This window comes from Oncorhynchus mykiss, chromosome 23, assembly GCF_013265735.2.
Source record: "Oncorhynchus mykiss isolate Arlee chromosome 23, USDA_OmykA_1.1, whole genome shotgun sequence".
NCBI classification, from domain to species: domain Eukaryota; kingdom Metazoa; phylum Chordata; class Actinopteri; order Salmoniformes; family Salmonidae; genus Oncorhynchus; species Oncorhynchus mykiss.
In genome coordinates, this window is record NC_048587.1 from 28,477,245 (window position 1) to 28,621,423 (window position 144,179).

Consider the following 144,179-nt stretch of genomic DNA (forward strand, 5'->3'; position numbering starts at 1 on the left):
ACTGATTTAAATGGAACCAACACATATCAGGATGAATCCAATTCTAACCACTTTTTTATCTTTATGATTTTTTTGACAAAACAATCACATATTATTTTGGAAGCACTTGTCATTCTTCATTCTATGGGTACCGCCCTATCCCACCCTAGCTTTTTAATAAATAATACAAAAATAAAGAAAACAGTGGATTTTTGTCCATCCTCCTCTGATTCCGAAAATACAGTATTATTTGCATAGTCACGGCATGCTTTGTGTAAAAGCTATTGGAGATTTAAAGCCCGAGTAGACTTTTTCCACCAGATTTTTGGGGGCTAAAGAGTTGTGAATTTTTGTCCATCCTCCCCTGATTCAGAATATATAATTGTCATAGTAATAGCAAGCTTTGTGTAAGAGCTATTGGAGATTAAAGCCGGAATAAATGTTTTTCTTCAAAATGTTAACAAACAAAATGAAGAAAAAAGTTGTGGATTTTGGTTCATCCTACCCTGATTCAGAATCTATAATTTGCATAGTCAATGCATGCCTTGTGTAAGAGCTATTGAAGATTTAAAGACCTAGTACTTGTTTTTCTCAAAAAAAAAATGTTTTAAAAGCTTTGGATTTTAGTCCATCCTCCTGATTCACAATATATAATTTTCATAGTCATGGCATGCTTTGTGTAAGAGCTATTTAAACAATTCTTACGGCTTTAAATCTTATCTTCAACATGTCAACAAAAAATGAGCAGTGGATTTTTGTCCATCCTCTCCTGATTCAGAATGTCTCATTTTCATAATCATGGCACACTTTGTGTAAGAGCTATTAAAGATTTAAAGCCTTAATATTTTGTTTATTTGTTTACTGTTACAGGTTTTGGTTTTTCCATTTATGTTTTGAGGTTGGACTTTTAGCACTTTAGCACGTACAGTTGGGCGCACCGATTTGGAGTTACCTTGTTAGTCAGCACGCGTTACACCTGTGCTGGTTGCCATCTCATTATTGGGAAGGTGTTTCACCTGTACTGGCCCGGGTGTTATTTAAGAGTGGCTGGTCCAGTACTCCAGTTGTCTTGGGAGATGTGGAACGTCAACACCTGTAGTTGGCGTGCCCTACTTGAGTTCTAGAAAAAATATTCCTTTGTCTGATCTTCCCTGTTGTTGTTTTGCACAAATTTTTGGTTCGCTTTCTGTCTTTAGGTTTGGTGTGGGTTTTAATTTAGTTTGCCTCTTCTAGGACAAAATTGAATGTCTTTTAGGTTCCAGTTGTTGTTGCTAGTCAACTTTCAGTGGACACCCCCATGAGTATCTGTCAGGACCTCTCCTAAACTCCCATCTGTTTGATTTTGGTTGTTGTATCAGTGATTATTTTTTAGTTCTCCCTTCTGTTTGATCAACATCATTGGTTTTCTTGTTGGGGAATGTAACAAAATGGGGGGGCTTATGTGGGACATTGTTTCCCATGAGTATGGTAGTCACGCTAGTCACCTACTTTGAAGCTCTGCTGTGCCCAGATATCCGAGTGTTCAAATTACACTTTTGTAGTAGAGTTTCTGTCACTGACATCCACCTTGAGGGGTTATATGATTGGTGGAGTCATTTTGAAAGTTACATAAAATACAAATAAAGTCATGGACTTTAAGTTGGAAGCATTTGTGGAAAACCATACATGGGAGATGCTAGATGAATGCACATAGGTGACTCTGCTCATCGCAAAGGATTATGACATCAAAGTGGCATGTGGCGATCCAAAAGCAGTAGCCAGAGTTGATCGGTACTATTTTGGTGGAAGGGGAAATCCTCTCGTTGAGTGAGGCTGATGAAAAGGGCACTGCAGGTAGTAGAGAACATCCCGTAGACGTGCAAATAAGGGAGTTAAAACTGAAGGCAAAGTTGGTGCAACAAAAATTAGAGCTTGAACAACAGAAATTAGAGTTGGAGCATAGGGAAGACAAGATGAATGTGCAGCCCAACAAGAATGAGAACGTGCAGCCAGACTAAAACAAGAAGAACGCGTGCATGCCATTCGATTAATAGAGATTGATCTGCAAGCGCTCCGAATCCAGTCAGGCTATCCTGATCGGAACAGCCGGCTTGTACACCCTTTTAACAACAACGAGGAGGATGTATATTTCACTCTGTTTGAGTGGATTGCCACATCCCTAAAATGGCAGTGAGATATTTGGTCACTGCTCCTCATGTGTTCTTATGGGAAAGCTCAAAGTGTACACCCCTTTATTGCTTGACCAGAGTTCAGACTAGGACACTGTTAAAGCTGCTATCTTTCAGGTTTACAAGTTGGTCGAAGAGACAAACAGACAACAGTTCTGTAAATGATGAAAGACAGAATCACAAAACCTCACCTGTTTCGTTTTGGTTGTTGTCAGTGACTCTGTTAGTTCCGCCTTCTGTTTGAGCGACATTAATTGGTTTTCTTGCTAAGGAACATTACATTATTTAAAACATTTTGAAGGCATGGGTTTTTGTCCATCCTCCCCTGATTCAGAATATATAATTTCCATAGTCATGGCATGCTTTGTGTAAGAGCTATTGAAGATTGAAAGCCAGAAGACAACAGTATTAATCAAAATGTTAAACAAAAAGATGTGGAGATCACCGAATATCCAATGTAAAACCAATTTTACAGTTAAAATAAAAGTAATTTTACACTATCTTATGTTGTCTGTTATGTCTTTAGGATTAAAATATTTGGATTGCCTGCACATGACAAATTATAGACAGTATGTTAAAATAACGTAGGCTATACTAGAATAAATGAACAGAATCTTACCATTTATAATCCTTTTCCGTTTTTATTTTCAAAGTTAGGATCATTTCGAGAACGAGGGGTAGAAAGAGGATTGTAAGAAACCAGTATTGTCATCTTTAAGCAATCTCCAAACTCTGACTGAGATCAGAATAAACAGTAACCTAGTAACAATCGCACATGAACATTTGACAAATGCCATGACGCTTAATGGTAAAAATTCGACATCTTAAGTGTCCCGTTATCCCTGAAGATTCAAACTCCAGTCGACCGTCGACAATGAATAACTTACTCTACCACACACGGTCGTAACTAGTTACCACAGCCACAAAGTTGTAAACCACGCCCAATTTTCTTACAATTGTATTTTAAACCTAACCGTAACCACACTGCTAACCTTATGCCTAACACTAACTTTAAATTAAGACTAAAAAGCTTATTTTCGTTTTAATTAATAGTGGTGTTGTGGCTGTGGTAACTAGTGTAAACTCCCGCTCGGAGCCACCAAAGCTTACACTCCTCCCCAATAGGGGTCTCGTTTTTGACTGATGGGAGTTGCATGACGATAGTGATTTTCCAATGCTGCCAAGGGTAGATAAGGCTACATTTGCGCACACAACTAAAAGGCTATTTATTTATTGTATCACATTTTATTAACGTCAAGGGATTTAAATGTGCAACTTGTACTGAAGAGGGCAGCACTGCAGTGCTTAACATGGTATATGCTTCTGTTAGGCAATACGTTATTCGATTATGATTGATGGATATAATCAGGCTATACACAGGCTCAAAGGCAGATGGTATTCACTGGAACTGTTCATCAGATGTTAAAAATTAGCATACAATAGCCTAGGCCTCATCAAAGTGACCATGTGTGCTTCATGAAATTCCTGTGCTGTAAACTGTCACATTTATGGACAAGGGGAAGAGAGGGAATTGAGAAAGACCTAACATAACACATCTATTTGAACCAAATTGAGTAGATTTGCAGTATGGGGCTCTTAAGAAATGGTTAGCATTATATTCAATATCTATTTCACTGACACAATCCACAATGAAATAGAGATATGATCTACTTAGACTGTTATATAAAGGAAAAAACATAGGCCTACTAATAGTATTTTTCTCTGCTCTCCTGACAGGTATCTTTCTCCATTCATAAAAGAGTAATAAAGGCCTAGGGAGGGAAACTAATATATATATATACTTTAAAAAAATGTTTTATCAGAGGGTGCTGCAGCACCCTCAGTACCCCTACTTCCCGCAGCTATGGTTGCACAGGCTTTTGATTCAAATCAACAGCTTGCAATAATTCTTTATGAAGTTATGAGTCATGAAGTCCCTTTGGTCCTTTGCATTAATTAGATTTATTCATGCATGCATATACTGTATACAGATTACATATTAAAACCACTTATATCACAAAAAATATGCCCTTGGTTAGATGTTTTCCTCCAATAACAAAAAATAGCTCAACTCTAAACCCATTTTGACACTTGAAGCTATACTTGAATTACATGTATAAATGGATATTTCTGACTGTGATTACAATTTGATATGTACAAACACAAATTCAATATCAGTAGAGCGCCACAAGAAATTATTCACTACTTTCAATTCAGCCAGGGATGGTAAGGCACACAGGATTGTGCAATGTTCTCTATGCCTATTTGGCTGCAGAGCTGATTCTATACGGATCAGAAAATATAAACGCAACGTGCAACAATGATTATTTTTTTTACTTAGTAACTGTTCATATAATGAAATCAGTCAATTTCAATAAATTCCTTCGGCCATAATCTATGGATTTCACATGACTGGGCAGGGGACCCACTGGGTAGCCAGGCCCAGCCAATCCGAATGAGTTTTTCCCCACAAGGGCTTTATTACTTACAGAAATACTCCTCAGTTTCACCAGCTGTCTGGGTGTCTGGTCTCAGACAATCCCGCAGGTGCAGAAGCCAGATATGGAGGTCCTGGGGTGCTGTGGTTACACATGGTCTGCTGTTGTGAGGCCAGTTGGATGTACTGCCAAATTCTCTAAAACAACAATGGAGGTGGCTTATGGTAGAGAAATGAACATTCAATTCTCTGGCAACAGCTCTGGTGGATATTCCTGCAGTCAGCATGCCAATTGCATGCTCTTTCAAAACTAGATACATCTGTGGCATTGTGTTGTGTGCCAAAACAGCACATTTTAGTAGCATTTTATTGTCCCCAGCACAAGATGCACCTGTGTAATGATCATGCTGTTTAATCAGCTTCTTGATATGCCACAACTGTCAGGGGGATGGATTATTTTGGCAAAGAAGAAATGCTCACTAACAGGGATGTAAGCAAATGTCACGCCCTGACCTTAGAGATACTTTTTATGTCTCTATTTTGGTTTGGTCAGGGTGTGATTTGGGTGGGCATTCTATGTTCCATTTTCTATGTTTTTGTATTTCTTTGTTTTGGCCGGGTATGGTTCTCAATCGGGGACAGCTGTCTATCGTTGTCTCTGATTGGGAACCATACTTAGGCAGACCTTTTTCCCACCTGTGTTTGTGGGTAGTTAACTTTGTTTGAGGCATTATGCCCTGTAAGCTTCACGGTTGTTTTATTGTTTGTTGTCATTTTTATAGTAAAAGGAAAATGTACGCTCACAACGCTACGCTTTGGTCTAGTTCTTTCGACGGCCGTGACAGCAAATGTGTGCAGAACATTTGAGAGAAGATTTTTGTGTGCATGGAACATTTCTGGGATCTTCTATTTCAGCTCATGAAACATGGGACCAACACTTTACATGTTGTGTTTATATTCAATTTCCCTGCCAGTAAAATACGAAACAGTAGGAAGGGTAGTGACCTTGGAAATGGTACAGACTTTTCCTGTCTTTGTTCCAGATTTTTTGTCTGCTTGGTCTTCTATAATATGACTTTACAATGATAATTGCAGCACCATGCGGATCGGCACATGCAACCTGCTTGCATCTGCTAGTATTCACAAAATGGTCGAGAATAAACTTAAGTGAAATGGACCTCCCATTTGGATAAGTTTTGGATTGGGAAATTTACGGTACAGTTTGGTGAACATAATTCCCACCTAGATCTAGTCCAAAGTGGCATCTCAGGTCCTGCCTGGTAGCTATTTAGCACTGGTGTCTACTTTCCATTGGAATAAATATACTGAACAAAAATATAAACGCAACATGCAACAATTTCAAAGATTTTGCTGAGTTATAGTTCATATAAGGAAATCAGTCAATTTAAATATATGCATTAGGCCCTAATCTATGGATTTCACATGGATAGGCCTCGGAGGGCATAGGCCCACCCACTTGAAAGCCAGGCCAACCCACTGGAGAGCCAGGCCCAGCCAATCAGAATGAGTTTTTCCCTACAAAAGGGCTTTACTACAGACAGAAATACTCCTCAGCAACCCACCTCCTAAACCTGTGGTATAGTCAGATGCGAAGCCAGATATGTAGATGTAGATGTGAGGCAGGTTGGATATACTGCCAAATTCTCTAAAACGTTGGAGGTGGCATAAGGTAGAGCAAAGGACATGAAATTCTCTGCCAACAGCTCTGGTGGACATCCCTGCAGTCAGCATGCCAACTTTACACTCCCTCAAAATTTGAGACATCTGTGGCATAGTGTTATGACAAAACAGCACATTTTAGAAGGGTCATTTATTGTCCCAAGCACAAGGTGCACCTGTGTAATGACCATGATAATTAATCAGCTTCTTGACATGCCACATCTGTCAGTGGGATGGATTATCTTGACAAGGGATAAAATGCTCACTAACAGGGATGTAAAGACATTTGCGTAAAAAATTTGAGAGAAATAAGCTTTTGTGCGTATGGAGCATTTCTGGGATCTTTTATTTCAGCTCATGAATTATGGGACCAACACTTTAAATGTTGCGTTCAAATTTTTTGTTCAGTGTACATAGTTCATTGGGAGAGATCATGAGCAGAGCAAGGAAACAAACTCCCTGATATGTAAACAGAAATAGATTTCCCAGCTGCCACATTCCCACCTGCAATAACAAGGCTTCCTCTGCGCTTCATTCAGTAATAATAATGACACCACTAATGAAGATTGTCATTTGCTGTGTCAGGGATGAACTGAATGACCTTGTCAGTCTTCTGACAGCGTGTAAAGGAACTTGAGCAACTAATTGCTAATTTCACTTGGTTGTGAGATACTTAAGTTGCTTTAATCCTCTTGGCCCTTTGGCCCTGGGAGCAAAGGGCATCCACCACCATGACTCTTGACCTAACTCGTTTCTGTGCAAGGGCTTTTGCCTCAAGGAGAAAATACCAGGAGATTCCATTTTATTGACGTCTCGTTGGGTACTGTGTGGTTGTAACACTCTGTGGTATTGGTCAGGGTAGTAAAATGTACTGAGGTTTGAATTACATTACAATCTATCTGCACATATGTTTTGTATTTGTGTTATAACTGTCACTCTTCAATTCTCTTTGGGGGTTTTACAGGGGTATTACAGGGAGAGTTCTGATCATATTCTGAATAGCACATCCAAATATGATTGTGGAATGTAACCACATCTTCATTGATATTTCACATAAATATTCAGAGAAATAATAACGTACACTTCCTTCTGAGTTGAAATTCTACTGTGATCCAACAGGTGGCAGTGATCACTTAACTTTACCGAAAGGGATGTGCCAGGTGATTGGTTGGTAAATGGGAGGCTTTCCATTTCAATTATCTTGACTGTCATGTTATAGTCAGCAAAGCTTCTCCACAACATATTTGTCAGTTGGATTGATGTGAATTAGTTGTGCCAGCAATATGCCCTCTGAGGACATTTATGAACAACATTCGTTTCTCATTACCAGGAAAGGAAATCTAGAGCACACATGTTTCCAAAAGAATAACAACACGTGCTGCTGACATAATGATGATCCTTATAGTAAACCATCTACCCTTTTGTCTATCTCTATATTAACTCAATTATTATTGTAAAGATAATAGGCTGGCTCTTTATTACCTTTCTTAAAACAGCAGGGTCAAGGTTGAACAGGTGGCATTAATGGTTTGATTGCACTGGCATTGATCTTCTGCCTAGTCAAAGGGCTGTGTTTAAACTGTAAGTCACACATGTCAAGCATTTGCATGGGAGAAATTGGACATAAATGGGCAACACATGACTCATTCGCCAAGGCCAACAGCTGCATGGGCTCCAGAGTTATTGGACAACATGATTTGCCTCAAAGCAACTCCTCAAAGCTTTTCAAATGTGGAATTTTTACGTAATCCGAAATAAAGAGACTTACAGGGGATTTGCTGTAAAGAATATTGTGTTCCATGTATTTTCCTTAACTCCTTGTTGTATCATTATTAACTTGACAACTCTTATATTGTCAGCATTAGAAATCAAAACAAGGCTGAGGGTTGCTACTTGGCTCATATTCCCTCACAGTAAACAGCTCACAGATGTTTTACATTGATATTAACGACCTAAATCTGCCCTCTGTTGAAAAACCGAAGCAAAGAAGGGATTATGTTCTTCTCAACCATATATTAGACAGCAGTACTACCAATCTAATTTAGTTCCAGTGAAGTGAATGGTTTTTGCATAGGTCATTGGCTGTCTCAAAATATCCTGTCACCATAGCAACTTCAAGTGAGTCCTAAATTGCCATATAAAAAGAGATCAATTATTAATGCTGAGAGGTTTGCTTATGTGCTTTGTTCTGAACACAATATTTTTCGTTCCACTGCATTGAAACAATACCTAACTATTTTTCATAACTTGTTTCCTCAACACTGGGCACACACTTGTTGAATCAACATTGTTTCCACATTATTTCAATGACATGACGTTGAACCAACGTGGAACAGGCATTCAATTGATGTCTGTACCCAGTAGGTCCCTATAAGATGTACAACCATTGCAAAAATTCAAACGACTTTTAAAAAAATACTCTAAAACCCATTACAAAAACCATAATTGATTCTACAAAGACCTGCAGAGGTGTGACATGCCTATTGAAGGTGAGGAGGCCCCTCTTTTTCATCACTTGTACTTTATTGAACATATAATATAGAATGAAAAATACATGGCATCTTGCCACCAGTGCCTTAATCGGGGCAGCCTAGTGGTTAGAGCATTGGACTAGTAACCGAAAGGTTGCGAGTTCAAACCCCCGAGCTGACAAGGTACAAAATCTGTCGTTCTGCCCCTGAACAGGCAGTTAACCCACTGTTCCTAGGCCGTCATTGAAAATAAGAATTTGTTCTTAACTGACTTACCTGGTTAAATAAAGGTCAAATAAAAAATCTACAGCCAAATGCTCATCCCAAAACCTCCCAGTTCAGCAGGACTCTGCGGGTCCTACCGCTAATGATCTATATATTATATTAGCTGCCAGAGAGTAGTGAAAATGCATAATATATACAACTAAGGCAACATTCAGAAGTCAACTTTGATGGTTTTACTCCAGCTCCTTTTAATGAGGTTTTCACAGTTGAGGTTTTTGAGTCATCAGGGTCTATTGTAAATTATCAATTTACCAGCAGCTATAAATCAAGGCAACAGAGTTATACACCAGATATTTGCACAATACATTATTCATCATTCTGCTAATTCCATTTTCAGATGGAGAGATACTGTCTGTGGTTGGGGAGAATTCTGTAGGTAGTTTGCAAATTCAGATTTATCCAGTGCTTTCATTCCTGATGCAATTTGCATTTGATATCGCTGCAATATATCCGCAGTTATGTTAATACATATTCACTTCAATATGTGTTCTGTGATGCATGATTATATTCCTGTGACGCATAGTAAAATGACTCACTTGTCATTATCAAACAATTCAGCTGTTATAAGAGCTGTGAATATGAAATTGCATTTTGCAGTCAATTAATTCATTCTAATGGCAGCCGTTCAGACAACATTTTTGAATACTTTCATCCAATGTTTGTGTTATCATCATTTATAACTAACATGCATGTCGACATACAACATCATGCATGCTCAATGACTACAGCCTGTAGTGGGAATGCAATGGCCATGTTGGTGAAATGTGGCTGGAGAGTGTGCATGCTGCCTTTTCAGTTACAAGGTTGGATTTGAACAGTGAAATATAATGAGTTGAATACATTTTATTAAGAAAATGAACTGTATGCAGAAATAGTGTATCTTATTGTTCAGGGTAAGACATGGTAGATTAAGTTGTTTGAGTCTGTGCACTGATGTAATGTCAACCAAGGTTAAAAGCCCCTCCGCAACGCAAAACATGTTTCGCACTTGGAAAATGCAGACTGCATAAGACTGCATAAGCATGGACAGATCTTATGTGCTTGAGTAAGAAATGCTAGAGCACCTCATAAGATAGCTCTTATGTGCTAAACTTAGCCTGCAATGCCATTCAGGTCTCCTGTTACCTGTTCTGAATGCATCTTGCTGACCCTGCCATTGTCATATAATTATGCAAGCACAAAGACAAGCATAAGGTTACAGCTGAAACGTGTGCAGAGGAACAAATTTGCCTGATGGATTTTTAATGACAGTCCTAAACTAAAGGAGGTGCCCATTGTAAATGGATATCTAATCAGCAGTGAATTTCTGAATGAGGCAGTGAGGAGAGGGAGATGCTTAACACAAGAGCGCCGGAGGCAGTCATTTTGTCTCCAAATGAATTCCAAATTGAAATATCTTAGCAATTTTTTTTCATGGCCCCCTCCATCCTTGACATTTCCCCCAAAAAGTATATTTAAAAGGACATCAACTGTTCAGAGGAGACTGTGAATCATGCCTTCATGGTCGAATTGCTGCAAAGACACCACTACAAAAGGACACTAATAAAAAGAAGACACTTGCTTGGGCCAAGAAACACAAGCAATGGACATTAGACCGGTGGAAACTTGTCCTTTGGTCTGGAGTCCAAATAGGAGAGTTTTGGTTCCAACAGCCGTCTCTTTGTGAGATGCTGTGTGGGTGAACGAATGATCTCCACATGTGTATTTCCCACTGTGAAGCATGGAGGAGGAGGTGTGATGGTGTGGGGTGCTTTCTGGTGATGTTGACTGTGATTTATTTAGAATTCAAGGCATACTTAACCAGGATGTCTACCACAGCATTCTGCAGTGATACGCCATCCCATCTGGTTTGCGCTTAGTCCCATTATTATTTGTTTTTCTTCAGGACAATAACCCAAAACACACCTCCAGGCTCTGTAAGGGCTATTTGACCAAGGAGAGTGATGGAGTGCTGCATCAGATGACCTGGCCTTTACAATCACCCAACCTCAACCCAATTGGGTGTGGTTTGGGATGAGTTGGACTGCAGAGTGAAGGTAAAGGAGCCAACAAGTTCTCAGCATATTTGGGAACTCTTTCAAGGCAGCATTCTTCATGAAGCTGGTTGAGAGAATGCCAAGTGTGTGCAAAGCTGTCATCAAGGCAAAGGGGGGCTACTTTGAAGAATCTCTAATATAAATATATTTTTGTTTTAGCACTTATTTGGTTACTACATGATTCCATATGTGTTATAAAGAAAAACCCTGGAATGAGTAGGTGTCCAAACTTTTGACTGGTATTGTATATGAAATGTATTTATCTGACTGTCATAATGTTGCAATCAAAATGGCTTCTCATTGGCATTGTAAAGGGAGTAGACCCGGCAGTTTAAGTGTTAAATACCACACTCCAAAATGAACCTATTCTCACAGACACCTGTCATACTGGAGTTCAAACCCAATACTTTGGCAATCATCACAATTAATTTAAACACAATATTATCACTAAGATTTGTGTAAATGTAGCCTACTGTATGTGGCCCATATGATGCTTAATATTGGTAGTGTTACAGGCTTTTCCATTTTCTATGCGCCCCATGTGCTAACGAGGTTGGATGTTAGCACATAGGGCGCACCGATTGGTGTCACCTTGTTATTCAGTAAGTGATACACCTGTGCTGGCTTGTCCATCTCGTTAGTCGGGAGGTGTTTCACCTGTGCTGGCCCAGGTGCTATTTAAGAGTGGCTGGCCTAGTGCTCCAGTTGCCTTGAGGGATGTGGCGGATTAACATATTTTTAGTTTGTTCTCCCCATTTGATTTCTAGACAAATTATCCTTTATCTGATCTTCTTTACTGTTGTTGTGCTCCACTTTTTGCTTTGCATCCTGTCTTAGTTTGGTGTGGGTTTTTCTTTTGTTTGCCTATTCATGGGCAAATTGTGTGGGTGCAGATGGTGGGTGTCTTTTAGGTCCCGGTTGTTGTTGCTAGTCAACTTTCAGTGGACACCGCCATGTTTTGTCTTTCAGAAGCTCTCCTAAAACCCCACCTGTTTCATTTGGTTGTTGTTAGTGACTCTTTATTTCTTCCCCCTTCTGTTTGAGAGACAATTTTTGGTTTTCTTGCTGGGGAACTTAACAGTAGGGAGTCTATAATAGCAGCTACTAGCTGTCAATGACAAACAATTTAGTGTCATGGCCATGGCTTAACTACATCACACATTCATAATTCATGAATGCAACTGTCAGCTTATTTCAATAACCTGCACAGATGCAGTAGCAAGAGCATACTCAAGGTTATTGACATAAGATATTTGTGAAGTTATGTTCTGATTATGTAGGGTCTTTCCTTGAATGAAAGAGTTGTTCAATCTACAATCTATTGACACAACAAAGACCATACAATAACTGTATAAATGTGTTATAAAGCAGGCTATCAAATAATGCGTCATTATAAACTACTTATAACCCCCTGTAAACCATTTGTGTATGGTGCCATCTTATTGTGGTATTATATGCTAAAGAAGGTACTGCAGTGTTTTATGATAAACACTGCAAGATCAATCGGTAGCTCCCACACTCTATTCTAGAGAATGCTGGAGATTGCTATCATATGTTCTGCCAACATGGTAGAAATGTCCCAAAGTCAATGTCCTTAATGGTTATTCCACAATTTAATTTAGCTCTATAACCATAAGTGTTCTGTTCTAGTGCCAGTGTGATTACATTAAGGTTGGAATTGTTATAAGACAGCGTTGTTCCCTCCAATGTATCTTGCCTATCAAGTCATTATTCATAACTGCTGTGAATAAAGATGTACATTTATGACTCATTTCATTACAAAGCAAATAAAATGGGGAAAGAATTTGTCTTACACTGTGGTGATAACTGTTGAGTCTTCTCTATTGACAACAGGCACATTCAATTACTAGATAAGGGGTAAAGTCGTCTTATTGATTGACTAGGAATTCATTATGTCCTCAGTCATTAAAGTAGGTCCATTGATTTAGTCATTTAAACAGGTTAGGGATTTGGGAAAAATGATGATAATAATAAGACTTATGGGCAGGATTCAATCAAACCTTCCCTACAGAGAAGTTGTAACCATTCATTAAAATCCAAAATAAGTCATAGACATGTTTATTATTGTCTAACAGCAACACTTAAAACATGCTTTTTTATGGCACAGGGACAATGTAATTTATCTTATTAAGTGTGGGTTATTAACCACAGTACAAGTAAAACTGCCTTATTATAGCCTAATTATGGGGAACCGTTTGATATCGATGGTGAGCATGACGTGTCTCCTCCAACGCCTCTGGAAGCTACGAATCTATTTCGCTTGAGGGACTATGCTAGTCACTCAATGGGATATCCTTCCACCTGGTGGCAGGATGAGTCGAGATATTAATATCAGAGTAATTCCATGCCTCGGGTGTGATGCGTGTGCCTCCACCCCCTATCAATACCTGAGCATCACTTCCTATTTTCTTCCCTTGGCTACGCAGGTGAGTGAGAAGTGGATGTAGAAGACTTCATTGGTGAGTTTTTCATCGTGTGTAGAGTATACTCCATTTTTGGGTGAACCTTGCTCCTCCCAGGAGTGCTCTGCAGTGTTTTGTCATTGTAATTTTTTTGTTTGTTTTACAGGTCGACGCTGTACCACAAAGTAGGATGAACAGGTTGGGCCAACCTGATCACAGCATGAGGATTAGTTGTCTTGTTTGTGTCTGTCCACTTGTTAGTTTCCCGGCTAATTGCGTTACTTTTTGCTTGTTAGCTGGATGCTAGCTTCTTCTTTCTGGAATTTGAGGATGGGTACTGCGCCTATCCAGGTTAGGGGAGAATGTGTGGGGACCTACTCTGGATAAGTTGGAGGCCCAGGCAGCCTCTGTCTTCCCAGCTCCGCTCTCTCAGCCCGACAGGCTCTATTGAAGATTTAAGACTGGATCCTGATGATATCTCCATCCTTGCTGTTAATGACCTAGACGAAGAGACCTCTGAGGCTGGTTCTGGGTCAGCGAAAACATGGCTCAGAGAGGGCTGAGAGTGAAGTACCCTGTTCATCAGCTGATATGCAGGAGCTCCTCTCTAGGGTTCTGAAAGCTCTGGATATTAATCCAGACCATAACAGCAGCCCGGGCAACTGTACATTCCTCAGTGCCCCAAATTCTCCAATGAACTGTGTTAGTCTTGGCCTAAGGTGAACTCAAGGTTCCATGTTTCAAGCCTTGGACCGTCATGGCTTCTCCCGAGGAGTTGGGACTGGACCATGGACCCTATTGTTGCGGCTATAGTCCTTCCAGACAAGGAGATCATTGATAGGTCTCCCCTCTGGCCTCCAGGACCTCATCGGGCTGCTGGCGACCACTTAAAGGATGCTCCTGACCTTGGCCATGGTGGCTCACCTCATGAATGCAACCCCTCTGCTGCAGGCATACCTGCACGTTCTGATAGCTCGCCTGTCCACCGACGGTGACTCTAGAGCTGATGGCTGAAATGACTCAGGGGTACACACTCCTCTCCCTATTAAATGTTGAGATATCACATGCTAATGGCATAGCCCTGTCTATGGTCATCTTGTCACGTAGACAGCTTTGGTTCTCACAAAAAAAAAGATGTCGGCCTCCGTGAAGAAACCCTTTATTGAGCTAACCATCTCCCCAGGCCAAGTTTTTGGTGCTGGTGTGGATGACATTTTGGACCAAACGGCCACGCTATGGAAGGACAGAGACCCTGCAGTCTTTCATGGGGCCCCCTGCAATACATTACCATACCCAGAGACTATTTCAGTCTAGACCTCAGCCCTCCCCTGCCTTGAAAAGCCACTTGGGCCCTTGCCATAATCAGCCACCTCAACAGGTTCAGGGTCAGCAGTGGTACATGCAGCAGAGGCATAACAAGTACCATCCCTCTGCTCCGAAGAAGGATGGGCACCCTCAGTCATCCTGATGGGTTTTGCCCCAGTTAGAAGCTCTCTAACTGGAAATTGCATTATTCTCCAGCAGGGAGGCAATCAGACAACTTAAACCATCAGAACAGCACAGTGAGTTCTATGGAATATATTTCCAAGTCCCCAAGAGGAATGGTGATTTTTTCCCCATCCTGGACTTGAGGCCTCTCAACCAGTGGTTGAAAACCCTCCTTCAATATGTTATCTCTGTCCAGCATTCTACAGGCTATCAGCCCAGGCCAGTGGTTCAACACAGTTGAACTAAAATATTCTTACTTACACATACTGATCCACCTGGCTAACAGGAAGTTCCTGCACTTTGCATTCAAAGGCATAGCATACAAGTACCAAGTGTTACCTTTCGGCTTCTACCTGGCACCAAGAACATTCACAAAATCCATGGATACTGCTCTAGCACCCCTAACATCACAAGGGATGATAGTACAACATTTTCTAGACAATTGGCTAATCTGCGCTCAGTCACGAGAACAGGCAGCAGCAGACACGACATCTCTCCTGAAGCACATCTCAAAGCTAGGCCTCAGGGTGAACATGCAAAAAAGCCACCTTGTCCCGACACAAACTGTAGTGTTTGTGGGCATGCGGATCGACTCATCTCTAATTAGGGCTCACATCACCGAAGAGCGAGTCTAGAAAATTATAGTTCACCTGAATCCTTTTCTCCAAGACCAGAAGGTGACTGTTCTTCAGTGTGAGAGACTGATGTGTCTCCTCTCTGCAGCCTCTCTTTTGACCCTATTGGGCCTTCTACGCTTGAGGCCCCTGCAGAGGTGGTTCAATGCTCAAGGTTTACACCCCAAGGAACACAGGTATTGTCGCCTGACTGTGTTCAAGGAATGCAAGTGAGCACTGGCCAGATGGCGATCCCTGATATTCCTGTCAGGCGGGATACGCCTGGGCAGAGTCCATCAGAGGGAACGTTCAAAGATGTGCCTCCTTGACAGGCTGGAAGCAATATTGAGGGAGAGGGAGGCCAGCGGGACATGGAGTACCAGCTGGTCCAAACACCACATCAACATGCTGGAGATGAGAGCACTCCAACTAGCTCTGCTAAATTTTCTCCAACAACTGCGGGACAAACATGTGCTGGTACAGACAGACAATACCACACTGGTAGCGTACATAAACCACAAAAGGGGTCTGGGTTCCATCCACCTCTCCCAGATGGCACATACCCTTTTGCTGTAGTCACATAAGAATCTGGCCTCACTAACAGCTGTACACCTCCCAGGGTTCCAGAACATTGCAGCGGACATTCTGTCCAGGGAAGGCCCTCCGGACCGTGGAGTGGCAAATACATCCCCAAATAATGAGTCGCATGTGGGGGAAGCGGAAGTGGATCTGTTTGCCTCAGAGAGGAACATACAGTGCCTCCTCTGGTTCTCAATCTGGTCACTTGGTCTAGGAAGAGGCCTTCCCCCCGATCTCGCTAATTCCAGAGACTCTGGACAGAAGCGGGCCACCAGGTCCTTCTGATTGCCCCAAGATGGCCAAATACTGTCACTCCTAGTGGGGGCAGCATGGGAATGACCTCGAAGCCAGACCTATTTTCAAAGGTGGAGGGCACATTGTGGCATCTGAATCCCTTCTGCCTACAGCTATGGGCCTGGCCGCTAAACAGGGAAAATGGTCTGGTTTAGATCTTGTGCCTTCTGTTGTTAACACCTTACAGAGTGCCAGGGCCCCATCCACCATGTCAACCTATGACACGAGATGGCATGTGTTCTGCCAGTGGTGTGGGGAGCAGGGGGTTGCTCCAGAATCTTGCAGAATAAAGGTCTTTGTTAGATGCTGGCAGGGCTGCATCCACATAAGGTATACGCAGCAGCCATTTCAGCATGTCATGACGAAGAGCAGGATGGTCCACTTGGCAGCCACCCACTCATAGCAAGTTTTTTTAAGGGAGTCTGTTGATTGCGCCCCTCAAGTGCCCACTCAGTTCCCAAATGGGATTTGGATCTGTTTCTTGGACACTATCCAGAACTCCCTTCGAAACGTTAGAAGTTATAGACTTCAAACCTCTCTCTTAAGACTGTATTTCTGGTGGTCATATCCTCTACCAAGACAGCTGGCGAGCTCCATGCATTATCTGTTAGTGATGAGTTTTATCGTCTAGGCCTGGGTAAGGCGAGCGTTACTCTGCAGCCAAATCCTGCCTTCCTAGCAAAGGTCCTGCCCCCAGGTCACGTAAACAGGGAAATGGTGCTAACAACCTTGTCCACCTCCATGCCCCCTGGGGCTCATCATGTTGATGTGTGCGCTCTGTGTCCTATCAGGCGATCCGTCACCCTGATCACCTGTTTCTGTGCTTTGGAGATAGAATACAGGTTAAGCCTCTCTCACAACAACGGTTGTCACATAGGACTGTAGACACTATCCTGCAAGCATATAGCCTAGCTGGCCGGCCCAGTGCCATCCTCTGTGGTAGCACACTCCACCAGGGGAGTTTCCACCTCTTGGGCACTGCTTAAGGGAGTCCCCCTCTCTGGCATATGTGTGGCTGGCAGCTGGGCATCCCCCAGTACCTTTGCAAGGTTTTACTGGGTGAATGTGTCTGACCCTCACGGTATGAGCTCAGCTGTGCTTGGTGCTGCCCTTTCCTCCCAACAGTATCCTTTAGTTCGGCTGGGTACTGTCTCGAACACCTATGGTGATGTGTTACTCTAGGCTGTGCCCTACGAGAACTGACTTACTCTGGTATTGTCATCCCATTGAGTGACTAGCATAGTCCCTCAAGCTCAATCACGGTTCTATGCTAGGGACTATGCTAGTCCAGATGTCGCTTCCCTTGTAGCTTCGGGAAGAGTCTTGAGGGAGTGATGCTACGTGCCCAGGTATTTATAGGGGGTGGGGTCACGCGCATCACACCCGTCGGACGGAATTACTCTGATATTAATAACCTGCTTGTCAAACATCTCACATACTTTTGTGTATATCAAATAAAATACAATTGTATTTGTCACATGCTCTGAATACAACAGTGAAACCTTACAGTGAAATGCTACCTTACAAGCCCTTAACCAACAATGCAATTTTAAGAAAAATAAGTGTTAAAGTAGTTACGAAAATAAACGGAATTAAAAAATGACTAAAATAAAACTGTATAAAAAGAACAAATAATTAAAGAGCAACAATAAAATAACAGTAGCGAGGCTATATACAGGGGGTACCGGTACAGAGTCAATGTGCAGGGGCACAGGGTAGTCGAGGTAATTGAGGTAATATGTACATGTAGATAGAGGTAAAGTGACTATGCATGGAACATAAACAGAGAGTAGCAGCAGAGTAAAAATGGGAGTGGTGGGGACAATGCATATCGTCCGGGTAGCCACTTGATTAGCTGTTCAGGAGTCTTATTGTGGATAGAAGCTGTTAAGAAGCCTTTTGGACCTAGACTTTGCGCTCCAGTACCACTTGCTGCACGGTAGCAGAGAGAACCGTCTATGACTAGGGTGGCTGGAGTCTTTTGGACATTTTTAGGGCCTTCCACTGACACCACCTTGTATAGAGGTCCTGGATGGCAGGGAGCTTGGCCCCAGAGATGTACCATGCAGTCATGGGTGAACAGGGAGTACAGGTGGGGACTGAGCACGCACCCCTGAGGGGCCCCCATGTTGAGGATCAGCGTGGCAGGTTTCTTGTTACCTACCCTTACCACCTGGGGGCGGCCCGTCAGGAAGTCCAGGATCCAGTTGCAGAGGGAGGTGCTTAGTTCCAGATATAGTGTATCTCATTGAGTGACCAGCATAGTCCCTAGCTCATAGATCTGTGGTTATGTGAATAACCTTAATTCAAACTCCCATTAGACAGCTCTGCAAGCTTTATAATGTAAAAATATGTTCATAACTCACCAAATATGGAGTTTCACTAAGCAACTATCTTAATTTAATCCCATTACGGACAGTATGTACTTCCCCTAAAAATGTACAAGCAACGGGAAAAAAAATACTCTGACGGGTCATTCTCATTGTCAACATCTATAATGACACAGATACTGAAGCAGGCCATACCCCATTTCCAGCACAGGTTCATCTTGCATAGGCCTATTGTATAATGTCAGTCCTTTTATCTGTTGGTGTATTTTTATCCACTGAATAATTCTTTGTCATTTCCCCAATATTTTTTTTTTTAAATAAAGTAATGCTGATAACTGGAATGGGATCAATATGCCCTGCCTCCATAATTTGAAAAATCTTATTGCATAAGACTGCATTTAAAAATAGCCGGTGTCAGTCCTGTTGTTGCTTCTCAGGTAAAGGGAGGGCAAGGGTGGATAACGAATGAAAAAAACAGTTGGCGACTGGAAAAGGCTCTATCGGTGAATGAACCCTTCAATAAGCACTTTTCATTAACATACTTTAAATCGACGGTCACCATTGACAATCGTGTTAATTGGAATTTGTTTGAAACTTGCACAAATCGTAAGAAATATCTACCTCAAACTGTGCAAAAGACAATACTATCAAAACTGTTATCCCCCCCCCCCCCCCCCCCCCTACACAGTTTAAAGGTTTATCTAAATTTAAAACCATTGAAAAATATCTTACGTTTTACAAGGCTCACATATCAGACATCTGTCTCAGGCACTGACATTAACAGTCCCCCTAATCGATTATTGCATATCGGTCATCAGCACAATTGAGAGTAGACTAGCCTATGCACAACCTATGACCTAGAGAGTTGATTGTTATTTCAGCATAATCGCATGCTTCATACATTTCAATAGGCTCTCGTGACGCTTGGCCAAATTTGCGTTTGAACATTTGTCACTTATTATTTATAGACTACGTCGTTCGAGAGCACAACCGAACGTCTTTGTTCCCACATTAGAAAACATTTGAGGAAACATTTGATAGCCTTTTTAAGTAGTTCAGAGTGTAACATTGTTTCTCGAAGGCATCCAGACCGAGCGCCCTTATATCATTACTGTGAGAAATGTTCTTTCATACAAACGATCTTTACACAGGTCCTGGAATAAATATTTTTTCATATTTAAAAAAAAAAAAAAAATTATACGGTAACACAAATTTTTCCATTGCGCATAACTTAAATACACTATTGAGGAATTATCGGACTGCTGCACAGTTAATTCCATAGTTATATTTGTCGAATTCCACGAATTCAATGATAGTAATAGGCATATGTCGTTTTCCTGATTGAATACGGACGATTGTATTGGTACACGATTATCTACTGTGGATTTGTATTAGTTTAACTGATGCACAGCAACAAAAGCCATACATTTTTTGTAATTTTGGAGGAACTCAATATTTTTACAAGTGTTCTATATTGACAACAAACTGTTTTTGAACTTAAAAAATATAGGGTCCTTACAGGACCTTCGGCAATCCATTCAATCCAACAAGTTTGGAGAGCGTGTTGAGTTTAATCAATTCAGAACGTCGAGATGGAGCCCAACTCACCGAAGGTAACGTACTAACATAATCATACACCATCATATTCTACTTTCGCATAATATTAACAATTTGGAGACAGCTAATTTACAATACTTGTATGTTTTGTTGTTTTTACATATTAATATATAGTTACATGGTTCTAAATCAGTCAGGTGTTATTAGTGCGTTATTTAAGGATTTGTCAAGCCATAGTCATTGCGCATGTCGTGCGATTTAATGGGTTTCCTCATTTATTGAATATGAATAAGTCATTAATTAAGTTGTTTATTGTTATTTTCTCCACAGTGGGTAGGCTCTTCTTGCGGTTTACACGGACCATATATATTCTACAAGGCGTTTAAATTTCACCGGGACGGTAAACCAAGAATTCTGTCCCTCGGAGACTTTTTCTTCGTGAGATGTAAGCCTGGGGATCCGATTTGCATAGCGGAGCTACAGCTGTTGTGGGAGGAAAGGACTACTAAGCAACTTTTATCAAGCTCAAAACTTTATTTCTTACCCGAAGATACTCCCTCGGGAAGGACAGTTAGCCATGGAGAGGTAATAACCTTATTTTGCTCTCATGACGTGCCTTATGCTGCCAAATGAATAACAGCGTATAGACTAACAAATATTCTGTGTTGATAAATCAATGTGGCATTTTCTGCATTCGTTGGTCATTAATTGTATAATATGCGCATGCATTATGTGATTCCCACATTGATCCATCACAAACGGCATGTGTCTATTACTGTGTTATTGTCTACTTAGCCTATTTGTTCATTGTGTCGACTGCTGAATGTGCAGTTCAATCTTATCCAGCTGTGCGTAATATCGCTGGTGCGGGGATAATTGTATTAGGGGAAGAAAAAACCCTATAGCCTACGAATCCAGCGTTTGTGATTTTATTTCATAATGGTGACATATAGGAGGAAATTGCGAAATGCATGAGATCAAAACTCCTAGATTCAACAACAGAGTCTTTCATCATAGCATATGAATGGTTGCTGAATACGTGCACACGACCTATTGAAAACGAGTGCTAACATGTCTAACTAACGTTACTTAATAATAAAAAAAATGTCTATGAAATCATTCGCATTCCTAACGATAAGATATTGTTGTCAGATCAAATGTACTGCCCTCTTACCCGAGGATCAGGACAGGTCGAAATGCCAAAGCATTACAAAAGGACACTTACTGTAGTCCGATATGTTGGCATTAGCAATATGATTAACTGAGTCATTTTGCTAAGTGGCCAAATATGACGCCTGTATCACATTTCATACGCGCGTGGCAGAGAGCGAAAAAGCTTGGGTTAGTTTTGTATATGCTTTTCTTGTGCGGTATACGAAAGAATCACATATTTTCTATATGCCACTGTAACCTACCCAAATACTCTATTCGACACAACATTAAATTGAAATATTTTTTCGATCACTTGATTATATGGTCACATGAAATATGCCTGCAGTTGCCATTAGGGAGGACAAAGCCTGGTTTGTATTTGATTAGCAATGCAAACATAACCGTATTTTCCTTTGCTGATGGTAAGCATTCTTTCCTCTTGAGTAATACAGTAGCTATCACATTTCCTTTTCATGAGAAAGGTATTTATAGTGGATGTTGCTATGAATAAATGTAACTTAATCCTTTTTTCTTCTTGACTCAACCAGGATCATCCAAATCCTTCATTTGCATTATCCTTTACACAATGTAATGACTTTGTAATTACATTGAGTGCATGCACAGTCCATCATTTAGAAACACACTTCTGCAATAAGGACAAGTCAGCCCCACCCCTTGAGAAGCCTGATTTACATTGTAAAGCGGTAACATCCACATGATTGGATATCTGGACAATATTATTTGACTCCTTCCAGGATCAAACGACAGAGAGACTCCAGTGTGTTGGTAGTGGTCAATTGATAGTTATAGCCTACAGCACAGCTGAAGTAGAGTATGACATAACATATGATGATATCTAAAACTGTGATGTTGATGCCAAAATCATGACCCCATTAAATGTGATTTTAAACTTGATTACATTGGACATTTACTCAAACAGGTAAACTGGCTGCAGTTATTACTCGTCAGTTAATTATATTTATGCAAATCTGCATAGCCTGAGACAGCTTTCAATTTCTAAGATTCACTTCGTAGTTATAGCCTCTGACTAATGGGTATGTCTAAGACTACATATTTACAGCACAAATGTGCACATGTCATGAGTACAATAAGTGTTTTCCTCAGTGTGATAAAAGGAGGTTATAAATCTCTCTGGATATCCCTTCTTGAGTTCAATGCTCAACGCATTATGTCATTTCCCCTCTGGCTCGGGTATTTGTATGCTCTTCGCCCCTCCCAGTGTAGGCAGGGACAAGAGAAACCCATGTCCTACTGTGCTCATTTTGCATTCGCTGACAAACCCTCTACTCCACTAGCTAAAAAATGCCTGCATGCTAATGTGAAAAGGCATTGTGTTGTGTGGCACACCCATTGTGAATATCATACAACCTCTATTTGTCTCGCTGCATTCTGTGGTCTGAGAACCGCCTATTGCAAAACAGTCACATGCGTTAAACTACTTATTGAGTGACACAGTATTAGGTATTGCCCTCAACGCCCCCCTCCGGTACATGTTGGCTCAATACACTGTCTTTATTTGGCTCATGTTTCAAGAGAGCTGTTTTAGATAACACTTACAGCTACAACCGCCAAAGTGCTGCTACAGCTAATTGCTTAGGCCTTATCTTTGCAGTACTCCAGGTACCCTTCGTGGAAATGGAAAATTGGCAAGTAGTGTGGTATTTTTGCATCATAAGCTAATAATTTGTTATTATCTCGGATGTCACTGCTTCTCCACTCTATTACTATACATGACAAAGCAGTGAGGTAGGAAAGCAGTGACTGCAGCAGTTTTATTGATTGCAGTAGAAATAAATGGTGGAATCTGTCCAGAATCAGCTTTGGTTCAAGGCAAAAATCCATACTGGTTGTGTTTGAGTGCTTGGGACATGTTTGTAGGGAAATCAGATGATATATTGTTTATTTGCTTTTTCTCAGATTTTCCTGGAGGGAGTATGTTTGCAAAAGTCATTTTCCAGTTATGTTATCTGGTGGTCCAGATATTCAAACAATAACTCAATAGAAGGTGTTATAACGACTTACACTACATGACCAAAAGTATGTGTACATCAGCACGTCGAACATCTCATTCCAATATCAATGTGTATTAATATGGATTTGGTCCCCCCTTTGCTGCTATAACAGCCTCCACTCTTCTGGGAAGGCTTTCCACTTGATGTTGGAACATTGCAGCGGGAACTTGCTTCCATTAAGCCACAAGAGCATTAGTGAGGTTGGGCGCTGATGTTGGGCGATTAGGCCTGCCTCGTAGTCTGCGTTCCAATACATCCCAAAGGTGATTGATAGTGTTGAGGTCAGGTCTCTGTGCAGGCCAGTCAAGTTCTACCACACCGATCTCAGCAAACCATTTCTGTATGTACCTCGCTTTGTACACAGGGGTATTGTCATGATGAAACAGGAAAGGGCCTACCCCAAACTGTTGCCACAAAGTTGGAAGCACAGAATTGTCTAAAATGTAATTGTATGCTGTAGCGTTAAGATTTCCCTTCACTGGAACAAAGGGGCCTAGCCCGAACCATGAAAAACAGCCCCAAACTATTATTCCTCCTCCACCAAACTTTACAGTTGGCAGTATGCATTGGGGCGGGTAGCGTACTCCTGGTATCCATAAAACCCAGATTCGTCCGTCGGACTGCCAGATGGTGCAGCGTGATTCATCACTCCAGAGAACGCGTTTCCACTGCTCCAGAGTTCAATGGCGGTGAGCTTTACACTACTCCAGACAACGCTTGGCATTGCGCATGTGATCTTAGGCTTGTGTGCGGGCTACTCAGCCATAGAAACCCATTTCATGAAGCTCCCGACGAATAGTTATTGTGCTGACGTTGCTTCCCGAGGTAGTTTGGAACTCAGTACTGAGTGTTACAACCTAGAACTGACCATTTTTACGCACACTCAGCGGTCCCGTTCTGGGAGCTTGTGTGGCCTACCACTTCGTGGCTGAGCCGTTGTTGCCCCTAGACGTTTCCACTTCACAATAACAGCACTTAAGGTTGACAGGGGAAGTTGTAGCAGGGCAGACATTTGACGAACTGACTTGTTGGAATAGTGGCATCCTATGACAGTGCTACATTGAAGGTCAATGAGATATTCAGTAAGGCCATTCTACTGCAAATGTTGGTCTATGGAGATTGCATGGCTGTGTGCTCGATTGTATACACCTGTCAGCAACATGTGTGGCTGAAATAGCCTAATCCACTAATTTGAAGGCGTTTCCACATATTTTTGTATATATAGTGTATGTGAGATGCTTACTGTTTAGTGAGCATGACACCAAATCACCCTATTCATTCAACAATGGCAGGAATTTGAGGCAGAGGGGGAGGGAGAAGCCATTAAGTCTGAACGTTGCCCTCAAGTAAATTCCTTTTGCGTTTCTAAAATACATGTAAATTATTATCTTGTTTTATGGCATTACTGGTGGTAATTTAAAATGTAATTTAAACTGGATGTTATGCACTTCAAAGAGAAACATAATTTTGGTTTATGTTATTTCCATACACATACATGAGTTTTTTATATTCTGCTGTTCTTTGATATACTGTATGTAATGATGTGTTATAACAGTGACTTTTCCCTCCACACATGAGAAATTGGTGGTATTTGGATTGGTTTACACCTTGTCATTGACAAACCACTAACATCAAACATTTTCCATAATGCATGACTCTAAGCCCCAAGCTATTGTGGATCATTATAACCTTAGAGGACTGAAACCACAGATGAGATGTTTGAATGTACTTAGCATATTTTCATTCTTTAGTGAATGCTCATAGCACTGCTTCAGCCTGATATGATTTAGTCTTTGATTACACACCCCACAGTCAAACTAAGTCAGATAGTATTCAGTACTGTGTGTTTTAAGTATTTTTGAAATGACACACTGTACAAAACAAAATGGTAGCAGCTTATAGTTTATAGCATATCTGATCGCCAATATCTTGCAGCCATATACATTGCAGGCATAAAACAACTATTTAACCCAGTTCCATTTTTAAACAGTCTCAGTAGAATATATTAGCCCCCTAGCATCTCCTGGCCTCTTTTTTTTAGATAGTTGAGTTTGTTTTGAGACACTGTAGCCAAGGTCAGTGCTGAGGAGGAAAGATAATGAACTCATATTGCATTTCACTCCCTCAGCCGAGCGCACCATGGAGCATTGTTCATGTCACCATGCCCATTACTCAATTACTAATCTCCTTTTGGCCCAAGGAATTCCTGGGTTGACCCCCTGAGCCACCAGACTGAAACCTTCTCAGCATGACAGGGGCTGTCTGTGGGACTCTTGACTCTTAACTGAAAGAGCTGTCCAACCAATGTACCACTTTGCCCTACAATGGTGACATTAAGGAATATCCCTTACAGTTCAAAAACTGTGGTGTTCTTTTTACAGAATGATATGTAATAATATGGATTTTATGGAACTTGACAGATCATGCAATTATTGTGTAGTAGCATTAATTGTTGAATTTTAACAGTCATAAAAGCACACTGTTTCTTTGTAGTCAATAGGGCCTTCAACTCTACTTTAGATTGCTTTGACGCTAAGATTGCTCTTTAGATCTTCCTAACATTACATATAGACTTCCCTTGTGACCTTCGCTTCATGTCAATGCATCTGGAGCTTCAAGCACATCTGAAACTGGCTAATGACTCATTATCACCTAATTGATATACTGTATCATTTATTAGTAGTCCTGGGAACGTTAATTGCTCTTACACCGTTGACATTCCACACATGTTATATAAGCTCTCATATATTATTTGTTTTAAAGTTTTTTAAAAAAGGGGTCAAATCCAGTATGTCCTGCAGGGGTTAAAGTAGATTACGTTTCTTACAGGTATGGAACACCCAAGTGCACGCACGCATTAATAATAAAAAAATCCAACTACAAAAACGACAGGGTAGCCTACTCTGCTGACACTGACAAACAGATCAATACAAAACCGATGTTGTCTGATCCGTATAATCGGCCTACGAAAAGAGGAGACACAAATACAAAGATGTCCATCTATCCTGGAGGAGGAAATGATTGTCCAGAAACAAACAAAGGTGGCACTGACCCAATGATAAAGACAGTGAATATGCACACTCACCGGGGATATGGCCGATGTTCTCCACCGGTGCCAATAAGATAGGCTACTGTTCGCTCAATTAAGTTATGAATTTTGATAACTAATAGACAGTCTTTTCATTGTCATCTCTTTACAGCAATAGCCATATGCTTTTCATTTTTTTTAATGTGATTCTGTTTGTAAATATTGTTATATGCCTGGCTGGGTCTCTCTGCTTTCCACTGACAGTCGCAACTCAACAAGGATCTATTTAGTATTTGCAGCGCGCGCTCCCCAAATTGCGGGCCCTTCTAACTGTAGGCTATGCAAAAAAAAATTTAAGCAGATTATCCTCTATGGCCAAATCATGCTTTCTGGTGTAGTAGCCTATTTTGATTTTTATTTATTTATGTATATACAGGAGTAAGCTAATTAGGCTATAGAATTTTGGCACTTACATTTACTTTAGAGAAAGTTTAGCTTCCCCTAGCCTCATGGACATGGTGCCTATACCATTTAATGTGGCATAAACACAACCAGTCATTATATTTTTGGAGCGTATAGCGTATAGCGTTTTTGGAGCGTATACCACCCAGTTTCCAGTCAATTCGCACATGTTTCATGTGGCTGACATGCAGTAATGTTAAATTAAGGTGTCCTATCGCTTTCCTATCGTTTTTTGGGGCATGTTTTATTCATTTTGATAGGCTCACGTTTACCGGTACGGCGTACCGTGACTCTGTAACAGACCGTATTGCCTTTCTTTCACTCTTGATGTCCTATATTATTAATCATGGACCTTTTGTAATAAATCACATTGTAATATTACTGCTCCATAAACATCTAAGGTTGTTGTAAACCTATTGTATCGTATGATAAAGAGCATGAAATGATATAGCAGCAACCTCTTGTGAATTGTTTTATTTGAAGTGTCACTTCTTTCCATTGGTAGCCTCATGAGACCTCTGACCTATATATGCAGCTTGGTGGTTTTATCTTCCAGTTCCTTCCACTATCAGTACCTTAACTCTTTATGGTAACTCATTGTGGATTTTTTACTGCATTTGAATGTGTGGTCTGCTCATTAACTAACTCATGTCACTCAAGTAAATCAAGTTACTAAACAGGATAGTTGGTTACATGCTGGCACCCACACCTGTCACATAAAATGTAATGACGTTAGAGAATACTTTCTGTGAGGAAAACTATAAAGTATGTTATGAATACACTCACTCAAATACATAATCCTTTGTGAAATCTTCTGAGTGACGTAGTATCAAATATAATATATCCCCTATGATTTGCCAGTTTATTATCTTTACGTAGGCAATTGTTTCAAAGCACAGTAAGAATTCCAGAGGATTTTTGGCTGCTGGCATCACTGCTTAACAATTTCAGCTATCTGCTGTTGATTGTTACTAAAATGGAGGTCTATGTTATGGAAATGTGTACCTAAAAAAAAAAGAGGCTTCCTTGCATCACGCCAGCACGCAAACAGTTTCAACCACCAACCAACCACCACTTGACAGCTCATTATAGGAGTGAAAAAAGCGAATGTCTTATGTTTCCGTTTACTGAGAAGACACTGCTATAGGAAGCTAACCATTACAGCTTTCTTATTTACAGATTTGTTTTTGATTAACTTTTCTTAGCAGTGGACGAGGATTGTGAAAATTTACTCTGTATGAAGAGTAGTAAAGGCACTGTACAGATGTAGGATTTTAATTTGACACCCTGTTGCAGGAAATGCAAACTGGTAGTGTGTTTGAGGTTTAAAAAGGGCTTCTTAAGTTTGTAATTTCCGCTTTCAAATTTTAGACTTGATTTGCCCTAACAAATAATGTATCGACCCCTACATAAATTAGAATACACACAATAATTCTAATTTCCTGTTGCTGCAGGATTATGTTCCTGCTGTGAGAAAGTGGTCAAATTAAAAGTGTGTGTGTGTGTGTGTGTGTGTGTGTTTGTGTGTGTGTGAATGCTTAAAGATAGCTTCAAGGGAAAGGTGTACAGACAGATGTAAGGTAAGCGTTAAAAAGTGTGTTTCTCCAGATGGACACATCTGTCCTCCAGATTCCGCAGTTTAATAACAATCTCATACCACTCCGGCCCGATAACAAGCACAACAGCGCCCATTACTCCTCAAAATGAAACCACATTTCAACATTTCTATGTTACAATTTTTTCATTGCAATTCCTGAGAAGGGAAAGATTGAAAAGCTATTTTAGTTTGCCTCAAACAACTTGTTCAAGGGTGGTAGACTCTCTCTAATATAATATTACATTTGAACAAAAGATTGCTTAGAAAAGTTCACCCTATTTACCATTGCAAGTTATGACCCCATCTCTAATAGTAACTATTATATTAGTCTTAAGGTGGTGTTAAGAGTTGACATATCCATGGTAGTTATTTTCCTCCTGACCTCACACTCCCTGCCCTCGCACCTCTGATTCATAAGGGTTGGGTTAAATGCGGAAGACACATTTCGGTTGAATGCATTCAGTTGTGCAACTGACTAGGTATCCCCTTTCCCTTTCCTTCTCTTGTCTCTCTTATAGCATGAGGTCATTGCTGTGTCAGAGAAGGTGATTGTTCGGTTGGAGGACCTGGTGAAGTGGACAGTCCCAGAGTTTTCGGAATGGTCCCACGGGCTGCGGGCAGCGCCTCTGAAGCCCTCTGTCCTGAGGGAGCTGGGCACCAACGGACACAGAGAGGCCCTCCACAGATACAGGGAGAGCACCTTCACCAGCGGCCTCAACTTCAGAGACATCCAAAGGGAGAGGTCTCAACTGGGTGAGGGCAGCAGCTTTCCTGTCTTTCAAGCTGTTTTGTTTGGCTGTTGATCTGTAGTTTGAACAAGCACTAGAATTATGATTGACATAATTTATACATGGAATTATAACTGTAATTATAAACCTCTTATAGGCTTTGTATAAATAGTTACCAGTTTAGATTACACATCACTGTAAGAGCCACACATGCACAATAATACATGTATGACCAATTCAAAATGGTTTCATTATGCATTTATTTTTGCTCATGTTACATAATTGTACAGTTATAATTGCATGTACATTCTGTATAATTGCCTCAGACCTCTGACATCCTTAATTTGTATCATTGATGTCATTGAGGTATTTGATAGCTGCATTGTAGCAGTGGCGAACCGTGGCTATTGGTCCTAGGTCTTCAGTGGGGGAAAATGATATTCCAACATGTTGTACCAATATAGCAACAGTTAATGCGCCCAACTGAATCAAACAGGCCTAAGGCTGAGCCATGCTTCGGGATGCCACTCACACAGAGGCAGCACCCGCATGGACAATGCTACCAGCAACAACAACCAAACTGGTAGCCTAATGCCATCAGTGTCACACTATCATCAAAAGAGAAAACAGTGACACATAAAAGGATGTGAGAATAAACAGGTTTGTGATGCTGAAAGGACAGTGACTGTAATATGCAGCACGCACCATGGAGTGTTTCCCAGTCGATATGTACAACTATTACTTCCCATTGTAAACACCTTTTTCACGTTCAGCACACAAAATCTAAAGTTTAAATGCAACAATGTTTCATACACAAGTTGTTTTCAAAGAGAGCTAACAACAGCAAGCGAGCTTTAACCTTTATTTAAGGCAAGTCCGTTATGAACAAATTCTTATTTACGATGACGGTCTACACCGCCCAAACCTGCACAATGCTGGGCCAATTGTGCACCGCCCTATGGGACTCCCAATCATGGCCAGTTGTAATACAGCCTGGAATCATACCAGGGTGTCTGTAGTGACACCTCTAGCACTGAGATGCAGTGCCTTAGACCGATGTGCCACTCAGGAGCCCTCCACTTACCAGATGACAATAATTTGAAACTTAACATCTTGTTGAAAGTTAATTTTGAAAAGGGCAAAGCTAACAAATTAGCAACAACATCCTCTTCGATTAACCTGCCGCAGCCGCTGCACACTAGCCTACAACAAAAGTGAGCTAGTTAGACCGTGCTTGCTATTGTGCAATGACCTGTCGGCAAAGGGTTCTTCAAAGGGTTCTCCTGCGGGTACAGCCGAAGAACCCTTTTACGTTCTAGATAGCACATTTTCTACTAAGAGTGTAGCTTCTGAGGTCCCAGCCAATTGCTGACTTAGATAGCTAAATGTATCTCCCCAGAGACTGCCGAAGAAAAACTCCTGATTGGGTATTTTTTTATTTTCAGTGTTAACCCTTTTCTTTTCCAACACAAAATGAAGATATGAAAATGATTGTTTAATATCAGCCAGTAGTTTTGAAAGTTGTACTCACAGGCCAAAACAGGTCCCCGTTTTTTGTACACTCTCATCCAATTGTGTACTAAGTCATCCACAACAAATATATATTTTTAGCAATTTGTATGATATGTTACGAATCCAATTTGTACAATATCTTACGAATTTGTTGTGCGTAGCCTTTTCCACTCAATACCCCTGTCATCCAGTATACATGTTAAAAATTACAGATTTTGTGATTGATAAGCGCCTGAATTGGAACGCAATGGCTGTAGAGTAACATGCTACACATGTCAGAGCGCAGGTTCTCCGTTTCACAGCGCTGTATTTGTGTTGACAGCTGTTATAAATTTGAGCGCCGCGCGACTTGAATATTCCCCATCCCTCCCTCTAATTGGCTACTTTTGCACATTTGTTGTTGTGTGAGTAATGGAAATGCTGTAAATAGAGACGAGTCTTTGTTCTGAAAGATGAGACGTTGAAGATTATAATAAATACCGCTTTGATGTCATACAAGCAAGCCAAACACATGTGCACTTCACATTTCCATATTTGAAAACTCATGTCATTTACAGTATCAACTATATACAGTTGAAGTCGGAAGTATACATACACTTAGGTTGGAGTCATTAAAACTCGTTTTTCAACCACTCCACAAATGTCTTGTCAACAATCTACAGTTTTGGCAAGTCAGTTAGGACATCTACTTTGTGCATGACACAAGTAATATTTCCAACAATTGTTTACAGGCAGATTATTTAACTTATAATTCACTGTATCACAATTCCAGTGGGTCAGAAGTTCACATACACTAAGTTGACTGTGCCTTTAAACAGCTTGGAAAATTCCAGAAAATGATGTCATGGCTTTAGAAGCTTCTGATAGGCTAATTGACATAATTTTAATCAATTGGAGGTGTACCTGTGGATGTATTTCAGGGCCTACCTTCAAACTCAGTGCCTCTTTGTTTGACATCATGGGAAAATCAAAAGAAATCAGCCAAGACCTCAGAAAAAAAATTGTAGACCTCCACAAGTCTGTTTCATCCTTGGGAGCAATTTCCAAATGCGTAAAGGTACCACGTTCATCTATACAAACAATAATACGCAAGTATAAACACCATGGGACCACGCAGCCGTCATACCGCTCAGGAAGGAGACGTGTTCTGTCTCCTAGAGATGATTGTACTTTGGTGCAAAAAGTGCAAATCAATCCTAGAACAACAGCAAAGGACCTTATGAAGATGCTGGAGGAAACAGGTACAAAAGCATCCATATCCACAATAAAATGAGTCCTATATCGACATAACCTGAAAGGCCGCTCAGCAAGGAAGAAGCCACTGCTCCAAAACCGCCATAAAAAAGCCAGATACAGCTTGCAACTGCACTTGGGGACAAAGATCGGTCTTTTTGGAGAAATGTCCTCTGATCTGATGAAACAAAAATTGTTTGTCCATAATGACCATCGTTATGTTTGGAGGAAAAAGGTGGCGGCTTGCAAGCCAAAGAACACCATCCCAACCGTGAAGCACGGGGGTGGCACCATCATGTTGTGGGGGTGCTTTGCTGCAGGAGGGACTGGTGCACTTCACAAAATAGATGGCATCATGAGGAAGGACAATTATGTGGATATATTGAAGCAACATCTCAAGACATCAGTCAGGAAGTTAAAGCTTGGTCGCAAATGGGTTTTCCAAATGGACATTGACCCCAAGCATACATCCAAAGTTGTGGCAAAATGGCTTAAGGACAACAAAGTCAAGGTATTGGAGTGGCCATCACAAAGCCCTGACCTCAATCTTATACAAAATTTGTGGGCAGAACTGAAAAGGCGTGTGCGAGCAAGGAGGCCTACAAACCTGACTCAGTTACACCAGCTCTGTCAGGAGGAATGGGCCAAAATTCACTCAACTTATTGTGGGAAACTTGTGGAAGTCTAACCGAAAACGTTTGACCCAAGTTAAACAATTTTAAGGCAATGCTACCAAATATTCATTGAGTGTATGTAAACTTCTGACCCACTGGGAATGTGATGAAATAAATAAAAGCTGAAATAAATAATTCTCTCTACTAATATTCTGACATTTCACATTCTTAAAATAAAGTGGTGATCCTAACTGACCAGGCAATTTTTATTAGGATTAAATGTCAGGAATTGTGAAAAACTGAGTTTAAATCTATTTGGCTAAGGTGTATGTAAACTTCTGACTTCAACTGTATACCCTGAGTTGTCTTGAACAGAAGGAGCCTATGTTTTTATACATTTTTATTTATTTATTTATTTCACCTTTATTTAACCTGGTAGGCTAGTTGAGAACAAGTTCTCATTTGCAACTGCGATCTGGCCAAGATAAAGCGTAGCAATTCGACACATACAACAACACAGAGTTACACATGGAATAAACAAAACATACAGTCAATAATATAACAAAAAAGTATATATACAGTGAGTGCAAATGAGGTAAGTTAAGGAAATAAATAGGCCATGGTGGCGAAGTAATTACAATATAGCAATTAAACACTGGAATGGTAGATTGGCAGAAGATGAATGTGCAGGTAGAGATACTGGGGTGCAAAGGAGCAAAATAAATAAATTAAATAAATACCAGTATGGGGATGAGGTAGGTAGATAGATGGGCTGTTTACAGATGGGCTATGTACAGGTGCAGTGATCTGTAAGCTGCTCTGACAGGTGGTGCTTAAAGCTAATGAGGGAGATGTGAGTCTCCAGCTTTAGAGATTTTTGCAATTCGTTCCAGTCATGGGCAGCAGAGAACTAGAAGGAAAGACGACCAACGGAGGAATTGGCTTTGGGGGTGACCAGTGAAATATACCTGCTGGAGCGCATGCTACGAGTGGGTGCTGCTATGGTGACCAGTGAGCTGAGATAAGGCGGGGCTTTACCTAGCAGAGATTTGTAGATAACCTGTAGCCAGTGGGTTTGGCGACGAGTATGAGCGAGGGCCAACCAACGAGAGCGTACAGGTCACAATGTTTGTCGTATTGTGAAGGAATTTATCTGCGGAACACGTACTTAAATGTAAATTTTATGCGCAACAAAATTAGTCTTGTTTGTCTGAAGTGCCTTGTGAATGCCTCACACTGTAAGATCATATTTTAGGATTTAGTTGGCAATAGAATAAGCTTTGGAATGATGACCACCTTGCCCAGAATGTGATTTCTAGTATTTTTTTTACAACAACAGTAATTGTATGATGTTGGGGGCTGTGGTCCAAACAAAAAACTACAAGTGTGCTTGCTTCAGTTCCGGAAAAGTTAGGAGAGCTCAAAAAAGCACCTTATAGTTGAAGGCTCTTTCCTTGAGTCATAGAAGTGCATTGAAATGACTTTGGAACTGTGCACAGTTTGGAGAGGTGCGTGGCCAGTTTGGAGAGGTGCGTGTCCAGTTTGGAGAGGTGCGTGGCCAGTTTGGAGAGGTGCGTGGCCAGTTTGGAGAGGTGCGGCGTGGTCTAACTAAGACATCAGTTAGACCTTTCATTCAAACCATATTCTTATTATGTTACTGAATGTATTCAGACTATTTTCAGATTTGATTGTTGACAAATGCTGTGAAAGGTAGAGTAAATGTCAAATGCACATAAAATCAACAGTGTAATGTTTGGATTCAGTCATGTGTCAGTTGAATTGTTGTGTCCTCACTTTTTGGTCTGATAAAGTGTTCTCTTTCAATTGCTACCATGATCATGCATATGCTTTTTATAGTTATTTTAGAAACATTTCAAACTATCCATATAGGCCATTTTCCATGAGTTTAAGTGAGTTTTTATTTTTTTATTTTGTATTTTACCCCCTTTTTTTCTCCCAAATTGGGATCAAACCCAGGTCTGTAGTGACACCTCAAGCACTGCGATGCAGTGCCATAGTCCGCTGCATCACTCGGGAGGCCAGTATAAGGGGTTTTAATTAAGATCCCGGACTGCATCTTTAAATCAGAACATATTGGAAATATTATTGAAAAGATTAAATACAAAAGGACAATTTTTTCATAAATCCTTAGGCCTTCTCTTATGGCATAGATGGCCCTCACAGTTCAACACTGCTCATTGTGGTATTTTACTGCTGCATTGAACAGAACATGAATCACAAGATATAAAGGAGGCTGATGAGTCATGCTAATCCTTGCAGATATTACATATTTGCTGGTTTATTTAAACAGAAGAAATGTGAAGGACTTTGAGTATATTTTTGTTTTTACCCCTTCAGATGAAGTAGCATAATTGTCATACAATGTTAATGACACATTCCGCATTCTCTAACTCCAATTTCATGTTTTTCTATTTAGTTTTTTCTTTTAATTCGTAGTTACAGAGTCCTCCCTGTCTTCATATAAAAATCTCCTATTGACGTCAATACAAGTAGAAGGTCTTGTCACACATTTTTATTTATTTTTTATTTCACCTTTATTTAACCAGGTAGGCTAGTTGAGAATAAGTTCTCATTTACAACTGCGACCTGACCAAGATAAAGCATAGCAGTGTGAACAGACAACAACACAGAGTTACACATGGAGTAAACAATAAACAAGTCATTAACACAGTAGAAAAAAAAAAATAGTCTATATACATTGTGTGCAAAAGGCATGAGGAGGTAATACATAGTTGTATCAATTTGGGATTTCTAGAGATACTGCTGTAATATTTTGCAAAAAATTGTTTTTTCCACAACCAAAAACATTTGACTAGAGAATAACTGAAAGAAGGTACAACATAGACAAAGCAAATTGAGAAAAAGCCCTTCAGAATGGGCTATTGATGGTTGTTATTGTTTTGGGTGATGTGTATGATGCATATATCCTCCAGTAGCTGGAGAGCTTGCTTGTTTTTTCATTTGAGTGTTACATTGCCCTTGAATACACTCTATATCATTACATTTTCATGCAGAAAGTGGATTGGAGAATCAATAATGGCCGCCTTGTCATTCTACTACATGAGGAATCAATAGTGTGTGTGTGTGTGTGTGTGTGTGTGTGTGTGTGTGTGTGTGTGTGTGCGTGTGCGTGCGCCAGTGCTTCTCTATATGTGCATTTGTGGTGATTGTGTAATAGGAATAGCAGAAAATATCAGAGGGACAAAAAAAGCTGTATCGATTTTTCTGATGTCAGTCTCGTCACCTTCTAATATTGTCTGTGTCTGTGTGATGCTAATGAGCGATGTAGCCATTAATGACTCCATCAGGCTGTGTAAATGCACTTGTCCCTCCAGTGGAGTCTCTCACTGGCTGCCAGCTGAATGTGCCGGGTCAGCAGAACTCCCCTGGCAGGGCACCAGCAGCCCTAGCCCTGTGGCATGTGTTCCCTCGCTTGCCTGCCGTTGGCTCTCTAACGATAAGAGAGGAATCATTCAACAAAGGCACGCTATTCCAGTGAGCTGCAGTTTGGATAGCTATATGGCTGTGATGAGCTGATGATTGAAATGAAATATGAATCAACAAGAGATATTGCACGCTTTCCTCGAGTGTCCTGCCGCTAGCAATGTAGGTTTTGTTAAAGCTTCTGAATCATTATTTTGATTTTAGATATTTTTGGGGAAATTATTATTTATAAGCCATTGAGTTTCTTAGTGTTGGATAGAGCTTTCGTGCTTGATCAGTTCTATTCATAACATGGATGATCTACAGTATATATCAGAGCCATTTATTCATTGAAAGAACAGGATACTGACAGAGATTGCATGGAAATAAATTGTGCGCTAAATAGTAATACACTGTTCTATTGTTCGAGGGAAACATTTTGTATCCTAGTGCATCCAAATATTTCCTGGCAGACAGTCAATGAAAAGTGCAGTGCATGGAAAGCTTAAATAATGCTCTCTACAAATGTGTTATGAATAGCAGATTCACAGTGCTATTGCTTATGTGAATTATATTATAATTATTATTATATATTATAGCAACTAAGCTATGTGCTCTGATCACAAAGGATAGGAAAACCGAGATCTCCACTGTAATTAATTTGAAAAACAGTGCCCTTGCCTTGCCTGCTAGCTAGAGCGCCGCATCGACCACAGTGATTCTTTTTACAGCGTGAAGTGAGAGTGGAGATGGCTATTATAATTCAAGTGCCGTCTTGAGGAAGAATTAACTTTCAAGGCTCTCCACATACTAAATGATCAGGGTTAAGAGCAAAATTACACTTATCTGGACTTGCAGGTGTAAAGATACCAATTCCACCATGCAGCCTTAGCAGGGAAAGTTTACATCGATCCCCAAGAGAACTGTCCCAATTTTGGGCCTGTCAAAATTGGTTCTATTCCAGTGGACTGGACTGGACAGGAGACTTAAGATGGCTTAAGATGTTTATTTTAATATATATTTTTAACTTCAAGCTTTTTACATGCAGTATATTACTGTGACATCAGTATCTGCATCTAGCCATCTACTGTATGTTCCAACAATTAAGAAAAGCCCCAATGTTGAGGAAGGAAATGAGGGTTGAGAGAGTGAGAGAGAGAGAGAGAGAAAGAGAAAGAGAGAGAGAGAGAGAGAGAGAGAGAGAGAAGAAAGAGAGAACATGTGTGGATCATTTGGGTCATGATTCATTCTTCACAACTGCAGCTCTTTCACCCAGAAAGACTTGCTGTGCTGTGACATGATGACATGAATTGTGCAAGGTCACATTTTTCACTCTTTCTCTACCCCCCTCTCTTCTCACCTAGCTGGAGGTCGATGATTAAATTATTTACAGGAAGAACAGTCAACCATGCTGCTTTCTAGTTAACAACATTTACATTCCTACTTGAATGAAAATTGTATGTTTCACAGGTGCTCCATATAAATATAATTAATCCACTGCATAAAGCATTATACATTATTTATAACTGTTGAGATGCTGCCACTGGCAATCTTCAGAAAATGTTTCAGTTTAAATATTTTGAATTGATACAGTCTATAGATTATAACCTTCTCATTATCTTTCAGAGAGAGCTCAGCGGAATGATAAGAGAATAGAAACCAGATTTCTTTCTCTAGCTTGAATTATCCAAGTAATAAACATATGATTGTAGTTTATGTAGCTTTTCTATTATACTGTGGGAGGAAACAGACTATGACACCAATATTGTGATCCTATAGACAAAGGAATGGATTTGAAATCAAAGGATGTCTTGTTGTAAAGCATATTCTTCATTCAACTGTGTATTAATCAGATAGATGCCATACGCTCCCTTTGTCATTTTCTCTCCCTATGCAATTTCCTCAAACAAATTCTTGAACTGTCCTAAGCTTTGAAGTAATTCAATGGAGTGTTCTATTGATTGTGTGACTCTGATAGCAGTGGGTTTTGGTTTATGGGCATGTCCTTTATTATTTTCAAACCTGTTGGAGAGAGAATCACAAGCTGTTTTTCGCTCACTGATCTGCTCATATCATTAATTCCCTTATGACTGAAGTTTGGCCGGAAGCCAAATAATTCTAAATCTGTAAGCAGTAAATTGTGTGGCGGGGTGGAAAAATCTATTAGATGTGGGGAGCGTTTGAGCATGCCTCGAATTTGAATGGGCCAGAAAAACACGTTCTAGCAGGCATGTGCTTTGTAATCAAATTTGGATTCCGATGGCAAAACCAGTTTATTCATTTCATTTTCTTTTAAAATGTCAGATAATGTTTGTAATTTCAAGCTGTTTTTCACCTGTGTGCTTCAGGGGGTGAGAGGCTTTTCTGGTGGACTGTTAAACAATGGAAACCCAGGGGTGATCTCACAGAGGAAATGAAGGGTTTTGTCTGTCCATTAACCAGCTCTGAAACAACATACCTGTTATTGATGTGACCTCTCCTATAACATGAAAGCCATCCCAAACAGCTAGACACATAGAGGGAGCATTACTCCACTCAAAGATTCCCTAATCAAGTTATCTTTATTGGATTCGTTTCATTAAAGTTGAGCAGAAAAAGACAGGATAAATAGACATCAACATGCACACATGCATGCACAGACACGATACACAGACACACGCGTACACAGAACCAAACACACACACGCACACGCCCTTTTCTTAAAGCCATCATAGTGACATTATTAATTTCAACTTGAGGGCATTCCCTTTGTTTGCGAATATACAATGTGGCTTTTATTATATAGGTTGCCAAGGCTCGTAGAGTCAGTATGCCTTGCCCTTTAGTTTTTATTGCCAGCCCATCATCCCACCATAATATCATTGAATATTTCATGAGAACATATATTAGTCCATCTGTGTTATGAATGCATTTCATGCTGCTCCAGTTGCAGTCTTTTTGTGCAGATTACTTTTACATGCTGGAATTCAATCAGAACTGCACTGCAGAAACCCACACTGCAAAAACAGCTTTGCCATTCATATTCACTGCACAGGAACAAAGTTATTTTTGTCAGTGGGGGGTTGTTAGTGCTATTAAACTCAGGGTCAATGATTTCCTTCCCACTGACATTGTTTAAGAAAAGTTTCAGTATTTGTAAATCAAATATATATATATTGTATATTGTGGATATTTAAAGGTGGACTCAGTGAAATGACGTTGCCACAAGCAGCACTACAGATATTGCGATGAGCAAGATGCAAGATTCCGTCCATCACACAGTCACACACAGTATCTGAGCATGTGCATGGGTTCCCTTCACGTTGTTTGAGAATGGTAGGTACAGGACCAAAACAGCTAAGAAGTTTAGCCTTGCGTTCAACGCTCTTAGTTGTTGCGGAAATTGACCCACTATTCTGTTTACTTTGTGCACCTGCGTCATATCGCTGAGTCTACCTATAAAATGTTACGGTTAGTTTATCCATACGAAGTGTTACGTTTGGGAAGTACAAAATGTACCTTTAGACAGTTTGAGCACTGTTTTGTTGTTTCTAAAAAGGGTGATACGTCTCACAGGTAGAACAAAGAAAGACATACACTGTAGGCCTAGTTGATAGACTTAAGCATTCATGGACTCTTTTTTTCCCATTGTGTTGTCGTGGCAGTTATTTCATTTCCGTTTTCTATGTGTCGGCCACTTGTTAAAATCAGTTTTATTCATTAGCCCTGTTACTCTCCACCATTTATCCCAGTCATTGTTGTGAAAACGAATTCAAAAGGAGAGTGAACAGTTTCTTTTCGCCATACATCATGGATTTTTGGAGGCACTTTATGCCAATCTTATTTTGACACGACAATATTATTTTTGCATGACAATATGAATATTTGTATATCTAACTGTTCAAGGTTTTACATTTTAGGGACAAAAAACAACATTGTTTCATCAATATGGCACTAATATCATTATTCCGTTATTAGAAATAAATGTTCCAGTAGTTGTTCTTACATTCATCCATGTAAATTGTTCATTGTACTGGATGTAATTATTTAATTAGTTCCAGTTGGCTTAGCCTATCTACTGTTTATTTTAAGCTTCCCTGTACAGATCTGCTAATATGAGAGTTTCTTACATAATGACAGGAATTCACAATGGGCTCTGTTGAGTGACAGCCCCCACCCCCTCTTCTCTCATTATAGTCCTTAGAATAGGAAACATGCATGTCCTCAATAGTCTGTAGTTTACTCCTCTTTCTTTCTGTCTTTAACTGAAATATTAAGTCATGTTCTTTTTTATACTCTGTATGCCCTCAGTGACCTGCCATGATTTTACAATTGGGGGGGGGGGGGGGGGGGGGGGGGGGGTCTTTGAGGAAATATACACAGCAAGTTTAATCAGGAATGACATATAATTCCCTCTGACCCAATTCCAAATGTTGGCCCAAATGGGAACTCTGTGTCCCATTAAAGATATATTTAAAGGAAAACTCATCAATTATATTCTAGAATGCACGGAAAATGTATAGGCCATGAACTCATTCATGATCGTTATGATCCAAGATTACAGCTGCTCAATTGAGTTTGTGTCGAACAATGCCGCGTGACAAATGGAAAGGCCGGCCCATCAGAAGAGATTGTATATCATCACCTGGGAGAAAACCCCTTTGGACTTACAGTACCAGTCAAAAGTTTGGACACGCTAGCATCCCACCTGGCAACATCCAGTGAGATTGCAGAGCGCCAAATTCAAATACAGAAATACTCATTATAAAAATTCAGAAAAGATACAACTATTTTACTTAGGTTTAAGGATTAACTTCTTGTAAATCCAACCACGGTGTCAGATTTTAAAAATGCTTTACTGCGAAAGCATACCTTACAATTATTTGAGAATATAGCCCAGCAGACAAATCATTACAAACAGTAACCAGCACAGTAGAAGAGTTACACAAGTCAGAAATAGGGATAAAATGAATCACTTACCTTTGATGATCTTCATATGTTTGCACTCAGAAGACATTCATTTATTCAATAAATGTTCCTTTTGTTCGATAAAGTCTCTCTTTATATCCGAAAACCTCCGCTTTGTTCGCACGTTTTCTTCAGTAATCCACAGGCTCAAATGTAGTCACAACAGGCAGACAAAATATCCAAACTGTATCCGTAAAGTTCATAGAAACATGTCAAACGATGTTTATATTCAATCCTCTGGTTGTTTTTAGCCTAAATAATCGTTAATATTTCAACCAGACAATAACGTTGTCAATATAAAAGGTAAACAAGAAAGGCACTCTTGGTCGCGCACTTGAAAAAGCTCTGTGTCACTGCAGGGTCCACTCATTCAGACTGCTCTTACACCCTCATTTTTCAGAATACAAGCCTGAAACAATTTCTAAAGACTGGTGACATCTAGTGGAAGGCATAGGAACTGCAATTTGAGTCCTAAGTCAATGGATACTGTAATGGCATTGAATAGAAAACTACAACAACAACAAAAATCCTACTTCCTGAATGGATTTTTCTCAGGTTTTCGCCTGCCAAATCAGTTATGTTATACTCACAGACATTATTTAACTTTAGAAACTTTAGAGTGTTTTCTATCCAAATCGACTAATTATATGCATATCCTATCTTCTGGGCCTGAGTGGAAAGCAGTTTAATTTGAGCATGCTTTTCATCCAAAATTCCAAATGCTGCCCCCTACCCTAGAGAAGTTAAACAAATCAAAATATATTTTATATTTGAGATTCTTCAAAGTAGCCACCCTTTGCCTTGATGACAGCATTGCACACTCTTGGTAATCTCTCAACCAGCTTCATGAGGTAGTCATTTCAGTTAACAGACGTGCTTTGTTAACGTGCTTTGTTAACAAAGTTCATTTGTAGAATTTCTTTCCTTCTTAATGCATTTGTGCCAATCAGTTGTGTTGTGACAAGGTAGGGGTGTACAGCCCTATTTGGTAAAAGACCAAGTCTATATCATGCTAAGAACAGCTCAAATAAGCAAAAAGAAACGACAATCCATCATTACTTTAAGACATGAAGGTCAGTCAATCTGGAAAATTAAGAGAACTTTTGAAGTTTCTTCAAATGCAGTCGCAAAAACCATCAAGCGCTATGATGAAACTGGCTTTCATGAGGACCGCCACAGGAAAGGAAGACCCAGAGTTACCTCTGTTGCAGAGGACAAGTTCATTTAGAGTTACCAGCCTTAGAAATTGCAGGCCAAATAAATGCTTCACAGAGTTCAAGTAACAGACACATCTCAACATCAACTGTTCAGAGAAGACTGCGTGAATCAGGCCTTCATGGACGAATTGCTGTAAAGAAACCACTACTAAAGGACACCAATAAGAAGAAGAGACTTGCTTGGTCCAAGAAACACGAGCAATGGACATTAGACCGGTGCAAATCTTTCCTCTGGTCTGATGAGTCCAAATTTGAGATTTTTGGTTCCAACCGTTGTGTCTTTGTGAGACGCAGAGTAGGTGAACTAATGATCTCTGCATGTTTTATTTTATATTTTTATTTGACCTTTATTTAATTAGGAAAGTCAGTTAAGAACAAATTCTTATTTTACAATGACGGCCTACCCCGGCCAAAGCCTCCCCTAACCCAGACAACGCTGGGTCAGTTGTACGCCGCACTATGGAACTCCCAATCACTGCTGGTTGTGATACAGCCCAGGATCGAACCAGGGTCTGTAGTGACGCCTCTATCACTGAGATGTAGTGCCTTAGTTTGCTGCACCACTCGGGAGCCCGTTTGGAGTATGTGTGGTTCCCACCGTGAAGCATGGAGGAGGAGGTGTGGGGGTGCTTTGCTGGTGACACTGTCAGTGATTTATTTAGAATTCAAGGCACACTTAACCAGCATGGCTACCACAGAATTCTACAGCAATATGCCATCCCATCTGGTTTGCGCTTAGTGGGACTATCGTTTGTTTTTCAACTGGACAATGACCCAACACACCTCCAGGCTGTGTAAGGGCTATTTGATCAAAAAGGAGATTGATGGAGTGCTGCATCAGATGACCTGGCCTCCACAATCACCTGACCTCAACCCAATTAAGATGGTTTGGGATGAGTTGGAGAGTGAAGGAAAAGCAGCAAACAAGTGCTCAGCATATGTGGGAACTCTGTAGGAAAAGCATTCCAGGTGAAGCTGATTGAGAAAATGCCATGAAATGTTATTTCATAGTTTTGGTGTCTTCACTATTATTCTACAATATAGAAAATAGTAAAATAAAGAAAAACCCTTGAATGAGTGGGTTTGTCCAAACTTTTGTTACTGTAAAAGTAGTGGAATTAAATGCCTCCGATTTTCCCTGGCCTTCTTTTCATCCTTAGATTCAGTCATTTACACTGATAATCTCCTTTGGGTAAGGTTTTCTACATAACAGCCTGGCCACTGTTAATAATTTTGTGAATGAGGAGTAGTGCTATACTGCAATATCTGGATTGGGAAAGGCAAACAGAGCCATTAATCTCACTGGAAGAATAAAACAAAGACCAGGGTACGCTGTTGGGGCCTGTTTACCACGGACAAAAGATATTGACTGTCAGTTCGGTAAAATCTCTGTTTCTGCTTGTCTAAGTCAACTTTCTTGTTCCTAACAATAATACCTTTCTGGTATAGGCAATTATGGGTCTTATGTTTGGAGTATGGTTGTGGTGATGCAGGGTTGAAGCTATAATTTGGTTCAGGCATAAAACCTCTGGAACATTTGGATGCTGCCTTGTTTGTAATAGCCATGGTCTTTGATAGTCAAAGGAACCAATTTGGCACAAGGAGCTCTGAATAATTTCATCATGTATTACAGAGCCTATTAAATGCAAACTTTTCAATCTAGCAATCAATAACGCAGACAGCTTACACTGGCCCCATGCCAACGACATTAGAACTGCTAGCGCTTGTTGCTAGGGAGCAGAGCCCGCTTAGGGGAAGGAATGTTTAATGTAATAGAATCACATAAATCAACAAAGGGAAAGTGCTGCGTTCTTTTTCTAAACCATTTTGAAATAGGAGTATGTTTTTTTAAATGTCGTTTATTGCTAAAAAAAATGATGTGAACTGTGAGAACATCTGGAACCAAATTAAGAACAGTGTGTAGAGTAATTGTGCAGTTTTTTTCTTCAGTATGCATGTAGCTGGCCTGAATTCTTGCGCAGCACACTTGAATAAATGGAGGTGAAAATTATATAAATGTTTATTTTTGTCTCAGGAGGACACCCTCCCCCTCTCCACTCCTTAAAAAATCTAGAACAGAAAGAGGCACTTTAGTGCTGTTAGATAATTAAGAACAGGAACCAACTTGCAGAGAGAGCAGCCCTCTGCTGCCCTTCATACCATTTCAATAGAACATTTCCTCTGGGTGTTTGTGGCCTTTTGTGAGAATACCATTCGCTTTGAAGGCTTTACGGACATGCCTTGTGAATATAACAGGGACTAATAGTTCTCTTAGGGCTGATCTAAACCGGGCCATTTTTTGATGCAGCTGATATTATTGGTTGTTGTGAAGATGCGAGTCAATACTTGAGTGTAATGTAGCAGAGGTGATTGGAGCCCATTGAATCATGGTGGATACATTATGCGTCATGAATATGAAGGGGTTTTGATTTTTTTTTTTTCCCTTAGGGAGGACAAGCTAGTCGTTACTGAAATATGATTGTCTTTTTGCATTCTGTCCAGTATTTATTACTGGCAGATGCTGTGCTTTTTTGGTTCAATAAAAACAAACAGCTTGAGAGCCAGCATGCATATAGCTCTCTGTGTCGTCCTTTATATGAAAAGTGTATATGCTGCAGGAAAGAGAGGAGGATGACTCCGTTATGTGTTATACATTATGAAAGACGTCTTTGGTAAATGGAAACAAGGCAACCTCTGAAATCAATACAGAGCTGAACAGCAAAAAGGTAGTGGATGGAGAGAGAATACAAAATAGTCTCCTTCTCCAGTTTCCCTCGTTTATTCCCTCTACTTTGAAAAGCTTTACATGTTGTTTTGATATCTGTGGGGTACCTACTGTAAGAACAGATATCAAAGTGACGTTATTGGCTCATACATTTATTACCTCTCTCAAATCCTATCACATTAAGCTTCAGTAAATTCCTTGGCTGGTTAGATAATGTGGAAATTTTGACAACAGCACATTTCAGCTGAGTGAGTGATTGTGTGAGAATGATGTATGTCCGCATTTTTGCCTCAGTGAACATAACTTCAGTCACAGTCTTTTGAAAGATCTTGTCAGTTCTTTTGTCTGGTGTAATGATTGTAAGCTTGTTTGAAATGTAAGCCATACAGTTTACAAAAGCAATTTGGTTAATGCATTGGGTTTTTCCTAGCATAAAATAGTTTTTTGGAGTCTGTGTTTTGAAAATACAATTTCCTTTACTCTTCACCATGCAATCTCAATGGAAGGAAACCCACAAGTAGGTTTGAAAGGGTTGTTATCAATGACCGGAGAAGTGAAAAGCAAAAATGCGCTCATTGCCTATGGTTGTTCAGAGTAATGGTGATGCAGGAAGCAGCGGTATTATAAATAGTAGGCCTATATCCCAGATTCATCGACCTTGTCCTTGAGTTGCCTTGTAATTGAGTTCTGCACTTAGATTTTCTTATGGAGGCACTATAATCCGTCTACTGTATAGTTACAGTTGAATTGCATATTGTGTAATACACTCTTATATGTGCTCGGTTATGAATAGTAATCACCTGTCTTGAATTGTTTTGATTACATCCTGTCACATTGTGTTTATGCTGATGATACAGACACTGTGTTGTGTTTATTAGTTTTGAGATTGCTTGACGATGCATAAAAATAAATACAAATCTGTTACATGGTAGTTTAATCATCATAGAAGTGCCTCTAGGTCCTACACAAAAGCTTCTTGTCAAAAACCAGCTGTTTTAGTCGAAAGTAGTAAAAACAGAGAGAGATCAATTACATAATGTCCTTTCTCTCCGGATTTTAACTCTCTAGTGACAGAGCTAAGGCCCCAGCCAATTTAAATTATTATGTAAAGATAACAATGTCCTTTATTTGGAAAGGTCAGACTTTACGAACAAAGGGACATAAGGTGTGTATACCATTATGCACACGCAGTTTCTCTCACACACACACACGCACTCGCACTTTCATTCACACACAGGTACTTAGTCCTACTATACAGTAAATGCCCCATGGCTTCTTCCCCAGCAAGTTGAATCTAATCAAGAGAATGCTGGGAGGGCCCTCAGGAGATTGCCAGGTTCCAGGGTTGGCTAGTTCAAATAAAATCCTTGACATTTGGATAAAAACCAAGTGCCACCAAGCAGTAATTGCATGCGACCACAGACACACATCTGTGGTGTGTGTGTTTGAGGAGGGGGCTTTCATTCCCTCCCTTTTGAAGTATTAGTCATGTGTAGTTAACTAACTGGCTCGGTTGTCTGTGAAGGGTGGCTCTATTGGACTATGGTACCAAGTAGGGCTGGGCTGCAAATTAATGGTGTCAAATAGAGGTGTGCCACCTGACCATTTCCAATATAATTTTTGTTGGACTATTCAGATCATATTTCATATCAATGATTATCATCGACAATTATGATTTTAATTATTATCCATATCACCCAAAACCTAGTACATGTACAGTACCTCATACAAAAAGCCCCATTGTTATGTTGTGGAATGTTTTAGTAGGTGCTACTACAGAATACCTGCATTCAACACCTCATTATGCATAACACCTCCGGCTGGATATATGCCAAGTAATGCTACCCAGGGATTGTTCAACAAATTCTAATAGCTAGATATTCAGTCTATACTGTATGCAGTGAAAGAGAGAGAACAAGAGAAATAGGGAGAGGGAAGGGAGGGTGAATGAGGGAGTGTTCCATTTCTTTATGATTTATCTTTCCCTTGCCCAGGTCTAGCAGTTTTGCCAACTCAACCTTACATTTCTGTAGATGTGTTGCAATGCATACATGGTGGATTTTTATGCTTATATGGGCCAAGGGGTATATTTTATTATTTCATGTCTAACAGTACACGGTTTGGGCTCAATACTAGTATATTTCCCCATCATAAAGTATATGTTTTTTCCTGTCATATATTGCACGATATACATAGCCATATCAGCTGGTAGATTTTGATGGATTGTCTAGGGTTTTCTCTAAGAAGGTTACAACATTTTCTACATAAACTGCCTGTTTCTGAATGACAAGACTGCCTTAAGGGGCATTTCTTACATGCTTGTTTTCCTAAAATGAACAATCCTGGGAAAACTGCTGCTTGAATTTACCTATATGTTGCTTGTTAAAACCTGTCAATCTAGATGTGAAAATCTCTGTTGCCTTGACATTTGCTTTCTCTTTGCCTCTGCTATTATCAGTTTACGTCATACATAAAGTATTATTAATTCCCCTATCTAAGTGAAATGTGTCATTATCAGCGTGTGTGTGGGTTTAAACTATATTTGTTTGAAACTAGGGCTAACTGTTTGTTTCTACATTTGTTTTGTTCCAGGTCAGGAAGATGACGGCAAGAAAGTGCTGGTGATGAGCTACCCCCAGTACTGTCGTTACCGCTCGGTCCTGGCCCGGCTCAGAGAGCAGCCGTCTGCCCTGCTGACGGACCACACCGTGCTGGCTTTGGGCGGCATCGCCTCCCAACACGACACTACACGCATCCTCTACTGCAGGGACACCTTCGAACACCCCACCCTGCTGCAGAATGAGAGTGTCTGCGAAGAGTTCGGTAAATCCCAAAGCGCTAGGGTGCAGGTAGTAACTGTTCAGTTTCTGCTCAGTAACTGCTCAGTTTCAAAAGGTTTTCTCCAATTTTGCGCCGACTAAACACCACCCAGGGTGGGGTCACTTCTACTTTGATTCAAGTCACTTCAGGGGATGAATTGAAATTCAATTCATGATTTCAAAATGCCCTATGGACCTGAGAGTATTAAATTCACTTCCTAAATTGACTGAATTGAAATTGAACTGACCCCAACCCTTCAAAACACACCAGACTGAGTATCATCGGCCCTTAAGATAGTCTTTCTTTAACTTTGTGCGTTTCCACAAAGAGCACTGTTGTTTAGCTTAACTCATAGTAATTGTGGAACAGGTCAACATTTTTGGAGAGATTGTCAGTGTGGGTAATTTAATTTTAAAAGAGAAGCGAGGAGGTGAAGGGAAACTGTTTTATGCCTAGGAAAATACTATATGAATAGCATGCTCACATCCTGCTGCTGCTCGTACTATTGGCTCATAGTGCCAGTGCTCATACTACTGGCTCAAAGTGCCAGTGCTCATACTACTGGCTCATAGTGTCAGCCCTCATACTACTGGCTCATAGTGCCAGCGCTCATACTACTGGCTCATAGTGCCAGCGCTCGTACTACTGGCTCATAGTGCCAGCGCTCGTACTACTGGCTCATAGTGCCAGTGATCGTACTACTGGCTCATAGTGCCAGTGCTCGTACTACTGGCTCATAGTGCCAGTGCTCGTACTACTGGCTCATAGTGCCAGTGCTCGTACTACTGGCTCATAGTGCCAGTGCTCGTACTACTGGCTCATAGTGCCAGTGCTCGTACTACTGGCTCATAGTGCCAGCGCCTGTTAGTGTTACACCGTATTCAGGCACAAGCCTTTTTCACACTCTGACTGAAATTCCTTTATGTAAACACCAGTTCTCTCAATCCACCACATTAATGTGTGTTTTATTCATGTTAGGAAACATTAAATTCACCCATGTTTAATCCAGATTTTTATTAGGTCAAGTGCCAGGGGCAGTGAATAATGGGCCGTTGTTAAAGCTAGAAGTGACCATAAACGATTGTATTTATGCTTTTCCAATGCTAATCCTGACCTTTATCATTGGCCAAATCTTTTTCTAGGGTTGCCCCTTTAACAGACGTTCTGTTGACAAACAGCCACCTCAGAGTGTGTGGACATAGTGTCATTTGTTTCACTGCAGAATTACTGGAACACTGCTGATAATTACAATTCTGCTATCTAGAGAAGTGACACTGTCATTTATATAAACTTGGGGGTTTATTATGGTTTGGTTACTCAAGGCCCTAGTAATAGCAAGGCAACTTGACATGATGTCAGACAACTTTCTTCCTATTTCCATATTCATGTAACCTAATTTCTACCAAACTGCGGAGACTGTATTGACAATGTGACTATCACATATTATTCTCACATTTTCTGTGAGATAGAACAAAAATGATGAATTACATAACATAATCTAGGAAGAAAAGTTTGAAGTAATATTAGTGTTCCAAGGCAGTTCCACTGAGAGATAGAGGTAGTATGATGACCTTTGCTCTTTGGCAATCATATTAGAATTGCAATTATGTGGTTGGAATATGCTGTGAGAGAACATGTTATCCTGAACATTGGTATTATTACCTGCCTGGCAACATGCTTTCAGAATATTTTGAGACATGTCATTCTTCTTTTCCTGCAACAAAGTAATAATGTTGCTTACCCTCCCTGCCCCCATCTCTGAGAAACAAAATACCCGTTGCTTAAACAAACAGTGTTTTGAAAGCTGATGAGGCACTCATGTTTGAGGTGAAACTACAGGCGCGTTCCTTCATTTAGTCTTTTATTCTAGCTGCTATGTCTGGAAAGGAAATAGAATCGATATCTATTTATGCAAAAATGGTTGTTATTGTTTCCCTGTTTGAGATGTTTCCACTCATATTTGTTTTAATGTTCATTAAAGGGGAGCATTTTCTGGAATCCATCTGAATTATTTTAGTAATCCCCGAGGGGGGGGGGGGGGGGGGGGGGGGATTTATTGCTGGATATTAATGCTTACCAGATGCATAGACCCTAAAGAGATTCTATTTTTAATGTATTGTGAAATGAAGGACACTTGCTCTGGAGTGTAAACTGTGTTAATGTTCCTGTAAAAGCACTGTAGCATGGCCAGTATGAGGCCAGAATGTAAACACACTGATAAAGGAATGATTTCCTTTGTGTGCCTGTGTCACTCCCCTCCACTGAATCCCAGTAAAGCTGGAGATTGCCTAAGACAGGCCCATTTTTATCCTGCTAAACTGTTAACATGTGCTCTCCCATATAGATTGGAATAATTTCTGCTCTGAAATCTTTTTTCAAAGCTAAGATCAGGTTATAAAGCTGGCACTATTTTAATGTATTTGGGTAATCATATAGATTGTATTTTCTCATATACACTGAGTTTTTCCACAAGATGTTAGCAACAACCTCACATTGGTATTGAACTAAAAGCATTTTCAGTCTACTGAATTAGCATGACTGTGTGGTGAAGCATAATATCCCTTATTTTTCATCCTAATTAGAAACATACAGGACAAACTGCCCAGATGCACATTATTATAGTCCTTTTAGTCTGTACAGAAAAAAGCCTGGAGAGGTATCATTTATCTGGACAGAGCGAGGAGGGAGAAGACTTTCACAGGCTCTTGATGTGGCTTAATTCCTACACAACACAACTTATAGAGGTTGAGGAGTAGAATGCTGAAGCCTGGAGTCAGATCCATGAGTCATGAGGGATGATATTATACACCCTTGAAGTTTAAGTATGTTGTGAGGGGGCTCTTTTGCTCCTCATATTTGCAGGTAGGGGCATGTTGTTCTTTTTGAACACAGTTTATGAGTATCGTAAATAGCATCATTCTTACTTACACTAATCTCTCACATCCTCATTACAGTACAATGGAGGAAGGCCTCTGTGTTAGTCATCGAGGGAAATATCTCACTATTTCTCAGAAGAATAAATTGCCCTACAACCAGACAATAGGTATAGTGGAAAAGCATGCCCTGACCTATTTGAAATGAATATGATTATTTATAATCACCATGCTGGAAGATTTTACATGACAAAGTCGTAACGATAGCTCTTTGGTTAACTCAATCCCATCAAATGTAACCAGAGCGTAATCTATGAGAATAAATATGGTTTATTGATGTATGGGTGCGTTTCTCCGTGCATTCATTTATTTATAGGTCGCTGTGATTTCTCCCTTCCGGTAATGAATAGCATAAGTCTTGAGCTCCTTCACTGCTCGGTAGTTATATATGAAACAGATTGTTTGGTTATTTAAAACCCCAGACCCATTTAGTTTTTGTTTCACTCTGTCAATAGCAATAATCTGGAAACGTTTGAAGGTTAGCCCATTTTTAGCAAATCCCACATTACGTAATTTTGTCTGTTTTACATTCGCGCTCATGGAAAGACATGCCATATTTGGGACAGCCCCTCTGTGTGTTGTTATGCTTGACTTTCATCCTTAAAAGGTTTTTTTCTCTTTAAACAAAAGCCATTAAGCGACACTGCCAACTCAAAGGCACTAGGCAAATCTGAAACTGGACATGGTAAACTCTCCAACATGTAAACTCTACATATATGTATTTTTAGATCATGACACTATTAATGTATCTGTTTTCATATTTTTAATTACATATATTTTCTAATGGGATAGGGCAGATAAGATGTATGATGGTGGTGTGGGGGCAAAACCTATGTATGTTAGAATCACACACTGTAACTGGATCTAAATGGAGTAGGGTGATGTTATCAAGATTGAGGTCAGAGTTCAGTGCATTCCTTACTCTGCTTGTCAGCCTTGTTTTGGTTTAAGCTGGCAGAGTTCAGAGAATGATCTGTGTTAATGAGTCCCAATGACACACTGCAAAGAGCATGAGTGTGTCACATGAAGAGGAAAGTGGACAAAAAGAATGGAAGACAGAGAGGGAGAGATTTAGGTGTGCTTAAGTTACATTTTGATTTGATTCTGAAAGAGTGAAGAAAACTTGTTAATCTCTAGGTTTAAGTTAAATGTATTGCACTGTACATGTGGGAATGGTATAGGGGGAATTCAATGCTTGAGTGTACCTTTATATTAGTGTACATTAGTGTACACTCAAGCACTACAACTTTGAGTTTGCACAGCACAAAGCATACACATTCACACCCTCAAACGCACTCCATCCAATGAGAATGATTTCATAATAAACGTGTTTGAACAGTTTAATTGGCTCTTCCTGGAATAACTCCGTTTCACTTCATTTGATATGATGAAAGAGTAATGTTCCCTCCCAAGGGGGGCATACACAACACTGCATAAATAAAGCTGCAGTGGAAAATGACAGCAATAATAAACAAGGCAAATTCATCCGCACTCCTGCCAATTTTAGCTCAAATTGCTTTTGGTTTATTTGCTAATCATGTTAATTAGCAGATCTTGTTTTAAGTAAATTGAATATTAATTCCAGAAGGATGAAAGAGCATGGTTATTCAGTATAAGTAAAGTATCAGATGGTTGTTGGGTAAGATGTGACAAAAATATTCTCTTCACACAACCCTTTTAAAATGACATACAGTAGACACTTGTCAATCTAAGCTAGTTTGAGCCTTTATGACATGGAATGTAGTTCTGCACTAAGGCATTTAGTATATGTACAACTACAAACTGAGGAACAGAGACATGAACAACAAAAAAGAGCCTTGAACTTTGCTTGGGAACTTAAACCTCCGTCTCCTTATTAAACAACATCGAGATATTACGGACTTGTGTCTTCAGCTGCATCATTAGCTTGCAGGGCTGTTAACGTTTGGCTCTGTGGTTAAGCCAACCAGATGGAATAGTAGTGGACATAATGGAAGTGTGTATGCCCACTTAAGGGCAATGTAGTTAAATGCTGGCAGTTAAATGCTGTGTTCACCTGTGAGGTAGGGAAGCGAGAGGCTGAACTGAAAAAGGACTGTTCAATTTCCTGTAAACATACATGCTGCGATGTGGGCCTGTTGCCATGGGTACTGTGGTCCAGACAGGATCTTGATGATGATTGATAATTACTACCTGGCGTTTGGTCTTCATCTTCACAAATATATGGCTAGATTTGCCCTCCACGATATATCTGGAGGGCAATAATAGGTTTTTAATGTTCAACAGTCAACGTTTGTTGGGTATAGCAATCATTTTCTCATGTAATTATATTTCCCAGAAATAAATGCAATGTAAAATCAATTGTGACTTGTGGCTTATCCAGGATGGTGGCAGAATTTAATTTACAAATTCTTGCAACAAAAAAAAGGATAGAGGGTGTTGTGTCGGTAGTCGCATATTGAAATTTGAGCATTTGAAAATGGCTATTGCATTTACTTTTATTGTTATTCAAATGAGATTAGTTGAATTTGTCATTTCCATGATAAGAGCATGGCATTGTGCTACTCGTTAGCTCACATAAACACAGGCAATTTGAAGCCATCTCATTACAGTATTCAGCTCTGAAAGGATAACAAGCCATCACATTATTTCACTACCACTGTCACTTACTAGCATACTACAGTAGGCTACTTGTCACACTATATTTCACATTTCTGAACACCTGCAGTAATAGCAAACCACTTAGATGAGAGGAAATAGTCATTTTCTCACATCAGATGGCGTCACTCCTACATGAGGCTCGTTCCTCAACCGATCTGTCTTGTAGGACGTTGAACTCATTTCTAAAAATCAAGATTTTGCCCATCCGCCTAACACTAGTTTGCCAGCTTGTTGATGAAGTTGTACGGCACCAAAGTTATGGGACTGTTCTCAGAAATCAGCATGTATCTGACTCTGACAGCTGGCACCGTGCCTCGCTACTTTGTAACAATTGGCCAACGCGATAACGTCGCAGAGAGCAGTCCGCTGTGCTGTAGAACTCTGTGCAGTAATCACGGCAGAGAAGATATCATGAAAACTAGTTTGTGCATTAGCTAGAATTTCACTACACTAGCTAGCTAGAGGGAGTATTCGGCATTGAGTGTGTCAACTGCCGTTGTTAGCATCCCTGCCTTTCGTTTCATATGGATTGATTTGAGGCTGGTTCAGCCAGCAGGCAGACACACTAGATAGCTAACCCATTAGGTAGCAAATTTTAATTTCAAATTTCACACAGTAATGGAAAAGTACTAAGTGTTCATACTTAGGTAAAAAATACCCTAATAGAAAATGATTCAAGTAAAAGTCACCCAGTAAAATACTATTAAAAGTCTAAAAGTATTTGGGTTTTAAATATACTTAAGTATCAAAAGTAAAAGGAATGGTACAGATAATTTAATTTATTTTATTTTTATTTTTTAGATAGCCAGGGGCACACTCCAACACTTAGACATAATTTACAAACAAATAGTTTGTGTTTAGTGAGTCCGTCAGCTCAGAGGCAGTAGGGATGACCGGGAATGTTCTCTTGATAAGTGCTTGAATTGGAACATTTTCATGTTTTGCGAAACATTCAAAATGTAACGAGTAATTTTGGGTGTCAGGGAAAATGTATGGAGTAAAAAGTACATTATTTTCTTTTGGAATGTAGTGAAATAAAATAAAGTTGTCAAGAAAAGTACAGATACCCCCAAAAAACGACTTAAGTAGTACTATAAAGTATGTTTACTTAAGTACTTGACACCACTGATTTCATAAATACTGATTCTACCACCACAAAACACCTTAGCTAGATGTAGAATTAGGTAGTGAATACTTGCTCATAAAAAAGTCAATATTAGCTACAGAATTTGTCAAATTAACTCTGACTCTTTTGAGGATGAAAGGTGGTTCAGTGGACAATGTCACCTTGGTAACATTTTAAAATAATAGGACAGCATATTGTAGCCAAAATTATTTTAAGCTATCCCGAATTATCAGACAAATCAGTGCAGGTGGACGTCACGCTAGCTGACGTGAGACAATGAGGAAATAGTCCCAACTCAAAACTCTATTTGAGTTACGAAGACTGTAGGAATGCAAAGATGCCCGGGTTCTGTTAAAGAGATAATGATTACTCAACATCCCATGTGAGCAGGTTTGGGGAGTAATTACGTTCCATTAAACTGATTACAAAAAAAACTGTAACTGTAATCTGTTACGTTACCAGCAAAAATATTTTAATAAGATTACAGAGACAATTGAAAAACAACATTACTTCTAGAATTTACTTTTAACTTCAGAAAGGATGTTTGTGAAAAAATGATTTGATACCTTTCCGTTGTCTCAATGATATTCAAATCAGCATTGAAAAAAGGCGCAAGTTTAAGTTTGTTCTGCATGATCGAGTCTGACCACGTCAGAGACCAATGATGACATGCCAAATGGGTTTGATGGATCGTGGGAAAGAGCAGCAATAGGATTTTTTTGTAGGCTACAGTCCAAGCTATGTCTTCCAATGGTAATGACTGCTGGTGTAGCCTACGGGTGATACGAATATAACTTGTTATTGATATCTACATAGAGCATTGAAGTTAATCACACTGCTACTCTTTCATTTAGCTATTTGCGCCTTACGGATTGTGGTTGTTGTGGATAGCTGTTCACAAATGTTTGTGTATTTTAACCCAATAATGGTTTAATTGAAATGTAAGCTGCTTATCAATCATTGTTTTTTGATACCAGTGGACAGCCAGTAAAAAATGCGCTTTTGAAACAGCTGCATATTGCGGGAGTTCCTAAGAAGACCACGAGTGGGGCTTTTAGTGTTCAATATAATTCATACTGATTCAAAAACAAATGTCCATAGGCCAAATGGTACACATGTTCAAACTCGCATACTTTTTGATAGACTTAACAGCTGCAAATGATCGAGATATCAAAGTGTCACCAAAAAAAAACGTAAACAGCATATGGCATACATTTTTCACATGCAAATAGCACTTTTCGACAGTGCTCAGATCTTACCATTCCATGAGAGGATAATTTACTTTTCAACTCAAAGCAATAAGCCCAATAAGTCCTCCATTACAAGAACATAAACAGAGTAGGAAAACAATTCCTTACTTTTTGGGTTATGCACAGGTAAAACAATTTGGCTAATCTACTGTATATTTCTAAGTCCTACTCTTGAAGATCAAGGAGTATTTCATTCATTGGAATGACTGGAAATCTGACAGAGTTTGGTTTTTAATGTAAAGATGAAGCCTAATTGTATTATTTGAAGTGGCAGCAAGAGGTTAGAAGAAGCCTACATAACCAACACATTTAGTCAAATGCACCATCCATTTATGGAGATCTATGTAAACTCTATCATTGATTTATCCTGCAATAGATATCGTTCAATTGGTAATATTTGTTTTTGTCTTCCTCTAATGCAGCTTAAGGGGAAAGTAATCTAAAAGTAACTGAAAGTAATCAGATTGCGTACTGAGTTTGGGTAATCCAAAAGTTATGTTAACGATTACAATTGAACAGGTAACTAGTAATTGTAATGGATTACATTTAGAACGTAGTCTTAAATAAATCTACTTTGAAACATACAGTATACAGTATGGTTATGGGCTTAAAAAAGTACACCTGTACCATGTCTGATATAGAGTTGGAATGTATTACATTTTGAGTTTGCATCCCAATATTACACTTTATGTACATCACATAAGACTGAAATATAACAACCGTTTGACATAGAAACACCAGATTTTTGTCAGTGGAAAAAAAGTGTATTAATTATGAAAAATATTAATAACATTCCACCCATGAGGGCAATTTGGTATTTGACTGCAGGAAAGTGCTGCTAAACAATTTGTATAGGAAATTAGGAGGTTGGCTGGGGAATAGCATAATGCCAGAGGATGAGTGAAGATCACAGTGCTACCCCCATATCACCCCCACACTGTGTTACCCTCACTGTGTGACATTTCTAAATTAAGATAAAAAGCATCCTACATATGGGAGAGAGAGAAAGACTTGTATAAACATTAGGTTATAGACCTTTAGGTTGGGTGGGTCACAACTTAGGCTGTTGTTCACGGGGGATTTAGCTCATTTGTAGAAGTCTGTTTAATCCTACAGTACATGTAATATCATGGCCTGACATGTGTCAGGAGTACTGAGCTGCCCTCTGTTAGAGCCTCCTTTCAAACACATCAGGCTCAGTGACTGTGAAAATGTCACAACAGTGGAGCTACCCAGCAGGAAAAACATACACAATCAGAAAGTTTGCTGCCAGTAGGGATTTTGTTGTGTGTTGTTATTTGTTAAGTATTTTTGTTTGTTAGAAGCTTATTGGCTGTAAAGTTGTACATGTGCTTGGTTCGCTTCATAATCTGTCATATTTAGTTGGGTGACAGAAATCATGAATAATGGGTGTTCACTAAAAGATCATGGAAATGAGGAGGAAAATAGTATGCCAGTCATCTTTCTTCAAACCACCTCCCAGGGCCGGTGTGAGAACAAATCAATTGGATGGGCATCCGATATCCATAAGGAGCACATTTTTTTCAAGGGAACTCTTGTGTGTGCATGTGCTTGTTATAGTAAAGACCATAGGCAGCGCACAAGTGTCAAGTTTTGGGATGCTTACAATTTATCCTACCATTTCTACCGATCTGCGTGGCAGTTAGGATTTTAATTTGCATAACAAAGTTTTGGATTCTGAAAATTGTCACATGGTTAATCATAAAAAATCTGAATTAAAATTATACAAATCTAAAAGTTAAAATTCAACTAATGCGAGAGCACCAGCCTCTGTCATATTGATACCTCGGGATCCATTGTTGACTAAAGAAATTAGCGCATGGAGCTCAAACATAGCTTATAGGCTAACACAGCAGTAGGCCTATAACTAAGATCGTCAACTACACTGAACAAAAATGTAAAGTGTTGGTCCCATATTTCATGGCCTGAAATAAAAGATCCCATAAATTGTCCACAAAAACCTTATTGCTCTCAAATTCTGGGCACAAATTTGATTACATCCCTGTTAGCGAGCATTTACACAGGTACACCTTGTGCTGGGGACAATAAAAGGCCACTCTAAAACGTGCAGTTTTGTCACACGACACAATGCCAAAGATGTTTCAAGTTTTGAGGGAGCGTGCAATTGGCATTCTGACTGCAGGAATGTCCACCAGAGCTGTTTCCAGTGAATTGAATGTTCATTTCTCTTCCATAATTCGCCTCCAACTTCATTTTAGCGAATTTGACAATACATCCAACCGGCCTCACAACCACACACCACATATAACCACGCCAGCCGAGGATTTCCACATCCGGGGCATCTGCAGGGCAACCTGGCGCCCTGAAGCGCCAGGGAAGAGCTGGAGCAGATGTGACAGTAACCGACTTCAGTGGGCAAATGCTTACCTTAGATGGCCGCTGGAGAAGGTGTGCTCTTCATGGATGACTCCCGGTTTGTACCGGGAGTCATCAACTGTACCAGGTAGATAGCCAACAGTGTGTATGGTGTCATGTGGGCAAGTGGTTTCCTGATGTCAACGTTGTGAACAGAGTGCCCCATGGTGGCGGTGGGGTTATGTTATGGGTAGGCATAAGCTACGGTCAACGAACACAATTGCATTTTAGCGATGGCAATTTGATTGCACAGATGCCATGATGAGATCCTGAGGCCCATTGTTGTGCCATTCATCCGCCAACATCACCTCAAGTTTCAGCATGATAATGCACAACCCCATGTTGCAAAGATCTGCACACAATTTCTGAAAGCTTAAACTGTCCCAGTCCCAGGCCTGCATACTCACCAGACATGTCACCCATTGAGCATATTTGGAATGCTCTGGCGTGTTCCAGTTCCCTACAATATCCAGCAACTTCGCACACCCATTGAAGAGGAGTGGGGCAACATTCCTTAGACCACAATCAACAGCCGGATCAACTCTATGCGAAGGAGATCTGTCGCGCTGCATGAGGCAAATGGTGGTCACACTAGATATTGACTGGTTTTCTGATCCATGCCCTACCTTTTTAAAGTATCAGTGACCAACAATAGCATATCTGTATTCCCAGTCATTTGAAATCCATAGATTAGGGCCTAATGAATTAATTTCAATTGACTGATTTCCTTACATGAAGTGTAACTCAGTAAAATCTTTGAAATTGTTGAATGTATCGATTTATATTTTTGTTCAGTGTAAGTAAAATACAAAGGTCTAAAGCAACAAATAAAAACAGTATAGGACACTTTTAAATGCCTTTACTTGAGCTCTTCTTGCCATAATGTGGACTTGGTCAAATAGGGCTATCTTCTGTATACCACCCCTACCTTGTCACAACACAACTGATTGGCTTAAACACATTAAGAAGGAAAGAAATTCCACAAATTTACTTTTAATGAAGAACACCTGTTAATTGAAATGCATTTCAGGTGACTACCTCATGAAGCTGGTTGAAAGAATGCCAAGAGTGTACAAAGCTGTCATCAAGGCAAAGGGTGGCTACTTTGAAGAATCTCAAATATATTTTGATTTGTTTAACACTTTTTTGACTACTTGACTACTTGATTCCATATGTGTTATTTCATCGTTTTGATGTCTTTACTATTATTCTAAATGTAGAAAATAGTAAAAATAAAGAAAAACCATGGAATGAGTAGGTGTGTCCAAACTGGATGGTACTGTATGTATTTGCACAGTTGCATTAAAATAAATAAATAAAACCAAATGACAGCCATTAAAGACCTACTGGTGACATACGTATGTAATGGGGAATTTATCAAAATAAACAATCAAATGCACACAACGAAACAATAAATGCACATGAATTGGCGGGAGACCGCTGAACGCATTCTGGAGAGCTGAGTGCATGCATTCTGGAGAGAGACAAGCCTTACACTTAGAATGAAGTACTTTGTAACACCAATACTAGTGGCAGTTGAGTTGCCACCAACCTGAAGGACACAACCTTAACTTAGCTAGAGTATTTAATCACATCATCCTGAGATGTTTTGAAGCATGACATGGTGTGTTGTATACCACTTTATCAAGTGTTGTGCAACACCTTGCCAGGGACTGGGAGCACAAACAGACATTTTTAAACACTATTTTGGTGTTTAGAGTCCTGTCTTTATGTTTAACATTGTTTTATGTATTTAATAATTTGCCATTTTATACAATTTTTGCAGGCATTGTCAAGCATTATGCTCAAACAACCAGCACTAACTGGAGATTGAACTGCAAGAATTAACAATCATGAATGTGGGAATGGGTTCTGTCCTCATTAAATGATGGTTTGGTTAGCCGTTCATCATGATCCATTACACCTCATGGCACAACAAGCTTAATACTAACATAGAAATACACACTATATATACAAAAGTATGTGGACACCCCTTTAAATTTGTGGATTTGGCTATTTCAACCACACCCGTTGCTGACAGGTGTATACTATTTAACACACAGCCATGCAATCTCTATAGACAAACATTGGCAGTAGAATTCCTTACTGAAGAGCTCAGTGACTTTCAATGTGGCACCGTCATAGGATGACACCTTTCCAACAAGTCAGTTCGTCAAATTTCGGCACTGCTAGAGCTGCCCTGGTCAACTACAAATGCTGTTATTGTGAAGTTGAAATGTCTAGGAGCAACAACGGCTCAGCTGTGAAATGGTAGGCCACACAAGCTCACAGAATGGGACCGCCGAGTGTTGAAGTGCATAGCAATTAAAAATGGTCTGTCCTCAGTTGCAACACTCACTAATTTCTTACAGTCTGGCTGTGTGTTTGAGTGGGTAAAATTAATTGAATGTCAATTTGCCTGACGGTTTGGATATCCATTCATCATGATCCATTACAGCTCACGCAACAAGCTTAATACTAATATAGAAATATAATTATATTTCTTCAAACTAGGGATGCATGATATATCAGTGAACATATCTAGTTTAACGCCAAATGTGCAAAACCGATGTCAAAGCTGACGTGCATACTTACAGTTGAAGTCGGAAGTTTACATACACTTAGGTTGGAGTCATTAAAACTCATTTTTCAACCACTCCACAAATGTCTTGTTAACAAACTATAGTTTTGGCAAGTCGGTTAGGACATCTACTTTGTGCATGACACAAGTAATTTTTCCAACAATTGTTTATAGACAGATTATTTCACATATAATTCACTGTATCACAATTCCAGTGGGTCAGAAGTTTACATACACTAAGTTCTGTGCCTTCAAACAGCTTGGAAAATTCCAGAAAATTATGTCATGGCATTAGAAGCTTCTGATAGGCTAATTGACATCATTTGAGTCAATTGGAGGTGTACCTGTGGATGTATTTCAAGGCCTACCTTAAAACTCAGTGCCTCTTTGCTTGACATCATGGGAAAATCAAAAGAAATCAGCCAAGACCTCAGAAACAAAATTGTAGACCTCCACAAGTCTGGTTCATCCTTGGGAGCAATTTCCAAACGCCTGAAGGTACCACGTTCATCTGTACAAACAATAGTATGGAAGTAGAAACACCATGGGACCACGCAGCCGTCATACCGCTCAGGAAGGAGACGCATTCTGTCTCCTAGAGATGAACATACTTTGGTGCGAAAACTGCAAATCAATCCCAGAACAGCAGCAAAGGACCTTGTGAAGATGCTGGAGGAAACAGGTACAAAAGTATCTATATCCACAGTAAAGCAAGTCCTATATCGACATAACTTGAAAGGCCGCTCAGCAAGGAAAAAGCCACTGCTCCAAAACCGCCATTCTGTCTCCTAGAGATGAACGTACTTTGGTGCGAAAACTGCAAATCAATCCCAGAACAGCAGCAAAGGACCTTGTGAAGATGCTGGAGGAAACAGGTACAAAAGTATCTATATCCACAGTAAAACAAGTCCTATATCGACATAACTTGAAAGGCCGCTCAGCAAGGAAGAAGCCACTGCTCCAAAACCGCCATAAAAAAGCCAGACTACAGTTTGCAACTGCACATGGGGACAAAGATTGTACTTTTTGGAGAAATGTCCTCTGATCTGATTAAACAAAAATTGTTTGTCCATAATGACCATCGTTATGTTTGGAGGAAAAAGGGGGAGGCTTGCAAGCCAAAGAACACCATCCCAACCGTGAAGCATGGGGGTGGCAGTATCATGTTGTGGGGGTGCTTTGCTGCAGGAGGGACTGGTGCACTTCACAAAATAGATGGCATCATGAGGTAGGAAAATTATGTTGATATATTGAAGCAACATTTCAAGACATCAGTCAGGAAGTTAAAGCTTGGTCACAAATGGGTCTTCCAAATGAACAATGACCCCAAGCATACTTCCAAGAAGAACACTGTTTGCATCCATTAATTATTTTAGGTGCGCGAGACAACTTTACCAACATCATAGCATATGTATCGATAAATCATTGTGACATATGAGATACAGGTGATAGTGTAGTCAATGTGTAATAACTACGTATAACGTTTATGAAAGCGTTAAATTATTATGTGAAGTGCAGTCATATTCAGATCAAATATGTTATTTGACGTGTATCTTTTTTGACATGCAAAGACCCAAACGGCGTTCCATAGAAATCCTGGTTGAGAATGAAATGACTGAAGAAATGAACAATGAAACAGCACAGCAAGTTATTGAAAGAAATAGGTTATGATTATGTTTTACTGGTACTGGGGACACGTAAATGCCAACAAAATACTTTTTGGGGCAGTGTGGTGTGTGTGTGTTTGTGTGTGTGTGTGTAACCTTTATTTAACTAGGCAAGTCAGTTAAGAACAAATTCGTATTTACAATGACGGCCTACCCCGGCCAAACCCAGACAACGCTGGGCCAATTTTGCGCCGCCCTATGGGACTCGAAATCAAGGCCGGATGTGATAGAGCCTGTATTCAAACCAGGGACTGTAGTGACGCCTTTTGCACTGAGATGCAGTGACTTAGACCGTTGCGTCCATGTGTGTGTGTTAACTACTTAACTGTACTAGAATGCTTAAAAGGCCGCAAAAAATGGTAATATCGGTTATAATTTGTTTTTGGCAAGGAAAATATCAGATATCAGTATTGGCCAAAAATGTAATATCGGTGCTTCACTACTTCAAACACTACTTCAAACATGCATACACCATTGTGTGAAAGATTCAAAGTATAAACATTTTGAATTACACACCATTTGCAACAAATATTAAGTAGATGTTTTTTGTACATTTCTATTCACCCCAGAATAATTTCTTACAGTGTGGCTGTGTGGTTGAGTGGAAAAAAGTCCAACTATCTGCTCCTCCTGTTTCTAATCTGTCTAAATAAAGCATTGAAAAAATAAAGGTGGAATTCCGCATTTTTTTTAATCCATGGGCCCTAATCATCAATAAATATTTAGATTATGAACCTTTTGCATTTTTAAACCATTGATTGTATGATGCCTATTACATGCACTGAAACCCTAAAATGGTTTTCACAACACTCTTAAAAACACCAATATTCAGGTTGAAGAACCACTTTAGGTATTTGAGTACATTCTGCCTATTAAAACACTTACATTGGGTTGACATTCAAACACCCTCCAAACACCAGATCTCAGTTTAGGTGCATTACTTTTCATGGTTTCGTTACACAATCATGGTGTTTTGAGACTTTCTATTTTTACAGTGTATCTTAGCCACACACCCCTCCCCTTCTTCTTGTCTCAACATTTTAAATTATACTCAAAAAACATTATCTTCACACTTAATTTTGATGCTTTTCACTGACACCCGCAACTCAATAATCAGCTAGGCCTATTGCCACGTGCGCTGCCCAAATTCCACGCTTCTTAATTAAATAGGCATAGGCCTACGTTCTTGCGATTTGAAACAATCAACAGCTATTCAAAAAAACAATAAGCTCATTATCCTTTGTGGCTAAGTCATGCTCTCTGGTAAAGTATTTTATTTAGAGAGGAGTAACTATATAATTTGGGCGAAATATCAATTTACTTTAGGGGAAGCCAGCACCTGCCAACAGTCCTTTCCAATTCGCAAGTGGTTGACACCAGAGATCGGGATATAATGACAAAGTGCTCATGTCTCCGCCCTAACAATCGGACTGGTTGTCCCAAAGGCGGGAAAGCAGACGACAAGTTTAGGTCTGCATATTCTGTCTCACTATATGTAACCCATGTATCTGACACTGTCTGGACAAAAATAGTATGACATGCCATACTCTTTTTGTCCAGACAACATCAGATACATGCTGTACACATAGTGAGACAGAGAGGCGCTGTTCCGCTTGCTCACATGCTTTATCTGAGATTGATGCGTCTTTCTGTCGGAGCACATCTAGGTCAAATATATGATCAATATTTCAATATTTTATTTGGATGGGCAAGGAAGTATGGTAGGGCAGGCCAGGCCCTTTTAAGCCCGCCCATAATGCCGGCCCTGCTTCCTCCATTTTACTGTCTTTATGTCTCTGTTTCACTGGTTAGTGAGAAGGAAGAACAGTAAGTACTAACGCGTGTTTGCATGCTTGGCATTATATGCATGTGTTGTGTGTCAACATACCCAGTGTTTACTGAGAATAAGCAAACCACGTTCTTCACTAAATGTAGAATAGCTCTCAGCAACAAAATGATGTCTTGTGCTGTTGCATTATATTCTTCAGGACTGTTCACTAACAAATCCTTTTTTCTGAAATACCTTACCAATATTCGAGTGTACACGACTATCCTGCAAAGTCTATGTATAGAAGTGAAACACATTTGAAAAACCTTAAATTCATAATAAGTTTGTACTAATAAATAATTCCTTTTATAGTTCTGATTTTATAACTTTGTCATCTGTTACAATTGCTATTATTTTGTAAATATATTATTTGATTTCAATTTAGAGGCATCTGAAATTGTGGTTTTCTGAACATTTTGTGTTAGCCTGTTTTTTTTTAGCCTTGTGTTAGCCTTGTTAGCCTTTGTGTTAGCCATGTTATTTGCCCCCTTTTTCTCCCCAATTTCGATCTTGTCTCAATCGCTGCAACTCCCCAACGGGCGCGGGTGGCAAAGGTCGAGTTATGCAGTCCTCCGAAATATGACCCGCCAAACCACACTTCTTAACACCCGCCTGCTTAACCTGGAAGCCAGCCACACCAATGTGTCGGAGGAATCACCGTTCAACTGACGACCAACGTCAGCCTGCAGGCGCCCGGCCCACCACAAGGAGTTGCTAAAACGATGAGCCAAGTTAAGTCCCCACGGCCAAACCCTCCCCTTACCCGGACGACGCTGGACCAAGTGACGCCTCTAGCACCCGGGTCTGTAGTGTTGCCTCTAGCACAGCGATGCAGTGCCTTAGACGACTGCCACACTCGGGAGGCTCCTTTGTATTGTTCTAATAATACCCAACACTTTACACACAACTGGCAGTCAGAGGGGATTTTCAGCCTGATGGATTTTTCACTGTGCTTCCCTCCTCTGTATATGAACTTTGGCCTTATTTGGGTCACAGGGTTGTAGTGAAATCATTTCTCCCTTTTGCTGGGAAGATGTCGGACTCTCAAAAGCATATTTGGACGTCAATGAAATATAGGCCCTATAATTAGTTTCAAAGTCATGTGGGAATAAAAACAAAGAAGTTGCTATTTTGGACCAAGAGTCAAAGTGGCACTTGCATCAGTAGTGATTCAGTAAAGAGTGCAGCTCATTTATATGTGGTTGTGGATTTTTATTTCACTGAGTACAGTAGCATTTCATAAGACATTGTTGCAGCAGCAGTGTATTTTAGCAAGGAAGCATTTTAGTGTTATTGCACCATCACTCCACAGTGCACCATCGCTCCACAGTGCACCATCACTCTACAGTGCATATAGTTCAAAACAGGATCATACAGTATGTGAATGGAAGCTATAATTTCAAGCTATAAAGACATCATTATGGTAGTATTTAGGTTGAATGTTATTCTTCACTTTTATACAGTGTTCTTTATATTCATTGCTGCATAATCCTAGGGAATCTGTCAATGTGGAATGTCAGAACCCATTCTGAGGTGTTTAATGGCTTTTTCAAACAAGGCGTCCGCAGAATGATAATGAAGTGCTAGTTCTTAATTGAATTGGAGAAATTAGACAAAGTACTGTCAGACATTAAGAGGAGCATTTGACTGCATCAAAAGATCAAGTTGTCAGCTTGCATCACTGCTGAATTTATTGAGACTTTCATGCCTCCGGGGTGCTGCTCAATGACAGAAATTATGGATTTTCCCCAGGGTGTGATTTTATGTCTGTCTTTGCCAAGAGAGCAAGCTTTTATTCAAGGTAACTTATGCATTTGACCTGCACTCTAAATTTCTGCCACTTTTTACAGCTGGCCATTTAAACAGCTGTGTATTCCTCAAGGGGTTTGAACCAGCAACCTTCAAATTCAACCTTAAGTCAGGTCAGTGACCCCCAAAAAAGCCAGAGCAGACCTAATGCCTGTGTGTTATTGTGAGGAGGTTTCCTTATGTAACTGCCATCAGGGAACATGATCAGTGGCATACAGGCTCAGAATAATAAAATGATTCCTCACATTCCTCCACTTGACCTTGAGGCTCATTTGAAGTCGATATGCTGAAAGTCTGAGGGGGGCTTTCTGATGTTTTTAAACTAGCACAGATGTCGACAGATCCATGTCAAACCCGTGGCATCAGCTCAAAGACAAACCTCTGATGTAGTCAGAGGAGTTAACACACACGATTAGTTTTGCCCCAGAATGTATTTTTCTCACTATAACCAAATCACACATTATAACTTGAGAGTGAATTGCATTATCAGTTTCTAAATCAAGTGTCAACTCCCTCCATCCAGGATACACTGCTGTGAAAATCAAACAAACTTCTAAAACCACTATCTGGAAATCAGTGAATCTCAGCCATAGTGATCATAAACAGCATGTAACATTTATCTCCCAGTCTTCACATCTGCAGCATTTGATGTGTGAAATGTGCACTGCACACAGTGTTATTACACAATACGCTCTCATCTGAGTTACATGCTCAATGTCATGAGCTTACGGATTGGGTTTCTAAAAAAGACCCACATTGAGGGCTCTATTTTAACAAACCTAACACAATGGTAACTCTAAGCGCAGGCGGTAGCTCTATAGGTTCAGGGGTGTGTCAGAAATATTTTAGCTATTTTCACTATTACAATTATCAACGTACTTGCTGGCGTGGGTGCGAAAGGGCTGGGTTTTGATGACTAAAACAAGTTGTGCGTGTGTCGAGGCACTGGCCAATCAGAACATGCCTCATGACGAAATACGTGGTTGCTTCAAGTTGTGTATTTACGGTCTTTTATATGTTGCCTTGGAATCGACTCCAATTCCAATGTTAGTCTTTTATAGTTTGTTAGATATCTTACAGAAACGAAATAACAAAATGTAGACCTATCTTGGATAAATAGTTAACTTGTATCCAGTCCACATTGTTCCAAGTAGTTGCATGGCTTCTATAGCATTCACACTGATATAGGGTCTGCTCCCAAATAGGCCTATGTTTTATGAACATAGTCAGAACCATCTTACAGATCTGATCACATTCACACATCAGAAGTTGCATTGCATGCGCGCCACGGACCTGGTAAGCATAAAACCAGGAAGGTGAATCATTCTAATAATATTGGTTGTAATAAAATTAAACGAAAACAACAACAATAAATACATTTAAAATATAATGATATCACAAAATCATCACGCATTGCTGTTGAACCAGCCTTCGTTATAGTAGACCTAAGGGAGGGCTTGGGAAAACAAGCTGTTTTTACAGGTTACAGATAACTTCTAAATACAATGTTCATCGGTATTCACCGGAGGTTCTCATCTCTTATTTCATGATGGGTGTGGACACGTAGCCTACATCACGGAAGGGGTTTTATGCAGGTCCAAAACGCTAACATAATGTGGGCCTGCCTGCAATGAATAAATAAAAAGGGAATGTCAGCTCACTGCTTTATATTTTAATTTATAATTAAGATTTATTTCCAAGCGGTCTCAGGAGCCAAACTTTTTATCAACAGTTTTGACTACAACGCGATTGCAATGGGCAGACAAAAAAAAAACTTAATTGAGAGGAGGGGAGGATATGTTTGGTTTTTAATGGAAAAAAAACATGTTTTTTTTTGTGTTACTAAATACGAAGTATACAGGCACCAAAAGCACATTAGGCTACTCTCATTCCATGTGCATATGGGCAGTGTGCATCACGGCTCGATAGGCTCCGTTTCCGCTGTCAAAATTCATACTATTAAGTGCATTTGTGAAATTATTTAAACCCCTTGACTTTTTTCACAATTTGTTATGTTACAGCCTTATTCTAAAATTTATTAAATCGTTTTTTCTCCGCTCATCAATCTATACACAATACCCCGTAATAACAAACCAAAAACAGTTTTTTAGAAATGTTTGCAAATGTATTAAAAATAAAAAACTATTACATTTGCATAAGTATTCAGGCCCTTTACTCAGTACTTTGTTGAAGCACCTTTGTTCAGTGATTACAGCCTCGAGTCTTCTTGGGTATGACACTACAAGCTTGGCACACCAGTATTTGGGTAGTTTCTCCCATTCTTCAAGCTCTGTCAGGTTGGATGGAGAGCATTGCTGCACAGCTATTTTCAGGTCTCTCCAGAGATGTTCAATCGGGTTCAAGTCCAGGATCTGGCTGGCCCACTCACGGACATTGAGACTTGTCCCGAAGCCACTCCTGCATTGTCTTGGCTGTGTGCTTAGGGTCGCTGTCCTGTTGGAAGGTGATCCTTCGCCCCAGTCTGAGGTACTGAGCGCTCTGGAGCAGGTTTTCATCAAGGATCTCTGTATTTTGCTCCGTTCATCTTTCCCTCGATCCTGACTAGTCTCACAGTCCCTGCTGCTGAAAAACATCCCCACAGCATGATGCTGCCACCATGCTTCACCGTAGGGATAGTGCCAGGTTTCCTCCAGACGTGATGCTTGACATTCAGGCCAAAGAGTTCAATCTTGGTTTCATCAGACCAGAGAATCTTGTTTCTCATTGTCTGAGAGTTTTTAGGTGCCTTTTGGTAAACTCCAAGCTGGCAGTCATGTGCCTTTTACTGAGGAGTGGTTTCTGTCTGGCCACTCTACCATAAATGCCTTATTGGTGGAGTGCTGCAGAGATGGTTGTCCTTCTGGAATGTTCTCCCATTTCCACAGAGGAACTCTGGAGCTCTGCCAGAGTGACCATCTGGTTCTTGGTCACTTCCCTGACCAACACTCTTCTCCCCCTATTATTCAGTTTGGCCAGACGGCCAGCTCTAAGAAGAGTCTTAGTAGTTCCAAACTTCTTCCATTTAATAATGATGGAGGCTATTGTGTTCTTGGGGACCTTCAATGCTGCAGAAATGTTTTGGTCCCCTTGCCCAGAACTGTGCCTCGATACAATCCTGTCTCGGAGCTCTACGGACAATTCCTTCGACCTCATGGCTTGTTTTTTGCTCTGATATGCACTGTCAGCTGTGGGACCTTAGACAGGTGTGTGCCTTTCCAAATCATGGCCAATCAATTGAATTTACCACAGGTGGACTGCAATCAACTTGTAGAAACATCTCAAGGATGATCAATGAAAACAGGATGCACCTGAGCTCAATTTTGAGTCTCATAGCAAAGGGTCTGAATACTTATGTAAATAAGGTATTTCTGTTTTGGTTTTTTATAAATGTGCAAAAATGTCTAAAAATCTGTTTTCGCTTATTCATTATGGGCTATTTTGTGTAGATTGAGGAGGACATTTTTTTATTTAATAAATTTTAGAATAAGGCTGTAATGTAACAAAATGTGGAAAAGTCAAGGAGGTGTGAATACTTTCCGATTGCACTGTAACCAACTGCATTACCGCTAAAACCAGCTTTTGGTTGGTCTGAAATATCCCTAACAACACTGCCAGAAATTAGCACTTTGGATCATGTTTTTAAGGACACACCTCAAATATTCCCACCCTGCCTATCTGAGCACAAGCGAGCTGATATAAGACATATAAATGGCCGAACCTGGTTTTAGGGCTGGAAAATGCCAGTTTTTACATGACGAAATTGCAAACTAATGTGTGTTTGACACTAGCACCTCCTTAACCCCAGCTGAAAAATAGAGGCCTGAGAGTATTATTTATGCACTGTTTCCTACGTAGGCCTGTTTTAGATATGGAATCTCTTGTTTAAACTGATGTCACATGGTGAAAAACAAATCTCAATGAGGTAGAGCTCAGGTCAGCTTGTTTGTATTAACATTCATGAGTCATCCATTACGCAAAGGATTGGACTTCAGGGTATTGTAACACTTCAACTTTATAGAGGGAGAAAGAAAGAAAGAAAGAAAGAAAGAAAGAAAGAAAGAAAGAAAGAAAGAAAGAAAGAAAGAAAGAAAGAAAGAAAGAAAGAAAGAAAGAAAGAAAGGGGGAAAAAAATAAGAAAATACAGTGCACTGTCCTGTATTACAATCAGGCCAAGTATTGTGAAAACTTGCAGTTGCCAAGCTGATTACAGAACATGGTGTAATTTTCCTTGCCTTTTTCCCTGCCTGTTTTGGAAAGAATGTGAAGTGAAAGGTCATTGAGTCACAATAGCGTTCACCAACTGTAATTACTTCCTCCTTGATTTCATTGGGGTTTGTTTTTTTTAACATTTTTTTTCTTCAAACCATGATGAGAATTTGATTCTGCAAAAAATTATTCCCCTGGCTGTCTCTAACCTTGGACGTAATTTAATTGTCATTGCACACGGAATGTCGCTCTGAACGACTTGACTTAACCTGGCTCAAATCGAGTGCCTCCTCTCTCCTTTTAGTTTATCATTGTTATTGTTACAGTGGAAGGCAGTCTGCCAAGATGTTACAATACAGTTGGTGGTTGACATAAAATGTGACCGTAGAAAGACTCTGGAGGTTTGAAAATACTTTGTGTACTGTGGAATTATCTGCATACCTCTAACAAAGGACTCCAATCAGACAGGTTTATGTGTTTTATAACTGACAATATTGAAGGTCTCAAATCAGCGAGTTACAAGGGAACTAAGAATGGAAATAATGATTAGATCAGTGTATGTGTTGTGCAACAACATCACCTAATGTTCTCATGGATTTAACTTTAGAGGATTGGAATTGTTATTCAGATGTTTACATAGTTTTTATGCTACACTCCTGAAACCTAGAATGGAAATGTTTATTTGCTAAATGCTTATTATACAAATAATCAGAATTAGCTTGCTTATCTTCCTTCCCTAGGCCCTGTGTGTGGTTGTGTCTTTCTTTCCCCAGAAACATTGTCACTAGGAATACTAACCAGCACATGGTTTGTCCCCATACTCTCAGCCCCTAACCTGAAGGGTCGGCCACGGAAGAAGAAACTGTCAGTGTCCCAGCGAAGGGACTCCCAGGGCCACAGTCAGGGGCCTCAGGGACCCCAAGAACCCAGCACCCCAGAGAACAAGTCTCACACCAAGGTACACTACTCACATAACATTTGATTTAATAGCAGACAATGACATCATATCTGAATTCCTCCATCTTTGTGTGCCTTCACCATTCACTTCACTTTATTTCAGTTTGGTTTAATAAAAAAATGTAAAGGTTGCGATTTATATGGAGTGATATGATAATACTTTTGACAGAATCATGCATTCGTTAAATAGCCCCCACTTCCTGTTGAATGTTAACCCTTCAACTCCCACTCTTTTATTTCCTACAGGTAAAACCTAACTGCAAGTTGACGGTTCCCACCAGGGGCACAATGGCGAAACCCAGGATCTGTAAACAGGCATCTGTGGAGGAGAAGGTGGAGAGGGAGAAGAAGGAGGAGAAAGAAGAGGACGAGGAATCATCAAAGGAGAGTGGTGCAGACGAGCAGGCCTTCCTAGTAGCCCTATACAAGTACATGAAAGACAGGGACACACCTATCGATAGGATCCCCTTCCTGGGATTTAAGCAGAGTGAGTGAAATATCTTCCTTTTATATTCATATAAGCTTTGCATATAGGATATATAATCTTCACACACCAGGTCCTGTAAAAAGCATCATATGTGGGTCCATAACGCTTCTTCTCACACTGTCAGAGTGTCGCATGCATGGGAAACACATCTCGCTCAGATCAAACGCTTCTTATGTAGGTCGAATGTTTCACTTCACAACAATGAGGTTTCACATGCTAGGGAAGATTATGTCTTATATAGAGAACCATACAAGAACCGTCATTCAATATTATTTCTCGGAACAGCCATGCGTCATTGTGGTGCAATTCACTCTATACAAAAAGAGGTGAGCTGTTTTACATGTTAGTCTCTCTATACAAATGTAAGCTGTGGTTCACGATTAAACTCCATATAGATATTTGGAAAGAGACGTCATCTTCACACCAAAGAGGCTGTTCTTAAGTTGGCCAATGTGGTTGAGATGATATGATAGTGACTCAGTATGCATGCATATTGTAGTTACTGAGTTTACAGCATAGCATCGTTTGAATCGAAGCATAACCCCAACTGTTTTACATACAGTACATGTTCTGAATTACAAACCAAGCAAGACTCTTCTCATTAAAGCTTCCAATAATGCAATCTAAACTTGTCCTTGGCAACTTTACTGTTTAAAAAAATAGAACTACTACAAAATATGCTCAGACGCAATCAGCTTTCATGATTCCTTTCAGTCACTGCGATAGCCTCAAGTATCAAAGCAAAACTTTCCTGTTATGGAAATTGTGTTTTTGGATTTGCTTTTATGAGTGGTCTATAATTAAGAAAACAACTGTTTTAAAGCACTGGATTGTCGAACGGTAATACACATGTATTCTTGTCCTCTTTCAATGTGCCTCCTACATGCTTTGCGTGATTGTTAACAGAAGCCATTTAATGACATATTCTTCTCTAAACCATTGGCTCTGAAATGCACACCGAGCTACCAATTCCACTTCCTCTAAAGCACAATGTAGGGCAGACAGAGCAGTGCAGATACAGGTGAAATACTGTAAGTGAATGAGTCAATCTATCCACTTTATTTTAATGGCATATTCTACACAGGGCAATGCTATAGCTCCAGCACAAAGTTTGTTATCTGTTCCACTAGAAAGGAAGCTTCTCTGGGTCTTCTTTGCCTTCTATTTAGCTTTAGCAGTGTGCCTGCTCGCTGCACAGGACGTAAGATAAATGAACTTCAAAAGAAGAAAAGCCACATGACAAAAAGAGGTTTCATTATATTCCATTCACTTGAACAAACAGCTCTTCCCAGTGTTGGTACCACATTCTGAATGTACAAGGAGGGGGCTGGGAGTGTGTGTCAGTGTTGGTACAGTTTGACATCACATTGCACATTTTAAATTTCATTAGTCGCAAATAGGAGAATGAGGAGTTGGGGAATTGGTTTTCATGTGTTGGGCGGGGGAGGTGATGCACATTATTTCAGGTTGCCTTTAGAGAGGTTATTTTTGCCTTGTTTATTATTTACCCGTTTGAACTTGTCTGTTTTAGTCTACATTGTGTTTCGTCTGTTTTGCCATCTTTATCTCTGTGATAATTGCCCTGTTGAATAGAGTGAATTAGAGAAAAAACAGTCTGGAAGTAATCTAAGAAAGAAGTATTCTCTTATTTGCTTTCTCCTTTCTGTGCTTCCTAATTCTGCTTGCTATTGTGGTAATTACAGTCTATGCATAACAACCCCATTAATAGGCCTTAGCTGCTATCCAGTTGAAAACACAATGCCATTCTGCAGTTCAAATAGAACCCACCCAGCTTCCTTTGTTATTCTGCCTGTTCATTGACAACAGCCACGGAAGAGGAGAAAGGAAAAATCAATGCTGTCAAATGCAGAGATAGGAAAATGTCATTTTGAAAAATGCAAGCCTTTGTGTACGCAAAGATTGAATTTTGATGGATTTCTCCCTAGGCGAACCTTCCTTATTTATAGGTCTTCATATAAAAATGATGTTACAATGATGTTACAGAAAGCAGATACAAATGTCATTGTTTGGAAAATCGCACAATAAAGTGGGTTCATTGTTTGTGGGGAAATATACTGTCAGAGATGGAATGATTTCAAGCTTCATCTGAAAGGGTCTTTGTTGGATTTTGATCACCTGCCTAATCACTATACTACACAACCGCTCTAATCCATGTGATATCATCTGTCATTGGATATTTGCATGTAAAATTCTATGCAAAATGGCATTGGCATTTGAGCCAACGTTGGTAACGAGTGCTAACATGTCAAGTAATACTTGATGCTCATAATGGTGTTTATTCAAATCCCCTTCAGCTGAAGTGTTACAGAGCTAGGTAGGTATCAGGCTGTATCTACAGTAGTTTATGTAGCTACAGTACATTTGGAAAGTATTCAGACCCCTTCACTTTTTCCAAATCCTTTTACATTACAGCCTTATTCTAAAAATGTAGTTTTTTTTAAAATCCTCATCAATCTCACACAATACTCCATGATGACAAAGTCAAAACAGGTTTAGATTTTTTTCAAGTGTATTATAAATAAAAAACAGATACCTTATTTACATAAGTATTTCTTGCTATGAGACTCGAAATGGAGCTCAGGTGCATCCTGTTTCCATTGATCATCCTTTCGATGTTTCTACAACCTGATTTTAGTCCACCTGTGGTAAATGCAATTAAGCAAAAACCAAGCCATGATGTTGAAGGAATTGTCCGTAGAGCTCCGAGGCAGGATTGAGTTGAGGCACAGATCTGGGGAAGGATACCAAAATATTTCTGCAGCATTGAAGGTCCCCAAGAACACAGCGGCCTCCATCATACTTAAATGGAAGAAGTTTGGAACCACCAAGACACTTCCTTGAGCTGGCCGGCCGGCCAAACCAAGCAATAGGGGGAGAAGGGACTTGGTCAGAGAGGTGACCAAGAACCCGATGGTCACTCTGACAGAGCTCCAGAGTCCCTTTGTGGAGATGGTAGAACTCCACCAATCAGGCATTTATGGTAGAGTGGCCAAACGGAAGCCACTCCTCAGTAAAAGGCACATGACAGCCCACTTGGAGTTTGCCAAAAGACACCTATAGGACTCTCAGACCATGATAAACAAGATTCTCTGTTCTGATGAAACCAAGATTGAACACTTTGGCCTGAATGCCAAGCATCACATCTGGAGGAAACCAGGCACCGCTCATCATCTGGCCAATACCATCCCTACGGTGAAGCATGGTGGTGGCAGCATCATGCTGTGGGGATGTTTTTCAGCGACAGGGACTGGGAGATTAGTCAGGATCGAGGGAAAGATTAATGGAGCAACGTACAGAGAAAACCTTAATGAAAACCTGCTCCAGAGCGCTTAGGACCTCAGACTGGGGTGAAGATTAACCTTCCAACAGGACAACAACCCTAATCACACAGCCAAGACAATGCAGACAAGTCTCTGAATGTCCTTGAGTGGTCCAGCCAGAGCCCGGACTTGAACTCGATCAAACATCTCTGGAGAGACCTGAAAATAGCTGTGCAGCGACGCTCCCCATCCAACTTGACAGAGCTTGAGAGGATCTGCAGGGAATGGGAGAAACTCCCCAAATACAGGTGTGCCAAGCTAGTCTGTAATCGCTGCCAAAGGTGCTTCCACAAAGTACTGAATACATATGTAAATGTGATATATAAGTTTTTTATATATACAGTTGTCAGGCTGTGGGTAACTGGTGCATGGAATCAGGCGCAGGAGAGGAGAGACAGGTGTACAAGGTAGTTTATTCCACGAACTGCACAAGTATAAAACAAATACTAAAGGTGTGTGAAAATACCGTTCACTCGTAAGTAACGGGCATAATAACAAACCCGGCAAACAATACCAGCCATAAAGGGGGTGCCACAGGGTTCAATTCTCGGGCTGACTCTTTTCTCTGTATATATCAATGATGTTGCTCTTGCTGCGGGCGATTCCTTGATCCACCTCTACGCAGACGACACCATTCTGTATACTTCTGGCTCTTCCTTGGACACTGTGCTATCTAACCTCCAAACAAGCTTCAATGCCATACAATACTCCTTCCGTGGCCTCCAACTGCTCTTAAACGCTAGTAAAACCAAATGCATGCTTTTCAACCGTTCGCTGCCTGCACCCGCATGCCCGACTAGCATCACCACCCTGGATGGTTCCGACCTAGAATATGTGGACATCTATAAGTACCTAGGTGTCTGGCTAGACTGTAAACTCTCCTTCCAGACTCATATCAAACATCTCCAATCCAAAAATCTAGAATCGGCTTTCTATTTCGCAACAAAGCCTCCTTCACTCACGCCTCCAAACTTACCCTAGTAAAACTGACTATCCTACCGATCCTCGACTTCGGCGATGTCATCTACAAAATGGCTTCCAATACTCTACTCAGCAAACTGGATGCAGTTTATCACAGTGCCATCCGCTTTGTTACTAAAGCACCTTATACCACCCACCACTGCGACCTGTATGCTCTAGTCGGCTGGCCCTCGCTACATACTCGTCGCCAGACCCACTGGCTCCAGGTCATCCACAAGTCCATGCTAGGTAAAGCTCCGCCTTATCTCAGTTCACTGGTCAAGATGGCAACACTCACCCGTAGCACGCGCTCCAGCAGGTGTATCTCACTGATCATCCCTAAAGCCAACACCTAATTTGGCCGCCTTTCCTTCCAGTTCTCTGCTGCCTGTGACTGGAACGAATTGCAAAAATCCTTGAAGTTGGAGACTTTTATCTCCCTCGCCAACTTTAAACTTCTGCTATCTGAGCAGCTAACCGATCGCTGCAGCTGTACATAGTCCATCGGTAAATAGCCCACCCAATTTACCTACCTCATCCCCATACTGTTTTTATTTATTTAATTTTCTGCTCTTTTGCACACCAGTATCTCTACCTGCACATGACCATCTGATCATTTATCACTCCTGTGTTAATCTGCTAAATTGTAATTATTCGCCTACCTCCTCATGCCTTTTGCACACAATGTATATAGACTCCTTTTTTCTTTTTCTTTTCTTTTTTTCTACTGTGTTATTGACTTGTTTATTGTTTACTCCATGTGTAACTCTGTGTTGCTGTCTGTTCACACTGCTATGCTATATCTTGGACAGGTCACAGTTGTAAATGAGAATTTGTTCTCAACTAGCCTACCTGGTTAAATAAAGGTGAAAAAAAATATATATACAACCTGAACATAATAAACAAACACGCACACCAACATGGGGGAAACAGAGGGTTAAATAATGAACATGTAATGGGGGAATAGAAACCAGGTATGTAGAAAACAAAGACAAAACAAATGGAAAATGAAGTGGATTGGTGATGACTAGAAAGCCGGTGACATCGACCGCCGAACTCCGCCTGAACAAGGAGAGGGATCGACTTCGACTGAAGTTGTGACAGTAGCCCCCCTTGACGCGTGGCTCCAGCAGCGCACCGACCTCGGGGATGACCCGGAGGACAAGGCGCAGGGCGATCCCGACGGAGACGGTGGAACTCCCGCAGCATCGAGGGGTCCAATACGTCTTCCACCGGCACCCAGCATCTCTCCTCCGGACCGTACCCCTCCCACTCCACGAGGTACTGAAGGCCCCTCACCCGACGCCTTGAATCCCGTATTGATCGAACTGCATACGCCGGGGGCCCCTCGATGTACAGAGGGGGCGAAGGAACCTCCCGCACCTCAGACTCCTGGAGTGGACCAGCTACCACCGGCCTGAGGAGAGACACATGGAACGAGGGGTTAATACGATAATCGGGGGGAAGCTGTAACCTGTAACATACCTCGTTCAGTCTCCTCAGGACTTTAAATGGCCCTACAAACCGCGGGCCCAGCTTCCGGCAGGGCAGGCGGAGGGGCAGGTTTTGTGTCCAGAGCCAGACCCGGTCCACCGGGGCCTCACTGCGGTTGCGATCTGCCTTGGCTTTCTGGCGCCTCACGGCCCGCTGAAGGTGCACATGAGCGGCGTCCCATGTTTCCTCAGCGCGCCTAAACCGGTCGTCCACCACAGGAGCCTCGATCTGGCTCTGATGCCAAGGCGCCAGGACTGGCTGGTACCCCAGGATGCACTGGAGGGGGGAGAGGTTAGTGGAGGAGTGGCGGAGCAAGTTCTGGGCCATCTTTGCCCAGGGTACGAGCGCCGCCCTCCCCTGGCCAGGACCGCAGAAACCTACCCACATCCTGGTTCACTCTTTCCACCTGCCTGTTACTCTCGAGGTGAAAACCCGAGGTAAGGCTGACCGAGACCCCCAGACGTTCCATGAATGCCCTCCAGACCCTTGACATGAACTGGGGACCTCGATGAGATACTATGTCCTCAGGCACCCCGTAGTGCCAGAAGAAGTGTGTAAACAGGGCTTCCACAGTCTGTAGGGCCGTAGGGAGACCGGGCAAAGGGAGGAGACGACAGGAAAACCTTCCCTCTGGGCAAATGCTTAGGGGCCTTGCACTGGGCACACACCGAGCAGTAGGAGATATAAACCCTCAGGTCCTTAGCTAAAGTGGAACACCAGTCCTTCCCACTAAGACAGCGCACTGTCCGACCGATGCCCGGATGACCAGAGGAGGATGACGTATGGGTACAATAGATCAAACAGTCGCGGACAGCAGACGAAACGTTCAGACGCCCAGCTGGACATTGAGGGGGAGTGGGCTCTGTAGGTAACGCCCGCTCGATATCAGCGTCCAGCTCCCACACCACCGGTGCCACCAGGCAAGAGGCCGGAAGTATGGGAGTGGGATCCATGGGCCGCTCTTCTGTGTCATACATCCGTGACAGTGCGTCTGCCTTAGTGTTCTGGGAACCTGGTCTGTAGGACAGGGTGAAGACAAAACGGGTGAAGAACATGGCCCACCTTGCCTGGTGAGGGTTCAGTCTCCTCGCCACCTGGATGTACTCCAGATTGCGGTGGTCAGTCCAGATGAGAAAAGGGTGTTTAGCCCCATCAAGCTAATGTCTCCACGCCTTCAAGGTCTTGACAACAGCCAACAGCTCCTGGTCCCCCACGTCATAGTTTCGCTCCGCCGGGCTGAGCTTCTTCAAAAAGAAGGCACAGGGGCGGAGCTTTGGTGGCGTACCTGAGCGCTGAGAGAGCATGTCTCCTATCCCAACCTCGGACGCGTCCACCTCCACTATGATTGCCAAAGAGGGATCCGGATGAGCCAGCACCGGAGCCGAGGTAAACAGAGCCTTCAGGTGACCAAAAGCCCTGTTCACCCCAGCCGACCACTGCAAACGGTCCCCCCTTTAGCAGTGAGGTAATGGGAGCCGCTACCTGACCAAAACCCCGGATAAACCTCCTGTAGTAGTTGGCAAACCCTAAAAAGCTCTGCACCTCCTTTACCGTGGTGGGAGTCGGCCAGTTACGCACGGCTGAAATGCGGTCACTCTCCATCTCCACCCCTGAAGTGGAAATGCGGTAACCTAGGAAAGAGACGGACTGTTGAAAAAACAGGCATTTCTCAGCCTTGACGTACAGGTCATGCTCCAACAGTCGACCAAGCACCTTGCGCACCAGGGACACATGCTCTGCGTGTGTAGTGGAGTATATCAGAATGTCGTCGATATACACCACTACACCCTGCCCGTGCAGGTCCCGGAAAATCTTGTCAACAAAGGCCTGGAAGACTGATGGAGCATTCATCAACCCGTACGGCATGACAAGGACCTCGTAGTGCCCTGATGTGGTACTAAATGCCGTCTTCCACTCGTCCCCCTCCCGGATACGCACCAGGTTGTAAGCGCTCCTGAGGTCCAATTTTGTGAAGAAGCGTGCCCCGTGCATTGACTCGATCACACTGGCGATGAGAGGCAGCAGGTAACTGTATCTTACAGTGATTTGGTTGATGCCTCGATAGTCAATACACAGGCACAGACCTCCATCCTTCTTCTTCACAAAAAATAAACTTGAGCAGTGTGCCCTCTGCAGCCACAGATGGTGCATGGATCGGCCCCTCCTCCGGTCGCCCTAAGTGCAGCACCTCCCAGCTTCATGCGCGTTGGAGTGGTGGTGCTGGGGGATGGAATCGACAGACCCCGATCTGGACGTCCGCGTGTAGCCAGCAGGTTATTCGACCTTATGGACATGTCCACCAGCTGGTCGAAGGTCAGAGTTGTGTCCCTACAGGCCAACTCCCAACGGACGTCCTCAGGTAAACTACAACGGTAGTGATCGATCAGGGCCATTTCGTTCCAGCCCGCGCTGGCGGCCAGGGTCCGGAAGTCCAATGCGAACTCCTGTGCGCTCCTCGTCTCCTTTCTCAGGTGTACGAGACGTTCGAAAAATGCCCTGAAGCGGCGGGTGAAATCCTCAAATTGGTCCAGCACCGCTCCTCCTTCCTCCCATACGGCGTTGGCCCAATCCAGGGCCTTCCCTGAGAGACAGGAGACGAGGGCGGACACGCTTAACTCTAACTGAACTTATCCTCTGCAGCAGAGGTAACTCTGGGTCTTCCTTTACTGTGGCGGTCCTCATGAGAGCCAGTTTCATCATAGCGCTTCATGTTTTTTGCGACTGCACTTGAAATTTTGTGTATTGACTGACCTTCATGTCAAGTAATGATGGACTGTCATTTATCTTTGCTTATTTGAGCTGTTTTTGCCATAGTATGGACATGGTCTTTTACCAAATAGGGCTATCTTCTGTATCCCACCTCTACCTTGTCACAACACAATGGATTGGTTCAAACGCATTTAGAAGGAAAGGAATTCCACAAATTAACTTTTAACAAGCCACACCTGTTAATTGAAATGTATTCCAGGTGAGCCTCCTGAGTGGCACAGGGGTCTAAGGCACTGCATCTCAGAGGTGTCACTACAGACCCAGGTTCAATCCCGGGCTGTATTACAACCGGCCATGATCGGGAGTCCCACAATTGACCCAGTGTCGTCCGGGTTAGCAGAGGGTTTGGCCGGGGGGGCTTTACAAATGGGCTGTCATTGTAAATAAGAATTTGTTCTTAACTGACTTGACTAGTTAAATAATGGTTAAATAATATACTACCTCATGAAGCTGGTTGAGAGGATGCCAAGAGTGTTCAAAGCTGTCATCAAAGCAAAGGGTGGATACTTTGAAGAATCTCAATTATAAAATATATTTTGATTTGTTTAACACTTTTTTCGTTTCTACATGATTTCATATGTGTGATTTCATAGTTTTGATTTCATAGTTTTAGAAAATAGTAAAACTTTTGACTGGTACTGTACATTTGCAATAATGTCTAAAACTTTCCGAATGCAGTGTATGTGACAGTATATTTGCATTTGTTGATCTGACTGAATACCATTGATCTCCCTGTTTGTTGTCCCTCTAACAGTTAACCTTTGGACTATGTTTCAAGCTGCTCAGAAACTCGGAGGATATGAGTTGGTAAGTGTTTACATATGTCCTGCGCCATACTTCACAATCTTGGTCAAGCCCACATTTTGCAAAATGATACCTTTGTTTTAAACCCCCTCTAAGTGGAAAACACTTTACCCTTCCATTTCAGGGACATTTGTGAAGTCTGTCATTTTTTCACCATGTTGAGGCTCTAAAATCAAGCTGTCTATTATATACAGTGAGACAGCAGAACGGGGCCTTTCACTTGGCAGCCTACCTCACATTTGTTCAGTACTAATTTGGGAAGTGTTTCCGAAATTCTTGTATCTTTTGATGTGAAGAGTAAATGCATTGTGAATATTGGTTAGTTCGTTAGTCACATATAGTCATACAGAGAGACGAGACACCAAACAGGAAACTTGTCATGTAATCGGGATGTGTTTCCTTTGAAGGCTTTTTATCTACAGCTGATTATCACTTTCATGCTTGCTTTGTGAGCAGGAAACCATGTGGTTGGTTTGTGTAGTCACAGTATGTATTTAATGGTATAATAAGTCTTCTGCATGCTTCGGTTTGAACAAATGAGTGTGCTCACATACTCCTTTAAAAGTTTGCCCTGAAAATGTGAAAAGAGCAGCAATAGATATTTGTCCATCTTGAGACACCTTAGTCAGAATTAAAATAGTCAGAATTAATCTAAGATTACTCAAAAAAATCTGTTGTTAATTTTGATGTTTTTGCTGAGGTGATCTTAGTAGAGCAATTTTACATCTAACTAAGGTGTTTGTTTCGGTATTTCTCAAGTGAAAAAATGGACATAAACTATTTTGTCTCCTGTTGAATTACAACAAACACTTCATTGAAGAATCCCTACTGTTGACCAATCACAAACAAAGGGGTTTTAGACTTTGGCTACCGACTTCAACTTGCCTCGAGAAAGTTTTGTGTGTGCATTAACAGCCTAAAAAAACATTACTGAAGACCAAAACAAATAAAAACGTCAGCGTTCCCTGTGCGCTACAGGAGTCGCTACTGCGCGATGGGACAAGGACATCCCTGCCAGCCAAACCCTCCCCTAACCCGGACGACGCTGGGCCAATTGTGCGCCACCCCATGGATCTCCCTCGATCGCAGCCGGTTGCGACAGAGCCTGGACTCGAACCCAGAATCTCTAGTGGCACAGCTAGCACTGCGATGCAGTACCTTAGACCACCGCGCCACTCGCGAGGCATTTTATGCATCTCTACCACTGTACTGTACTTTTCCCTGTTTTGCCCCTGCTGAGGTAGAGACTGCAGTAGCCAGCTACAGCTGGTGGCATGTTATGGAGATGGTTTTGCATCAAATAATGGTGATTTGATGTATTTTATTTCAGTGTCATACACCAATTGGTGCCCAGCCAATCTGGGCTTAAAAGACACAATTCTTTATGGTCTCTGTGGCACACTTAATAACTTTGTTGGTCATTTTCCTAGTGTGAGTGTTTAATACTATCTATAAAGATGCTATCACATAGTTATATACAGGATAATTAAAATCATTTTCTCTCTCAGATCACAGTTCGCAGACAGTGGAAAAATGTATATGATGAGCTGGGTGGAAACCCAGGGAGCACAAGTGCCGCCACATGCACACGAAGACACTACGAGAGGTGAGTTATTAACAAAGCCCTGTCCCATTTTCCTAATGCAGTGGAGGAAGAGGAGCGCTACTCTCAGCCCCAGTATCAGGTGCATGTAAACCCTGCTTAGGGAAGTAAGGCTTCCTTGCTATTCCTGACATGATGTCTTTAGCCATGTCCACAGACTCTCTCTCACACTGCTGCTCCATGCATACTAACACAGAGCACAGCTATATTCACCAAACCATTCACACATCTCTCTCTCCAACCAGCCTTTTTTATTGAGAGGGTCCGAACCAAAGCAAACAGCAAACGGATATGATCCTGGTGGAGCCTGAAGATATTATGCATACACACACAGATTACGTGTCAAAAGAGGGCATGCAGAGCAATATTGTGAATACATATAGTGAGTATGTGTATAGATCTAGGCAAATGACAAATAGTCAGCCTGAATTGCTCTGTCAATATGTGTAGGTTTATCTATGCTCTATGAACAAGTTCATACAAAATTGGATACTTGAATATGGTTGAGCAGTTAGATTATACCAAATAGCACTGCAGCTTAATTAAACTTCCTGTGCAGCCAGAAGGGACTGTATTTGCTTTGCCTTTTGAAAGCCCTTTCCTAGCCCTGCATGAGTAGGAGGACTGGTATAGACAGTGTCAGCACAGGGGGTTGGGGGGGACCAGTGAGGTGTGACTGCTGCGCTGGCCTTTCTCAATACCGCCACAGAAAGCTGAGAAATTGTGCTGAATCAATACATCCCCAAAATATCCCCACTGCAGTGAATATCACCCTGTCAGAAAGAGAGCGGGAAATCTCAGCTGAACCCTAACAGGCCAGGGGAGGAGAATTTTAGCTGAGGCTCACTATTCCAGCAGCTAGGAGGGCAATTAACTTCATCGTATTAGCTCAGGAAACAAAGCTATTCTCTCTCCCTTGGAAGTATATGATAAATGACCCTGTTTGTCGGTTTGGTGAAGGATGTGTTTGGTCCCTGGTGGCGTCGTTGTTTTCACTTAATGATTACTCAGCATTGAGAACACAATAAGTAATTTAAACTAGAGCATGCAACATTTATCCTAACGTCTTTTGATTTACCCCCCCCCCCCCCAAGTCAGAAGTAGTGGAAACATTTGGTTGTAATTGCACTATATTAACTGAACGTGCTGATCTTGGTCTTTTGTTTGGGACTTTGAATGTCCCCAAGCCCTGACTGCAATTTGAAATGATCCACATTATCCATTTACCTCTTTAATGGAAGTCATCTGAAACGGTTGCCTTGGAGAAATTATTTTCAATGATAGAGATCAAAATAATGACTGTATTTATGGTGTTGAGCAGCAGGCAGTAGAGAACATAGGTTATCTTTTGTTCTGTTCATTCTGAGGTACTTGTCATTTGGAAAGTTGCTCATTGCAGCCATTCTACTGTGCATTAGCTTAAAGGGAACAATCTATATTTAACGTCCAACCCAAGGTCTAAAGCTCCAGCTGGGAAAGCTTTAATGATATTTATTTAAACCGTTTCCCAAGATTAGCTGTCAGAGCTCTGCTCCCTGAATTAAAAATGAGGTCATGAAAAGATGGCATCAATAACCTTGAAATAGACTGCTGCATTCTCTCCCTGCATGCCGCTTCATGCTGATTTTTTGATTATACAGGTCAGTGGCTTTTTGCTGCCGTTAGTTATTTAAGCTCTCACTTTCTGTGTGAGCTGCTAGTGCTACAGAAACATTACATTTATACTGTACATGTTGTCACTCTGATAGTTCCTGTGTTAATGCAGATTTAATGCCTGCCATGCATAGGATTTTTTTATGTAATTGCAGGGGGGAATATCCATGGCAACAGTGGAGGCAATTGATAATTATTTTCTCAGAGGTTGTACAGAGTATAACAAATAACAATACATTTCACTCATATTAGTTAATATACCAGGTAATGGACGTTTTTTATCTGATGAATAACCACATGTACACACTAGAGTGTGAATATTTATTTGGGTTGGATACAGGGTTGGATTATTTTGCATACATTGCAGACGATACCATTGATTCTTTTATGCATTCCTCCTGGTATTGGTGTGCCTCTGCTCTCACTCAAGCTGCACCTCAAATTGAAAATGCATCCCACAGTGTATAGGCTCATGACAAATTGGAACAACTTGGCAAGTCGCCACCCCGTGGATCATGTTAGAGTAGACTAAATCCTAAACACAGCCCTTACTCTGTGTTGCTTCTTGTTCCTCTATGCAACACTCAAGTCTCTTTATTACAAATCTTACAACATGAGTTAAAAAAAACACGTTGCTGTAAGAACCTAAAATGACAAGCTATAGGAAAAAACTACTGGACAGATTACAGCTGTGATAGCACTTAGATGAATGAAGTTTGATTGCTCTCCCTCCTCATTCACCTGGCACAACAAAGAAATAACTAACCCACATTAAATATACTAGGCTTTTAAACCTAGTGTTTGCATTTAGGGGCTTGCAAATTGTGCCATACTTGCAGAGTTAGACATTCGGAAATACTGATAACAATTCACAGTATTATTTTAAACATTCTTGCCTTTGGCTTAGGAACAGTTCATGTGATTTTTGTTGATGTGTAATGATGAACAGACTCTTTTAACTATATTATAAATCTGTTCCTAATGTTGAGATTGGATTGAAGAACATAATGTTCTACGCAGTGAACAACAGACATAATATCTAGCAGTTAATACAAACACTTACCATCCATTGCCCAACACCTGTCATGATTAAGGTTAGCTGTGTGCAGTTGAATGTAGTTTAGCCTTGGGGGAATGGTAAAGGTCATTTTTAGATCTGGTATTTCCAGACTCGACAAAAGGCCTTTCACTGCCCTGTTTAACTGCGTGAATCAGGATCACTTGAAGTGGTTGACTTTCTACAAAAGAGAGGCTTTGAAGCCAAATCTTTCCAAAGCTGAGGGAACAATGTCTGTTTATCCCGCTCTGACTCGGCTCTGAAGATTGGTATTTGCTTTTGTACAGACAGGAGTTATTGTTTTGCCAGTTCTTTGAAGCAGCCTAAACATAACAGTTGGTGATGAATATGTATTTTATGTTATGCTTCTTCTTTTCAAGAGGTTGTTTTAAAACTATCCCAAAATAGGGTTCCGTTAACGCATTAAGAAAACCTATGAACTAAACAGAACGCCAGCTCAAATTAATTTCAGCACCAGGAAAAGTACTGAATGAAATAGCCTATAGGGGTTTCCGGCACTTTGGTGATTTAGACATTTCTTGGATTCCACAGGTAAATCCCCTTTAACTCAGATGACAGACCAGCTAATTGTTAATAAAAACCTATTTGCTTGTTTGGCATGTAAGTGCATTATTTTAATGGGACATCAATTGTATTGATTTCCAAACAATCTTACAACAATATATTATACTAAGACATGTCTTCAGCCTAATTACATTCCAATATGCTAGAGAAATCACTGTCTGTCTCTTTTGCCTATTGAACTTTTTTATTTTTTATTAGTGGATAGGTTGCGTACTCAAATCTACCGTGAACATCATAGAAAATGGCTGCTCATGTAAAGGCTCAATGATGAATAGCCATGAGCGGAAGTTAAGTATTTATTGACCTCACAGAAATGTAAGCTCTCCTTCCCTCATTGAGTAATTCCCTCATTGACTTTTCCATGTCATGTTGTGCTCATTCTGCCCTCTGGTGTGCAGGAAAGTATGTTGCATTTGATTTTGATATTGCCTGTGATATTCATTACGAGAAGTGTTCCTGAGAGGCATTTCCTGCTTTGAACTCAACCAAGGATTTATATAAGAGAAAGCCCTATATTTACATAAATGTAACCTATCACTGTGCAAAGAGCCTCCCTGCTGCCTTCACATGTGGACTGAATTCCTTTCATGGCCTCTCGATTGCACACCCTACCCGGCCCCCTGCTTTCAGGAAATTACTACTTACATAAGTCATATTGTATTATCATTGCTGTATTATGTGATCAGGAGAATGTTATATGCTCTCCCTGTACTTATTATCGGTCTTTTACAGAGTCACTGGGTGCTATTTATAATGTGAGTTTTCATAGTTAACTGTTCAGCAACAGAGAAGCAGAAAATAATCCTGCCGTGCTAAAAGAACAGTGTTACTTTTTTTTTTCATTTCCAAAAATAAATCAAATAAAAGACTATCTGGAATATTGAGTTTAACAATTGTGATGTGACATGGATTTAAAGGAGAATGTTCCACTGAGATGTGACAAGCACACCAGTATGGACGGTACCCTCACCTCTCAGTGGCATTCTGGAGAATTAATGTAGGGCAGGGCAACTTTGATGGGGTTGGGGGCCATACAAAAAAATTGGGTTTCGTCATGAGAGACCGCATTCGCTCGTGCATTTGCATACCCACATCCATATCCACACATGCAGTCAGAGCCATCCCTAAACTAAATTTAGAAATTGCACTTTGTGTATTCTATTATTCTAACTCTAAACAGTAAGTTGAGCCCCCCCCCCAGGTGTGAATTGATCCAATAGAACGTTGTATCTTCGTCTGTAGCCAAGCTCCTAAAACTCAATGCAGGATTATTTCATTGTCATCCATGTCTGCTGATAGATACTGATTTGTAATTGGTATTGCTAGTCGCCAAACACAGAAGGGCATGGTGTTCATTCTTACAGCAGATGGTACAGTATCTTTGCAGACTTGAAATGTGAGTGTATATGAAATTGCTCCCTTTTTTCCTTACTCTATTTATACAGTAAGTCACGTCGAGTTCATCACATTATTTCTCAATGGTGCAGTGGTTTATGGTGAATAATTTTTTCACTCCATTAACATCTGTCTTTCTTCTCTCTCTCGCCGTCTCTATTTTCTCCTTCTCCCTCTTTCAAATAAGTCACATTTAATCGTACATTTCCTTTCTTGGCCTGGGGCCCGGTGCCAGCTGTATGAAATTTAGTTTTACTGCTTCTGCTGCCAGCAGTTTGGTTCTGAGAAATCCCACTGAGCCGCTTGAACCAATGCAGCCATTTTTATCTCAGTATCAAATTTCTCTGTAAAAATGAAGTACCTTATTGTGATTGTTTTCAAATAAAAGAGCAATTTCTAAAGCAAGAATTTTGCTAGAAGTGTCAGGGAGTGGTCTGAGTGGGGAGGGGAAAACTGAAAACTAGATGTTATTGGCAGAGAGGTTTGGAACTCTCTTTTTTAGGCTCTATTCCCATTACAAGATCCTGTGTAAAGGAGAGTCTGAGGAGCAGGGTGGTGAAAGATAATTCAACTTTTCAATTCACATTACATCCTTGCCTTACATTGTGGCTGGCAACGCAACATGTTTGGTCCACAGCTCAAATTGACCGTAAATATCACAGTAAGCACAAAATATTCAACAATGACAGAAAATGTTCTTCTAAAACATATCACACTATTGAATAATGCAACCAAACCATATTACACTCTTGAATAATGCAAAAATTCACAGCACACCTACTCATTCCATTTAAAAAAAAATATATTTTCTACATTGTAGAATAATAGTGAAGACATCAAAATTCTGAAATAACACATATGGAATCATGTAGTAACCAAAAAAGTGTTAAACAAATCAAAATATTTTGCCTTGATGACAACTTTGCATACTCTTGGCATTATTTCATAGTTTATGTCTTCACTATTATTCTACAATGTAGAAAATAGTAAAAATAGAGAAAATCCTTTGAATGAATAGGTATCCAAACTTTTGACTGGTACTGTATGTGCAGACAAAGGGTTTATTTTCTCATCTGTAGGCTACACTCATTACATTTTAGCTTCAATACAAAAGCACAGAGTTGCTAACAGCATGTCTTCATCAATTAACGTTAGCCTATCAAAAATGTACGATTGACCCCCAAACTAGGCTTCATTTTTTTCAATATCATGCAAAACATCATGTGGTAAAAGCAAATTGCGACTGAAACCGTGGGTATAAGTGAATTCACCACAACAAGCTGTTTTATATGGAAGGCATTACCCGCCACCAAAAAATAAAATGCCTCATGATTTGTCAACGTGCACAATTAGTCTGTGCTTCAGTCTGATCAACTGTAGCCTCCTGATAACAACCACATCTGCAGGTAGCCTAGAGAAGCCTATGCATTCTGATCCCATCTGGGCCTGGCCAGGGGAAACGTAACGTCATGTTTTTATAGCCTAAGCTTTGTTTTTATAGCTTAAAATGGGCCCATTTATTTGTGTACTGAGAAAATGTGAGTGTGATCAAATGTGGTTTATATTCGCCTTTTTAATCCAAAAGGATTGGAATGAAGTCAATCAACAGTGATGACATACTCACACAGTATCTTTTTAATTACAGATGCAGAAGGCCTGCACGATGCCACGCTGCATACAGTGACCTCAGCCCAGTTAGTTTTTGTCCAATTGCAGTTGTTGTCTCTGTCTGTGTAAAGGGTTTTAATGTTTTCATCCTCCCTTAGGGCCCGTTTTTTTTTACCTGATTATAAAAATGATCTGGTCCCATCATAGCCCATATAAAATGTTTGTTTTTTACAGCTGATGTATTACTATGTTGTATGCTACACCTAGGGTCCGGAGTTGTTTAGGTTACTACGCGATCGGGTAAAACTCTGGGCCCCAGAAAAACAATTTACCCCCCCACCACTCAGGGACCTGTGGTGCCACCTCTGAAATGTCCACACAATATTACAATGAAAAAACATATCCTATTTGTATGATCTGCATTTGACATGTGTTTGGTGGTGGGGATGGGCTTCCATAGTTTTACATGGCTCAGTGCAGCCAGCAGCGACTGTAACAATTTCAGAATGTAACAGGCTGTTACTGCAATTTCAGGTAAAAACTCAATAAAACAAGTCTCAGATATTAGGAAAATGTGTATACATTTCAGCCTTTTAAAAAACATTGCTCTGTTTTTACTATTTATACTATATTTAAACACTCTGCCGAGTGGCACAGTGGTCTAAGGCACTGCATCTCAGTGCTAGAGGTGTCACGACAGACCCGGGTTCGACTCCCGGCTGTACCACAAACGGCCATGATTGGGCCAGCATCGTCCAGGTTAGGGTTTTACCGGGGTAGGCTGTCATTATAAATAAGAATTTGTTCTTAACCTGCCTAGTTAAATAACAAAAAAATAGCTCAATGAGACAATTCTGCTTACACTGCCCTGCTTTAAGGGGTGCAAGTGTCGTGCTCTACCTCTGGCGAGTGTCGTGATGTCACCTGGCAGGCCAAAACACCATCCCACCAAAACAGACTGAAATTTCAAGTGGTCTTTTCAAACACATTATCATAATTTTCAACATTTCACAGTATTATTCCAACCTCATAGTGTGGAAATACAGTGTATATTTAAAACACAGGAATATTACGTTTTTGACTGCACTGGTACATTAAAGGCATTTCTGTTTGTGAACAAGCGAACCACTAACGATTCCTTGTTTGTTCTACCACAAAGTCCCTTAAAAGGGGAATTGAGCGACTATTTAATGTGCACACATGAGAACGTGTTCATGCCTAAGTTGTTTCCTAATAGCATTTGGATTGCTATCATGGAAGCTGGCCTCATAAAGGAATGGGTGAGGCGAGAATTTCCAAAATAATATTGAACATTTCTTCACTGGCTGGTACCTCTTTTCGATATTTGATACTGTAATGTTTTGTGGTGTTTAACCTAGAGTATGCCACATGTTTTTCCTCAGCATTTTCATCTGTCCTTATATTGTTTCACACATTTGATAAGACCTTGGTGATAATAACCCCCATGGTGTCAGAACCCACACTGTAGTCTCATCAACAGCACAGCTCAGTCAGAATGGATGTTGTTTTAGTTACTCTAGCAGCTGTAGTGTGTTAACTGTTTCTCTGGTAATGTGATGTAAAGATTAACACACCCTAACTGGGGGCCTCAGCCTTGCCTCATCTCAAGGCCCTCTGCCAGGTGTTAGTTGGCTCCCCAGCTCTCTCAGCACATACCAGCTCTGTGTTGAAGCATGCTATATAGTCTATACTAACTGACTCAAGCCCACCACCAGTGTACTCTGGTCAGTCAAGTGTCAAAATTAAGGTTGAAAGTTATTTTCTGAATTTCAGATGTAATTCAAGTTATGTGTCTTTGTCTATGCCACAGTTGTAGGCCTAGCATCTCTGGTTTATCTAGATATTACTTCCTAGAGTGAATGTCCTCTTACAATATAAGTTGGACCTTTTCATTATTGACTGTCATGTTGAAGAAGATCACAAACCTGAAATGTCGACACCCAATAAACACATGCAGAGGTAATCGTGTGTGAGGAAATTCTTAGAAATTGATTAAACTTTGCAGTTTTATTCCTAGCACCACTTATGAGAGACCACATAGTTGTTAATCTTTAAAAATGTGTTGATTTTTTGACAAGTTTCATTGCAGCTACATGGGCAGGGTGTGTAACAGCATTCCTAAGAGGTGATACATTTATAGCCTTAACTTTGTTTCAGGTTAAGGTTAACTCAGTCTCTTCCCCTCTGACCTTTCCAGGCTCCTCCTACCCTATGAGAGGTACACCAAAGGAGAGAAGGACAAACCCCTCCCCTCAGCCAAACCCAAAAAACAGGAGCATGGGGCCCAAGAGGGGGGTGCCAAACCCAAAGGGGTCACAGCGAAACGACCTAAAGGTGGACTAAACCAGAGACAGGTGGCCAGGAAGGAGAGAGAGAGCGACGACGCAGCAAAAAGCCAGGAGCTCTCACAGGTCAGTCCTACTCATTTTCTGTCCGTCTGTCTCACACTCTCTCGTTCACACACACTCTTTCCTAGAAAGATAACATATGCCAATGTCACACATGCATCATGTATATGTATTGAATAACAGTATGGCATGTTTTCCCAATAAGGTGTCTGAGGAGAAAGAGGAGAACCAGGAGCCTGCAGTGATGAAGCAGGGTCCTCTTTCCATAAAGGAGCCTGAAGAAGAGTTACAACACACCCTGAAGAAAGAGGAGACATTGAGCCAGGAGGAAGTGTCCTGCCTGAATCCCCCCAACACAGACTGCCACCGAGCCACACCTGTGCTCCACAGTGATCTGTGTCCACAGCCCGAGTGGAGACATCCCAGCCAGCCACAATCAGACACATTCAACCCTGAGCAAAGGGACCAAGCCGATGGAACCCTCTCTAAGACCCCATATCCACACAACTGGGACAACAACAACAGTAAGCCTAGGTATAGCATTCTAGCTGACCCAAGCACACCTGACACTCCGGTAGCTAAAGACACAGACAGTCACAGTTATGGACATGGTGGGAGGGTGGGTAAGGTGCTGCCCATGTGTAAGCAGAGCCCACCCCCACTGCAGCTATACTCTACAGAACCACTCACAGACAAACAGGACTCCCCCAGTAAAAACAAAGAGATAAATCAGTGTCACGTGCACACGCCAACAGCATACTCCAAGGACAACCTGGGGGTCATGTCCCCACTAGCCAAGAAGAAGCTCCTCTCCCAAGTCTGTGAGACAAGTCATTACTCATTCAGTTCCCCTCATCTTCCTCCTCCCACTCCATCAGTCAGTGTGGGTGATGTAAGCGACAGCTGCGTAGAGGAGGTGGTGAAACTGAGGCAGGACTCCATCCCGGACAGCCCAGAGATGGCTCCTGTCTTCAGGCCTTCTGTCATCCAGCATGCCCAAAGCGTCAAACCCCAGCAAGAGAGGAGTCCTCTGGGAGATCTGTCTGAGCCTTTCACTTGCAGAGTGAGCCACTTCCAGCCCCGGCTCAACCCCCCCTGGCACCCCTACCTCCACAGGACTGAGCACCAGGATGGAGTGGAGAATGCAGGAGAGACACGGATACAGCAGCACCCCAGTCAGGCACCACCAGGCTTTGCAGGCGACTGCTACTCCTCCCCTCACCTACACAACCTCTACCGGCAGACAGAGAACTGTCTGAGCCAAGAGCGAATGGCCAATTATCCCAACAGAGACAAACAGGGACATTTTATCGGGGAATGTCAGAGCAGCGAGGGCTTCAGCTTAAACAATCCTGACAGAGAAGGGTTGACTTACAGAGCTCCCCACTTCTCTGAGAGGACACAAACACATGGGGATAGACCATTGGACGAGGAACCCCGAGATTTCAGTATTTCCAAGCCTGTCACTCAAAGAATGTCTTTCACAAAGCCCTCTTTCTGTGGCCTCCCATATCCCATGATGCATCAGAGTTTAGACTATCACCCCAAAGCATGCAGAGTCCTCCCCATGACAATATCTACCCCCAAACAAAGCCCAGACCCCCCTCAGCCCTTCTTCAACCCTAAAAGCCACGCTGAGACTGTCGGTGCCTCCAGACCCAGTAAGAGAAGCCTGGGGGAACTAGAGAACGAGGGGGTGCCAGACCGCAAGGTGCGAGTGGTGACCCCCATGCACCCCGCCGGCTCTGTCCGCAGGGGCGACCCACAGGGGGAGGAGCTCAAACCAGCTGAACCGGCACACGCCATCCACCTCCACATTCCTGAGGGCAACACCTACCCTCCCCACACACCCTTCTACCCAGGGATGTACCCCGGGATGCAGGATGCTCTCCATCACAACCTCCAGTACCTGAAGAGCCAGACAGCTGTGTCCCCCCTGGTCCCTCCACTAGCCTTCCACTCCATGATGCTACAGAGGCAGCTGATGGCCTCACAGCCCAGCCCTCATCACTTCTACAGGCACCCTGGGGGGGCGGCCCTGTACGGGGACCTCCTGCACCACCTGTACCCCCTGTCCACCCTTACCCACCCACAGCTGTCCTCCATGCACCCCAGCACCAGACTCTAACAGACAAACCCACATGGAGCTTAACTGTCTACCTGGGACAGTGGATCTAGTGTTCTATTATTCAGTAAGCATGACAACACTGGTTAACTGTAGCTGGTGGATTTAGTCAGGCACACAGTTACATTTTTTTGTATTTTTTGTTTGTTTTTGCACTGTGCTGTATCACCACTTAAGTTACCTTGTCTCAATTTGCACTCTGTAGTGTTTGTGTTCACCAACCAGGTCCTTTCTCTCCTGCTCAACAGTCAGGTTCTTACTATCTTTAAGTGTGGAGGGACGGGAGACAGAGAAAAGCCATTGGCATGCATGTCGGGGGATAATCAGATTTGCTGGGTCTCCAAAGGGATGGACTACATCACTGCAATGCAACAACCTCATCCTCCAAATGTGTTCTGGGGATTTTATCAGGTTGAAACACTAAAAAAAACATGAGGGGCCTATCTAAAATAGACTCTTTACGCAAAGTTTGCCATTGGAAAAGTTAATGCAGCTGTTAAGCATTAGGCTACTCCACCTTCAATCAAGTTTTTAATATATTTTTAGAGCTCTCTAGTGTGGTGCTTTGGCCTGTTTCTGTTCATGTATAAGTCAACTACACCTGTATTCTTAGGAATTACTGTGTTAAACCACGGTGCTGTACAAAACCACAAGGCCCTGAGGTATTGTATGTACAGTACCAGTCCAAAATTTGGATTCAACTACTCATTCTAGGGTTTTTCTTTATTTTTACTATTTTCTACATTGTAGAATAATAGTGAAGATATCAAAACTGTGAAATAACACATATGGAATCATGTAGTAACCAAAAAAAACTGTTAAACAAATCAAAATATGTTTTTTTTTAGATTCTTCAAAGTAGCCACCCTTTGCCTTGATGACAGCTTTGCACACTCTTGGCATTCTCTCAACCAGCTTCAAGAGGTAGTCACATGGAATGCATTTCAAATAACAGGTGTGCCTTGTTAAAAGTTAAATAGTGGAGTTTGAGCCAATCAGTTGTGTTGTGACAACGTACAGGAGGTATAAGACCAAGTCCATATTATGGCAGGAACAGCTTAAATAAGCAAAGAGAAATGACAGTCCATCATTACTAAGTAGTCTATCTGGAAAATGTCAAGAACTTTCTTTAAATTTCAAGAAAGTTTCTTCAAGTGCAGTCGCAAAAACCATCAAGCACTATGATGAAACTGGCTCTCATGAGGACCGCCTCAGGAAAGGATGACCAAGAGTTCATTAGAGTTAACTGCACCTCAAATTAATGCTTCACAGAGTTTAAGTAACAGACACATCTCAACATCAACTGTTCAGAGGAGACTGTGTGAATCAGGCCTTCATGGTCGAATTGCTGCAAGAAACCACTACTAAAGGACACCAATAAGAAAAGAGACTTATTTGGGCCAAAAAAAACACAAGCAATGGAGATTAGACCCGTGGAAATCTGTCCTTTGGTCTGATGAGTCCAAATTTGACATTTTTGGTTCCAACCAATGTATCTTTGTGTGACGCAGAGTAGGTGAACGGATGATCTCTGCATGTGTAGTTCCCACCGCAAAGCATGGAGGAGGAGGTGTGATGGTGCTTTTTTGGTGACACTGTCAAGGCACACTTAACCAGCATGGCTACCGCAGCATTCTGCAGCGATACTCCATCCCATCTGGTTTGCGCTTAGTGGGACTATCATTTTGTTTTTCAACAGGAGAATGACCCAACACACCTCCAGGCTGTGTAAGGGCTGTTTGACCAAGGAGAGTGATAGAATGCTGCATCAGATGACCTGGTCTCCACAATCACCTAACCTCAACCCAATTGAGATGGTTTGGGATGAGTTGGACCGCATAGTGAAGGAAAAGCAGCCAACAAGTGCTCAGCATGGGGGTCAGCACTTCACAGACTGTTGAAAGACTGTTGAAAAATCATTCCAGGTGAAGCTGGTTGAGAGAATGCCAGGAGTGTGCAAAGCTGTCATCAAGGCAAAGGGTGGCTACTTTGAAGAATCAAAAAAATATATATATTTGTTTAACACTTTTTTGGTTACTACATGATTATATATGTGTTATTTCATAGTTTTGATGTCTTCACTATTATTCTACAATGTAGAAAATAGTAAAAAATAAAGAAAAACCCTTGAATGAGTAGGTGTGTCCAAACTTTTGACTGGTACTGTAGATAAAAGCTCATTTTCATCAGAACACCCAAGCTGTGAAGAAACCACATTTGACGTTTTTCATCCGTTTTTTAAGGCGAGTCGTATCGCTTGTCAGGAACATTCTCTCAAAATGTTTTGTTGACCCCTGAGAGATGGGAAGGTGACCCAGATACATTAATATATTGAACAGAAAGTATTTGTACTACGCTTAACATTTGAGTCACTGATGCTGCCTACTGTGACATCTGACAGCACTTATCTTGACACATTGTAGCTCTGAAAAATCACTTATTCTTTCATGTATGGCTGTTTACTCAGCCTCCTTCGTTCAACAGCATACTGTATGATAAATAAAAATGTGTCTTGTAGATTATTGCTTTGTGAATATGTGCCTTTCTTAATCTTTGATTACTGGTTGCAGCACTACAGTTATAAGGTTCCATTCCATCATCACATTGCAGTGCAAACTCATTGGACTGTAAATGTATAGTATCATAGTTAATGTTTAGCAAAGGCATAGTTAAGCACTGGTGTAGAGAATGGCTACTAGAATAGATTTATGTGCCACAGCCAGGCTCAGTGATCAAAAGGAACCCTGTAGTGCCTCAGGACTAATAGCACCTGGTCTGGGTTTACAACCATCAGAACTGTTTTAATGGATATTTGGGACATATGAAATATAGGTAACACATAGCCGTTTAATTTTGTCTTGAAGCCAATCAGAAGAGATTTAGCAGACACTTAAGATAAACATTAATTTACAATTACATGTTCTGAATGTCATGTTTGCTTCAGCAGCTTTAGTAACTACTGTTTAGGCTCCTTAACATTCAAAACTATTCTCTGGCATCTTTCTCTGTCTGACATCTTCTGTAAATAATAATGTAAATACTGTTGACTTCTGATAGTCTTATCATGTGTTATATGTTGTTATAATCTGTAAATAGTATAAATGCATAAAGCTGCTTACACAATCTAGATGTGTCAAAGGTCACCTTACTATATTAGATCTGAACACTATTTGTAGGACACTTTTTATTTGCTTGTTTTCCCACATTGTTTCCATACTGTTCATCTTTAATGTGTTTTTGATACGATGTGCCATCTGTTTACCAATCATTTAGCTGGCAAACAAGAAGAAAAACATTTTGTATTATATGATCCTCTGTATATTTAATTAAAATATTTTACTATCAACGAATGTCTTTCTCCCCTTAATTGTGGTGGTACTATACTACAGATGGGTGAGGTTGGAAAATATAACTCATTTTCTAAGAAGATCCATGATGAAATATTGAAATGTCATGTAGACCCAACTACAAAGGTACAGGTAACTGCCAAAATAAAGGAGACACCAACATAAAGTATCTTAATAGGGCATTGTCACATCACGAGCAGCCAGAAAGTGTCTGGAACTCTATTGGAGGGATGCGACACCATTCTTTCATGAGAAATTCCATAATTTGGTGTTTTGTTGATGGTGGTGAAAAATGCTGTCTCAGGTGCTACTCCAGGATCTCCCATACATGTTCAATTGGGTTAAAACTGGTGATTGACACACACAGACATTAAATCCCCTATACTTCTTTGAGACCACTCTTTCAAAGTCACAGCAATCTCTTCTTCAAGCCATGGTAGCCAAAATAATGGGCAACTGGGCGTTTTTATACATAAAAGTAAGCATGATGGGATGTTCATTGCTTAATAAACTCAAGAACCACACCTGTGTGTAAGCACCTACTTTCAATATACTTTGTATTGCTCATTTACTCAAGTGTTTCCTTTATATTGACAGCTACCGGTATTTCAGGGGATATTGCAGGCATTTTGCCAGTGTTGAGTCTAACTCAATGTCTTAAGTCTTAATCACTGTGCAATTTGCTGACAGTATGTCTGGAACGGAAGGTTACTAATAATTCAAAGGTTTGTGTTCCCATTTATAGTAGTTGTATAATGACTTGTAACATGTTTTCAGTTGAGAGATATTCTAGATTTCTCACCACCACTAAAGGTAGGTCTCTACAAGGTGTCAAAAGGCACTTCAATATTTTGTGTTGTTCATTCAACCTCTGAATGGCACACATACACAATCCATGTTTCAATTGTCTTAAGGATTAAAAATCCTTATTTAACCTGTCTCCTCCCCTTCATCTACACTGATTGAAGTGGATTTACAGTTGACATCAATAAGGGATCATAGCTTTCACCTGGATTTTCAATGTTTTGCTCTCCTGAGGTAGAGTATCTCATGATAAGCTGAAAACCACACTATCTACCTAGAGAGTTTTCATCTGTATTTTTCGTAGATGTCTACATACCACCACAGACTGATGCCGGCACTAAGACCGCACTCAATGAGCTGTATTCTGCCATAAGCAAACAGGAAAACGCTTATCCAGAGGCAGCGCTCTTACTGGCCAGGGACTTTAATGCAGGGAAACTTAAATCCGTTTCACCAAATTTCTATCAGCGTGTTAAATGTTCAACCAGAGGGAAAGAAACTCTAGATCACCTTTACTCCACACACAGAGACGCGTACAAAGCTCTCCCTCGCCCTCCATTTGACAATTCTGACCATAAATATATCCTCCTGATTCCTGAATACAAGCAACAATTAAAGCAGGAAGGACCAGTGACTCGGCCAATAAAAAAGTGGTCAGACAAAGCAGAGGTTAAGCTACAGGACTGTTTAGCTAGCACAGACTGGAATATGTTCTGGGATTCTTCCGATGGCATTGAGGAGTATACCACACAGTCATTGGCTACTTCAATAAGTGCATTGATGATGTCGTCCCCACAGTGACCGTACAAGGAAGATATTGTAGCAAACAAGTCTTTGTTTGCCAAGGCAACACACCATCCCTGTATCAGCAGCACACCTTTTTCCCTACTCCCATCCTGCTTCTCCAGTCTGTGGAACAGCTTGTTGTGTTGTGGTCATAGACATATAATCCATCAAATGGTTTTGGAACCTCTAAACCTGGCAATTTGACTCTTAAACTCATGGGTACACTAGCAATGGCTGCCAGTCTTGACTTGAATGGGAACTGCCATCTATGGATTATATGCCTATGGTTAGTTACAGCTGTCATTTGCCTTTTCCAAATCTCAAAATTCAATCATGCAAAAAACATACAGTTTGGAAAGCAAATGCTGTCATTACTAAATGTGTCAGGTGATAGGTATTTTAACATTTAGTGCTGTCCCAATGGAGAAAAAAAATATTGGTTGAAAGAGGCATCTGTTCTTTCAACCAATCAATTCGTCCCCCCAAAAATTATGTGTATTTTTCCGTATATTCACAAATCCTTTGCATCAAAACAACGATATTCACTGAGCTTTTCTGATGCTTTAAGCACACTGTTTGATTAAATAATTAAGACAAACAAATGACTAGCGGAAGTCCGACTTGATTTGATTATGCCAGTCCGGGCTCAGACTTGCTCAGACTGTGTTAAAAAAAACAAAAAGAAACAGTGAGTGACTAGCATCCATTGTGTCTATCTCCTCCCTGGTGCAGCGACCACCACAGAACATCAAAATGTTTATCGTGCTATGTTGCTGAACATAATTACAGCCATTTCTAACTGAAAAGTTTTATTATCGAAATCCCTCATTTGTTTAGGAAAAATATTCCCTATTCCCTCAACCCTTGCTCTCTTTACGTGCCACATGTATGCATCACATGCACATGGCCAATATGGCCTGACCTAAAGCATATCATATTCACATCAATAAATTGGTTATAACAAACTCTGAACACCGTAACACATGACAGCAAAATGGATGCAGAGGAAGTGACAAATAAACTCAAAACAGGGGAAAGTTTACTGGTTGCTTAGGAAGTAAAGGGAAAGTCAGATCTGTGGAAGACATTTGACCTATGGAAACTACTGGAGATCAAGAAGGAGGGTAAGGAGCAAGCGCTGCATGCATAGTATGTGTGCCAAACAGATACTGTATAGATTACAATATAAATTTTTTGACTGTAAAAGACTGTAAAAGACACTAAATAAATTCTAAGCGTACCAGAGAGTCTGTTGTAGCATTTTTATTTTGTCAAGCCTTTATTATACAGCAAAGACTAAAAACAATCACTTTCATTCGTGAATGCAATTTCTACTTTATTATCCAAGGCTCACATTATTTTATTTTAAAACTAAAATGCTTGAATCACTCGCATGCTGTGTGATGACATTAACGAATGAATGACTGATATAGTAGCCTATGTAAGTATTGAAATATAGGCCGAAGTAAGTTACGGTAATAAGACTAAACAGGATGCCCTCTTAGGCCTACAGCTCAATGGTGGTTATACAAGGCTGCTATACTAAGCCTACTAATGATAATGACATTACCTACAGTATGATAATAATAATAATAATAAAAATAATAATATTAATAATAATAATAATAATAACAATAAGAAGGAGATCAAGAAAATGTAGCATTATTATGAATATAATTTTGGGGACAATTTGGAACAGTGTCAACAAGACTAAATAAATTATAAATAATATCAGAGAAGGTGTTCTTTATATATATATATATATATATATATATATTACCCCATTTTTCAAAAATATATTTGTGATATCCAATTGGTAGAGTACTGTCCCATCGCTGCAACTCTCGTACGGACTCAGGAGATGCGAAGGTCGAGAGCTATGCGTCATCTGAAACATGACCCTGTCAAGCCGCACTGCTAGAGAAGCTGTTCTAATGATAAAAAGCCTTTATTACAGCAAATCAAAGAATTTAAACAGCCAAATTTGTGAAATTGTTTACTTGACATATCGTTGCGTGAGGCTTGATGCTCATGGAATCAGCAGGCTATTAAACAAACACTCAAACGGGATCTGTCTTATATATATATATATATATATTGATGATTTATATTGCCAGTCACATTTGTAACCCGATTCAGGAAACTGGGCGTATGTCGCAAGTCACGACTTCACAGGAGAGCCGTTTGAAAGTAAAACATGATTTTTTATCAAAATGCATTTTTTTGGCAAAAATGCCTTCTCAAACATGTGAACTTTCATGTGCCTTAATAACAAACTTGCATGCCATCTGTAAAAATGAATAAAATTGTTAAATTATGAGTATGGTTGGTTAAGCTACAAAAAAAGACAGCAACCTTCCCACTAGCCATGATTGGCTGAGGTAATGAGTGGGTTGGACATGCCAAGAGATGAGTTTTGATAGTCTGCCATATAGAGGGCTTCTGTCCATTTGAGCTCGTCAGTCTGTGTTGGTAATCCTGTCGAACATGGCTTTTTTAAATGTATTGTGTAGTGGAGCTGCATAAGTGTTGCTCTCCACTTTCTGGAGGATCAAGTATTGAAATCAGCTTGGAGGGGTTGCATGCATTTAAAGGGAAGGTATTGACTGCTATTTAAATTGACGTGGCAAAGTACCCCGCACTGTGTACTCCCCGCTCTATTTCCTCTAGGCGGTGTATGCTAAGAGTGAAAATCTTACAATTGATATACTAATCGAATGTCTTTGAAGAGTTGAGAGAGTACTCCTAATTTTCTTTACCCAACCAGTACACTCAATAAAATGGCAATGCTTCTTTAAACCTTTTTCGGTCCAATTGCCCCTTAGCCTCCAGACCTGCCTCTTTATTTTCTGCTACACTCTTTCAATGTGTTGTGTGTGATATCCTGTGTGAGGTCAACAAAGTTGTTTCTGTGGTTGACTGTCTGGTAATTGTAACCCAGTGTGATGGAAAATGTTATCTTGTGAAGAGACAGCCTTGAAAATGTTAATCTTGTCTTGGTGTCATAATGTAATCCTTGGTTCCTTCCTGTGCTTGGTAAAGATATGAAGGGGTGGCATGACCCCCTCAGGACCATCTGGCAGAATGCCTAGAATATGTTCTATAAGTTAAGATATAGGAGATGGTGCCAGACACATGCCGGAACCAATCCTATGAACTATGCCTATGTAATGTGTCTGTAACCAGTATATAAGAGATCTAACGGGACTGCCCCGAGAGTGCTCCTCACTGACTTTCACTATGGTGCATCAAGTTTGTTGGAACTGTTAATAAACAATGATTAATTTAAGATCAACTTCAAGTGTCCCTGTGTAGATTTTCCACAACAATTTGGCTTCATGAACTAGATTAGTGATTCTGCCTTCGTAGTTTTCCAGTGAGGGTCTGCGAGAAAAACCGTTGGCGCATTTTATGAAGCATGATGGAAATTCCCGTCTGACCAAAAGATGACGAAACCCGCCCAGACCAGATCCTTTCTGCGAGGTGCCCAGGAGGAAACACATCATCCATGAACAATTAAGGGACATGTCTTCTGAATTTCAGTAGGTCAATTTAAATGAATCTGTATAAAAACTAAATAAATGATAAAACCAATAAAATGAAGGTGAGTAATGCATAAAAGGTACCCATAGTCTTATCTGTATAAGGCTATTCACTAGTCTTATGAGAAGACTAGCATGAGGGTGTAACGGTACCATGGAAAGCCCCCACTGACAGCTGTCTGTAGGCATTTAAAAGACAAGTGTCTACATGGTCTGCGGCCACTACGAATAGCAAGTGGTGTTATTATATATGTATGTGAAAGATACATATGGTGCATAGATGTGCATGGGTAATAAGGGAGATTACAGAGTGTGTTTGGGAATAGTATTAAGTGAATGTGGATGTGAAAGTTGCGTGAGTGTGGAAAGGACGTGTTAATCTAATTTGAAATGTGGATAACAATTAGATTTAAATTTGGATAATAAGATGATTGAAATTGAGCTATTAATTACAGAGTGAATTAGAGCTATCAGGGGACTAGCTCACGTGTGAAAGGGGTGAATTAATACCCCAACCAGTTCTGTGTGAGCTGAGAACTGAGATTTTTCGATCTATAATGTTATCTAAGGTTATCGAGAGATTCCGTCCACCGTAGTCTGGGACTACAAGCACGAGTGTTATTGAGCACGGGGTGTTATATATGTATAGAAAGTAGCAGCAAGAGAACCGTTTAAGATACATATGGTGCATAGGATGTAACAACATAATCATTGAAGATGCACATGGGGGGGGGGGTGTGGATGTAAATACCCAGGTCCACCACCGCCAGTCGGATCTACAGGTAGAGGATAACATGTCTCAGGATCTCAATCAAGGATAACATGTCAAAGAGGATAAAATGGCTCATTAGTAATAAGGATAACATGTCTCAGAAGGTAACATGACTCATTAGAGATAACAAGGATGACATGACTCATTAGAGATAACAAGGATAACATGACTCATCAGTGGAGTTTGACAGTATAACGTTTTGTATGTGGAGATGTAAAAGAAGAAAGTACTATTCCTGAATATGATATTACTAGAGAACACTAGTGTAAAGGAAGTGTAATGGGTTACTAGAGATTAAGTAACATGTGAAGAGCACAATGGGTTACTAGAGATTTGAAAAAGTAACAATATAAATAATAATAATATACAACTTGCACACCCACACCACGTAAGTGGTGTAAAAAGTATTAAGATAAATTAATAGTATAATGGATTACTAGATTTAATAAAGTAACAATGAATGCACAATGAATGCATAATGGATTACGAGAGTTTAACTTGCTTGGTAGAGACTTAGTTAGGACAGAGCACACCATCTAGACAGCGCCAGCCCAGGTATTGTGAAAGTTGATCCCAGAAACAGACTCTAGTCTCGAGAGCTACCTTAACCTCTCTTCGATATGTGAGACGGTAGCGTCCCACCTCGGCAACAGCCAGTGAAAGTGCAGGGCGCCAAATTCAAAACAACAAAACTTATAATTAAAATTCCTCAAGCATACAAGTATTTCACACCATTTTAAAGATATAATTCTTGTTAATCCAGCCACAGTGTCTGATTTCAAAAAGGCTTTACAGCGAAAGCACCACAAACAATTATGGTAGGTCACCACCAAGTCACAGAAAAACACAGCCATTTTTACAGCCAAAGAGAGGAGTCACAAAAAGCACAAATAGAGATAAAATGGATCACTAATCTTTGATGATCTTCATCAGATAACCCTCATAGGAATTCTTGTTACACAATACATATATGTTTTGTTCGCTAAAGTGCATACTTATATCAAAAAATCGCATTTTCCATTGGAGCGTTACGTTCAGTAGTTCTAAAACATGTGGTGATTGTGCAGAGAGCCACATCAGTTTACAGAAATACTCATCATAAATGTTGATGAAAATACAAGTGTTATACATGGAATTAGAGATATACTTCTCCTTAATGCAACCGCTGTGTCAGATTTTTTTTTTTTTACGTTACGGAAAAAGCAAACAATGCAATAATCTGAGTACAGCATTCAGACAACAAAGCAGTCAAAAAGATATCCGCCATATTGTGTAGTCAACATTAGTCAGAAATAGCATTATAAATATTCACGTACCTTTGATGACCTTCATCAGACTGCACTCCCAGGAATCCCAGTTCCACAATAAATGTTTGATTTGTTCGATAAAGTTCAGAATTTATGTCCAAATAGCTTCTTTTGTTAGGGCGTTTGGTAAACAAATCCAAACGCGCGTTCAGGTCCAGCCGAACGTGGGACAAAAAGTTCAACAAGTTATATTACAGGTCGTAGAAACTTGTCAAACTAAGTATAGAATCAATCTTTAGGATGTTTTTATCATAAATGTTCAATAATGTTCCAACCGGAGAATTCCATTGTCTGTAGAAAAGGAACGAGAGTTAACTCACGAGCATGTGGCACTCTGCCAGACACCTGACTCAATCAGCTCTCATTCTCTCTCCCTTCATAGTAGAAGCCTGAAACAAAGTTATATAGACTGTTGACATCTAGTGGAAGCCTTAGGAAGTGCAATATAACCCCATTTACACTGTATATTGGAATGGCAAAGAGTTGAAAAACTACAAACCTCAGATTTCCCACTTCCTGGTTGGATTTTTCTCAGGCTTTCGCCTACCATATGAGTTCTGTTATACTCACAGACATCATTCAAACAGTTTTAGAAACTTCAGAGTGTTTTATATCCAATACTACTAATAATATGCATATATTAACATCTGGGACAGAGTAGCAGGCAGTTTACTCTGGGCACCTTATTCATCCAAGCTACTCAATACTGCCCCCCTGTCACCAAGAAGTTAAAAAAGGAAGCTCCCTCCAAAGTTTCTCTTCCCTTCTGAATTGGCCGATGTATTTTATAAATTCAGCGCATCACATGTTAATCTTAAAATAATAAGTGTGAATAAGTGTGAATAAGTGTGAAGCAGAAAGGGAATATCCAACAGAACTGTGAATATATAGAGTAACATTGTTAGGGTATACAAAAATCAAAACAATGCCTTCCAATATGGAGAAAGGTATCATGTTTGTTTTGTTTTTGAACCTTGCAATAGGGGGGGAAGCAGAACATTGTTTGAGAGTGAACAGAGTGTATTAGCAGAAGAGATTGAGAAGGTCTTCCTATTGGGAAGAAGGGAGTCCTAGTTGACGGAAACAGATAGGGAGACTAGTAAAAGTAACAAAGTGAATGATATAATTAGTGGCATTCAGATAGCACTCTAATAATGCAAAGTCTTAGTAATTTGAAGAATAAATATTTCAATATAAGGTCACATGACGAACAGAGGGATTGAGCATTGGGACTGATATTAAATTAGAGGCCGCCATCTGGTGTTTGGGTTAGAGATAAGTTTCCTGCGGAACAATAGATAGCAGCCAGTACTAACTGAACTCAAACAGGCTGTGGGGGACACTGTGGAAAAATTTGGGACAGAGGTATGAATAATTGAAGAGAAATTTTTGACAATTTCCAACTATTATTACTCAATTCTATAGTTTGGGTAGCACAAATGATTTAAGTAAGAAGGTAATGTCATCTAAATCAATAATCTGTTTCCATTGCATGGAACTGTGTACAGAATTGAAGCAGATTCAAGTATACAGTTGAAGTCGGAAGTTTACATGCGCCTTAGCCAAATACATTTAAACTCAGTTTTTTACAATTCCTGACATTTAATCCTAGTAAAAATTATTTGTCTTGGGTCAGTTAGGATCACCACTTTATTTTAAGAATGTGAAATGTCAGAATAATAGTAGAGACAATTATTTATTTCAGCTTTTATTTCTTTCATCACATTCCCAGTGGGTCAGAAGTTTACATACACTCAATTAGTATTGGGTAGCATTGCCTTTAAATTGTTTAACTTGGGTCAAACGTTTCGGTTAGACTTCCACGAGCTTCCCACAATGAGTTCCTCCTGACAGAGCTGGTGTAACTGAGTCAGGTTTGTAGGCCTCCTTGCTCGCATATGCTTTTTCAGTTCTGCCCACAAATTTTCTATGGGATTGAGGTCAGGGCTTTGTGATGGCCACTCCAATACCTTGACTTTGTTGTCCTTAAGCCATTTTGCCACAACTTTGAAAGTATGCTTGGGGTCATTGTCCATTTGGAAGACCCATTTGCGACCAAGCTTTAACTTCCTGACTGATGTCTTGAGATGTTGCTTCAATATATCCACATCATTTACCTGCCTCATCTATTTTGTGAAGTGCACCAGTCCCTCCAGCAGCAACGTACCCCCACAACATGATGCTGCCACCCCCATGCTTCACGGTTGGGATGGTGTTCTTCAGCTTGCAAGTCTCTCCCATTTTCCTCCAAACATAATGATGGTCATTATGGCCAAACAGTTATAATTTTGTTTCATCAGACCAGGGGACATTTCTCCAAAAAGTATGATATTTGTCCCCATGTGCAGTTGCAAACCGTAGTCTGGCATTTTTATGGCAGTTTAGAAGCAGTGGCTTCTTCCTCGCTGAGAGCCCTTTCAGGTTATGTCGATATAGGACTCGTTTTACTGTGGATATAGATACTTTTGTACCTGTTTCCTCCAGCATCTTCACAAGGCCCATTGCTGTTGTTCTGGGATTGATTGCACTTTTCGGCCCAAAGAACGTTAAACTTTTGGAGACAGAACGCGTCTCCTTCCTGAGAAGTATGACGGCTGCATGGTCCCATGGTGTTTATACTTGCGTACTATTGTTTGTAAAGATATACGTGGTACCTTCAGGCGTTTGGAAATTGGAGGTCTACAAAAAAAAATCGGAGGTCTTTGCTGATTTCTTTTGATTTTCCCATGATGTCAATCAAAGAGGCACTGAGTTTGAAGGTAGGCCTTCAAATACATCCACAGGTACAGTGCCTTGCGAAAGTATTCGGCCCCCTTGAACTTTGCGACCTTTTGCCACATTTCAGGCTTCAAACATAAAGATATAAAACTGTATTTTTTTGTGAAGAATCAAAAACAAGTGGGACACAATCATGAAGTGGAACGACATTTATTGGATATTTCAAACTTTTTTAACAAATCAAAAACTGAAAAATTGGGCATGCAAAATTATTCAGCCCCTTTACTTTCAGTGCAGCAAACTCTCCCCAGAAGTTCAGTGAGGATCTCTGAATGATCCAATGTTGACCTAAATGACTAATGATGATAAATACAATCCACCTGTGTGTAATCAAGTCTCCGTATAAATGCACCTGCACTGTGATAGTCTCAGAGGTCCGTTAAAAGCGCAGAGAGCATCATGAAGAACAAGGAACACACCAGGCAGGTCCAAGATACTGTTGTGAAGAAGTTTAAAGCCGGATTTGGATACAAAAAGATTTTCCAAGCTTTAAACATCCCAAGGAGCACTGTGCAAGTGATAATATTGAAATGGAAGGAGTATCAGACCACTGCAAATCTACCAAGACCTGGCCGTCCCTCTAAATTTTCAGCTCATACAAGGAGAAGACTGATCAGAGATGTAGCCAAGAGGCCCATGATCACTCTGGATGAACTGCAGAGATCTACAGCTGAGGTGGGAGACTCTATCCATAGGACAACAATCAGTCGTATATTGCACAAATCTGGCCTTTATGGAAGAGTGGCAAGAAGAAAGCCATTTCTTAAAGATGTCCATAAAAAGTGTCGTTTAAAGTTTGCCACAAGCCACCTGGGAGACACACCAAACATGTGGAAGAATGTGCTCTGGTCAGATGAAACCAAAATTGAACTTTTTGGCAACAATGCAAAACGTTATGTTTGGCGTAAAAGCAACACAGCATATCACCCTGAACACACCATCCCCACTGTCAAACATGGTGGTGGCAGCATCATGGTTTGGGCCTGCTTTTCTTCAGCAGGGACAGGGAAAATTGTTAAAATTGATGGGAAGATGGATGGAGCCAAATACAGGACCATTCTGGAAGAAAACCTGATGGAGTCTGCAAAAGACCTGAGACTGGGACGGAGATTTGTCTTCCAACAAGACAATGATCCAAAACATAAAACAAAATCTACAATGGAATGGTTCAAAAATAAACATATCCAGGTGTTAGAATGGCCAAGTCAAAGTCCAGATCTGAATCCAATCGAGAATCTGTGGAAAAAACTGAAAACTGCTGTTCACAAATGCTCTCCATCCAACCTCACTGAGCTCGAGCTGTTTTGCAAGGAGGAATGGGAAAAAATGTCAGTCTCTCGATGTGCAAAACTGATAGAGACATACCCCAAGCGACTTACAGCTATAATCACAGCAAAAGGTGGCGCTACAAAGTATTAACTTAAGGGGACTGAATAATTTTGCACGCCCAATTTTTCAGTTTTTGATTTGTTAAAAAAGTTTGAAATATCCAATAAATGTCGTTCCACTTCATGATTGTGTCCCACTTGTTGTTGATTCTTCACAAAAAAATACAGTTTTATATCTTTATGTTTGAAGCCTGAAATGTGGCAAAAGGTCGCAAAGTTCAAGGGGGCCGAATACTTTCGCAAGGCACTGTACACCCGCAATTGACTCAAATTATGTCAATTAGCCTATCAGAAGCTTCTAAAGCCATGACATAATTTTCTGGAATTGTCCAAGCTGTTTAAAGGCACAGTCATCTTAGTGTATGCCAAATTCTCACCCACTGGAATTGTGATACCATGAATTCTATATGAAATAATCTGTCTATAAACAATTGTTGGAAAAATTACTTGTGTCATGCACATAGTCGATGTCCTAACCGACTTGCCAAAACTATAGGTTATTAACCTCTCTGAGATATGTGGGACGCTAGCGTCCCACCTGGCATTTTGTCTGTCATAGTTGAAGTGTACCTATGAGGAAAATTACAGGCCTCTCTCATCTTTTTAAGTGGGAGAACTTGCACAATTGGTGGCTGACCAAATACTTTTTTTGCCCCACTGTAACACTCAAGCGACATAAGCTTGAGCTGAAATGTAATTGCCAGAATCCATAAATTAAATTGTGTAATTAAGCATATGTGTAACTGTATGAAGTGAAGGTCTTAAGCCATGGTTTTGCAAGTTGTATTGTACAACCCAGAATGAAGGGTTTGAAAGTGTCTTTGGTTTTATACGTTGATTTTGTTTACTTACTACTTTGATTGTAGATTTGAGCTTTAGTTTGATGATTATGAAGGAAATTAGATTCACTTCCATGAATCTAAGTATAACCTTTATTATGATTTATTAAAATGATGTATTTTGATACAGAGGCTAAAATCTAATGCTTACATTAAAATGTAAGGATTATGGAATGTGATGGAACATTTTATCTTGTGAAAAGACAGCCTTGAAAATGTTAATCTTGTCTTAAATAATCCTTGGTTCCTGCCTGTGTTTGGTAAAGATATGAGATAGGAGATGGTGCTAGACACATGCCGGAACCAACCCTATGACCTACAGTATGCGGATGTAACATGTCTGTAACCAGTATACAAGAGATCTAATGGGACTGGAACCTCTCCAGTTAACTATTAATGATTCATTTAAGATTGAATTTCCACGACACCAGTCTATTCAGAGACCTGAAATATGCTCTCCAGCAGTCACTCAGAATGGTGGAACCTCTTCGAAAGATATGACAAGAACATCAAAGCAAAAGTGAACGACATTTGCAGGGCAGTAGTCCCGGAGGACCACCGGAATGTTGTTGCGGGTTCACTGGATGTGGTGCACCGCCTGGGTAGGCTGAGAGATGGGGAGAACAACCAGCCACCGTGACCAGTGATCATGAGATTCATCTCTAGGACAGTAAGGGATCTGACATGGAAAGTGCAAAGAAAAATTACTATTTAAAGTACAACAACCTGAGGTTCAAGGAGAACCTGACAGCATTTGATAAAGAATCTCGGAAGAGTTTGTGGCTGATGATTGAGAGAGCAAGGAAGGAGGGGAAAAGTGCATACTTCACGGGAGCCAAGGCTTTTGTTAATGAAAGGGAAATGTGTGCTGATGCCTAGCTTGATGGCTACTGGATTTACCAAGGAAAAGAGCATTCTGTAGCCATGAAATGCTTTGAAAGGCTGGTCATGGCTCACATCAACACCATTATCCCAGAAACCCTAGACCCACTCCAATTTGCATACCGCACCAACCGATCCACAGATGATGCAATTTCTATTGCACTCCATACTGCCCCTTCCCACATGGAAAAAAGGAACACTTATGTGAGAATGCTATTCAGTGACTACAGCTGAGCGTTCAACACCAAAGCGCCATCAAAGCTCATCCCTAAGCTAAGGACCCTGGGACTAAACACCTCCCCCTGCAACTAGATACTGGACTTCCTGAAGGGCCTCCCCCAGGTGGTATGGGTAGGTAACAACACATCCGCCACGCTGATCCTCAACACGGGGGCTCCTCAGGGGTGCGTGCTCAGTCCCCCCGTGTACTCCCTGTTCACTCATGACTGCACAGCCAGGCACGACTCCAACACCATCATTAAGTTTGCTGATGACACAACAGTGGTAGGCCTGATCACCGACAATGATGAGACAGCCTAGACGGAGGAGGTCAGAGACCTGACCGTGTGGTGCAAGGACAACAACCTCTTCCTCATTGTGATCAAGACAAAGGAGATGATGGTGGACTACAGGAGAAGGAGGACCGAGCACGCCCCCATTCTCATCGATGGGGCTGTAGTGGAGCAGGTTGAGGCTTCAAGTTCCTTGGCGTCCACATCACCAGCAAACTAACATGGTCCAAGCACACCAAGACAGTCGTGAAGAGGGCACTAAAAACCTATTCCCCCTCAGGAGACTGAAAAGATTTGGCATGGGTACTCAGATCCTCAAAGGGTTCTACAGCTGCACCATCGACAGCATCCTGACGAGTTGCATCACTGCCTGGTATGGCAACTGCTCGGTCTCTGACCACAAGGTACTACAGAGGGTAGTGCGTACGGCCCAATATTTCACCGGGGCCAAGCTTCCAGGACCTCTATACCAGGCAGAGTCAGAGAAAGGCCCTAAAAATTGTCAAAGACTCCAGACACCCTAGTCATAGACTGTTCTCTCTGCTACCGCACGGCAAGCGGTACCAGAGCACAAAGCCTAGATCCAAGAGGCTTCTAAACAGCTTCTACCCCCAAGCCATAAGACTCCTGAACAGCTAATCAAATGCCCCCCCAACACTGCTGCTGCTGCTCTGTTATTATTTATGCATAGCCACTTTCATAACTCTAACTACATGTACATATTTACCTCAATTACCTCGAAACCAGTGGCCCCCGCACATTGACACATTGACTCTGTACCGGTACCCCCTGTATATAGCCCCGCTATTATTATTTTCTGCTGCTCTTGAATTATTTGTTGTTCTTATCTCTCACTTTTTGTATGTATTTTCTTAAAACTGCTTGGTTAAGGGTTTGCAAGTAAGCATTTCACTGTAAGGTCTAAACATTGTATTCGGTGCATGTGACAAATACATTTGATTGGTCAATATTAGGTACATTTCCTATTCACAAATGCAAATGGTCTATATCAAAACGTAAACTTGTTGCATTATTAATATGATTTGTTTGTTTAGTATTCCTGGCAATGTAAATAGTTTGTATATATTCCTGTTTGCATGTGATTATTCCTCTTTTGTTTGTTATTAATAAAAAAATGCTACACTATCAGCCTCATGCCAAGAACATGCATAGCCATCTCGAGACTCCAAAATAAAGGCTGCATTTCAAACTCATAAAAGACACACCCTATATTAATAATGATATAGTTATGTAAGTATACATGCAATCATAATTGACTGTAGCGCATATAAAGCACCCACCATCTACCCGTGGCTGAAAACACAATGTCTGATGAGTATACACTTGTAGGGCAACTGAGGAAGGAAGGACTGATTTTTTGAAATCGGTATTTTTGGACCCCAATTTTGCCATTTAAAAAAAAAAATGTACACCTTTATTTCATCTTTATTTAATTAGACAAGTCAGTTAAGAGCACATTCTTATTTTCAATGACGGCAGAAAGACAGATGTTGACCTTGTCAGCTCGGGGGATACAATCTTGCAACCTTACAGTTAACTAGTCCTTGTGCACTCCACAAGGACTAGTTAACTGTGCCTGTTACGCAAATGTAGTAAGCCCAGGTAAGTTGCTAGCTAGCATTAAACTTATCTTATAAAAACAATCAATCAATCACAATCACTAGTTAACTACACATGGTTGATGATATTACTAGATATTATCTAGCTTGTCCTGCATTGCATATAATCTGACTGAGCATACAAGTATCTGACTGAGTGGTGGTAGGCAGAAGCAGGCACGTAAACATTCATTCAAACAGCACTTTCGTGCGTTTTGCCAGCAGCTCTTCGTTGTGCGTCAAGCATTGCGCTGTTTATGATTTCAAGTCTATCAACTCCGGATATGAGGCTGGTGTAACCGAAGTGAAATGGCTAGCTAGTTAGCACGTGCTAATAGCGTTTCAAACGTCACTCACTCCGAGCCTGTGGTTGTTCCCCTTGCTCTGCATGGGTAACCCGGCTTCGAGGGTGGCTGTTGTCGTTGTGTTCCTGGTTTGAGCCCAGGGAGGAGCGAGGAGAAGGACTGAAGCTATACTGTTACACTGGCAGTATTAAAGTGCATATAAGAACATCCAATAGTCAAAGGTTAATGAAATACAAATGGCATAGAGGGAAATAGTCCTATAATTCCTATAATAACTACAACCTAAAACTTCTTACCTGGGTATATTGAAGACTCATGTTAAAAGGAACCACCAGCTTTCATATGTTCTCATGTTCTGAGAAAGGAAATTAAACGTTAGCTTTCTTACATGGCACTTTTACTTTCTTCTCCAACACTTTGTTTTGGCATTATTTAAACCAAATTGAACATGTTTCATTATTTATTTGAGGCTAAATTGATTTTATTTCTGTATTATATTAAGTTAAAATAAGTGTTCATTCAGTATTGTTGTAATTGTCATTATTACAAATAAATAAATAAAAATTATCTGATTCATTCGGTGTCTGCTTTTTTGGTCCTCCAATAATCGGTATCGGTATTGGCGCAGAAAAATCATAATCGGTCGACCTCTACTTATATTAACTATATAATTATTCATATACTCCTACTCCTACTCCTACTCCTACTGCAAATTAATATTAGTAGCACAATTTCTAACTCATTTACATTCGTTTTTACTTACACTTGTATGTTGAGGTTTTAAGTTTTGGCGGTCTTTTCTTAGCTGGTGTACAATAATCTCAAATTTAATTATTGGGTGTTTCTGGCCCGAAGTGAATATAATTGCAAACTCAATCAAAAACAAGGACTGAAGGCCTTACATACCTGCGAACTTCCCTTGTTTGGCTAATCGTCAGGACCAACGTCCAAGTTGATGATGGGGATTGCCCCAAGGGCATAAATCGAGGGTGTGTCTTTTATGAGTTTGAAACGCAGCCAGTGTGTGTGTGTCTTAAGTGTTTGGAATGCCAAAGTGTTTTTTTTCTCAAAGTTGCCGGGAAGTCACGGTGTCCTACTCATATCAGTACACTTGTAACAACCTAAAGCGTTGGGAGGTGCCAAGATGGCGGCTTGAACAGACGCTTTTTTACGAGCTCCGTACCAAACTTCAGAAAAAGATTGTGAAAAAAACAAAACAAGTTTACAGTTATTACTATGTTTATTTGTTCAAGATATAAGACCTTTCCTGTGACTGGAATAATAATTGGATAATTTATTTTGGCATGTCCATGCAAAGTTGTGAAAAAATAGAAAGGAAGAAGTTAGCCGTTCTATTGCTAATCAACAAGAGAGAAACGTGCTTATAGACAACTGCCATAACTACACTTGCCCTATGGATAATATCATGCTTTCGAATGCTGTTGAAGATGACGAATTCCCCTCTTTACCGGTTACTCCGTGCAAACCTCCACCCTCCAAAAAAACCAACATGAACTCTGACATAGTGGCTACCCTCTCCTTACTCATCAACTCCAGGTGTGACGCCATTGAGAAAATGGTAGGCGCGAACACCATGGTTATTGAAGGCTTGAAAAAGACTGTGGAGTTTGCATGAGGTGAAATCAAGGAGTGGCAAAAGTTGAAAAAAGGGTGGAAAAGGTGGAAAAGAATAACAATGTCTACCATAGACATCTCACTGATCTGGAACAATACACAAGAAGATGGAACCTGAGACTCTACGGCGTGCCAGAGGTGGAGAATGAAGATGTGCGAGGAGAGGCCTTCCGCATCTGCCAAGAAGTTTTGCCTGCAGAGAAGAACAAAGTTGGTGATACCATCGACGTTGTGCATCGCCTCGGAAAGAAGCAACAGCAAACGATTCAAGACCTAGGGGTATCTTCATCCTCTTCACTGGCAGATTCTACAGGGATGCTGTGGAAAGCTGCTAGGAACGACGCCTTCCTTCAGAGCCATGGTCTGCGTTTCGCCGAGCATCTCAGCCCAGAGGACATAGAAAGAAGGAACAAGTTGTGACCAACGATCAAGAAAGCACGAAATGAGGGAAAGGCTGCTTACTTCGTCGGAGGACGAGGCTTCATCAACGGTTCAGAAATCCATATTCCTCCCTAAAATCTCACTAGAATGAACAGGTTGATGGTTTCAGCCATGGTATTCTCATTATCCTTATGTTGCATCAGGTGACTATTTTTCAGGAACTCTCAGGTATTTCAATTTATTAGTTTGTTCTTGTATGACCAGAAGACCTATTTTGTTTACAAACTTACGAAGAAGATTGAAAGCTGTATTTATTTTTGATGTATACAGTAACTAAGATACTGTTAGGTGCCTGTAAAGGGCATACAGGTCTGCTCTGACTTTACACGGTTATTGCTATATTTAGTTATTAATACTTATTTCCAAAAAAGGTCTTAGGAACGTTTATATGTAAAAAAAAAAATAATATTCAATTATTTTATGATCAGTTTTCATATGCACTTAAAATAGTAGGTACCCTTTTATTTAAATTATTATTTGTTATTTTATTTCTCAGAATAGTTCCTGATTACACCAAAGAGGGTTTTTAGTCTCTCTTACTACAATAACCCTTGGTTTGGTCTTGAACATCATTTTCAGTTGAGGTGAATTTCAAAGCTGGATAACATCTAGCTCAAAGGTTATGGAATAAGCTATTTTCACTTTAAATTGACTTAAATGGTGCAGATCTCAGTTCCTTATCGTTTACGTTCACTGCTCCTACGTCTTTGACTCGTCCTACTACAGTTTATACTTTTAAATAATCTTTGTTGTTTTGTCTTTGTCTATAGTTTATATTAATGCTAGGGGGTTACGAAGCAATGTGAAGCACACGGCCTTATTTTTATTTGCTAAACAATTTCGAATACAGAATTTTTCTTTTTTCCAGAGTCTCACTCAATTTCGGCTGATGCCAACTTCTGGAGGTCACAGTGGGACAACGATATTTGGCTTTCCCATGGATCTGAACGCTCCGCTGGTGTCACTACAATGAAAAATACCTTTGGTGGTAATATTCTACACTCAGAATGTGACCCCTTTGGTCACTTTATTTGTCTTGTGTTCAGTTACTACTTGCAAAAATAACTAAAGAAGTCCTGGATGGAATCATAGATGAAACACAGTCGGTCTTCATGAGGAACAGACATATTTCTAACAATGTCAGACTAGTATTAGACATACTTGACTACTCAGACCTAATAACTGAGGATACCTTCATATTATATTTAGATTTTTATAAAGCATTTGACACAGTAGAGCATCAGTTTCTCTTCCACTCCCTTGAGAGACTTGGCTTTGGGGATTTTTTCTGTAAGGCTATTAAGACTCTCTATGCAAATGGTAACAGCTCTATCAAATTGAAATATGGCACCTCACCTAGATTTGAGTTAAAGAGAGGAATTAGGCACGGTTGTCCTATCTCTCCGTACCTGTTTTTATTAATCACCCAACTTCTTTCAAATTCTTTAAATAATAGTCCTGTACAAGGTATTTCCATAGCTGGTAAATAAATTATTATAAGCCAGCTGGCTGATGATACTACATTTTTTCTGAAAGACGCTAACCAAATTCCCATCTCGATCAATGTGATTACAATCCTTTTCCAAAGCGTCTGGTCTATATCTTAACATTAATAAATGTAAACTCATGGCTGTCAAAGATTGTGTGACACCTTCATATTATGGTATTCCAGTAAAAGAAGAACTTACATATTTAGGCATAACCATTACAAAGAATAAGAAGTCTAGAGGCTTACTACATTTTAACCCTCTTATTAAAAAAACCCAGAAGAAGCTAAATCAATGGCTACAGAGGGACTTATCTTTAAAAGGTAGAGTCCTAATAACCAAGGCCGAAGGTATCTCTAGACTAACATATGGCGCTCTATCTTTATACCTTGACAGTAAAATAAGAAAGGAGATAGACCAGATGCTTTTCAACTTTCTTTGGAGAAACCGTACCCATTACATTAGGAAAACTGTTGTAATGAACACTTATGAGAATGGTGGACTGAATTTTCTGGACTTTACTACTTTAAATAATAATTTTAAGATCAATTGGATAAAACAATTCCTAAGAAGACCCACTTCTATCTGGAATTTTATTCCTCATTATGTCTTCTCTAATTTTGGTGGCCTTAACTTCATGTTGTTTTGCAATTATAATATTGACAAAGTTCCAGTGAAACTTTCTGCTTTTCATCGGTTTTCTTGTCATGGTCCTTAATTTATAAACACAATTTTTCTCCACACAGATTTTAATAATGGAATAATTGGGATATATTGTATAAAAATACTTCTTTGTTTTTAGAATATTGGTTCCGAAATAATAACCTATTGGTGAGCCAACTGATAAATGCAGAGGGTCTTTTACTCAGTTATAAGGAATTCGTATCACTTTACAAGGTTCCTGTAACACCTAAAAATGTTGCAATTGTTTTAGATGCAATTCCCTCAGGTGTTGCAATGTTATTCAGGAACGTGTCAAGACCTGACCCTCAGAGCCTACCTTCTATTGACCCTGTTGACTCATCAGTAGGAAAGATTTGTTTCTCTTTTGGTCCATTCAACAACAGAGCGATACGAACCTTGTTTCAGCAGGATGTTGTACCTTATGTCATGCCTTATTGGAATGGATTTATTGATAATATCTGTTGGGAAAAAGATTGGATGTTGCCACACACATACAGTGGGGCAAAAAAGTATTTAGTAAATTCATTCATTAAAAATCTTACAATGTGATTTTCTGGATTTTTTTTCTCATTTTGTCTGTCATAGTTGAAGTGTACCTATGATGAAAATTACAGGACTCTCTCATATCAAACATCTCCAATCTAAAATCAAATCTAGAGTCGGCTTTCTCTTCCGCAACAAAACCTCCTTCACTCACGCCGCCAAACTTACCCTAGTAAAACTGACTATCCTACCGCTCCTCGACTTCGGCGATGTCATCTACAAAATAGCTTCCAATACTCTACTCAGCAAACTGGATGCAGTTTATCACAGTGCCATCCGTTTTGTTACTAAAGCACCTTATACCACCCACCACTGCGACCTGTATGCTCTAGTCAGCTGGTCCTCGCTACATATTCGTCGCCAGACCCACTGACTCCAGGTCATCTACAAGTCCATGCTAGGTAAAGCTCTGCCTTATCTCAGTTCACTGGTCACGATGGCAACACCCACCCGTAGCACGCGCTCCAGCAGGTGTATCTCACTGATCATCCCTAAAGCCAACACCTCATTTGGCCGCATTTCCTTCCAGTTCTCTGCTGCCTGTGACTGGAACAAATTGCAAAAATCGCTGAAGTTGGAGACTTTTATCTCCCTCACCAACTTTAAACATCTGCTATCTGAGCAGCTAACCGATCGCTGCAGCTGTACATAGTCGGTAAATAAATCGGTAAATAGCCCACCCAATTTACCTACCTCATCCCCATACTGTTTTTATTTATTTACTTTTCTGCTCTTTTGCACACCAGTATATCTTCCTGCACATGACCATCTGATCATTTATCACTCCAGTGTTAATCTGTTAAATTGTAATTATTCGGCTACCTCCTCATGCCTTTTGCACACAATGTATATAGACTCTTTTTTTCCTTTTTTTCTACTGACTTGTTTATTGTTTACTCCATGTGTAACTCTGTGTTGTCTGTTCACACTGCTATGCTTTATCTTGGCCAGGTCGCAGTTGTAAATGAGAACTTGTTCTCAACTAGCCTACCTGGTTAAATAAAGGTGAAATAAAAAAATAAAAATAAAAACAGGCCTCTCTCATCTTTTTAAGTGGGAGAACTTGCACAATTGGTGGCTGACTAAATACTTTTTTGCCCCACTGTACCTACTTGTTAACATAATTAAGGAAGTTTCCTTTAAAACTATTCATAAATATTATCCTGCCAACCACTATATGAAGAAGTTTAAGGAAAACATCAACTCAAATTGCTCCTTTTGTAATGACCGCCCAGAAACAGTGTTACATCTTTTTTGGCATTGTATGCATGTAAGAAAACTGTGGCAAGACATCAGTAGGTTTATAATTGAACACATTTATGAAGATTTTACACGATTGTGGAGAGATGTACTGTTTGGATTCTTTACATACAATAGAAATAAGCTGAAACATTTTTATGTAATTAATTTCATTATTCTTTTGGCCAAATTTCATATACACTAATGTAAATTTACAAACAGAAAACCACATTTTCGTACCTAACAAAAATAAATATAACTGTATTTTAAGACGGTTAAATACTCTACTAACAAAAAAGCTGTTAGAATTGTAAGTATATGTATGTCCCTTAATAAGGTCCTTGTGTAATTGTAATGTGATATTGTAACCCCTAGCTTGATTGTCCATTGTTTGTAATATATGTATGCTTGTATTCCCTCACGTGCTTTATGTATTGATTTGTTGTTAATAAAAATATATATATATACAGTGGGGCAAAAAAGTATTTAGTCAGCCACCAATTGTGCAAGTTCTCCCACTTAAAAAGATGAGAGAGGCCTGTCATTTTCATCATAGGTACACTTCAACTATGACAGACTCGTTCCTCGTTTTGAGAAATAAAATCCAGAAAATCACATTGTAGGATTTTTAATGAATTTATTTGCAAATTATGGTGGAAAATAAGTATTTGGTCAGTAACAAAAGTTTATCTCAATACTTTGTTATATACCTTTTGGTGGCAATGACAGAGGTCAAACGTTTTCTGTAAGTCTTCACAAGGTTTTCACACACTGTTGCTGGTATTTTGGCCCATTCCTCCATGCAGATCTCCTCTAGAGCAGTGATGTTTTGGGGCTGTTGCTGGGCAACACAGACTTTCAACTCCCTCCAAAGATTTTCTAAGGGGTTTAGATCTGGAGACTGGCTAGGCCACTCCAGGACCTTGAAATGCTTCTTACGAAGCCACTCCTTCGTTGCCCGGGCGGTGTGTTTGGGATCATTGTCATGCTGAAAGACCCAGACACGTTTCTTCTTCAATGCCCTTGCTGATGGAAGGAGGTTTTCACTCAAAATCTCACGATACATGGTCCCATTCATTCTTTCCTTTACACGGATCAGTCGTCCTGGTCCCTTTGCAGAAAAACAGCCCCAAAGCATGATGTTTCCACCACCATGCTTCACAGTAGGTATGGTGTTCTTTGGATGCAACTCAGCATTCTTTGTCCTCCAAACACGACGAGTTGAGTTTTTACCAAAAAGTTATATTTTGGTTTGATCTGACCATATGACATTCTCCCAATCTTCTTCTGGATCATCCAAATGCTCTCTAGCAAACTTCAGACGGGCCTGGACATGTACTGGCTTAAGCAGGGGGACACGTCTGGCACTGCAGGATTTGAGTTCCTGGCGGCGTAGTGTTTTACTGATGGTAGACTTTGTTACTTTGGTCCCAGCTTTCTGCAGATCATTCACTAGGTCCCCCCGTGTGGTTCTGGGATTTTTGCTCACTGTTCTTGTTATCATTTTGACCCCACAGAGTGAGATCTTGCATGGAGCCCCAGATCAAGGGAGATTATCAGTGGTCTTGTATGTCTTCCATTTCCTAATAATTACTTCCACAGTTGATTTCTTCAAACCAAGCTGCTTACCTATTGCAGATTCAGTCTTCCCAGCCTGGTGCAGGTCTACAATTTTGTTTCTGGTGTCCTTTGACAGCTCTTTGGTCTTGGCCATAGTGGAGTTTGGAGTGTGACTGTTTGAGGTTGTGGACAGGTGTCTTTTATACTGATAACAAGTTCAAACAGGTGCCATTAATACAGGTAACAAGTGGAGGACAGAGGAGCCTCTTAAAGAAGAAGTTACAGGTCTGTGAGAGCCAGAAATCTTGCTTGTTTGTAGGTGACCAAATACTTATTTTCCACCATAATTTGCAAATAAATTCATTAAAAATCCTACAATGTGATTTTCTGGATTTTTTTTTCTTCTCATTTTGTCTGTCATAGTTGAAGTGTACCTATGATGAAAATTACAGGCCTCTCTCATATTTTTAAGTGGGAGAACTTGCACAATTGGTGGCTGACTAAATACTTTTTTGCCCCACTTTATATATATTTTTTAAACAACTTAAAGCGTTACGAAACTTCCATCCTTCCTTGAGAGGTAAAAAAAAAAAAAAAAACGCCACCTGCTGGAGAGAAACCGATTTTCCGTCGAGTTGGGCCACTTCCTTCGCCTCTAACGCACTGTCGGAATCCAGAAAATTAAGGGTCGCTTCCGGACACGGTAGACTCCTCCTCACCACTGTCTGAGATGCACATTATGGAGTTCAATGAAAAAAATACGATTTTAACGGCCTCACAGTTAATAACATATAATTTCTTATTAATTTAGTTTGAAATTATGACTATTTTAAATTCCATTCAAAAATGTATTTGACGGCGAATAATATTTATGCCATCATGTGCAACGCTGATTACCATGCCCAATGAATACACTGTTCTGGTTCGAATTGGTACCCAGGAAACGCGATATTGTAGCTATTTTACTGAATTAGCAACATTCCATTGATATTTGGTTGCTCATCGTCACTAGCTTATACATAACCATTCCCAGGTAGGCCTACAGTAGGGGAGGCTGTGTTCATTGCTCTCAGCTGACTAAACATTTTCACAACCCTACGCAGGAAATTTGTGTGGGGAATTCTTGCTATTTTGCATGACATCATCATGCAAATACAGGTAAACTATATATTTATGCGAGATTACATGCATCAGTAGCTCGAAATAGATCATGGCGTAATATAAAACACCATGGAGCTGTGTATTGGGAGCAGCAGCCTGGCTAACTAGCTAGCTAACGTTAGTGGTGATGAGCCATGCATGGGGTAGGAAGACATTCTAGCAGCGTTAGCTAATAGTTAGCCTTTTAAAAATGACCTGTTACATTTACAACAAGCTGTTAATATCGAGAGCCCTTATGTGCCATCGCTTAGCTAAATACTTTAATTGTATTTACATGATTCTGCCGTCAACCATATTGCCATATTCATCTATTGTTGGCTGGTTGTTGGTAAGGATCTGCAGGCCACTTCGTTTTACGAAGGTAGGCTTTTGCAACCTAGTTGTCAGTAAGGTGACATATTGAATAAATGAAACAGCCAATTGGTTTTGATTTAAACAAATGTATGCTTGATTGAATAACCTATTGTTGAATATTAAATCAATTGCAGTAATATATGCATGAGATATCAGTTGTCGTTTTTAATTTTTTTATTTGACCTTTATTTAACAAGGCAAGTCCAGTTAAGAACAAATTCTTATTTTCAATGACAGCCTATGAACAGTGGGTTAACTGCCTTGTTCAGGGGCAGAACGACAGATTTTTACCTTATCAGCTCGGGGATTCGATCTTGCAACCTTTCAGTAACTAGTCATATGCTCTAACCACTAGGCTACCTGCCGTCGTAAGTTTACTGTAGTTGGATTATGAATATCAGTCATATATCAGCTGACTGTAACCATTGTGTGTTTAGCTTCCAGGTTGTAGGTGAAATGCAGGCGAAGGTATGCGCCAGGAGGACCTCTCTCATCACTGAGAATGGGCAGGCTTGTGGGGCATCTGCGGACTCCCAGCTCCCATTTAGGTGCCCTCGGTGTGGAGAGCGTGAGAGGTTCAATAGCCTGGCCTCCTTGAGAGACCACCTGGAATACAGCCACAGCTACTACCACACCATGCACGAGCTGAGCCTCCCGACCCGCAGGGGGCACTCTCACCCAGAGAGAGTCCTGCATGTGCGCTCCCTGAGTGACACACGAGAGGTCACTAGCTGCATAGAGAGGTGTCGTACGCATAGTGTGGGGACGCAGGCAGCGGAGGAGATACAAACTGAAGAAGAGGCCCGTAAAGATGATTTAAAATTCCACAAGTCCAGCCCTGGGACAGATCATATCCCATTTCCATTTGACAACCCTCCAGACCCAGGCAGCAAGCCTGAGGCGGTGTCCCCAGAGTGGAGTGTCTGTGCTGGGGAGGTGTCGGTCAGGCGCAGGCTTGCCAAGGTCCTGCTGGCAGCAGACAGCACCATGCAGAGGAGGCTGCACAGGGTCAGCACAGAGCTGGCCCAGACGGACACAGAGCTGCTGTGTGAGCGTGCCCACTCCCAGCACCTGGCCCAGGAGAGGCAGGAGGTTCAGGAGCGGGAGAGGGCGCTGAGCCACCAGGTGGACATGGCCGTGATGGTGATCGCCACACTAAAGGAGCAGCTGAACGAGTCAGAGTACGAGCTGGAGAGGAGAGAACAGTGAGTAGTGTCTGACCCAGTAACTCAGTCTTAACATTTCCTTACGGTATTGTTAGTCAAAATCATAATCATGAGGTCAAATGGCAGACAGTACACTAATCTGGTAACTCCTTAGATTGTTGCTGTTGCTAATGGAGTTATTGTAATTTTGTCAGTAGCAATATTCTTTAGCATGTTACTAGATACATTGTCCGTTCCCCCCCAAGTCTTGAATTTGTATATCTGGTTTTTTTTTTCAGAGAAGTCATCACCATTCAGAATTTTCTGGAGGCTGCAGCCCAGCATGAGATATGTGGTAAAGTTCGGATCCAACGTTTCATTGAGAACCTGCTCAAACGCATCGCCTTGGCTGAGAGGCTACTGGAGTACTATCAGAGCTCACCCAGTCCACCAACCTACACCGATTACATGGTACTGTACAATATCAAGCCTGTTTCCTACTACTGACAGCAATGTGTTTACAATGACAGATTCCTTTTCAAAGTATTTTCTGGCAGCTGCTCTTACTTGTTTTTAGATGGCAACGGAAAGATGGTTAGGGAGAGATTAGTGAATATCATAATTGTTACACATTTGAACCCTCGTGAGACCTGCCGATCGTAACTGGCCTCCCAGATTCAGTTGTGGAGTTGAGAGGAAGCCTATGCAGATAGGTTTTCTTCCTCCGTATTTATGTAGAAAAGGGAAACATGATAACCTTCCAAACATTCCAGAACTGGATAATATCAGCTTTTGAGTTTTGGTGTAAACAGTATAAATACCTGACATCTTTTCATCTCCCCTGCAGCACCAGACAGCTGAAAATGGACCTCATAGAATAACCAAAAGCAGGCGAGTTTGTGAACTTCATTTTTTTACTGTTGATATACATGATCTACGTTTTCCATAGTTGGGCCCATGAGCTTTGGGCTGTGCCTTTAGTGTCTCACTTTGATTACAATGCTGAGTTTCCAGTTTCAAAGGTTAGGACATGGTTACATATAAATTATACATAGGGATCCCTTGTCGCAAATGAGATTTTGTGTCCTCATTCATTAGTAATGATTCTGAGTTGTATCTTCTCCACTAATCCTGAGTCTGTCATCGTTACCTGCTGCCTGTTGAAGCATTGGTTTTGTGTCTGAGGTTTGTTGCACTGTCCCCTGATTCTAGGTCAGCAGGTTATCAGCTGTCACAGTCCTGTCCCCAGGAGGGTAGAACGCACCCCTCCCAGTTAGGACGGGCGTTCCCCAAAGGCCCTAATGAGAGAGTGGGTAACTCTGGCTACTTCAGACCTGACCGCAGGGATGAAGCCTGGACCCAGCGCCGCAGATCAGCTGGATTTGAGGACTAGGTAACCTGACCAGGGCCCGACAAATGAATGTATATATGATAAGTATTTACTGAATGTATAGATAATACTGAGCAGGGGATGCTTTGGCCATGTGTACGCTAGTTTTTGCTCCATTCTGTCCTAGAGGTTGCTACTGTCCTAGTTTCAATTTTGGAAGTACTGTAGTAACTTGATGGATAGGTATTTCTGACCCTCATTGGTGTTTTAATTACTATTAAATCATATTATTGATGGGTGTAGATCTAATAAAATACAGAATTGTATACAAAAAAAACTAGATGGTGGAATTGTTAAATGCCCACTCCAGTAGAAATCCACTTTTGAGGTGAAAGATGGCCAGAGCTTACCCAAGATGTTGCACAACAAGTTAAGTCAATAAGTCATCATATTAGTCAAAGTACAATATATTTGGGCTTTAAGTGACACATCCAAACGTCCCACTTCTTGCAAATCTTTGTGAATGTGGTATCTCTTCCTGTGATATGACATACAAATTATTTTCAGCCTATGTTTCAGGGCTGGGTTTTATTTGAATGTTACCACCCACTAGCATGGCATTGTTTAGAGCTTTGGCCAGAACCAAAAGGTCGCTGGTTCGAATACCCGAGCCGGCCAGGTGAAAAACCTGCCTGTGCCCTTGAACAAGGCACTTAACCCTAATTTGCTCCAGGGGCACCGTACTACTATGACTGACCCTGTAAAACAACACATTTCACTGCACATTTCACTTTTTAGCTAGTCTGCATTTAAAATTGGACCATTTTATAAATGGTATAATTGCGTGATATAATAGCATAATAAACCACAATTACTATCCAGATAATGAAAAGGCACCCGCAAAATAAAATTAAAGGAATTTATAGTTTCATGTCATTGTAGCCTATCACTTCACTTTATGAGCATGGGCTGACATGGCTTTGCTGTACTGAAGCCTGCTAGCAGCCTAAAGTTCCTACTAAAGGTTGCACCGTGTCTATTACAATGTAGAAAAACGCATATCGGCTATCTTTCTATATTTATACATATTAGCAGTGCTTCGTCTTATTCTTTCTAACTATTTCTATCGCGGATTCGCGGACGCAAATTATGGAAGATGCCAAAACTTTGGAGATAACAATAGATGGTGAAGTCAAAAATAGGCCAGTGGTTTCCGTCTATGGCAAAGTTTTCCATAAATCATTGCTTATGACAAATCCAGGTCCAGAACCAGCCATAGAGCCAGCTGGCTAATCTTTTGAATAGTTTAAAAAATAGTTAATAGTTTAAAAAAAGTCTATAAATATTTTGTCATTCTTTGGAGGAACCTAATATGTATTTCCTTTCTAGGACAGGGGATTACGTCGATATAGTGGCGGCAACTTCCTTTGGGGGGAGGGGGGGGGGGGGTCCTTTAAACTCAAGGTCAAATGCAGACATTTATCTCAATATCAAATCATCTATCAGTAACGATTAAGTATGTCAATGTGACTGTTTTCAATTAAAATGGTAAAAAAAACTAACAAATTGCTTCTGAGCAAAAAGCCATTTTATAAGTAAGACTTTTGCTAAAACTGTCTGGTCTGAGTGAAGGACCTAATGGGATAATGGGAGAAGCCGAATGGAAGGGATATGTAACCTGAAAACTAGATGTTATTGTCAGAGAGGTTTGAAACGCTTTGTTATCGGTCTATTAACTTATACCGCCTGGTAGGCCAAACTCCACCCATGCAAAACGAGCTGAAAGTTCATGTGACCTTTTCAAACAGCTCTTTCATAATTTTCACAGTATTATTCCAACCTTGTAGTGTGTGTGTGTGTGTGTGAAAGATATACTAACTTCCTCTGGGGGGGGGACTGGCTCTAACCAGAATGGAAAGAGGAGTGGAAGGCCCCGGTGCACAACTGAGCAAGAGAACAAGTAAATTAGAGTGTCTAGTTTGAGAAACTGAAGCCTCACAAGTCCTCAACTGGCAGCTTCATTAGATAGGACCAGCAAAACACCAGTCTCAACGTCGAAGATGCAACTCCGGGATGCTGGCCTTCTATGCAGAGTTGCAAAAAAAAAGCCATATCTCAGACTGGCCAATAAAAATAAAAGATTAAGATGGGCAAAAGAACACACTGGACAGAGGAACTCTGCCTAGAAGGCCAGCTTCCCGGAGTCGCCTCTTCACTGTTGACGTTGAGACTGGTGTTTTGCGGGTACTATTTAATGGAGCTGCCAGTTGAGGACTTGTGAGGCATCTGTTTCTCGAACTAGACACTCTAATTTACTTGTCCTCTTGCTCAGTTGTGCACCGGGGCCTCCCACTTCTTTCTATTCTGGTTAGGGCCAGTTTGCGCTGTCCTGTGAAGGGAGTAGTACACAAGCGTTGTACGAGATCTTCAGTTTTTGGCAATTTCTCGCATGGAATAGAACAAGAATAGACTGACGAGTTTCAGAAGAAAGTTCTTTGTTTCTGGCCATTTTGAGCATGTAATCGAACCCACAAATGCTGATATTCCAGATACTCAACTAGTCTAAAGAAGGCCAGTCTTATTGCTTCTTTACTAAGGACAACCATTTTCAGCTGTGCTAACATAATTGCAAATGAGTTTTCTAATGATCAATTAGCCTTTTAAAATTATAAACTTGGATTAGCTAACATAATTTGCCATTGGAACACAGGAGCATTGGTTGCTGATAATGGGCCTATGTAAGTATTCCATAAAAAAATGTGCCATTTCCAGCTACAAATACACTGTATTTCTGATCAATTTGATGTTATTCTAATGGGCAAAAAATTTGCTTTTCTCTAAAAAGTAAGGACATTTCTAAGTGACCCCAAACTTTTGAACGTGTGTGTGTGTATGTATATATATATATACTGCTCAAAAAAATAAAGGGAACACTAAAATAACACATCCTAGATCTGAATGAATGGAATATTCTTATTAAATACTTTTTTCTTTACATAGTTGAATGTGCTGACAACAAAATCACACAAAAATTATCAATGGAAATCAAATTTATCAACCCATGGAGGTCTGGATTTGGAGTGACACTCAAAATTAAAGTGGAAACCCACACTACAGGCTGATCCAACTTTGATCTAATGTCCTTAAAACAAGTCAAAATGAGGCTCAGTAGTGTGTGTGGCCTCCACGTGCTTGTATGACCTCCCTACAACGCATGCTCCTGATGAGGTGGCGGATGGTCTCCTGAGGGATCTCCTCCCAGACCTGGACTAAAGCATCTGCCAACTCCTGGACAGTCTGTAGTGCAACATGGCGTTGGTGGATGGAGCGAGACATGATGTCCCAGATGTGCTCAATTGGATTCAGGTCTGGGGAACGGGCGGGCCAGTCCATAGCATCAATGCCTTCCTCTTGCAGGAACTGCTGACACAGTCCAGCCACATGAGGTCTAGCTTTGTCTTGCATTAGGAGGAACCCAGGGCCAACCGCACCAGCATATGGCCTCACAAGGGGTCTGAGGATCTCATCTCGGTACCTAATGGCAGTCAGGCTACCTCTGGCGAGCACATGGAGGGCTGTGCGGCCCCCCCAAAGAAATGCCACCCCACACCATGACTGACCCACCGCCAAACCGGTCATGCTGGAGGATGTTGCAGGCAGCAGAACGTTCTCCACGGCGTCTCCAGACTGTCACGTGCTCAGTGTGAACCTGCTTTAATCTGTGAAGAGCACAGGGTGCCAGTGGCAAATTCGCCGATCTTGGGTGTTCTCTGGCAAATGCCAAACGTCCTGCACGGTGTTGGGCTGTAAGCACAACCCCCACCTGTGGACGTTGGGCCCTCATACCACCCTCATGGAGTCTGTTTCTGACCGTTTGAGCAGACACATGCACATTTGTGGCCTGCTGGAGGTCATTTTGCAGGGCTCTGGCAGTGCTCCTCCTGCTCCTCCTTGCACAAAGGCGGAGGTAGCGGTCCTGCTGCTGGGTTGTTGCCCTTCTATGGCTTCCTCCACGTCTCCTGATGTACTGGCCTGTCTCATGGTAGCGCCTCCATGCTCTGGACACTACGCTGACAGACACAGCAAACCTTCTTGCCACAGCTCGCATTGATGTGCCATCCTGGATGAGCTGCACTACCTGATCCACTTGTGTGGGTTGTAGACTCCGTCTCATGCTACCACTAGAGTGAAAGCACCGCCAGCATTCAAAAGTGACCAAAACATCAGCCAGGAAGCATAGGAACTGAGAAGTGGTCTGTGGTCACCACCTGCAGAACTACTCCTTTATTGGGGGTGTCTTGCTAATTGCCTATAATTTCCACCTGTTGTATCTTCCATTTGCACAACAGCATGTGAAATTTATTGTCAATCAGTGTTGCTTCCTACGTGGACAGTTTGATTTCACAGAAGTGTGATTGACTTGGAGTTACATTGTGTTGTTTGTGTTCCTTTTATTTTTTTGAGCAGTGTGTATATATATATATATATATATATATATATATATATATATATATATATATATATATATATATATATATATATATATATATACCATTTTTGTTTTGTTTTTTTGACTGCACTGCCTCTAGGAGCGCAAAACAGCTAATACAAAGCTAAGTATTTTATTCCAGCCCTGGTATTCAGGTCTATATTGCGCTTCTGCACATAATCATAATACTAGTGTAATTTAAGTATTAACAAATCATATACAGTAGGCCTAGCTTTGCAAAAACTGAGGAACAGTAGTGATTTGCAATAGAAATCTATGGAATAAAAACATTCTGGTATCCTGAGCATGCAGCTGTATCTGTCAAGCACATAGCCTAAAGCTGTGGTCATCAAGAACAGGCTCATCATGCTTGCTATGTCATATTTCATAATGGGCTTTAAGGTTCCATGTCACATTCCTCTTTTTTAATGTACAGAGATGGATACTTTGAATCAAAGGCCGTGATTTTTAACCAAAACACGTCATTTTTTTTCTAGGCCTAACAAGCACAGATAACAGATATGTCCTTTCATTTAAATGTATGTGTGATGGGTCATCCTTTCTCTGGTAAAAAGAAATGGAAACTCTGTGAATGTAGCGAAACGTGGGGGTAAATTTGAATGAAATTGTGCATCCTTATTTGCTGTGGTGATGTATCTATGTTTACAAGTCAATCCACACCATCAAACCATGAGAATGTATTCGAATGGAAATCAATATAAAACAAATGTCTCTTTTGGTATTTGTTGTAACTGTATGTTTTGTTATTGGTGTTGATTGATATTTTGTATAGAGCTACTGTATGTCTCAAAGTGAAATGTAGTTTTATGAAATTAAGGCAATGTAGCAAACAAATGAATATACCCAATCTTTTTATAGTTATTTATTTATTTACATGGTGCTGCTGTATAGACCAGGGTTGAAGTCAATTACAAGTTAAAATTCAGGAAAATAATTGGATTTCTAAAGCAGAACTCCTGAATTGACTGAAATTTAAATAGAATTGTCACCAACCCTTATGTAGACCAAGTCCCCTTCTGGCATTGATATTGAATGTTGTGGCTAAGTATAACTTTTTATTTGGTTATTTTTCTGACATTTCATAATGAAACCGTGACCAAACAGCCTTTCTCACGGGAAGTTTTCATGGATCATGGGGATGTCGATGGGACAAGATCAAAGCCTAATATGTTAATTGTCTACAGTTGTGGCCAAACGTTTTGAGAATGACACAAATATTAATTTTCAAAGTCTGTTGCCACAGTTTGTATGATAGCAATTTGCATATACTCCAGAATGTTATGAAGAGTGATCAGATGAATTGCAAGTAATTGCTAAGTCCCTCTTTGCCATGCAAATGAACTGAATCACCAAAAAACATTTCCACTGCATTTCAGCCCTGCCACAAAAGGACCAGCTGACATCATGTCAGTGATTCTCTCGTTAACACAGGTGTGAGTGATGACAAGGTTGGACATCACTCTGTCATGCTGATTGAGTTTGAATAACAGACTGGAAACTTCAAAAGGAGGGTGGTGCTTGGAATCATTGTTCTTCCTCTGTCAACCATGCTTACCTGCAAGGAAACATGTGCAGTCATAATTTCTTTGCACAAAAAGGGCTTCACAGGCAAGGATATTGCTGCCAGTAAGATTGCACCTAAATCAACCGTTTATCGGATCATCAAGAACTTCAAGGAGAGCGGTTCAATTGTTGTGAAGAAGGCTTCAGGGTGCCCAAGAAAGTCCAGCAAGCGCCAGGACTGTCTCCTATAGTTTATTCAGCTGCGGGATCGGGGCACCACCAGGACAGAGCTTGCTCAGGAATGGCAGCAGGCAGGTGTGAGTGCATCTGCACGCACAGTGAGGTGAAGACTTTTGGGGGATGGCCTGGTGTAAATAAGGGCAGCAAAGACGCCACTTCTCTCCAGGAAAAACATCAGGGACATGCTGATATTCTGCAAAAAGGTACAGGGATTGGACTGCTGAGGACTGGGGTAAAGTCATTTTCTCTGATGAATCTCCTTTCCGATTGTTTGCGGCACTCGGAAAAAAGCTTGTCCGGAGAAGACGAGGTACCATCAGTCCTGTGTCATGCCAACAGTAAAGCATCCTGAGACCATTCATGTGTGGGGTTGCTTCTCAGCCAAGGGAGTGGTCTCACTCACAATTTTGCCTAAGAACACAGCCATGAATAAAGAATGGTACCAACACATCCTCCGAGAGCAACTTCTCCCAACCATCCAGGAACAGTTTGGTGACGAACAATGCCTTTTCCAGCATGATGGAGCACCTTGCCATAAGGGAAAAGTGACAACTAAGTGGCTCGGGGAACAAAACATCAATATTTTGGGTCCATGGCCAGGAAACTCCCCAGACCTTAATCCCATTGAGAACTTTGGTGAATCCTCAAGAGGCGGGTGGACAAACAAAACCCCACAAATTCTGACAAACTCCAAGCATTGATTATGCAAGAATGGGTTGCCATCAGTCAGGATGTGGCCCAGAAGTTAATTGACAGCATGCCAGGGTGGATTGCAGAGGTCTTAAAAAAGAAGGGTCAACACTGCAAATATTCACTTTTTGCTTCAACTTCATGTAATTGTCAATAAAAGCCTTTGACACTTATGAAATGCTTGTAATTATACTTCAGTATTCCATAGTAACATCTGACAAAAATATCTAAAGACAGAGAAGCAGCAAACTTTGTGGAAATTGATATTTGTGTCATTCTCAAAACTTTTGGCCACGACTATACAATGCATAGAGGGCCCTGTTACCAAAAGTGGTTAACGGAATGCTTATACAGTACTTTGAATCAGATTTTAATGATTTTATGTGTGTGCTTCAAGTACGTTTTTGTCGCAGGTATTCAGTTCACTACCTTTGTCTGTTTTTGCATTGTGGAAGTAATTGGACTTAGATGCATGAGGTGCATAGCTTTTGTGAGAGCATGCTCCTTTATATAGCAAATAAAACGTGTTAAAATGATGTAACTTGTAGTTTTGTAGCGGAGCGAGGTATATTTTAATGGTAGCAGAGAGTTGCATAATTGAGCAAAAGAGCACTTTGGGGCTTATGGGTTTCATCAGGACATTGTTAACACTGGACAATCAGAAAGAGAGAGGAGGATTAAGGTGTTGATGTGACCAGAGATAAAGTTAGTTTAATTATGTGTTACTCTTATATCTATCTACAAGTTTAGTCTCCCTGGTTTATGTTTGTAGGTGGGGTTTATTTGCAAGAATAACCTCTTGTTTTGTGCCTTCACTTGAAACACTGTAGTCTGTATAACACTGTGCAAAATGCAATACTGTGAACAATTATACTACTTTTGTTTAAACTTGCTGGCCTGTGTGACATGAGTAAAGAACAAAATACAAAAAAATCTCTTTCTGTTTCATTATTCAAATGTAAAAATAATAGCCTGTGTGCATATGTGCATGGAGAGAACAACAATTTTTTTGTAGTGTGTATTTATTGCTGTCTTTTCAGTCATCTTTTGTGACATTTAGAGACTCGAGCATTATTGATGGTTGTATATTAAGCTACTTCTACTGTACTTCAAACACCATATTACTCTACATTAGTGAAGTACCTAACTTAAAGTTTGATTATTCACAAATGTGTATAGTGGACATTGAAATCCTTAATCTGTCATGCATATTTGTGAGTGGAGACATTGACAATGGAGAGGACAGGCTTGTCTTTTTGAGAATGAATGGGTTGCTCTCATCTCACTTTAACAGTGCGTCAGAGTTCTGCTCATTTGACGTCAGCCCTTTATCTAGTGCCCTTTCATATCCGGTGAGTAGTTGGAGCTTTGGTCAACCACTACTTGACCAAAGGTAGTGAGAGGTCACTAACTTATTTAATAATTAATTAAAAACATGAAATTAATGTATTAGACCTTGATGTCAATTTATCAGAACTTATTTGGGAATATATAATACTGTAGCCTATAACACACACGTGCCACAAAAAAGTGCAATACTCACTGATGGCCACTCAGTGTCTCCCCTGCTACAGTTATAATAATGTGTCACTATTTGGATAGACTGGATTTTCCGTCTGTAGATGCTCTATATAGTTTGTTGATAGTATGACCATCTGTTGATAAGCAACTGCTTGCTAGGAGTAGGTTTATAATAATAGTAAGGTTTAGGGTTAGAGATAGTTACAATGAACAAAAAATATAAACAACATGCAACAATTTGAAAGATTTTACTGAGTTACAGTTCATGTAAGGAAATCAGTCTGTTGAAATGATTTCATTAGTCCTTAATCTATGGAATTTACATGACTGGGAGTACAGATATGCATGTTTTTTTTTAAAGGTATGGGTGTGGATCAGAAAACCAGTCTGTATCTGGTGTGACCACCAGCGCGCCTCATGCAGCGCCCCACATCTCTTTCGCTATAGAGTTAATCAGGCTGTTGATTGTGGCCTATGGAATGTTATCCCACTCCTTTTCAATGGCTGTGCAAAGTTGCTGGATATTGTCGGGAACTGGAACACGCTGTTGTACTCGTCGATCCAGAGCATCTGAAACGTGCTCAATGGGTAGCATGTCTGCTGAGTGTGCAGGCCATGGAAGAACTGGGAAATTTTCAGCTTCTAGGAATTGTGTATAGATCTTTAAGACATGGGGCTGTGCATTATCATGCTGAAACATGAGGTGATAGCGGTGAATAAAAGGCATGACAATGGGCCTCAAGATCTCGTTACCGTATCTCTGTGCATTCAAATTGATAAAATGAAATTGTGTTCATTGTCCGTAGCTTATGCCTGCCCATACCATAACCCCACCTCCACCATGGGGCACTCTGTTCATAACGTTGACATCAGCAAAACACTCGCCACACGACGCCATTCACCTACTTGATACACACACACACTACATGTTAATGTTTTTAAATGTATGTAAATTGCCTTTTGTCTGTAATGTCTTTTTCGTTATGCGTCGGACACCAGTAAGAGTAGCTGTCGCCATTGGCGTCGGCTAATGGGGATCCTAATTAATCAAATCATACCATCCATCATCTGCCAGGTATAATTGAAACCAGGATTAATCTGTGAAGAACACACTTCTCCAGTGGCCATTGAAGGTGAGCATTTGCCCACTGAAGTCAGTTACGATGCCTACCTGCAGTCAGGTCAAGACTAGAGGTCGACCGATTAATCGGAATGGCCGATTAATTAGGGCCGATTTAAAAATGTAAAAAAATGTACACCTTTATTTAACTAGGCAAGTCAGTTAACACATTCTTATTTTCAATGAAGGCCTAGGAACGGTGGGTTAACTGCCTTGTTCAGGGGCAGAACGACAGATTTTTACCTTGTCAGCTCAGGGATTCAATCTTGCAACCTTACGGTTAACTAGTCCAACGCTCTAACCACCTGCCTCACGAGGAGCCTGCCTGTTACGCGAATGCAGTAAGAAGCCAAGGTAAGTTGCTAGCTAGCATTAAACTTATCTTATAAAAAACAATCAATCAATCATAATCACTAGTTATAACTTCACATGGTTGATGATATTACTAGTTTATCTAGCGTGTCCTGCGTTGCATATAATCGATGCGGTGCGCATTTGCGAGAAAGGACTCGTTGCTCCAACGTGTACCTAACCATAAACATCAATGCCTTTCTTAAAATCAATACACAGAAGTATATATTTTTAAACCTGCATATTTAGCTAAAAGAAATCCAGGTTAGCAAGCAATATTAACCAGGTGAAATTGTGTCACTTCTCTTGCGTTCATTGCACGCAGAGTCAGGGTATATGCATCAGTTTGGGCCGCCTGGCTCATTGCGAACTAATTTGCCAGAATTTTACGTAATTATGACATAACATTGAAGGTTGTGCAATGTAACGGGAATATTTAGACTTATGGATGCCACCCGTTAGATAAAATACAATACGGTTCCGTATTTCACTGAAATAATAAACGTTTTGTTTTCGAAATGATAGTTTCCGGATTCGACCATATTAATGACCAAAGGCTCGTATTTTTATGTGTTATTATGTTATAATTAAGTATATGATTTGATAGAGCAGTCTGACTGAGCGATGGTAGGCACCAGCAGGCTCGTAAGCATTCATTCAAACAGCACTTTCGTGCGTTTTGCCAGCAGCTCGCATTGCGCTGTTTATGACTTCAATCCTATCAACTCCCGAGATTAGGCTGCTGTAACCGATGTGAAATGGCTAGCTAGTTAGCGGGGTGCGCGCTCATAGCGTTTCAAACATCACTCGCTCTGAGATTTGGAGTAGTTTCCCCCCCCCCCTGCTCTGCATGGGTAACGCTGCTTCGAGGGTGGCTGTTGTCGATGTGTTCCTGGTTCGAGCCCAGGTAGGGGCGAGGAGAGGGACGGAAGCTATACAGTTACACTGGCAATATTAAGTGCCTATAAGTTCATCCAATAGTCAAAGGTATATGAAATACAAATCGTATAGAGAGAAATAGTCCTATAATAACTACAACCTAAAACTTATTACCTGGAAATATTGAAGACTCATGTTAAAAGGAACCACCAGCTTTCATATGTTCTCATGTTGTGAGCAAGGAACTTAAACGTTAGCTTTCTTACATGGCACATATTGCACTTTTACTTTCTTCTCCAACACTTTGTTTTTGCATTATTTAAACCAAATTGAACATGTTTCATTATTTATTTGTGGCTAAATTGATTTTATTTATGTATTATATTAAGTTAAAATAAGTGTTCATACAGTATTGTTGTAATTGTCACTATTACAAATAAAAAAAATTAAAAAATCGTCCGTTTAATCGGTATCGGCTTTTTTTGGTCCTCCAATAATCGGTATCGGTATCGCCGTTGAAAAATCATAATCGGTCGACCTCTAGTCAAGACCCTGATGAGGATGGCGAGCACGAAGATAAGCTTCCCTGAGATAGTTACTGACAGTTTGTGTAGAAATTAGGTTAGGTTAGGTTAGGTTGTGTAAACCCACAGTTTCATCAGCTGTCCGGGTGGCCGATCACGCAGGTGAAGAAGCTGGATGTGGGATGGTGTGGTTACACGCGGTCTGCGGTTATGAGGCCGGTTGGACGTACTGCCAAATTAACATTACATTCTCTGGCAATAGCTCTGGTGGACATTCCTGCAGTCAGCATGCCAATTGCATGCTTCCTCAAAACTTTAGACATCAGTGGCATTGTGTTGTGTGACAAAACTGCACATTTTAGATGGGCCTTTTAATTGTCCCCAGCACAAGATGCACCTGTGTAATGATCATGCTGTTTAATCAGCTTCTTGATATGCCACACCTGTCAGGTGGATTAATTATCTTGGCAAAGGAGAATGTTCACGAACAGGGATGTAAACAGAAATAAGCTTTTTGTGCGTATAGGAACATTTCTGGGATCTTTTATTTCAGCTCATAAAACATGGGACCAACACTTTACATGTTGCATTTATATTTTTGTTCAGTGTAGTTGAAATGTTACCGATAGTCTGTAGAGCATCTACAGATGGACTGTCCAAATAAAGTGTTACTGACTGTAAAAAAAATAAATAATAATATATGAAAAATATATATCCATCCCCCATAAAATAATACAACATGCACTCTAGTTGTTACACTGTAATTGCAATACTGCCAACATTGCCAGAACATAATCAGATGCATGGTAGACAAGTCCTTTGTAGACTTTTGCTATTTGATTCATCTCTGTCTACACTGTCTCCAAATGTACCCTTGAATTCTGTATAATTGTTGATCCATTCACAAAACTGCATTTTGAATGAGACTCTTATGAGGGGCTGCCTTGTACCTCTGGGTAGCAATGGGTGAGACAGTCCCTTCTCCTTTCTCTCAGTTCCTATGAAAAGGTTGCCAAGTTCAAACATCTCATAATCAACAAAAGTGTTGTGGATGGATTAGGGCTGTCCCCGACTAAAAACAATACTGGTCGACCAAGAGTCCGACCATTTCGATTTTAAAATGTTTATTTTTCCATATATAGAAACACCTTATGTGTTTTATTAAAATCAACTACAGTATATGTAGGCTACTGAGCTTGTCTGATGCTTTAAGCACACTGTGATTCAATAATTAAAACACACAATTGACTCAAGAGGGAGCCAGAGATCAAGATAGCCTAACTGGAAGACAAAAACCTGTTCCTTACCCTCCTCTCGCTGCCAGCTGCTGCTGACCTTCACAGATTCTGCCTTTATGTTCCCGAAGTTGCCGGTTATAGGCTACATCAGGGGTCGGCAAACCTTTTCCATTTGGAGCGCCAATGTATCTTACAATTTCTACCGATCTGTGTGCCAGTTAGGATTTTCATATGCACATTTTATTTTATAATCAAGTCTTCATATCTTAAAATCATTGTCATGAGATTAATAAAAATTATATCTAAATCTAAATGAAAATAATAAAAATCTAAAAGTAACTTCTATTGCCATCGCCAACTAGTCAAAATAGCCTACATAAAACCAATAAATAACAACATTGCAGCCTGCAGGTAGAAAATATCCAGATAAAAATGAATCACATTGGTTACTCATGGCCTGTCTGCAGAAACTTGAAACATTGTATCAACTATCAACTTGGTGCAGCCCAAAGCTTGTGCTAACAAACTTACAACATTGTATAGAATATTCTGGACCAGCAGGAAACAGTAGTTTCCTGCTACCAGTGAGCTCTGGACAGACACAGCTGTATTTGCGCAAGGGATAAGAAGTAATCAGGTAGGCCTATTTTATGATGTTTCCACCAGATCAGAGCATTACAATTTATTTCCTTTAATGCCAAGTGGTTGTCAAAGGGAGAGAGCTGGAAAGGTTTTTCAAGTAGGCTACGTTGAGGAACTATTGTCGTTCTCAATGGATGTAAAAAACAGACTTTGTTCACTTGCTGTTTGATTTGATTTGTTTGAGGTGAAGGAAAAAATGACTTTGAGAAGCTCCACAGCTCATTAGTGGTGTTGAGTTAAGACAATCAGAAATACTATCAGATCCCCAAATGGGCACATTTATAAGCCTACATTTGCGCGCAGGCCAGGAAGCCTAGGCCTACTTCTATGCATAATTAGATGTGCCTCCTTACTCAACATTGACAGGATCACTCCAAACAAAACACAATGAATAAATTGATAACTCGTAAATGGAATGAAATAAACCCAAACTTCTTTCGCACAAGCGTAGCCTAGGTTGTGACTCCGACAATAAGAACTGTAAAACACTGTAATAATAACATATTGAATTCATTAATAACAGAAATTACAGCAGCCAAACAAACATTGTAGATGAGAAATTATATGAATTAACAGTAAATATACTACTGGTGATACTGGTGTGCCATCCCCGTTGCCTCCGCAATGGATTAGTCTACTGAGACAGGCGTCAATCAAAATGTGCCATAAAACTTTTTTTTTTTTTTGCAACTGCTCAATTAAAAAAAATATCGGTCGACCAACAGCCTATTGACCAAACAATCGACCAGTCGACTAAATGGGGTCAGCCCTAGGATGGATCATGGTAAAGATAAAGAAAGTTTGCAATTGTCCAGGCAGGAAGTTTAGAGTTAGACCTTTCAAATCTGTGTGGATTGCTGTAGGCTTGCTGTAGAATCATCCTAGACTTCCACATTGGATTTCTCATTGAAATCTACTGTTTGGAAAACAGGTTTGTTCTCAACACAATACACAACACTGATCTCGTAGAGATAAGCAGTAATGACACCCCCCCGCACACACAACACACACAAATGATGTACCAACACATTGGCTAACTGTAACAAATAATAACATTCCCAATGATAAATAATGTTCCTCATCCTTGACAGGAATAAGATATAAATAGGTTATGTTTCTGGACATTGCTTGACAAAAGTAAGTTGTGGTGCCATAATATATAACCATTTATCACTGGACCTTTACAGTCTTGTATACCACATGCCTGCTGTTGACATCAACTCTACTCTGCTTTATACTGGGACTTGAATTGTGTACATGTCCCGTCCCCGCTGCGACTCTTGTAGTCCATTTGGAAGTGATAATCCAAACATCCTCCACTCTGCTTTAGAATCTTCATCTTTGATATAGACAACACCTCACCATACATTATGATGCACAAAGCTGCATTACAATGCAATAATACTGCATGTAGCATGTTTTTATCTTTCCTTGAGAAGATAAACAAATCTCAACAGATTGACCTGAATTTGGGTGCCCAGCCACATAACTATTTAAATCAGTATCTCTTTGGCTCTGTATTGATCATTTTATCTATACTGTATGGCTCCTTGAATATAGCATTCATAAAGCCACCCTGGTTAAGATATGAATTATCTGTTAAATCATAACTTTTCACCCAGCAACACAAACTCAAACTGACAATATGAAATCTAGCATATGAAGTCAGTGGGCCCAGGCCTGGCCAGAGAGAATTTTTGAAGATTCCTCTGCCAGAGATAATAAACTTCTCAAAGGAGAAACAGGGCCCATTATCAACAGAACCTAAGTCCTCTGAGTCCCCTGTTCACAGTGCAGGGACCCTATGTCGATAGGAAACAAGCAGAGAGGATGGGCTGTTAGTGGATGGGGGCCATGAGGCCCTGCACTTGCAAGCCAATGCCTAAGCTCACTCTTCTCCCCGCCACCCTCTCTCTATTCCTCTTTTTATCCCTGAAAGGCCAGCTTGAATCAAAGGCTCCAGCCAGAACCTTTGTTTTCCTTGGAAGCTGTGTAAATACATTGTGGCTTTATGAAATCAGTGAGCTAGATTCTTAAACTTGAAATGACATCAGTGATGCCAAATATGACTTTTTTTTATGTTTCTCTGTTGACAGAATGATATGCATGCAACATTTTGGGACCCTTTACCCTAGAATATTTTGTTATCAATTAGTTGTTTTTAATTTGGTATATCCACAATTGATATACGCTCCATATAAAGTGTGGTGACAGGAGACAGAAAACCGATGTTACTTTAGTTGGGAGGACCAACTGTTTAGTAATAAAGATTATGGCTATAAGCCATACATTTAAAAAAGACTGTGTTAGCTAGCTGTTAGCCACTCCTTATGGATCCCTAGGGATAAGATAGCATGTGGGGGGACTGTACAACAGCCTTGCTTCCTGCAAATACCCAGCGGAGTGTCGGGAGAGCACACAATGACTCTGGGTTGAGAGACCCGACAACTCTAAGCATATTATATCCATCATGACCTTGAGAGTGATTCTGGAAAACATAAATCCTGTTTACTGGCCATGCGTAGCATTCGATGTGAAGAATTTTGGGGGTGGGGGGGGGGGGGGGGGAATAGGCTTGTCTTGCCTAGCTCCAAAGCACAGTGGATATCCGTTTTAAGATCAAACCCAAAATATCTCTATGTAATTTAACTGCAACAATGCCCTATTACCATACTGCTGTTTCACAAGAAATCAAGCTGACTCCCTGAGTAATGGAGGAGTGCTCTACAGCTCATTACAGGCCCAGCAGCATACAAACTCCATGATGTTTTGAAAGATACTACTGCTGCTCTCGAGGAATTTCTAAGACACAGTGATAAATATACAAGTGGTTTGTGGGGTTTGCTGGTGAACCAAGGCCACAAATAAACAGCTTCTTGCAGATAAAAATCTTGTTTGTTTTGTTTCGACAGAAGCACCACAATAGAATTAAGGAAGCAGGACAGAGTCCTCTTGCTTTAGCTATGCTTCTTGCTAAGCTTTACTTTCAATTTAGCTCCAGAGTTTCCACCTGCTTTCATCCAGTTGTATTTCACATGAACCCACCTAATTAATCAAGTTTGCAAAACACATTTATAAATGTGGTTAGGCTATGCCTCAAATTATCTGTAGCAGAAATACACTTTACCGGGAGCCAAGAATAAGAGGAACAAAGGAATGGACGGGGGAGTTGGTGTCATTTCCTGCACGAGTGTATCCTTTGTGTGTGTGTGTGTGTGTGTGTGCGTGCGTGCGTGCGTGTGTGTGTGATGATGGAGAATTGTGGGGAAAAAATAACAGAAAAACAACCTGATGAGGAACGATTACCAAATGTGGAACCATCTGTCACTCTTTTTAGATAACATGCTTAATAGCTTCCATATGACAGATCACTCATGATTCATTAATTATTTTTTGGTGGCCAAATTGTTAAAGGAAATTAGGCTGCCGTAACATACATTGAGATGGCAGGTAGCCTAGTGGTAAAGTGTGTTTAGAGCGTAACCGAAAGGTTGCTGGTTCGAATCATTGAGCTGGCTCAGTGAAAAATCTGTAGTTGTACCCTTGAGCAAGGCACTTAACTCTTGTTGCTCTGGATAACAGTGTCAGCTAAATTACTCAAATTAAAATGTGCATTGGGCTTGCTGCTCGGTGAGATTGATAGACCCTCTTATGTTTCAGAGAAAATTCTACCATTCTTTCAAAGTCCTGCCATTATTTCAAACCTAATGCTGCTCTGCTTTTTCAATTGATAGAATAATAAACGAGTTTAGTCTTATATGGTAGGCCTACTCATAGTACACTGCTGCGCTCTGTATTGTCCAGAATCAGTAGACTCAAGTATGAAAAGGTCAACAACCTCACTGCTGTTCCCCTTTAAGGAGGGGAGGAATGGTATTTTGGTTATTGTAGTACATACATAAATACGTTTATCATCTCTCACAATGATATGAAATGTAAGACTTGTAATTGAACATAGTATCATAACAAATATTATACACATTTCATATGCTTTATATGTTTTATCTAATAACGATGTGTTTGGGTGAAGATAAATACCAACTGTGCATTATTAAACCACATTTCCCACAATGCCCCGCGTCACGAACTGAAGCGTTTTCCTTTGCGGACGTGTGTGAAAGATATCCGTAAATGGGGAGTTGGAGAGAAATTTGATGTTGTGTCATACAGAGTACCCCTCACTTAAAATTGAATTCGACTTTCTATTTTTATGTGAAGTTGGAATATATATTTCACCAGGTGTAAACAATCATTCTCACCGAGAGAGGGACAGACAGGATCAACGGCAGCTGTGCTTGAAGCCCAGCCTGCAAAACGCTAGCTAGCAAACGCGAGGCTAGTGTGGAATTACAGAACAGTACTTCACGGGCTTAATGATGCCTCGCGACAACATGACCTCCCTCGTTCAGAAAATTGGTAGACAGGCGCTTGTAACTTTTAGAAACCCATCTTTGGTAGGTGATAAAGCGTTTCTGGATAATCAAGGTAAACTCCAAACCCTCATGACCGAAATCAGAGCTGCGGATCTGAAGATTGCTCCAAGGAAAGTTGACTGCGCGTCTACACCTCTGCCACACAACCCCCCGGTCACATACATGCACATATGCGAGACAGACCAATTCAGCATGGGGGTGTTTCTGCTGAAGAGCGGTGCTTCCATCCCCTTGCACGACCACCCGGGAATGTACGGCATGTTAAAAGTTATGTATGGCAAGGTCAGAATCACCTGTTTTGACAGGTTGGACAAATCAACTAACGTGGCCAGTGACACGCAATTCAAGCCTCCCCTGCTACCTTTCCAGAGAGATACGCTGAGGAGGTCAATACTCCGGTCGGTCGGTGAGTTTACAGAAGAGAGTGGCCCGTGTATTTTGACCCCTGACCGAGACAACCTTCATCAAATCGACGCAGTCGATGGACCTACTGCTTTCCTCGATATTCTGGCACCACCATATGATCCAGATGACGGTAGAGACTGTCATTATTACAAAGTTCTGGAGTCTGCCTCGGACTCGGAGGACAAAAAGGCTGAGGCTCAGGGGCAAAAGGAAGTTTGGCTCATGGAAGTACCGCAACCTTCTGATTTTTGGTGTGGTGGTGAACCTTACCCCGGCCCTGAAGTCAATATCTGAAGCGCACTATGAACGCTGAATTGATGTGAACCATTGATTCTCAGGGCTGTGTCACAACATGGTATAAATGTATGATGGTCATAATTCCTACAATGATGGAGTATTATGGAATGGATATGTCACTGTGGTGTGTAATGGGAAAACATGTTGTGTGAACTAATAGCACTTATACTAAAGTTGGACAAATGCTCACAATCGTCTCTTCAGTTTAGGGGTTGGCCAGTCACAATGCATTTAGCCTGTAATGAAAGTAGTTACTCAGTTGATAAATTGTGATCTTTGTACATCATCTCTAATGTATCTGAAATTACACCAAGTTTATCATGTCTTGAAATGAACTGAAACCATACATTAAACATAACATTTCTAAGAAGAACAATATTGAGGGACTCAAGAATTCACTAAATGGGGTACGCTGTAATACACAATTAATTGGTATATACAACCTGAAACTAATGCCTGAAGAATCGTGTAAGTGTTTCTTACAAGCCAGAATGTTGACTCAAATAACATTTAAAATTACTCTACCAGTTGTCTGGTTTATTCTTTGGCTGCTCTAAATTTGAAACAAAATATCCCAAGGAAAATTTTGTTTACCCAACTTGTTACAGAGCTGGAAGGTATATTGTTCAGTTCCGGGCACTGAGATAAACAGTTTATATTGAATTTTACATTTTATTTAGTCAATAGCTGTTGAACCAAGTATGCCATGATAATGAAAATTATATTCTGCATCGGGAGGATGGAGAACAATCCACACCTTTGTGAGATTTTTATTAATTTATATTCAGATTTCAAACCTTCAACAACAAAAATACAGTGTGTAATGTCCTCCATCCTCCCCTGATTCATAATGTACTATTTTCATTGCCTAACTTTACCTCTATGCCAAACTGAACCATATACCAACTGGCTCTCTAAAAAGATTGGTTAAGCAACTGAAAGACAAACCTAACAGACAAGCAGTAGCGTAAGTTTAAATGTAATTTTATTAAACATTCTGGCTTCTATGGAACATTTACATTATTTTGAAGTCATTACTTTCAGGTTGTATATACCAATTGTGTATTACAGCCTGAATTAATCAGACTTTACAAATGAAATATGTCATCATTTACTATAGGTATGTTTTGATTGGATCAAACTACATTCTTTGAGATAGTCCCATGGGACATGGGTTACTGAATAATTATCTTAAACATTGGTTAGTTAATCGAACTTCACCAATTAAACTTAATCCCCATAATAACTTTGCTTGCTTCATCAATTTGGGAATTTAGCTCATATTTGGCAGAGTGCTATTGAGTTCATTGCTTGCGGCTTAGGGGCCTCTTGTGGACATACTGAGTATTACCTGAGAAGGACAATGTGACTAGTAGAATACTGTATACAGTATAGGCCTCCCTTGACCGAAACGTCCCTATTTCAGGACATTGTCTTTCATGAAATAATTCGTAAAAATCCAAATAACTTCACAGATCTTCATTGTAAAGGGTTTAAACACTGTTTCCCATGCTTGTTCATTGAACCACACACAATTAATGAACATGCAACTGTGGAATGGTTGTTAAGACACAAACAGCTTACAGATGGTAGGAAATTAAGGTCACAGTTATGAAAACTTAGGACACTAAAAAGGCTTTTCTACTGACTGAAAAACACCAAAATAAAGATGCCCAGGATCCCTGCTCATCTGTGTGAACGTGCCTTAGGCATGCTGCACGGAAGGATGAGGACTGCAGATGTGGTCAGGGCAATATATTGCAATGTCCGTACTGTGAGACGCCTAAGATAGCGCTGCAGGGAGACAGGACGGACAGCTGATCATCCTCACACTGGCAGACCACGTGTAACAACACCTGCACAGGATCG

The 144,179-nt window shown here is 40.6% G+C and overlaps 3 protein-coding genes and 1 pseudogene across 3 annotated transcripts; 3 read left to right on the forward strand and 1 right to left on the reverse strand.

The window, feature by feature from the left end:
- The window catches only part of LOC110503098, a 7,992-nt pseudogene extending 4,940 nt beyond the window's left edge, over positions 1-3,052 (reverse strand).
- Positions 3,053-20,331: 17,279 nt separating this feature from the next.
- On the forward strand, positions 20,332-94,284 carry LOC110502541 (AT-rich interactive domain-containing protein 5B). The gene is made up of 10 exons (XM_021580660.2): positions 20,332-20,397; positions 20,672-20,926; positions 29,132-29,366; positions 47,626-47,856; positions 71,118-71,248; positions 71,494-71,734; positions 81,053-81,105; positions 82,611-82,708; positions 91,222-91,435; positions 91,578-94,284. The coding sequence occupies exons 1-10, from the start codon at positions 20,377-20,379 to the stop codon at positions 93,498-93,500; spliced, it is 3,402 nt and encodes a 1,133-aa protein (XP_021436335.2). The 5' UTR covers positions 20,332-20,376; the 3' UTR covers positions 93,501-94,284.
- A 26,384-nt stretch (positions 94,285-120,668) lies between these two features.
- On the forward strand, positions 120,669-125,875 carry LOC110502542 (protein ZNF365). The gene is made up of 5 exons (XM_021580661.2): positions 120,669-121,125; positions 121,920-122,687; positions 122,927-123,098; positions 123,475-123,518; positions 123,840-125,875. Exons 1-5 carry the CDS (start codon positions 121,103-121,105, stop codon positions 124,018-124,020), a joined length of 1,188 nt encoding a protein of 395 aa, XP_021436336.2. The 5' UTR covers positions 120,669-121,102; the 3' UTR covers positions 124,021-125,875.
- A 15,387-nt stretch (positions 125,876-141,262) lies between these two features.
- On the forward strand, positions 141,263-143,870 carry LOC110502543 (2-aminoethanethiol dioxygenase). Its single transcript, XM_021580662.2, has one exon. It carries the CDS (start codon positions 141,549-141,551, stop codon positions 142,305-142,307), a length of 759 nt encoding a protein of 252 aa, XP_021436337.1. The 5' UTR covers positions 141,263-141,548; the 3' UTR covers positions 142,308-143,870.
- The last annotated feature ends 309 nt before the right edge of the window (positions 143,871-144,179 follow it).

Coding starts and splice junctions, on each gene's coding strand:
- LOC110502541 (XM_021580660.2), top strand. CDS start 20,377: ATGGAGCCCAACTCACCGAAG. Junction 82,709..91,221: donor ACACGAAGACACTACGAGAG/GTGAGTTATTAA, acceptor TGACCTTTCCAG/GCTCCTCCTACCCTATGAGA. Junction 91,436..91,577: donor AAAGCCAGGAGCTCTCACAG/GTCAGTCCTACT, acceptor TTTCCCAATAAG/GTGTCTGAGGAGAAAGAGGA.
- LOC110502543 (XM_021580662.2), top strand. CDS start 141,549: ATGATGCCTCGCGACAACATGACCTCCCTCGTTCAGAAAATTGGTAGA.
- LOC110502542 (XM_021580661.2), top strand. CDS start 121,103: ATGACATCATCATGCAAATACAG. Junction 121,126..121,919: donor ACATCATCATGCAAATACAG/GTAAACTATATA, acceptor TTGTGTGTTTAG/CTTCCAGGTTGTAGGTGAAA. Junction 123,519..123,839: donor CATAGAATAACCAAAAGCAG/GCGAGTTTGTGA, acceptor CCCTGATTCTAG/GTCAGCAGGTTATCAGCTGT.